Below are 121,267 nucleotides of genomic sequence, written 5' to 3'. Positions count from 1 at the left end.
TTACGCTCACTCTAGTGGAGGCCCTTCAGCCAGCAATGGTGTGAGCAAGCAATTGCAGAACTGCACTTTTACCCTGACCAAGAATTATCAGGAAAATAAATTCCATTCCAAAAAAACTCCACTCCACATGCAAGTGCCCGAGAACACCCTTAGGGAGGTTTCCGATGTGAGAAAAAAAAAGTTATTTTTCCCTCACACTATTCAAGAGAATGTCATTTCACATTTGTCAGAAAACCTAGCTCGGCAAGCTCAAACATGTTGTACGTTATTAAGGCCAACACCCCATATCTCCTTATGGCATTACATCCACCAAGTCCTTGTCACACTCAGACCAGACATGTATGTCCCCACGGGCCCTATGCAATATGTACAGAGTAGGTTGAGGCACACGGTGTCACCATCAATGTGCAGCGTGAAAAGCTGGAGCTCTCAATGACATGGAAACTTCTCGCCAAATTTGACAGGAAATTATCACACTGGTCTGTACGCACTTGACATTTCGTGAATTATAACATATTGCTTTACGCGTTCCCCACTTGTATTGACATGACCTGTAATACAATCATTGTATAAATGTATGCGTCACAAGAGGTTCGTTATGCTGGATGCTGTCGTGGCGTCATGGTCAGCGCACTGGACTTGCAATGCTGAGGTTACTGGTTCGATCTCCTGGCGCAACAACAGTGCAAGTTTCTTAAACGCCTCCGACTCTGTCCACCCAGAAGCGTAAATCGGTAGACCAGGTCGGCGGGTCGCGTGCGCTGGGGAAACGTCTGGGCCTACCCACTTCTTCAAAAGATGTCGGACTAATGTATGTTGAACTACTTTCGCACCGTATGCAGCCAACCGTGCAAATCGCAGGTGTGCTATGGAAGAGTAGGCCAAAGACCCATTGGAACTCTCTATCGGTCACTATTGTGGAGGCCTTTCCGTTAGCAGTGGCATCAATCTAGTCAGCATGAAGGAGTAGCCCAAAATATCTCCAGCGCTCCCTCTGGTGTAGATCCTTTTGTCATCAGTGGCATATGCACGGAATTGTAGGGTTAGACCTTTACTATTATATCCTTTGGGTCTTTCGGTAAAGCCACATAGATATAAAAATAATAAAATTAATACAAATAATAACAATATCACGACGTTTCGATCGCAACACAAGCAATCGTCATCAGATGAAAATGTTCTATTACTTTATCCGGGATAGCTCGTAAAGATTACTTAATTCCACTAAAAATACATTTTTAACACCGACATATATTCACTGTATTCAATGTATAGTGTAATGTGAAGATATTATTCAATGTCGTGCGTTCCATTGATAATCAACGGACGCTATAAAGCTTGGACCCAACTACCTGGAAAACCGCAGCTCCCTCTAATCCTCAGGCACATCCACCACACTCCGTTCCACGGGAACGGCAAGACTTTCCCACTCCAGGATTCTTCCCCCGATGCTGGAGGGGCGGAGTGGTCTCGAGCACAGCCCCAAACATCTGGAACACCCTGCCACCGCACGTCCAAAATGCGCCGAGTGTCTCTCAATTCTCTGGTCTGTGCAATACAACTATTCCACTTACTTTTCTCATGCTATTCGTGGCGTACGGTTGCCCTTTATTTTGCGCGCAGTTGAGATCGACTTTGCTCAGTCGGTGTTTGCCGCGATGGTCGTTAGGGGTTTGTTTATTTCACTCCATTTGCCCCTGTACCATTCCCTTTCTGCTGTAACGTCCACTGATGCCTACTTTTTGAAGGCGATATTGGCACGTAAAATAAAAATATATTTATTGATCGAATCACAAAATATGTTCACATTTAGTTCCATCATAAAAATACTTTGTTTTAAAAATTAAGAAATTAAATTTAATGAGTCTGGGTTGTACCATGAGAACATCTAGTTGGCTTTCTGTGCAGCCTACAGGCACATTTTAACATAACAAATATGTCTCATGCGGGGAGTGTGCAAGCATGGCATGATTACTTTGAATTGCTGCCAGATTTTAGTGAGAGCAAGTTGAGGATAATACTGGTCCAATCAACAATGATTTGTGCTAACGCAATATGTAACGCACTTACTGACCAGCCAAAACAACTTGTATCTTTCATGACTCACCTTGAATTATCAAATTATTCCTACATCATCTGATGAAATATGCTTGCAAAAGAATACATTGCTCAAGATGCTGTATGATATAATTAAATATGATTGTTAGCGAAGCGTGCCCAACTTGATGACAAGCCTTATTTGTGTTATGTAGAAAAAGACAAAAATATCCTGTTGATGTCAACTAAGAACATAGCTTAAAATTTAGTTTTTTTTACATTATACAAGTTCAATTATGTTACAAAGTATACGTATCCATTCATGTGTATTAAGAGTATCCAGTACATTGAGTTGTGTCAGCATTAACTTATTCATTGCCTCTATCTAACAATGTTGCAAAAATATCCACAGTTGATATTTTTATTCCTAGTATGGTTGACTGCATGGTAAACATACAATCTGCAAATGTGACCCTATAACCTCTGAACTACTTTTTAAAATAGCAACTTTGAACACTATACACTGAAATGTGAATTAGTCAATGATAGATTCTTAATAATCGGTGAAGTGAAGTATCCTTGGTCGATTAAGTAGGTAGCTATAACTTTGCCTCAATGTTCAGAGTGTCTCCATATAATTAATTCTTACCGATGCATTCCAACGTTTTGTTGAAAACGGTTTACCTATACGCTTCAATTTTTTTATTACACAAACATTAATAAAATATAAAAGCTGCCAGCCCTTATAGAATTGACCTCCATAGCCTAAACGCTTGGTTCTCAAGCTTGGACCCCTGACTGACAGCACAGCCATCAGATATAACCTCCATCTGTGCTGATGAGATACTGTAGGAATGTCTGTGGAAGTACATCCGGAGGAGATAAAAAGCTCAAAACCCCTTCATGTTTTGTTTGACTTATATATTTTACACACAGGAGCGTAGCATAAAGAGATATCAGTCCAAACAATAGTTTGTTTAGAAGATTTTGAATACAAACTTCTCCTATCTCTTATATATTAATCAAAACTGAAGCAAAGGGTAAAACCGAAATCCATCTCTGTGGCACAGGAGACGAAGGTAAACGTGTACTGATGCAGTACATTTTTGTTATATCAGACATTGCATCAGATTAACATTTTTTAGCTACTATAATCTGTTTAATCCATCCACATTTGTTAAATATAAATGTGTCAAATAAGAATGGCGGTAGATTTAGGTTGTCCGGAATTGTATTAGAAAGAGATTTCTGGAATTGTTGGTGCGTCATACGCATTTTGCATGTCTCACTGTTTCAAATTCAAATCCCTTGTGAAGTTTTACGAAAATGCTCAATATGCAATGTTTATTATATTTTGTCAATAAACAACGACGTCTTCAATTTTAATACGTACAACAGAATAACAACATTTTGAATAATTATCCATGTCAGAATTATTTTCAGTCAAGGGAAAGCTGTACAGAAAATGGACAAGTTCATATTTGTATCTTGTGAAAGGACTGACTTTCTTTCACAATTTTAATTATCTTCAGGAACTTAATCCGTAGAAGTGTGGTTTACCCCAGTATACATTAAACAACATATAATGCAGATGCGTACGAAACACCCCCATTGACTATTTCCATTTCATGCCTTTAAAATGAGATCGGCACACAATCGAACAATCTTTGCATTCACTTAAGACTTTCAAATAACATAATCACCCACATAGGATGGTAAACCTAGCAGTTTATAATCATATATGCCAGAAACAATAATATGATTTGTAAATTACATAAACAAGACGCCAATTTGTTTTCGTCAAGAGTTGCTTGCTCGTGCAAAATTTCCACTCTTATTATCGTAGAAAAACCCCATTGGATATTTAATAGAACATTCCAATCTAAGCCCTTAATTTTGAGCTTAGCTACACTTAAATTTGAGACATTTTTGTCGTGACGCCGTCACCTTGAATGCACAGCCATCATCTCAGTCTAGTCACTGGCTACAGAGAAGGGGAGGGCTGGTTGTTAAAAGAGCAAAGGTCAATAAGCCATTGGTCACTGGAATTCCCTTTAAATATAAATCATGACCAGTTGTAATTTAATTGGCTTGTGAATCCCATGAGCCCATGGCAAAAAATGTTTATGTAAAAAAATATTCATTACTTAAATGTTTTCATTTTGTAATGTGGTAGTTCATGGATATTTAAAACATTAACGAAGTTTTCTGTATTTACATAAAACACATTTACTCCACAGAGTACCCTTTGAAAATGTAAGAAAAACAACCAAGGCCAATTGCAAAAGGAAATTCTTTAACTCAAGTAAAAATACGAAGCAATTTTTTACAAATAATTTGTTAAATTATGCATGAGAAAAAAACATGTCTGTGAAAAAAAATCAATATTTCACCAATGTAAGGTCTGTAATACACAATGTCTCTAAAGAAATGTGGCTCTGGGAATTCTACTTCCTTCGCTATCCTCCCTGCATTCCTTCTTTATAAAAGGTCTGAAAAAACAGACTCGCTCAAGCTTGTCTGATCACGGTCCAGTTGGAGACCCAATGTTCCCCCGTCTGCTTGCTGAACGTTAGTGCTTTCATCTCTCGGTTCAAATTGCATAGAAATGCTGTCATGGCCACAATTTGGATTACTGGGAGAGAGAGGTTTTTTAGCCCTTTTAAGTTTCAGAGCCTTTTTCATGTAATAGCATTCCCTGTCGCTGCTCTCCAAATCGTTAGTCTCAACCCCATCTTCTGATTGCTCAGAAAGATGAGGTGTCATGTTTTCTGACTGCTCGCTCTTTGAAAGCGCCTCATGCAGGTTGCCCCCACTGGAATTCATCTCTGGAGCCTCTTCACCACAGTGCCTTGCCACACTTATGTTCCCTTGACCTTCATGGCAGAGCTTTGTGAACATTGCCTTTGGCAGTCTCGGTGAAGCGGTACCACAAGGCGTAGATTCACAAGACGAGTTTTCCTCCCAGCCTGGGCACTTGCTCAGCAACAGGCGCAAGTCCAACTCACTGAGACTTGTCAGTTCCTAAAGGAAGACCACAGACACAGGGTGTAATCGATCATTGCCGCTTAAGCAGGTTACTGTGAAAATAAACTCGGCTTTGTCTCCGTCTCCTTTGCATTCATGAATACCTTGAAATTATCTCCGTCACAATAGGCACACACATTAGAATTCGTTTTTAATTCACCAATCTAAAGATCGCTAACTAAAATCCAGACGCTGCCAAGTATGCCACAGTTGAAGACGTGTATTGAAGAACTAATAAACATTATGACTGTGTTACTCGTGAACAACCATAAATAAAACCACTCTGTATTTAAATAAAAATCCGCTTTGTTGAAAATCCAGCATTTGACTTGCGAAATGTTTTTATACAAATGAAAGGGAAGTGAAGATAATTATTTAAAAACAATTCAAAATGATTTGTAAATGCTTATCTGACATTGTTTAAAACATCTTCATCAGTAGCATCTGATTGCTATCCTTCAAGTAGTATTTTCTTAAACATTCTTAGCATGCATACAGGTATCCATTAAGTTGTATGTCCCTGGTTGAACTAAAGAAACCCCCACTTAACCAACACATACCTTCAGTGACCCCCTGCACGCAATGGCCTGATCCAGGCATGAAAGAAATGTTTGAATGTTCTACAAGCCCAACGCTCAGTTTAGACATTAATCTCAAGTTTGGTTCTTGCCAACCCTTTTGAATAGTTTTGTATGGAAATAGGATATATGTAACTGAGATAATTTGAGTTTTGGTAGTGTAATTTATGAATCAATTTATGTATAAGCATAGATCAATATTGTTTAGAAAGTTTATTAAAAATGTGTAATGTGAAAGCAATTGTTAAAAAAATCCTAAAGTACATGTGTATTACATTTCTAACCAGTATTCAGAAACATTTATTCAATGCAAGGTCATTTATTCTGTAAAATGTTTACTAATTTGGCAGTTTTCAAATCTTTTAACACTATCATAAGCATGTAGAGACAATGTTATAGGTAAAAATAAAAAGAGGCATGTTCACAGTTGCCTTCCACATGAAAGCAAAACATGTTTCAACAAACCCCCATAAAATAGGCTTCATTACATTCAAATAATTGGTTGCTGCAATCGTGTGAGCACACTGGACTTAAAATGTAAAAGATTTCCGTAAAATCCCCCCACCTCTGTCCACCCATCCACATACATGGGAACACCAGTTAGTCGATCGGCAGGTCACTTGTGGTGGGATTATGTGTAAGTACTCCCACCACTTCAAAATATGTCTGGCTAATGTATGTATGATGAACTTCTTTCGCACCGTACGTAGCCAACCATGCAAATCAAAGGTGCGCTAATGTGGAAGAATAGCCCAAATACCCTCTATAGGAGCTCTCTATAGGTCACTATTGTGGAGGCCCTTCCGCTAGCAGTGGCATCAGCAAGAAATTTCAGGGTTGCCCCTTTACTTTATATTCAATTGAGTAGAGCATTTAATATGTATATCTGAAGATTGTATAACTGTACCCACTGTCAAATGTAGATATGACTTTATTATGAAATACATTTTAAAAAGACATGGATCACTCTGAATATAACATCGTACTCCACCGTACTCCAACAAGGTATGGGATTTAGCAGAATATTATTTAGATTTTCTCCAGGAATTATTGTCCCTGAGCTATCAAAGGCATTAGTTCAGAACTGTATATATACAAAATAATATTGCTCATTTCACATGTGGCAACAACATAAGAATCCTTCGTAATTCAGAGATTAAAACCACGTGAATGCACACATCTAAACAATTGCACTTGCGATCTTGCCGTCATTTCTAAAAAGTCCATCTCAGATCATCGTGCAGAGCACTAATGGCTTTCGTATGGCACCTTGTAAAACAGAACGGTGCAGATCAAAGCCTTTGTTAAAAAAATGTAATATTTTGGTTTTCGTAGCAACGTTCCAACATGACTGAAAATGGTTTCAAATATTTATAGATTAAATCACCCCATGAGACAAGTTTGTTTGGAATAGAGCTGTTTGGAGGCAAACTATGTGTGCGTTGGTACTGTTTATGATTGAAAACAAAAAGACCACAATCCACCAAGCTGCCTCTTTTGTTTTGCTGAAAAGAGTGTTCTTTTGACATCTTGATTTTTCTGACCCACATACATATATTTGGAATGTTCATGGGATTCCAAACATAAATCTATAATCTTCTAATCACCAACTGGGTTCAACCGTGTGAAAACACAAGTTTTAAAGTAATCACAGTTTACCATACATTTTTTGCATGTGGAAATTAAATAAAAAATCGTAAGAATTCATTAAAACAAATTAATGCATTCTTTGACCACTGAATAAGGTCATTAAGTTATGTGCAGGTAACGAAAAATCTCCAACATCATAGCATCCACTTACATTGTCTTCTATAAACTGTATTACACGTTATATACCAACAAATGTAATGTATACTTTATAATTATAATTAGCAATCCAGAAATATATGTACCCTTCATCATTCTTGCGGTGGAAGCCAATGGTGCTTTGCAAACGTCGTGGGGTAAATATTATGCTAACTATACTAAATTATCAATTTGCTAGAGATGATAGTCATAATCATCATCAGCCATGGTCTACCCACTGCTGGATAAATAATTCCCCAAATTGTCGCCATCTCTCATGGTCTCGTGATGCAATAATCCATATAGCTTCTGCACGTGAGCTGATCTTATTACTCAACCTTCACAGTAGTTGTACTCTTGGGATGTTTGGTATGTTTCCCTCCTTCAGCTGCCACTAAATACTCCTTATAATCGAGACTGATTACAATCATCCCTTCAAGCGATGAGTCTTACTCAAGCCCACTTACTTTCTTAAGAGTCAATATGATGCCTCTAATTTGTGTTTGTTCTCTGATCCATGGTGTTTTTTTCTTTCTGTCTCTCAGTGCAATTCTAAACATGCACCTGTCAACACTTCTTTGTGTACCTGTCAGCTATTGTTCCATTTTCTTTGTCAGTGTCCAGGTTTCTGATCCATATGTCATAGCAGGGAAAATGCAGTGAATGAAAATAGTCTTCATTAGGCATAGTAGTGTATGGCTTGCCATCATCAAGTTCAAGGTGAAAGTGCTGAAAGAAGCTAAAGCACATTTATAAATGTATCCAATACAAATTATAATCTTCACATTGTAAAGTACATGTGTAGTGATATTAAATGGATCACTACGTCGCGCAGTGCCAAGTGCCATTGAAACAGGCGCAGAGGCTAACACACCATGCAGTACCATTCAGTGGGCCACTAAAAGCATGGTGCTGGGTGCGTAGTTAAAGGGCGGGGCCAGAAAGGGAACAAGTGCGGTGTAGCCTGGCAACGTCGGGAATATTCTGGATGTTGGGCGCGGCCGAGGGTGGAGCCAGGCCGGGCCGAGAGAGAAAAAAGGGAAGCCCCGATCACAGATCCGGGCTGTCTGCAGGTGAAGTGGAACCCAAGTGCTACGTTTATGTCTTCGTCCCCATCTTCGACATTGTGGGTCAGGCAGCACGTTGTCTGCTCTGACCCGATTATAGTTATCCCGTATGCAAGATAAATAGGTGTATTGTGGTCCTATGCGTAACAAGAGTAAAAATAGGTGTATTTAGTCCCGTGTGTAGGTGTTGCGTACAGTTTAGAATAAACGTTGTTGCCTCCTAAATAGTGTCTCTGAATGACATTTGGTGTCGGAAAATAACTAGTTAGGAAAAGAATAGTTAAATTAATGCCAAGGTCCAAGATGTGTGAAGCCGCGGAGCCGCAGCCCGCGCAGGCGGCTGCCATTTTGTCGACGGGGCTGGAAACCGCTCCCGCCAAATTTGACGTGCCGCCGGCTTCGCGCTCAGAGGTGCCCACCCTGGGGAAGCAGCTGCCCTTCGTAAGGGAGTTCGCTGCCTCTGGGGGCGATTGGACAGCCTTTTAAAGAAGATTATCTAGCTGGTTGGATTGACCCTGAGGCGCTGTGTGCGCTGCCTACAACATTAGATGACGATGCCTTGACGGCTTTTTATGTGATTCCCCCATTGGAGACAACGGCGTGCACGCAGATGGCATATATTTTTGACCCGCTGTCCAACGTGCAACAGAAGTTTGCCATGCGGAGACAGGGGGAAGCCGAAATGCCCCTCACCTTCCGCAGCACGCTAATGTTGTTGTGCCCAGCGGCGTACCCTAAAATGGATCAGGCAGGGTTGGACTCTCTGGTTCTAGAACGACTGTTGGCATTGGCATGGGACATGTACGTTTATTTGCCCGCCACAGAAAATTGCAACCTAACATCTCTTAGGGTAACGCGCTGTATCCAGGCGCACTGTAATTTGCGGTGGTGATTCAGAGTGGCTGCATGCGCTGGACTGCCGGGAGACATTGAAAAGCCGGAGAAAAAGAAGTCCCCTCCACTTTGTGCATCGCTGGAGGGGAGTCAGCGGGCGAGCACTGACGTGGGATGCGTGCGACAGCACTATTGGTCTTGCGCTCGACGAATGCAGGCGCATCCAGGTGGAAGACGCCTCCCTTTTGAAAATATGTCGCCGCGTCGGTAGATGTCCCCGGTGGTCATCAGGGATGGGCTGCTTATGGGGTGGGATGCAGAAGTGCAGCACCATTGCATCATCATACCAACTGTCCTGCGGGATAAAGTTGTGAGGGTGGCCCATGTGTGACTAATGCACCTTGGTGTGCAGAAGACATTGTCTTCTTTGAAGCACGACTTCTTTTGGCCAGGGATGTCCACAGACGTCCACAACATCCTACAAGGATGTGTGGGGTGCACGCGTCGTAAACCCCCGCTGGCCCGACCACCGCTGCAGTCTATTGGGGTGTCGCACATTAACGAGCTTGTCCCTCTCGACATCCTCGGACCATTACACACCACAACGAGGGGAAATCAATTTCTGCTCCTAGGAGTAGAATACCTGTCACAATCGGCCATCGCATGTCCCTTGCAGGATCAATCGGCTGCGTCCATTACCGACGCTTTGATTAATGAGTATGTCTTGGACAAGGGGGCCCCTGAACGTCTCCTTAAGAACCAAGGCTGTAACTTTTCTTCCAAGTTGTTGAAGGATGTGTGTGACCTATTGGGTACTAGGAAAATTTGTACTTCGCCCTACCACCCACAGACTGACAGGATGGTTGAACGGCTGCATAGGACTCTAATGGCCATGTTGTGCCAGTAGGTCAATGAGGCACAGTTCGACTGGGATTTACACGTTCCGGGTGTCCTCACGGCCTTATAGAATGGCCCCTCATGCCTCTACCGGGTTCTCCCCATTCTTTTTGATGTACGGGAGAGAGTGTGACCCCCCCATGGAGGCCCAGTTGAATATTGACTCACCCGCTAAAAAGATAGCTGTGCCAGAACTTATGCGCCTCATGCGTAGATGGCTGACTGAGGCACGGGATGCGTCCTGTCTGAATTCGGCTAAACGACAAGCATCCAACGAAAAACTGGTGGCGCTCCGGGAGTCAGGGAAGCCGTGGAATGTCAGGGAGAGGGCTTGGCTGCACTGCCCTCAGGTGCCTGTGGGCACTTCCCCCAAGTCCTATAGACCGTGGCAGGGCCCGGTCGAGGTGATAGAGGTCAAGAGGCCCAAACGCATTCGGATCCAGGTCGGTTGCAGACGTTGGTACGTGCACCCGTCACGACTGAAACCGTACTTTCCACCTTATCCTGATGTTTCATCCCCATTGCCCCGAGGCCGGGTGTCTGATGTGCCCAACGATCCCAGACGTGTGACCACCGAAGTTAATGCCTCAGCGGATTTCTGTTCCTCCGCCCACAGGAATCCAGCACTTGATTACCTCAGAGCTGCCCGTCACACCGTCAGAAAGCCATCCAGCGGGGAGGGAGCGGCTGACACCTGCTTTCCCTCCTCTCCCATCTTCTGTCTGGTAGGGGCCGCGCCTGTTAGGCCTTCTTCAAGTCGTTCCCAGGGCCCCCATTAAACCTGCCATTGTCCTGCCTGGGGGCCCGGTGACGAGAACCCGCTCCAAAACTGTGACTTTTAAATAACCCACTTGCTCATCCTATTTATTTTGATGCCGCCTACCAAGAGGCCACAGCCACGAGCCAGGCTAAGTTTGCCGGTTGAACTGGGTCCTTACTGGGCTTGTGGGAGGCGGCGGGTCGGCGGTCGTCAAGTATTGTACAGAGTCCGGGGTGGGTCATTATGGTGCGTTGGGGTGTTTTTATTGTTACTGTATTGCATTGTTTTTGTTTGTTCGGGTTGACTCGCGAGGGAGGTTCCTATTGTTGTTGATGTTCTTTGCTTTGTGTGTTGTGTTCCGGTAGTTCGTCCCGCTGTACAGGGTATGGGTGTCAGCTGGAACGGCTGAGTTTTTTCGGGGGGGGGGGGGGGGGGGGTGATGTAGTGATGTTAAATGGATCACTACGGCGTGTAGCGCCAAGTGCCGTTGAAACAGGCGCAGAGGCTAAGACACCATGCAGTACCATTCAGTGGGCCACTAGGTGCACGGTACTGGGTGCTAGCAGAAGGAAGCCTGATGAGTCCTACCAACAGAGTAGCGGATTGCAGCCTCCACCAGCGCCACAGAGAATCGCCACAGAATAGGCCACTGGAAGAGTGTGGTGGGGGGTGGCTGGTGGTAGGGGCCATGTGAGGACGAGTCACCCTGCACCGGGTTAAGCACGTGATGGGCCCGGGTGAGAAATGTGGGCCAAAGTTGAACGAAGGGGCATGGGGGGAGTAGCGGAGAACGTCTAGAGAGTTCCCGGAAGAGGCGTGGTTAAGGGCGGAGCCAGAGAGGGAACAGGTGCGGTGTAGGCTGGAACCATCGGGAATATTCTGGATGTAGGGCGTGGCCGAGGGTGGAGCCAGGCCACGCCGAGAGATAAAAGGGAAGCCCCGATCACAGATCCGGGCTGTCTGCAGGTGAAGTGGAACCCAAGTGCTACGTCTACGTCTTCGTCCCCGTCTTCGACATCGTGAGTCAGGCAGCACGTTAGCTGCTCTGACCCGATTATAGTTATCCCATATGCAAGAGAAATGTGTATTGTCGTCCTATGCATAACAAGAGTGAGAATAGGTGTATTTAGTCCCGTGTGTAACAGTGTTGCGTAAAATGTAGAAATAAACGTTGTTGACTCCTAAATAGTGTCTCTGAATGACTCACAACACATGTTTAAAATTAATGTATATTTCATGATAATCAGGTTGGTACTTTACATGTAGATATCAAATATTATGGAAATATCCTTTGAAAATATGTATGTATTGTAATATATTCGTTTAAAAGTAAACACAATCATATGTGTATGATAACTGTAAAAATGTAGTTTGGGATTTATTCAAATACACAGAAAATAACTTTTTCAGGAGGAATTATATAAATATAAATGCAAAGTATCTGTCATAAGTTTCACAACAATTCATGGTCTCTTTAATGTAGACTATGCTATGCTACTGAGGCTTTGTATCTGGCTACATTCCTCAAACCAAAAATCCTTTTCAGTGTGCTCTGGTGGGGGTAAAATCTGGCCTGCTAATCTCTCTCTGGGAGAAAAAAACTCATCCATTAGCAATTATAAATTAGCTGCAAACAAAGAGACATTCAATGAAAAAAAAATCTGTCAGGTCACAACAATCAGGAGACATGTTGCAGCTGAGGACATTTTGCCAGAACCAATTATCTTACAATGGATATGTTTTTCGACAAAAGTGTTGGCAGGGGTGGGGGGTAGGTTTGGTTTAGAGGAAATCTTAAGCTGTACAGAGAACTGCCTAAAATATCAAAGGCTTAACAGAGGTGATGGAGAGACTAACCATTAAGCAGCCCCGTCACTATGGAGACACATCATGTCTGAAAAGAAAAGGCAGAACATTCCTACGGAATCGTAGTCCATTAGGTTTTCACACTGCTTTTGGCCTTCACAATGGATTTTGGGGGCTGGAGCCAGTAATTTTGCACAGCAAGTGTACTATACAACATTACAATGAAACGGCAGGGAAGCTGGACCAACATCAAAATATTGCAATGAATATTCAGAAGCCTGTCTCCATAGACATTGATGGGGCCTTTCTATTCTGCAAGTGGGCTGTGCCTGCCTTTTTATTCTCTGTATATTTTTTTTGAGTTTTCACAATACCAGTGCCCGGTTGCTATGCCCAGGCATGGAAGCAATTGCACACTAGCAAGAACAGTCACAGTAAACAGGCTTACACAACAGAATGGAGGGTTTACTAACTTTACTCCCACCCCCATGAGGTCCAAACAGATTACAAGACACTGACACCAGCTTTTCAGATGCAAAACTTCAAGAACAAAAAGACCCCCCAGTGAATTGGTGTGAAATTCTGCAAGCATTCTAACAGCTACATTTCAGTTAATGAGGCTTAATGAAATGACGAGAAATATATATTTTTAAATGCCATAAGCATCTCTGCACCCACAAAAGTTTAATTATATTTTAACTGCTATTTGTGGAAATCAGAAGACATCTAAATGCAGTAGCAAATTGAGCAACAAAGCCATTCGGACTCATTCATTCGGCTATGTTACGACGAAATGAAATGGAATTATCACATTCCTGTTACACTCTTATAAAATAACAAATTGGCAGCCCTCATAAATTGTAAGATTTAAATTAGAGCCCTGGTCGAGAGTGTTTAATGCTAATAAAGCATTTTAAGAACGCGTTTGGAATAGGTGTTCACTTCATTGTATTAAAGCAAATTGGATAGGTTTCAAAACACTTTATTAAATACTTTGAAAGTTTCTTCATAATGCAATTACTTCTCAAATGTTATGCTACTTAGGGATCCAATTACTGGGAGCTTTACTCACTGCACAACGACAGCATTTGTTGAAAATCTGAGCTCTGCTTATAAAGTGTACTCACATGCTTTTCAAATCCTCAGTATAACAACAATTATATTTGTACATGTTCCTTTAAAGCAGTCAACAAGGACAACTCTATGGTGCATTTGGAACATAATTAAACATTTTAATAGGTATACTTTATTTTGCAACATAACCACTTTTTGACGAAATGATTCTGAATAAGCCTCATAAAATGTGCCATTTAGTGTCTCAATCCTAAAAGTTTTGTGCATCCACCATATATGCAATACATTATATTATATGAACATTTTAAAAACACTGTGGGTGTTGTTTCTTAGTTAGCATAGGCGAGTAACTGGTATGGAACGGATAAATAAATGGCACTTGTCAACAAACTAAATATAGAGAGAGTTGTGAAGGTCACATTTCTTTTCTTGTTTATATATCCATGACCACGGCAGTGTGAAAAGTGTACGGCTGGTGACAAAGTCTGGAGCTAAAAATAAAATAAAACCTTTCAAAAATATCTGAAGGCGCCTAAACAAATATTTCATCATACGTCTAAAGCGAAGTACATATTTTCTTCCCCTTGCCTTCGTTCGAGTCAAAATGAATTCTCTACTACGCCATAACCATATCGGATACTATGCATTAAAAACGCGTTCCATGTGCTCGTATTATTCATCAAGCTTGTTTGTTTCAACTAGTGCATCCTCGTGCAGTCGTTTCCATCACGCTATGTGTTAAATCTACGTGTGCCCAGTGGGGGACATCATTAAAGTGAGTCACTTCTTGAAACCGCACGCATTGCTTAGTCTTGCTGTATAATTACAAGATCCCTGAGATCTTTAACACATGATTGATATTTGTTTGCATTACACGGTTTATATAACACTAATTACCGTAGCCTTCCTCTGTTTAGATTATATATGTTTCCTCTACAAAATCTACTATAATTAGTGGCATGAAAATGCAAAAAACGAATGATTGTTTTTCAAAAGCTTCTTGCATTTTGATTATGAATAATAAAACATATGGAGTAAATATCCTTTATATGTTTATTTCTCTGCAATATTTCATAAAAACTGTAAAAAATATATGTTGGGAACAGAGCTTACAATGTTAAAACTTAATGTCAAATTTCTATGACTAAAACATTCCATTTATTCAAAATAACACCAAGAAGAAAGGTAGTTGAGAGTATTTTGAAAGTGATAGCAATGGTTTGAAGCTTCCGTGACTGCAGGAATCCATACTCTTTGGTTATTTCGGTAAAGTCCCGTGGGTAGAAAAAATAATAGATCACGACGTTTCGATCGCAACAACAAGCGACCGCAAACAGTGCGATTGAAACGTCGTGATCTATTATTTTTTCTACCTACGTGACTTTACCGAAAGAACCAAAGAGTATAGCAATGGTTTATTTGTAATTCTGTAGTAAGTAGGACCTATATTCTTGGTTCTTTCGGTAAAGTCACGTATAAGGGAAATAATAAAATAATAAAAACATAAAACAATACAATTCTCACGACGTTTCGACTGCAACACAAGCAATCGTCATCAGGTGTGAAATCCACAGCAGGAAAATAAAAAAAGAAACGTCGTGAGAAGTTTATTGTTTTATATTTTTATTATTTCCCTTCTACGTGACTTTACCCAAAGAACCAAGAATATGAATCCCTGCAGTCACGAAAGCTTCAAATCAAAATTTAAGGAGGACCTAGTTACGTTTTGTTAATCAGATGACCATATAGAATATTGATCCTGCCATAGTGACCCATTAAGTGCAAACAGTGTCACTGTCTGAACACGAAAGTTACAAAACCAAAAACATGTAAAAGCAACCCGACAAATACGGTACAAGGTGAACACTGTGACCACACACATCTTGCTTCCTAGTGCGAAGGAATTAATGTAGAGATTGTGCTTGGGGGTCATAGTACATGGTTATGAGAGGGTCATGCTTTACTGTTTATCGTCTAAATACTTCACGTCCTTTAGGATCAGCACCCATTTACAAAGTTTAACCTCTTCTGTTACAAATTCGGAATGTGGAAAGATACATGCTCAGGTGATATCGATGCTTTATTATATGACATTTTCCAAAACAGTGTACTGCTATTACGTTGCAAACATGCCAATGAGTTAGTTTTCAAAGTCTACAATGGGCAACACATTTTGCTCAGGTCATTTAGGAAAATGCCCTTTTCAAGGCTAAAATACCACTGTGGCAAAACGTTCCTTTAGATCTTCTACTTTCGTACAGCTGATGTAGACGCAGAGCAACAACTACAATTTCACATGCGGGTGGTCAAGCCAAATAGCTTTCGATAATGGATGCTTGTAAATCAGTAATTTATGGAATTCCATATCGGTATATCATCCATCAAAACGAATGACAGTATAGTTTGTAAATGCTAGATATAGTATTTGATTTCATACATCAAATATATTCTGGTGATAAGATATTTTTATAGTCTTGCACATCAGTTGCTGTTCATTTAGACTTAAGTCACCATTAACTAACACTGAGCACATGCAGATAATCCTCAATGTGACAGCTTGACTGAGTGTTTCTGATATTAGCTTGCCAGCACGACATCTGCCTTTCGGAAAAACAAGCTCTATACATCTAGAAAGGAATGTCGGGGTTACTAAAGTCTTGGTTAATACCATTTTTAAAAATCTGATTGTTCACAGAGGCCCAGAGAACAAGAAATTACTTCCAGGAAAATATGTTTCATGCTTATTGAATTCATTGAATGTCTTTTACCTACGTGACTTTACCGAAAACAACCAAAGAGTATGAATCCTTGCAGACACTAAAGTATCAAATCTAGAATTGTCTTCTTGGTTCTTTCGGTAAAGTCACGTAGAATGGAAATAATAAAATAATAAAAATAAAACATAATAAAATAATTCTCACGACGTTTCGGCCACAACGCAAGCAGCCGTCCTCAGGTGGAGAACAGGTCTGTCGAGAAGACAGAGTCAGACTCTGTCTTCAGACTCTGTCTTCTGTCAGACTGTCTTCTGTCTTCTCGACAGACCTGTTCTCCACCTGAAGACAGCTGCTTTTGTTGTGGCCGAAACGTCGTGATAATTAGAGAATTATTTTATTATGTTTTATTTTTATTATTTTATTATTTCCATTCTACGTGACTTTACCGAAAGAACCAAGAAGATGAATCCCTGCAGTCACGAAAGCTTTAAATCGAAATCTAGAATTGTCTTTAACAATTATAACATTTCCATTTCAACATGTCAAATGTATAATACATGTATCCATTAATGACTGCAATAACAATGTAATTGATAATAGTAATACATTGATGTTCAGATTTTCTTAAATTAACATTTTGGCGACAAACTTTATTTCGTTAAAAAGTTGAGATTGCCTTACATATTATAAAAGTATGACCAGATATTGCTGGGGTGCAACAATGTTATGACAATGCCAACAAAAATATCTAGTGATCAAATGCACACATATGACAGGCAACCTAAAACACTTTGAAAGGCATAAAGGATTTCATTAAAGGAAAGGTACCTCGGGTCAAAATGTTTCTGCATTTTTTGGGAGTGTGCATGCCCAGGTTAAGCCATGGATTAGGGATCACATTACTGCAGAAAGCTTCAACAGCAATAGGGGTCATAGATCAACGAGGAGGAAAAAAGTCTGCAGCGGGATGGCTACGATATGGGTCAGTGGCACTGTGAGGAAGATTGCACAGCTAGATCCCGGGGCTTCATGCTGCCTTTGATCGCCACGTTCCCATCTGACACCTGGCAGCTCACCCTTTTGAGTTTTTCAGATCAAGCAAATGCAAGACGGGTTAAAAAAATAAATGAAGGCCCACGGAGAAAAAGAACAGGTTTAAAACGAAATCTTCACCGATTTATAGATTCTAAACAATACGCATAGGGATATGTAGCATTTGGACACGGAAAATGGAGATGACAATTTCTGTATTTGGTTAAATAAAAGCTGCTTGAAATTGATGCGGTTCAATAATTGAATGATTGTACAAATATAGCAATTTTGGATGAGGGCCTCCCCATGCCGTGTGGATCGTGGGAGTTACTTCACATTAATTCAGACACTGATAAGTGCGGATTGGTGAAGGAAAAGCATAGACGCTGTAGCATAGTACACTTGGATTTAGCTGAAAACACAGCACCCCAGCAGACTACAGTAACTGTTTTCAACATTGTATTGACCTATTCCCAGCATCATCCAAGCTAAAGCCTGCTTAGCTTCTAAAATTCGACCAGACCAGATGCATTTTGTGTGCTTCAGTCAGATGAAATGTTTGATTTTAAACCATTAATGGAGCAGTAATGCACCAAAATGTTATGTAACTTCAACAATTCACATACATGTGCTGTATTCCTGTCTGATATGCAGCCTCAGCTGCACAAACATCCAAAAGAGTTTGTGGGTTTTTCACCTCGAGTCAACATTTAACATGTTATGCTCAACTTAAAAGTCTGCTTCCTGTGTTTGACTGAAGTATTCGTGTAAACAAGATGTTAATCTTGGAATTAAATACATGGACTTGATTATGACATACAATAAACGAACACTATTTATATGCTGGTAAAGTAACTCACGTATGTTAAGGCAGTGACATTTTTGAAAGAGTAGCCTACACAATTTTTTTTTTTAAGTTGGGAATAGAAAAAATATCTTAAAGCTGCCATCATCACACCTCTTCTTTTACCCCACGTTGAATATCTAAAATACAATTATTTTTTTATTAATCACATTACTTTATTCATTTAATGGCTTTGTTTTTTCAAGCGTAAAATAACCGCAGACATAATTTTTGTACAGCTTTAAATCTTTTCAAATTCGGGCAAATATCTTCAGCATTCACATCCAAAGTGCACGTATACAGTACCGGCTCTGCTGCTGCATTCTGTAGTCTTTCCAACTGTAGCTCAATTTCCTGCAGGCGCTGTTGGAGCTCACGTGTTTCCCTGAAGTCCTGGAGAGCCTTTTCTCCTGGGCCGTCCCCAACTGCGTCTCCATTCAACACAGGCTCCTTTTGACCAAAGAGAGGATTGAGAAAACTATCTTGGCTTAAAAAAGACCAAAGTTTAATTTACAAAGTGCAATATACTTTAACCAACCCCCACCCACCCCGCATTTTTTTGTGGGACTTATAGTGCAAAGTGCATTTAATACTGTATGAGGCATTTGTTAAATTGTAAATGTTGCAAATATTCTCTGTCCATGATTACAATCATATTAGTCATCGGGGTTATTTGACCATATTTCACCACGCTGGTTAGTGTGGGTTGATAAAAGCAGGGAGCAAAATATGTGGGAGCATAAAAGTACATGTCCACAACACACTTTTCTACACTGCTCTCTGCAGCTCAAAATTGTGTGTAGCCTATAATGCCTGTTATGCATTGAAGTTGCCCATCCAACCACTATCCAGGCTAAACTCTGCTTATCTTCCAACACGTGATGAGATACAGCGCATTCTGGGTGATTTTGTATTAGGCACTATTATAATGCACGCATCAAACGGTGCATAAAAAATAGAGTATCTAGGTCTATGGAAGTTCTATGCTAATTGGGCCAGAGACTAAAATAAATAAAGATAAAAATACAAGACTGACAATACAGATGAGACTACAAGTGAGTTATCAAATCACGACACAATTAATCGACTCGATGGTGGGAAAAATCTGTTGGGAGGAATCATTCGAAGCCTACATTTATGTACAATATATTATGCAAAAAGTATGATGTCAACTAAATGTCATAAACTTCATAAAAGTGTCACTGATATACTTTGCAAGTTCCAAAAATGTGGAGAAAAACGCGGAAAAATATTGATGCTTTGTATTTAACAAACATACAGTATGAGGGGCAATACAACGAAAAATACTTCAAGATAATTCATTGGCATTGGTACCATACACAAGTTGGGATATGTTATCTGGGCAATTGCCAAATATAATTGGAGTTTTTCGAAATGGCATAAGTGGACAGGTGTTTCCGCACTTATTCATAGCGCACTGGAGTTAATTGAGCACAAAACACACCCTTTGGTAGACTGTTCCAAGCATCAATGCCTGTAAAACCAAATATTAAGCTTGTTTTGTTTCGTCTAAATTGCTGCTGTTCAACACACATGTCCCAATATCCTTTTGTTTCTGAAGCAGTTGTTGTTGTGTACATTTAAATCTGTAGACGGAATATCTTGAGTGACTTAGTTGCACAGATGGAAGGACTCAGAGTGGTTGGCATGGGACCTCGTGCAAGGAATTAAATGGGATTCCCTGTCCAATTTCAGCCCTCTTCATAGCCTGGCATCTGAGCCCCTACAGCCTTGTGAGCAGCAGAGCAGTTGCACTTTCTGTCCATTCGATAACCATGCCCCAAGTCGAACTTTGACACAAAGAGGTTGTTTCGGTTTCCCTGTGGGTCAGCTATTTGTAGATTCTGATGTTTTCACTTTGACAGCTGGTTTGCAGCTGCTGCACACAATACCAAACATTGTCATGGTGACCAACAATGAGTACTGTAAGACAAGGGATAATAAATGGGTATATTTAAACATTGACAAATAAAAGACGGTGTTGGGTCAACAATCAGTTTAAACAGATATGTTCTGCCTCATTGTCACTCAGGCTAATCCACTACAGTTGCTTTGACCTTTGTTTTAAGTTCATTGGCTTCAAAGCTGATGGTCTGCAAAAAAAAACCCATTCCACAAATCGAAAATGAATGATCAGATTGCAATATTTCCCAGGAGCACTATCTCTTGTTTTTTTTTGGCTTAACCAATGCTGAGACAATTGATGTTTCAGAGAAGGTTAAATATGGAAAGATAAGTATCTTTATTGTAAGTGTAAATATTTAAACTATAACACTGAGCTCATACAAGTGTTGAGAACTACAACAAAGTTAATTTTATAATTGATACAACAAAATGAAAAGTGTTAGTTGAATGTGAAAATGTATAGAAAGTTTCAAATGTGAAATCATGAAAATAAAAGTGAATATTATTGTATATAACGAGTTCAAACTGTAATCCTGACATTATTGTTTGGGAAGTAATACAATATAATTGTGTATAGATCTACTGTAGATTGGATTGCACTTCACTCAATCTCACGAAATATCTACAGGTGCAACATTTTGATAAAAAATCAAGTATGCAGGATGACACGTTTGAAAATCTACCCATTCAATGCATGCAGGCATCAGCTGGTCATTCTCACATGGAAAATGTTGGAGTCCTCCAATGGTGCATTATAAATAAATTGTGGTATTCTATGCTACCAGTAAATGCAAATTACAGTTAGAGTATACAACTTTAGAAACTGGCAATGATATGTCAGATTCCACTTCTGATTTAGTACTTTTAAAAAGTGCTTTGTAGTGTCTTGACTTAAAGCTTTCGTGACTGCAGGAAAAAAAATAATGATTAATTTTATTTGGATTTTTATTTTTATTATTTAATTGTTCTATCTACGTGACTTTACCGAAAGACCCAAAGAACATGCTTTGCAGTGCATATCAAATGGCTACCCTCTTACGGAGACAAGTAATTTCAGTTGACTGCAATGAGCTATAGTCAAGTCAAAGTGATGTCCTGCTCAAACAAGCAAAGAGTATGTGCTCATATTCTGTTGGCAGCCTTGAGCCTGAGGTCGAAATTCCACATTTCTGTGACAGGAGTGAGTTTAGCCATTGGACACGCACTGTTAACTTCATTACGAATTGGTACTCATTTTTATCAACCCTGGAAGGATCATGGGCAGAGTCAACCCCTAATAAAGATTTGAACTTGAAACCTTCCGATTGTAGCTACCCGGTCTGCTGCTGAGCCACACACATTTCACATATTGGACATTTAAAACTTTACATCGAGTGTATGTTGACGATAGACCTGAAGCAGCTGTAGAAGACATTACACAATGTTTGTGGATACAAGACTGTATTTTAACCAAGCATTTACACCGGCTAAATGGAGCTCACAGTGCATAAAGAACGACTCTGTTCATGCATATTTCCTTATTTATTCATTTATAATTTAAATATGTACACTTGCATTGCTTATTTTAAAACTTTTGCTTTCACTGTTATGCCACAAGCCTGTAGAGGGTATTTTGTGTACTTTTTCTCAGCTGCCTGTTTCACACAATTTAGTCAACCATTCATAGTAGTGGCAGCTACATTGTTGTGGTAGTGTTTTGAAACTACTCATAACTGCAAGAGAATAGACTGCATTCAACCTAAAATTATGAAGAAGCACAAAATTACAATCTACATGTACAACTATTTCATCAAATAAAATAAAATTCTACAAGCTTAATTTGAGTGCAGTTGGAAATGCTGCACTCTTGCACAAAGAGCATAAAAGCTACGCAATTAATTTTCAAGCTGGCTAGCTATGGGCCAGCACGAAACAAGATTTCAAATATAAAAAGGCACAGCTTACACTCGGCAGCATTGGCTCAGGGGTCACACCACGTTTAGCTGATGTTGAGACTTCCGTAGCAACAGACTGTGCTTATCCTTAGATGTTTGAAACATGAAAACAACGGGACTACACATCCTATTCAGCCTTACACAACGGGACAAACAGAATGGTCTACGTTACAACAGGAAATTAGGCTACAAATTAACCTGTACTTAATTTCATAGCGTTACTATTTTCTGATGTGCACACAATGAATTTGAGTACATTTTAAAAGATGAGCTATTAACAGGCATGTACAATTCAAGGTAGTTATTCCAATTAATTATTTTCTCATAATACCCGCATCTTATTTTGCGTAAGAATACAGTATTGTGGTTTATGCTAATTATATTGCTCTATTTAGGCAAATGGAAAGATAGATATGAACTCAATGTGATAAAAAACAACTCTTTAATTGAATAATAACCCCAAATAATAATGATGACTTATGTATGGGACTTCCATGACAACAATTTTTAATATTAATACTATTATGAGTAAATCTCAATGTCATATATATTTAATATTTTCAGCCACCAGGCTAAAATGAATTTGAATACACTACCAAAAGACAATTTTTTGTAAGGTTACATTCGAGTGTGATATTGCTATAATTTTCCATAATCTCTCCTGCCGTCAATATCAAATTGCAACCCTAAATTGTGACAATTCATCACATTGTGAGGGGTGAGAATCATTGCATGCCTCGCAAATATACAAGCATTGTCATGTGGGAGAGTGGATGTCTGTGTTGCTATGACTTGAAACACATTGGATACAAAGATTCCAATGTATTTTCAAAGAACCAAAATGTAAAATCTATGTTTGTCCAGGCCTTGCCAAGTTTAACTTATTTGTTTGTATTTGGTCTTATCGCACAAGGGCAGCTTTCATGAGCCACACATTTTGCACGGAACAGAAGTTTTCCTTCAAAACCGAAATAAACTGTATTGCCATAGCAGGATCACACAATTACCGCATAACATCTGAGCACCATATGTGTGTCACGGTCGCAAAATATTTGTATAATTACATCCGATCTGCAAGTTTATTATTTTCGGTGTGTCATATAGTGCTGTTAATGAGATTGGACCTTTTTTGTCAACACACTAAGTTATCATGCAACATATGACTTGAAAGGAAATTATAGCTTCATCAGGAACTGGAGGTTCATTTATTGGGCAGAATTGTACGTCTTAAAGTGAATTCTACTTTAGTGAATCATACATTTGAAACCAATTCATTTAACAGTGAAATACATGGTAATGTATTTCACAATTATGCTCAAATTACATAGAACACCTTGCAGTATGCTCCATTTATATAAAATATGGTATGTTCATATTCATGTTTTTATATTTATAAAAAAAATCGTATATTAATATTTGAAGCTATGCTTGATATAACGTACACCAAACTACTCCATATTTTTTTTAATATATATAAAGGCTTTAAAAACTCAATACATTCCAAGACCTCATAATAAAAACAAGCTAAAGTATTTGTCACAACCAGTAATTCAATAGATTACTAAATATTCCATTCGTGACTGCAGGAATCCATACTCTTTGGTTCTTTCGGTAAAGTAACGTAGTTAGAAATAAAATAAAACAAATCACGACGTTTCGATCGCAACACAAGCGGCCTGATGACGACCGCTTGTGTTGCGATCGAAATGTCGTGATGTTTTATTTTATTTTATTCCATTCGTATTAAACATTTAACATTATATCTACTTTATCTCATTGGACAAATGCGTCATGCAGTCCCACCAGTGCTGCAGACCTTCATAGTATTTGGGATATCACAAAGGTCCCTAAAGCATTACCCACATTGCCACATGACCTCAGACCAGCATGCTGTTTTATGATATTGGTGTACAAAACGGATATTATCTCAATAAGTAATGTCCAGAGCAGTGCAGTCAGGTCTATGCCAAATGCAAGGAATACTAAATTGCTAAATATTAATTCTACGAAGAGAAACATGTTCCTAAAATCCACGTAATAAACATTTAACATCCATGTCTGTTAAATGAGAAATTCAGAGTTGCCAATGAAAAATATCGAGAGTAAGAGTCCTTGGCCATAGATTAACAGTTTATTCTTGGTGACGAATATTGTGATTACATTTTAGAAAACGAAATGAGAGTTACTTGGCTGAAATATACAGATACAGAGACTACCTGCTTACTATGCTAGGGATTTATATAAAAGTCTAACCATAGCCAACCAGACGAAAGCAGGCTAAAGAGACAACACAACCTGAAAAATTGACTGTATTTATATTTTTTATTTTCAAATTCCAACCAATCTACAAGACTGTTTATAACTCCCATTGTGGACATGTCCTTCTAGATCCTTTCACACTGAATTACAGTGGATGCAGGCAACATTCAGCGGCAGAGTTCTAAGCCCAACCTGCTTTTAAAAACCAAACATCAAAATTGTTATTTTGCTTTTGTGACCAGTTCATGACTGGTCCCCCATGGGTGGTTACTCCTCTTTGATACCTGCTGAAAGGAGTGGCAGTCGAGGTGAGGTGTGCTTCTGATGAGGGCGAACTGCTCGGCAGGAAGGATGGAATGCAATCGACTGTCTATCTCCTCCAGCTGCTGCTGCTCCTTCACCTCGGGCACGTAGCCCTCGCCAGCCATCACTACCGCACACTCCACTGCTTGCTGTGTTAGTTCATGTGTAAAACAAAAAAACACAATTAGTTTATAGAGCAATGATTGTAACCCTATGCTACGAACCCAGTCACAGGAGTTGTTTTCCCGCCCATGGCTAACATCTTTGATGAGCAATATCTGAATTGTCCCTGGGTACCTCCACTCACTAATCTGCACTGACCAGCATGGTGAAGTATGCACAAACAATCACCATGACCGACATGGTGTGAGAAGAGCTTCATTCAATAGTCGATATAAACAGTGCTGTGATTTGGATTCAACATGTTTTTCGGAAGTCATGTTTTAGTACTTTTTTCAACGTTTGAGAAGAATATCATACCAAATAAGACTTTAAATGATTTAAAACATTAAAAAAAACTCATTAAAATAAACCAACATTAAAGTAAACCATTAAAATAAAAAATAAAAAAAATAAGTTTGAGCCAAATATCAAATACACTGTGAGACTTAAATGTGGACACATTACGCCATTCCAGTTTCAAATGACATTACACAATGCCAAATAAATGATGTGAGTAATTTGGATAGTTAAAGCTTCTATAAATATATTATGCAGGACATTTTTATAGACAGAGGTAATGTCTGAACTGGATATGTTATCTGTAGTAAGATACTATTTAAACTGTTACCACTACCAATAACGGAGGTTGTCAATGGTTTAACGTATCATAAAAGATAAAGTATTGCTCGACTGTGCGTATAAAAAATTTACTGATATGCGAGTGAAATCAATGTTTTTACTGAATTGCACAAAATTGTAATATCCAAAGGCACAGTTTAACACGTAGGCTGTCGCGACCAGTATTATTCATAACTAGGCGTTTATATGTATAATATTTATTATGAATCCAAAGGCACGTCCAATGAGTTAAAAATACAATACCTCTGGTGCCACCTAGTGTGTACATGTGGCAGTAACATTTAACACATTCACCAAATACTACAGCTATGCATGAAGTGTCAAGATTGATTTCAGTGCAGCAATTAAAAAACGAATTTGGCATTCTAACATGCCATTGTAATACACCGTATCTAAATGGGTGAAATCTATTTTTATCACTATTTAGTCTTGACTTAAAGCTTTCGTGACTGCAAAGAACACTATTTAGTCGTTTGAAATTAATGTACTGTCAATTTAGCATAGACAATTGTTTCCATATTACATGGTAAAATATTTTATCATCATCATTATATTCCTGTCCACTGCTGGATGAAGGGCTCCCCACGTTAATGCTATCCTCCCGGTCCTGTATTGTCACAAACCCTCTCATGCCTGCACATAGAACTGATCTTGTCAGTCAATCTTTGTGGTGGTTGTGCACTTGGGCACATTCTAAACTTTGACTACCATTTCTTGACCAGTCTCATCCATTGCCCATCTTCGCTAGTGATGTATTCTACCAAAACCCAGGTCTCGTAAATTATGTCTTTGATTTTTTGTTTGTTCCCTGATCTATGTGTTGTTATTTCCATCTCATTGTAATTCGTATTGTGCATCTTTGCATCCTTCTTGACACACTTGTCAACATATTTCCATTTTCATTGTCGGTATCCATGTTTTTGATCTACATCAAAGTAATGTTCACATTAAAAGCTGCCTTCTTGCATGTTGGTGTGTTGCTTTCAATATCAAATTGAGTCTAGGTAATAATATTCAACTGAGTTTTCCAATTGTGTCTCTCCTGTAATTCTTTTATGTTGTTTAATTTATTTTATATTGTTTTTAAATTGGCATATGGTTTTTAAAAATGTAATTAGGTCAATGAAACATCTTACCTTGTCCTCAGAATCAGCATGTGAATCTTCTGACTCATCAATGTCCTGTAGGAGGTGCAAAAGCCTGCTCTTTTCATCTTCCGTTATTTGAATTGGGTTTCCCACTTCTCGCACCATCTGAAAAATTGGGGTAATTTTGCAAATTATACAATTAATAACGTTTAAAAGAACAACGTTCATGACCTCTTGAACAAGATCATGTATTTTACACTAAATAAATGTAACAACATTGGTCTCTGACAAGATTACCTCTATGTTCTTTCGAATGAAATTGCGTTCACTTTCTTGAAGATTTGTCTTTGATTTACATTCTTTGTAGATGCCACGCATTGATGCGCCATCTGCACTGTGGCGTTGGGTTCTGTTGGATGAGCTTTTTGTTAATCCTGTTGAAAGATATGGTAAACAGCTCAATGCAGCTGGAATCAATAATACAATTATTTAAATTTAAATATTTAAATTTAATTATCTCTCAATACCGTGCTGATGCATATATTAGTGCGGCTTACTTGACCCACACTGCCGTGTAGGTGTTTCATTATTTTCTTCAAAAGGTACTTGGGTGTGAAAAAGTGGCGTAACTGGAGCCCCATCAAAGCTGTCATCTGCAAACAAGGAAAATGTTGACTGACAGCTTTCGTGAGTGCAGGAATTCATATTCTTTGGGTCTTTCGGTTATAGTCATTTAGATAGGTTAAACAAAATGACAACAAAAAACTACTAAATATGGAAAATGTAAATACATAATACATTACTGCACTGCATGTAAATAATTATAATACCATATAAGATGTAAATAATTAAGGATATAACTTGCAAGGTAGCTCAGAGGTCAGAGCACTGAGCTGATACTACTTAAATATTGTATTTGAATACCAGGTTATCAAGTGAAGCGGGTTGAGAGAATGTGCCCGATCACCAATGATTGCACCAAAAACTATCATATTCATTTTTGGTTCTGAAATTTATTTGGCTGATAATTAAATACTTTACTCTCAGTCGTAGAGTTGGTGGGAATGTGATGGCCCCTCCGTTGTGAATCGGGCCACTTCAAGGGATTTCAGTGGTAGCTTAGTAATATCTACTTTCTATCATGAAGAGTCGCAATGCTTTGAGAGATATTCAAGTTGATTGTCTGATCACAAGACACCAATTGCACAATTCAGAAAAAATTGGGTACACATACTGTTTTAAAATAGCAAACACGCAAATTAGGGTTACAATGTGTAATCAATCCATTTCCACTATGTGATGTGTATATTTACTTCCAATAATAAAAATAAAGTCACCTCTAACAAATACAATTTCATGGTCAGAATGCATATTTGTTCTTCCTTTTAAACATATAGCACCGACTTGGTTTGTTGTCGTTCCCCCGCACCTCCAATTAGCACAGTTGGCTACGTATACTGCATACATTCAACATACATATTATTGGGTCTTTCGGTAAAGTCACGTAGATAGGTTCAAAGAAAATAACAAAGATAACCTATCTACCTGACTTTACCAAAAGACCCAAGAATATGAATTCCTGCAGTCACGAAAGCTTTAAGTCAAGATTCAACATACATACATTGGTAATTGAAATAGCATATAATACTACAAATATTGAAAATACATTGATAGAAGTAAACTACTTAAAGACATACCATCCCATGCACAGCTGGTAGGTGGGATCAAGGCTAAATACTTCCTTGTATTTTCTTCTTCTTCAACACTTACATTCTCCCCATTCTGTTCCGCATTCAAAGAAGTCACAACAAGTGAATCAAATAGCATCCACGTAATACAACTAGTTAACAATGAAATCACACTTGACAAAAAATAGAAAATAAATAAGGTTTAAACATAATGCAATTTACTTTGTTTACACCACCCCAGTAAGTGCAATTCCTTTAAATACAGCTCATTAACACACTATTTACCTGAAATTGTCTTTTACTGATCCTTTTTGAGAGAAACATGATCGGCTGTTCATGCCCAGAAATGGCTAATTAAGGATATCCGTAGAGATAATTTACATTAATGTCAAACATAATAGGGACGATTGAAGGATTGATAATTATCAATCGAAAGTTATATTATAATTGAACTTTGGCAAATGTACTCCAAAAATGATTTGTGCACGAGGCAAAATTACCTGCAGTTCTTTCCACAATGTTTGTAAAAGCTCTCTACCTTCTCTCTTCACTTCATTTTCTCTCTCCTGCTTCCGTAATAAAATCTTGTCCAATTTCTTCATCTTCTCCAGAGCTTTCTGAACCCTATTTTCAACTGTATGATCTGCAACTTAAAAAAATTAATTATATTTGTGTTTTACATCATTTGGGATAATCCTGCAGTAAGATTATAAGATGACACATGTGGTTGAATTATGTGCAATTAAACTATAAATTACAGTTGTATTACTATTGTAACAGTAATTATATATTTATACATACCTTCTTGAGTCTCTTGACTGGTATTTTTCCCAGCAAATGCAATAGTATTGAGCTCTTCTTGATCCTCATCCAACTCAGTAGGGCTACCAATCCTGGTTTCCAAAATGCATGGGCTAATTTTTAACATTTTATCAGCATTTGCAGTTGGATCAAAGTTGTATTTTTGAACAACTATGTCCTCATTTAAACATGTATCAGAGTCAGTAGATATATCACTAATATCTTCTATTGAAATAGTACGATCCTGAAAAATAACATGTGAAAACATATTAACAACTTTTACATCTAGGACATGATGTCCCTGATATGTAGTTAGGAAATATGAGATGTTGCTATATTTCCTTTTATAATCCAGCGAAAATAATGCAACATTTTTTACACACACAACTGATTTAAACTTAGCCAAAAGTGCAGGCTTTTGGTGCTATGAAAGCTGTATGACTCTTGGCTCTCGTTATAATTTTTGAAACAGTTGGAGCAAATCAGCAGCATATACAAGCACTGCAATGTGGTGAGTCTTCACCAACAAAAGCATGTGGAAAGTAGATCCCAATTTCACTAAAAGGCCAATGATGAAAAAAAGCTCGTGCTTCACTTTTACATTTGTTCATTAAATGATACACAATAAATGTTCAGATGAGCTCTGTGAATATCTTAGTGATAAGGCCATTAAAAGCTGCAATCCATAAGGAATAAGGTAGTGTATATCTTTAATATGAAAGCAAAGATGAGAGGTCCATCCCGAAAAGGGCGCACGTGAAATCTCCTCCAATCTACAAATCATGATTTATGTTCTCTGCTCGAAAATAATCCATTAATTAAGACTTAATTCCAAATTCGAGATATAAATATACACAACTACATCAAGACAACAACCTTTCAATAGCATCGTTTTCAGTTTACTCAAATTGTATGTCATAATTTGTAAACCCGTTTTGGTAGGTTTAATCCATATGGCTTGGGTCGGCTTACATATTTCCTCCCATGTCAATATGCCTATGCATGAAAGTGCAATATAAATCAATGCTCTCGTGTAATAAAGGTCATTCATCAGAATATATCATACACGCAATAACACTATGTACTTTACTCGAATGGCATATTAAATAGAGTCCTGCATTTTCCCAGTTCTGCTTTGCAAAACACAATTCCGTCTCTGTGGACTCCCAATGTTTTCATCAAATAATTATTATGCTACACACTGTCTGTAGTATAACAATGTGCGTATCATTATCATGCTAGGCACATTGGTGTGTACATATATACTAATAGCATGCCAAAGTCCCTGACCTTTAGGGCTGGAGGTTCAGGACTCAAGATCTCTAGGGCCCCTCCTGCAGGAGAGACATTGGACCGGGACCGCTCCCCAGCCACAGCACTGCCCACGCGGCTCCCTGGCCTGGTCCGTCCCGAAGAGGGCGCACGCGAAATCTCCTCCAGGCTGCCCCGTACGATGTCCATTTTAACACGTCGTGTTGCTCTGCAAACAACAAGCACCCAATGCAGTGACGTAATCAACAAGGCTTCATGCGATTCAGGAGAGTGTTGGCAATTTGTTCGGTGATTGTGCTATTGCATAAGTGGCGTACATATTATCGGAAGAGTTTATATGTTTATATTCTTGGTTCTTTCGGTAAAGTCACGTAGAAGGGAAATAATAAAATAATAAAACATAATAAAATAAAATTCTCACGTTTCGGACAACGCAAGCAGCCGTCCTCAGGTGAAGAAACAAGGCTGTTAGAAAGACATTTTTTTTTCCTTCTACGTGACCGAAAGAACCAAGAATATGAATCCCTGCAGTCACGAAAGCTTTAAATCGAAATTTATATGTTTATTTTATGTGTTTTATATCTGATCAGGTGGCTCAGCAGTAAGTTGTAAGTTCCAATCCTGGTTTGGTGTTAACTCAGCTCAGCATCCATCTGGAGTCAATAAAATGGGTACCACTTGGATTATCCTTTGAAGACTAAGCTAGCGATATGGATTTTCCACAACTGGCTCAGAACTGTAAAGAGGAGGTGAGCTCCACCTCTATCTGCATTTGATCAGAAAATGTTAACTATAAAATCTGAACTGTATTATTAATTTGCCAACAGTCACGTGTATGGAGCTAGCCCCCACCTTCTTCCAACAAATATAAATCATATATACAGGAAATAAAATTAAGGTTACTTAGCGTTTTTTTTTACTTTTATTGGCCATATAAGATGGATGGTGGCATCGCATAACCATAAAGGATAAAGATGGTGTGGGGAGACCGTAATTCAGACAGGTTATAGGAAAGATTGAGGATGTTTAAGTATATGGTCAAAATTAGATTGTCCTTCTTGGTTCTTTCGGTAAAGTCACGTAGAAGGGAAGTAATAAAATAATAAAAATAAAACATAATAAAATGAAATAATTCTCACGACGTTTCGGCTACAACGCAAGCAGCCGTCTTCAGGTGCTTGCGTTGTAGCAGAAACGTCGTGAGAATTATTTCATTTTATTATGTTTTATTTTTATTATTTTATTACTTCCCTTCTACGTGACTTTACCGAAAGAACCAAGAAGATGAATCCCTGCAGTCACGAAAGCTTTAAATCGAAATTTTATTATGTTTTATTTTTATTATTTTATTATTTCCCTTCTACGTGACTTTACCGAAAGAACCAAGAAGATGAAACCCTGCAGTCACGAAAGCTTTAAATCGAAATTTTATTATGTTTTATTTTTATTATTTTATTATTTCCCTTCTACGTGACTTTACCGAAAGAACCAGAAGATGAATCCCTGCAGTCACGAAAGCTTTAAATCGAAATTTTATTATGTTTTATTTTCATTATTTTATTATTTCCATTCTACGTGACTTTACCGAAAGAACCAAGAAGATGAATCCCTGCAGTCACGAAAGCTTTAAATCGAAATTGTATTATGTTTTATTTTCATTATTTTATTATTTCCCTTCTACGTGACTTTACCGAAAGAACCAAGAAGATGAATCCCTGCAGTCACGAAAGCTTTAAATCGAAATTTTATTATGTTTTCTTTTTATTATTTTATTATTTCCCTTCTACGTGACTTTACCGAAAGAACCAAGAAGATGAATCCCTGCAGTCACGAAAGAAGCTTTACGTCGAAAATTAGATTGTCGTTGGTCAAGATCATATTTAAGCTCATAATGCCATTACCAAAATAATCAGAGTACAAATGTTTCATATAAAGCAGCATGCTTGAACAGCAATATGGCTTTGCAAATTAGAGTCATATAGATATAATAAATTCTGCTGTCAAGTGTACATTGCATCTGCCCGGATTTCTTTGCACGTCCATGTCGAGTGATACAATATTTCCAGTGATAAATGCATGCAAAACGATCAGTAGCTATATCAACTGTATTTACCACTTCTGACATGGGGATTTTGGAAGTCTATGCTGCTTCCATCTCTGCACGTCATACTCAATTGAGGGTAAGTTATGTTATTAAAATGTTTAGGAAATACTGTATGCCAAAAAACAAATAAGGATGTATTGGCATAAAGTGTCTTTCATAGTTATCAAATTGTCTATCGTGCATTTGTTCTTATCATTATAACAATTTAAACAGGATGAGAACCTGTATAGTATTTTTTTTATACAAATACGACATGCTATACAGTTTACAAACAATTAAGTTCCCAGGTTTCTTGTGCAATAGTGGCATCGCATGAATGGGTTTATGGGACAACACAGTAATATATATCTTTTTTTTCCCAGAAGAAGTGACTGGATGGCTCCAGAGGTCAGAGCACAGAGATGGCACAGCTGAGAACCTGGGTACATATCCATAAATCCGTATGTTATTAAATCAGGTTCTCAAGTGTAGTGAGTTGTTAGTCTCAGCCCTGTCACTAATTATTTTATTGCACAAAAAAGCTACCTATTAAATTTGGTTCTGCATTTCATTTGCTTAAATTCCAGTGTTGAGAATTAATATATTGGTTTGACTGCCATGCGACAAAAGTTGCTCTCCGTGGCAGAGTAGGTGGAAAGTACTGTCCCTTAATGGTGCAATAGAGGTCACGGAGGAATCTCAGAGGGAACTCTGTAATATTCGCTTTTATGGGCCATTTCTTGAACATTAAAGAATGCACTAGTCTGCGAAATATCAAAATGAATGAAACTTCCGTCTCATAGCAGGACACTAATATCACGCAAAAATTGAGTAAAAATATATATTTTTTAATGTAAAAATTCCGAGGGAAATATCAGTTGAATTTTTGAAATTTAGCAGCTTCTTGTTGAAATGTCAGGCCCATTCCTTTCAAATAATGGTTTCATGTAATAAGAACGTGACCAAGAGAATAACACGCCTTAAGTTATATTTTCCCCTTACATTGTACTCGAGTACTTTAAATCCAAACCGGTCCCACTTCAGGTTTTGTATGCAACCGACCACTGAAGTTTTTGGATAAAAAGGATACATATAAGAGAACAACACTCCAACTACAAATACAGTACAATATGTAATTGATCAACTGCGCAGGGTAAGATGCGACTGCATATATTAAAATGAGAAGAGCGTCACTTTAAAGTGTGAAGAAGCATTTAGATTTAAAGCTTTCGTGACTGCAGGGATTCATATTCTTGGTTATTTCGGTAAAGTCACGTCGAAGGGAAACAATAAAATAATAAAAATATAAAACAATAAATTTCTCACGAAGTTTCGATTGCAACACAAGCAATCATCATCAGGTGTGAAAACCACACCTGATGTGAAAACCACAAAGCCCTTCAATAAATCCTGCACGAAAGGCGCATGCAGGAAACACTATCAGTTTAACACGTGACGTTACCGAAAAAACCTAAGAATATGAATCCTTGCAGTCACGAAAGCTTCAAATCTAGAATTAACACGTAGGCTTTCGCAACCCTCCACTATATACACAAATACAGAATAATGTATTATACTTATACCTGGCTCTAAGAGTCTGAATAGACAAGTGGTATTTAGATGTAAAATGAAAGTGAAAGTGTAGCCCTACACATGCCTCTGCTGGCGGAGGGCGTTCACTACAATTTATGGAGCTACAATTCCACACCGATGAGACATGCTTGATTGAGGTGGTGGGAGTACCCACACTTTACCACACTACATACGCTACTGATGACCGACTAACTGCATACCTGTCAACCCCTTATCAGTGCCTACCTTATTACAGACCAATGCAGACCTTATTGGTCACCCCGTGTCCTTATAAATCTCAACGTTCGTCCTACAAAGTCCCATCACAAACGAAGAAACACAAACAAATAGACAGAAAAAGCACCGTACACCAACACTGTGCAAAAAAAGTCAAACAACAACCACAAGGCAACTTAGATTAAGGCCATCAGTCTAACTCCGTACTACAACAAACACACATGGCCTAAACCAAAAACTTTTCGAAAATCACCAAAATAAAGCCATAAAAGCAATGAAACAGTGATCATAGATAACCGAATACCGTACTGCTGTATGCTGTGTCGTTGTGCACTCACGAACAAATTGCTGTTGACAAACTCACTCTTAAAAAAACTACTACGGAATTGTTCCCTGCGGTTGCGATGTACAACTTTAAATCTGACGTGCCACAGATATACAAACGCTGAGGTTTACAAGGGCGCAACAATCAATATATCCCGCAGTTCTCTGTAAAATGTCACTGACAATTAACGATTTGCATCGCGCTCAACTTGAAACATTTACCAAGAAATAACATCAATCGACTTAACAGTGATAACAATTGTTAAACATCAATAAACGCCGACGTTTGTTCATCATTACCGGAATAGGCCTTGGCTCGCCTGACTGGACCACGCCGTTGCTAGGCAACTGTTTAAAGCACTGGGACCACGTGACACCGTTTGGTTTCTTAGGGTTCCCACTTGCCAGCCCCATTCAATAGCTTTCATTCATTCTAGATTTGAAGCTTTCGTGACTGCAAGGACTCATACTCTTGTTGTTTTTTCGGTAAAGACAGGTATGTAAAAAATAATTAATTAATAAGTCATGGTAATACTAATATAAATAAACTACTATTTCCATTATTATTTTTAAAAATAAATCATAAAAAATAATACAAATAACAATAGAAATTAAATAATAATTATATTATTATTTTTATTATAAAAAAAATTTGTCTACGTGACTTTACCGAAATAACCTAAGAGTATAGCTTTCATTCAATCCCATTGAATGTGCTTTTTTTTAGACAATTGAGAGACAATTGAGATGCGTTGTCTCTCCTGCACGGGATATATCAACAATGGGTGTTTAGATGACACTAAACACTGCACATTCATAGAGGAGTGTTATTATTATGAGTTTAAATTAACCATCTGCTTTTCAGGACAGTTCATCGGGCTGATGAAAACACATTGAGACAACGTCTCTGTTCGTGAGACAAGCATGGAAAATGAAGGGATGTCATACCTCTCAACACCTAATCAGTGCCTACCTTCTTACAGACCAATTCAGACCTTACTGGTCACCCCGTGCCCTTATACATCTCAACGTTCATCCTAGTCCTATCACAAGGGAGAAACACAAAGAAATAGACAACAATGGACCTGAAAACTCAATTTCATTGTACAAGAATACGGGGTAAATCGTATGGGTTGACATGTATGGGATGTGTTTGAAAAAAAAAAACCCAATGCAACTTTAATTGGGTATAAAAACAATGGTTGCGATGAATACATAATTCTACATTTGCAGCGATTTAATATGACTCTTTAGATTAATGGAAATGTATATGAAATATAGCGATGGGTACATTTTTAATTTGAGCATTCGGACCGCCAGTAGGTTATAATGGCTGATCTGTGTTCATGATATTATTACAGAGGTCACGTTATCTAAAACTCAAGCTGCATATAGGAGATTTAAAGTGCTCACTGGCCTGGATGCTTTCTTTTATCATTCGGCGATTTATGGCAGGAACGCGTTCTTGAATTTGGTTTGCACTGTTTCGTTAAGACGTTTCCCTGTCAAATGATAAGGCAATGTTAATACTGGTAGGAACCTCCTGGTTACACCAGCCCACAGGGGATTATTGTGTCCGTCCGTCCGTCGTGCATCCAAAAATGTGAGGGGTGGGGCTGGGTGGAGAGGGGAGGGTGGGGAGAGGCTGGGTGGGGAGGGTGGGGAGGGGCTGGGTGGGGAGGGGAGGGTGGGGAGGGGAGGGGATGGGTGGGGAGGGTGGGGAGGGGCTGGGTGGGGGGTGGGAGGGGTGGTGGTGGGAGGGGTGGGACTGGGTGGAGAGGGGAGGGTGGGGAGGGGCTGGGTGGGGAGGGTGGGGAGGGACTGGGTGAGGAGGGGAGGGTGGGGAGGGGAGGGGCTGGGTGGGGAGGGTGGGGAGGGGCTGGGTGGGGGGTGGGAGGGGTGGGGCTGGGTGGAGAGGGGAGGGTGGGGAGGGGCTGGGTGGGGAGGGTGGGGAGGGGCTGGGTGGGGAGGGGAGGGTGGGGAGGGTGGGGAGGGGCTGGATGGGGAGGGGAGGGTGGGGAGGGGCTGGGTGGGGAGGGTGGGGCTGGGTGGGGGGTGGGGTTTGGTGGGGAGGGGCTGGTCACCCCGTGGTGCCCTTATTAAACTCAACGTTTAACCTACTCACGCCGGCTTGTGCCCGCCCTCACAGTCGGGCATATTTGCAGAATACACCACGCCGCCGTTGACCCTGGCCATTGACCGAGCAACCCAACGTTCCTACCATCTCCCTCCGCAGGAATGTGTTATTTAACATATGCCTTCTTAAGTGAACATTGATTCGGGAATTGGCAATGCTGTGCATTTTGATTATATTCAGGTTTTGAATTTGAAATTGAATATTGATGCCTTATAATATACGTTCCTTAAAAGTACTGCAGTATCTGAATTATTGTAAAAATATCACACCAATATTAAACTCAAAGTAAACATATACTATCTTCTGTATGTTTATAGGCTTCAATGTGTGTAACCTTGAAACGTGTGACTCTTCAAAACTATCAGTACCAACAAACCCCCGAAAGGTAGAAATTCAAATGTGTAAACAAAATAAACAAAAAAAAATAAAGCATCTCCATTTGTGTTACTTACACACCATACCCATGTGAGTCTCTGCTCCATATATGACTGCTGTATATGCACCAACATAACCTTCAACCTTTTTTTTTTACAAAAGATACCTATTTTGAGGATAAAAACCCACTCGGGGAACATGCAAAAGTGACGTGGTGATATTTATACCTCCCGCAAATAAAAAAATATAAACAAATATTCTCTCTGACGCACTGCGGTTGCATTACGCATCGTTCACATCCCTTGCTCAGTGCATTCTAGATGGGGTTGCCATGGCAATGGGTGTTCAGGGGAGTAGAACAGCCAAGCCCCTCTCCTGAATCAGCGTTTTCAGCCTCCTATGCAGACCTTAAGTCTCCTCACTCTTACTGCTAATAATAAAACACATGTTCTCATTATATGGTGCATAATAAAGGAGAACTATTATCCATTACTCTGTTGTCTAGGATTCCAATTATCCATGGGAGTCGTTGGGTCTCTGTAAAAACTGATTATCAGTGGCCCTATTCTTCCAAAAATCCGATTTTAATTGGATTTATAATTTTCTGAGATTTATTATCTGAGATTTTGAATTATTTGAGATTATCCAGTTTTTCCCCCCGCAGATAAAGGGTAAAATCGCAGATAACCTCACGGATATTATTATCCATGGCATTGGTCCACCACTTTGACACAGTTAATAGGAGTTCTCTATATTGCATGAATATGATCAAATTTGAGTATGTATTCTTGTTCATTGTTTTTACAGGCTAAATATTGCAAACCGCACAAATAGCTGAAATAACAAGTTCCGACAGCATTTTGTTTATACAAATTTAATCATTTGTCGACAACTCATTCGTATACAATTTACATTGTGGATGAAAGTTACACAGTACTAATTTGCCAGTGTTAAAATAGATCAAATATGACAATAGCTGGGATTGTTTAAAAAAAAATGTATGCACAAAAGTTCAGCATCTGAGATATCTCCCTTAAATGTGCGATGACAGTAGATGTACTCTGTTAATCATCATGTTCTATTCGCTGCTGAATGAAGACCCCCCATCCCTCACGGTCTTGCGATCCACAATGCATGTGCGGATGTCTTTGCTCCATCTCTGTGGTGGTCATCCTCTCAGACATGCTCCCTGCTTGGCTACCATTTAATCACCATTCTCATCCGTGTTCTATCATCCCTTTTTGTGATGTGTCCTACCCAAGCCCACTTTATGACTTCAAAATTATGTCTCTCATTTGTATTTGGTCCCTGATTCATGTGTTCCTATTCTGTCTCTCATTGCAATTCCCACCATGCATTTCTCTATACTTGTGTAATTTTCAACTTTTGTTCCATTTGCTTTGTCATTGACTATGTTTCCAATCCATATGTCATATCAGGTGATGCATTGAGTGAAAACTATCCTCAATAGGCAAATTGGTATTGCTTTATATTATCAAATGTAGTTTTGCAAAAGCACTACAACCTGCTTTTTCCTTCCCTATTTTATTAATAATTTTGAGCCTGGTCTGCCTTTGATAATTTCACTAGATATATACACTTCTGTTTGGTTCCAGTTGTGTCCCTACAACTCGTATTATTTTGTTCAATTAACCTGTGCGTAACTTTCGTTTTTTGTTATATATCTAATATTTATCTTTAGACCCCATTTTTTTCAGCCTTCTTTGAAAGTTCTTCAATCCTTTTTTGTGGTATTTACTGCTGGTTGTAAAAATGAGTATGTCACCAGTGGTGGTTAACACTTTCACTCTTTATCATTACAATTAAATTCACAGATAACAATACAACATTAAAGTAGAAACTTTATTGTGATAATGAATTTGCCCATTTGAAGAAAAAACTGTCGCTATTTCCCAGTAAGGATTACAATTTTAAATCATATTTTTATTTCACATATCCAAGCGCCAACTACCATTCACTATGTCGTAATGTGTTAATGTGACTAAAATGAACATTACTTACATATTCATCTATATGTGCGACTTTGCCATTCGTCCATGATGCACTTTGTAAAATTATACACCGTTTCGTGGATAATTATTTTAAATAACTCTTCGCTTTTATGGGTTGTGATTTCACAATATTTGATGCGTGGAGTTTTACTGCAACGATTGTGGATATGACAAAAATAACGAAGTCCAAAATGTATATAAATGCCTTGTATTCAATCTTGGATAGCAAATGATGATACAACTACATGTTGGCACCTTACTATATGAATGGAATCTCTACTAGATTATTTATTTATATTAAGTTTTAGATTTATTATAACATGTTGTGTTTCACAGACATTTCCAAATATTGATCCATTCAAATGTGTGCCACTTAATATTAACACATTTCACAGCTTATCCAGTTATGTATTTTTTGTAAAGAGCCACACAAAGAGGTCCACGTAAGATGTAAGTTGACAAATAAACGTTCACGATTGACTTAGCAAACAAGGTACATTTGTATTAACAAATTATGGACAGTTCTTCTTGTAAACAAATAGCTGGACGTGTACATAGCTGTCTGTTACAGGTCGAGATCCGTAAGATCACTGACTTTGTTGTTCCTGTTTATTTTCCTTTCACATTTCTGTCTGTAGTCCTTGTTCTCCGACTGAATGAGCTCCTCCGGCGTGTTGCCCAGAGGTGGCAGAAGCCGTTTTTTGCTGCCCCTATTCTCCGCAAGCCACTGCGGGGGCAATTCAAATGGCCCGAAACCAAACTGCGCCTTCAGAGAGGAAGTCTCTGCATTCGTTGTGCCGGGCAATGGGTCCTTCGACTCTTGGTCGTACAAAACTGGTGAAGCCTCCAAATCCGACATGAGCATCTTCTGGTTTGCGCCTTCCACCTTCGCACTTCCACCAGTGTGGTTTCCCACGAGAGGACCGGCCTCCCTGTCGTCTTCCTCGCTGCGCTTGAAAATTTCCTGCTGCCCGATCTGAAACATCTCCAGCAGCTGACTGCCCGAGCGCAGGGCACATGGCTCCTGGGCAGCCTCGCCCAACGGCACCGTGTCAGCTCCCACGGTGTTGCGACGGCTGTAGCGCCGCTGCAGTTGTGCCAGGGAGACGAGGATCCCCTTGCGGATGGGCTTGTTGGCGCCAAGGTAGAGCAGCGGGTTCACCAAGAGGGGCAATTTGGGGAACCAAATGGCCGTGAGCAACAAGGCCTCTGGGAGGTCCTGGCTGTCCACCACTGTCCGGTACACCTCCAGGATAAAGTATGGCAGCATGCACACCAAGAACACGGCGATCATGAGCAGCAGCATCGTCTGCAGCTCCGCCTCTCTCTGCGACAGGTAGGGGATTGAGATTGTGTTTTGTGGAGTCCGGAGGGCTGCGATGATGACCTTCTTTTTCTGGCTAGCACTGAGCGCACGGCGGATCATAATCATGCACGTGAATGTGACCACAATGGGCAGCAGCACCGTGGTGGCGTGGTAGATGATGGTGTAGATCAGCTGGGCTGGGGACGGCCTCTGTGAACTCTGCTGGCACGAGGTGGCACTGAACAGGTCGATGGTGTAGCTCATTCCAAACACGGGAAAGCTCGCGACCATCGCGTGTAGCCACACATAGACAACCAAGTCCCGGGCTTTGTTCTCCGATATCTTCCTTTCCAGAGGGTACAGCACAGAGTAGTACCTGCAAGATATATTAAATAATTGGTGTAAACACATGCTATCGATGAGCAGATTTCAATATAAGCACTTGGTAATTTGTGGAGTCAATTGTCATGCAATATATAAATCTCTAAATAATCAAATCACTAAAACCTAAGTGCCAACGCTGATAAATAATATTTCATTAAAGATACAGAAACTAAGTACTCACCTACAGCGTATGAACTATGCATACTCTCATCTGATATAACACATGCTCAATTTAAAAGAAAATACATTTGCAATTATTAATGTAAGAAAGAGCCTGATATGACGACACGTGCATTTAAATATGAACAACTCACTTGCATGAAGGCTCCATACTGTATTTATTTCAGCATGCCAATCATCATAACTAATAAACATTTATAATTTGCATGCCAAATCCAAAACAAAACACTAATAAACCTTAGACAAAAATAAGCAGCCAAACAAATATGCCAAAGGTTGCCCCTTTGACCTGTTCCATGAAATCAGACCCTATGAATTCCCAAGATTTACGAATGCTCTTTAATTAAGACGATGAACAGAATAAATTACGTTGAATTCACGTTACCATTATTAGCCCCATAGAGGAGTAAACATTTCTACAAAATCACTAAGCCCTGCACAGATCTGCAGCGACAGCCTAGCCCTCTGGGCTTACAGGCATCTGCCTGTGATTGGTAAGTTGTGGAGAGGCACCTGTCGATCGCGATCAGTCCGAAGGAGAGTACAAGGGCAGAGCAGAAGAGGCGGTGTGCAAACTTCAGTCCTCGGCAGAGGACGGGCAGATTGGCTAGCCAGGGGCAGCATTGCGGGTGGCAGCTGAGGAGTAGATCAGGGGGCATGCATGCCAGACCGGCACCAAGTCCGGCACCCGCCAGGTTCTGCAGGAATCGGCTCGTCACCGACTTAAACATGGCTGTCCGTCGTGTCGACCACAGCACCAGCAGGTTACCTGTGGAAATAAGAATCAGAGTAGCAAACGCTTGAATCATAAAAAAGCAACCGTTTCTGAGTCGAATCAACTAGCAGTTCGAATGCTGCCTGCGTGTGATACAATGTTGATGTTGCCCTCGTGTAATGGTTAGTAGACCGAGCTTGCTATTCAGCAGTGGCCAGTTACATCTCTCAGGGCGGCTGTTAAAATAATTAGGCATTTTTCATAAAACACCCACCTCTGTCGACCGAGCAGTATAAATGAGTACACCGCATAAAGTAAATCGGTAGGTCATGTGAAGTGGGGCTAGACTATGGTTACTCTTATCTCTTCCAAGAAGTCTGGCCAGCATGCAAAAGTAGACCAAATACCATTTAGCAGAGGTGGGACAAAGTCATTGTTATGCAAGTCCAAGTCGAGTCGCAAGTCATCAAATTCATGACTCGAGTCTGACTCGAGTCCAAGTCACATGACTCGAGTCCACATCTCATAGGTGGGACAAAGTCATTGTTATGCAAGTCCAAGTCGAGTCGCAAGTCATCAAATTCATGACTCGAGTCTGACTCGAGTCCAAGTCACATGACTCGAGTCCACACCTCTGCCATTTAGAGGGTATAGTAATAGGTTTTTACCCTGTACGCCTTTTGGCGTCATCTGGTCCAACACCAATGGAGGCTAGGCTCTAAGAAAAGCTGTCTCGGGTGTGGACCAATCAACTTCAAGGCAGAGAGGCAACAGGACAGTTGGCAGGGGGTGGGGAGTTGCAGACACAGATGCAGCAAAGGAGAAAGAGCGATCTCCCACTGAATGGAGGGTCCCTTTAGGGCTTTTATTCCATGTCTTATTCGTAAAAGAGACTTTAACATCAATACACTATCCCTGGCCCCAGATATTTACAAGTACTGTTTGTATAATGCCCGGGTAAAATATTTTGAGAAAATATACCAAAAATATTTTGAGAAAATGGTACTAGTTGTTAATGTAGCAACGTTTCGAATAGTTTTGAACTTAAACCATTACACCACTCGTGTCGCTGTACAGAAAGGAGGCTTTCGTGAAGAGTAGGCAGATGAAGAGGCAAAAAATAGTGAAGTTCTTCAGTGGAGATGACAGTCAACATTTTTTTATCAAACGTGGACTGCAAAGTGTTCCAATGCAGCTAGCATGGACATCCTTCAAATAAATGTTGGTTTTAAAGCTTTTACCAATCATCCCCTCCAAAACAAATAGTTAAAGCCTTCTCAAGACCTTTGTGGGTCAGTGTTACAACAACACTTATTTGCATTGCACGTTGTAAAAATCGGAACGAATATTCCATACCAAGATGTTTTTTTTTTCTTTATTAAAACACAGTGTGTTCACCACCTATTCCTCCACGCATGCATTTTTCAACAGTACATCTGCTGTTTTGGCAGGGTGTGAATCTGTCTTCTTGTGCTCTAAGCCTAATGTCGTGCTGTGTGCATACATCGATCAATTATGCATCACATTCATAAGCTGAATTGCTCATCATGTGCGCTGGTCCTTATGTCAGCGGCAGTGACGAGTGCTTCTAATTTATTGTTCATGATCTGCTGCTGGGTCTGCATGTCAATCAATGGTACCACGCATTTAATGTTTTTTTTTTCCCATCCGCTGTGGGATCTGGCAGAAGATAGCGTTGGCGAGATGTCATGGCATCAACAGCTTTGGCCATGATGACATTGTCATCTCTCTTGTTCATCACGTGCCTCAGCTCCACAGGTCACTTGATGGTGTCACGTGTTCAATGGTTATTCACAAAAGCAGAATCGGTGATTAAAAAAATCTAAATTTTAATAGTATGATATTTCAAAACGTATGTATTTAGCATGTTTTGACTGTGCCCCTTAATAATTGATAATAGATTTTGGTCTTGAATATTCATATTTTGCACGTGTGAAACCTCTTTTAATCCTAAGTGTAAATGTATGATGTTATGAGACCGTATAATTTAATTGTATTTTGCTTTACATTTTATTTCAAATGCACTTCAGCATGCATTTGAAATTAAATCCTTTCTCGGAGCAAAATGTAAATATTGCTCAAACAGTGTACACGTTTTTTTCCTCTCAAATCAGTCGACACCAAAATCTGTCTGCTGACGTCTGCTGCTGTCCAGTGCTAAATGACGTTACACAAATTCATCTTCTGCTGCCCAGTGCTGTCTGATGTTCATTGCTGCCCACTATTTCTAGTTGCTGCCTGAAGTTTACCAATGCCGTCTGTTTCCTGCTGCTGCTCACTGCGTCCTGCTGTTTTTGTCGGCGTCTGTGGCACTTATAATGCATAAACCCTGGCATGAGACGGTGCCACGGTGATGCACACTGGCCATGATGAGGCCTTGAGCAGTGCATGTAATGTATTCAAAATATTGCATACACCATCATGAAAATCCTAATCATGCAAGACATTGTAATTGACCTCAGGTATAAGCTTCAGTTGCATTGGTTAATTTGTTTTGAACACTTTCCAAGTATTATTAAAAGCATTGCTGCATAATCTCTGTTTGTCAATAATGGGGCAGGCATGATGACTCTTGTCAGAGTAATCCAATATAACCAAAGATGCAGCATATATGTTGCTTATAGGGACTCAGCCGATTGAAAATCGACCAAATTGTCAAGTTGGCTAAGTTCAAATTGCATAAGTACATCAATTCCCAAACTTGGGCAAGGCAATACAATAACAGCAAAGACAGTCCCAGACCACATCAAGACAACATAGTCCCTAAAATAAAAGTGCACATTAAAATTGAACATGGATGTATCGGTACAAAGTAACGTCTGTTTTTGAAGATCAAACTAATTAAGAGTATTGCATATATATATTGAACTTCTCTTGTACCGTACATAGCCAACCGTGTAAATCGGACGTGCATGGAATTGTCTCGTAAATCTATTTTCGGCAAATATTGCATTTAAAAAGGTATTGCTTGGGTTGACATGAAATTTTTAATTTGTCAAAATGCAGCTTGCCCTTAGCACCTTGAGATGACTCTATTGCTACGATTCAGTCACCTGTCAAAGGTGTGTAATGAAGCCACCTGTAACAGCATCCAATAAAGTCACAGCACAACGTGGTCAACAGAGCAGTTGACAGAAGTGTGTGGGGGTGGGGGGGTAATTTTCACCCTGCCAGCATAGCACGTTTCACAACAGCTTTCAGAGTTCACTTTCTGCTGAATAGGATGGACATTTCAATTTATAAAGAAGCCAACTGGAGAACGACACATTATAGGTGGTCTGATGAGAAGTATGCCGGTAACTTTGGGTTCACATCAGTGCGCTGGCACGGCTAACGTCCTTGGTTCAAATCCAGGCAGCCACCACAGATTATCCCGGGGAGCCACCAGAGTTCTGAAGTGTAAGTGAGTTGATGGTCTAAGCCTGGCCACCAAAGACTACAAATAAAAACACAAACCCACTACATTGAATATTGCTATTTATCTTAACTTGGGTGCATTACATATTTGACTGCCTTTCTCTGTAGTATGGCTTGTGGTAAGGTGCTTCCGATTAGCGTGTGTGATATGACGCAGGGTGACGCATTGCTCTGGGAGAGTTCTGAATATGATACTTCGTCCCACGAATTGATGCCAGTCGTGTGATTTGAATAAAATGCGGGGGAAACACAAAAATATTACGATAAGACTCGATTTGACTCCAGTGCTCCAGCCTGGTTGACAATAATATTCAATGTCGAATAGCAATATGGTGCTTATTACATTAGGCTGCATCCACACCTTGCAATTTATGTTGAAGCAACTCCCCTTAAAACGACCTTCGGTAATTTGGCTCACAATTGCTTTCTAAATTTACTGAAGGCATGTAATAGGCTGTTTAAGTCTGAAAGGAGTAACATTAATTCCTCTAGCTTGTGCTTGGAAATACAGTAAATGTATGTTGCAACCTTATGTGTTTCACAGTTGAAGCTCTTCCCCTTGAACTCCTCACTTAACAATCTTATCTATTCCAAGTAGAGATAATTAAACGGGAGTATCTGCAGCTAGCTATTCCCTAGGAATGTGTTTATTTAATTTCTATATTGATCCTGGCACTGTATTGATTTAAAAATTCACAAATCTAGTTATTTTACAATAACATAAGCCCATCTCAATGCAACTAAAACGAAGTAAGCAGAGATGTGATATTTTAAAGAAATGTCATTCCTGTAATGATTTTCATCGCTTGCAATGTCATGTGTCTCAATCCACAGCAAAATTCTAAAGAATAACTTCTGAAAATAAAGCGCAGTATATATTTCACCCCTCCTCTCTTCATATTTATCATTGATTACAGAACAATATTTGTTTTGGCACATATCGACTGACTTAAAATTGCAAAAAATATTTCCCAATATAGAACATTTTACAGCCGTAGTGTGTTGTCAATATTTTAGCCGCATATTTGTTATTCTATAGTCCATCAATGCTTTGATATTTGATACAATTGAGCATTTCCTCCGATGCTTACACAGATTGAATCATATTAATTGTTTTCAATATCCAGAGAAAAGTTGTGTTTTGGCAGAAAGTGTTAGTATGCGTTTGTGTTGCCACATGTTTTATCAGACAAAACCAAAAAATAACGGTTCATAGAGTGAAATCATGACAATTATTAGTAGACACAAGACAGGACCACAAACAGCCATTGTTTACAGATGCCTGTGAAACCAAGTACAGTGCAGACATATGATTGTATGTATATAATTTTGTGTCTTGGCTGAAACCACTGGGACCTTTTTACCTTCCTTCTAAAATAGAAAAAACCAATGCACCTTCAGGCAACATAATTCACTCCCAGTTGTAGCGTTGTTTGTATATGTAAAAAACAGTAACACCTTGAAATTAACAAAAACATATGTTGCTGTAAATGTTATTTAGCCTTTATATTTGTGAACGTTATATGTCAATTTGATATTTCATATTTAAATATGGTGCTACATCTGGCCACCGTGCAGAAATAATTATGATTTCACACCACATGCTCCCTTGTGAAATCGAAAAAAACACTCCCACACCCACCACTATCAAATTACCCATCTCACATTATTCCTTATTTCATTCACAAATTAATCCCGGCATTAAAATGTATTTATTTTGGATTTTATTTTTGAGCATAAAGGCATCACTAATAAAGAGCAGCATGTCACACACATTACACTTGGTGCCATCAAACGAATACTTAATAACAATACCAGTGCTTAAGCCATGCATATACAAGCATGGGGCTACAGTATTTCAATACTAAAGGGTAAAAATAAAACTGCATTTGAATGTTACTCAGTTACACAGTGAAATGTCTACGTCACAGTACATGTATATCAACTACCGTTTTATAGTTTTTATTGTAAATGTATTGTGAATTAATGTTTACTATTTGTTCTTTAATATTACATGTTTTATTTGGTTTATGATTTTAGATATTTTGATAATTTGTTTACATGTTTACTATATTGCTGTTTGTCCCAAGTTTCCCTTGAAAAATAGACTTTTAGTATCAAGGGAATTCACCTGGTTTCAACGAAGGACACACACATTCAATTTCAACTTAATACTATAACATTGCCTATGACCAAATCTCCCAGAATGTACCCAATCGCAAGCAGGGCTGAGATTAAATGGGTGATCACCATACAAAAACAGGTTGTCATAGGGCTTCTGGGCTAAGTTGTGGGCAGTAGAGGGTGAACCAGAAAGACTTCATCACAATTCTGGCAAATCACCTGATGAAGCTGGTTTTATCATCAGTGAAACGTCGTACTAAAATTGTAAATGTTGTGGGTTTACTGTCCAACACACAAGCGGTGTGCTGAAGTAGTCACTAATTGGCACGTTTTGTTTACGTTACAAACCTTACTAACTGGCTGTGCCGGGTGGTGGTGGGTTAAGGACACATTTATATTTACACGATCTAACCATGAAAAAAAAAACTTAATTATGGATACTATTGGTTGCGTAAGCCTACGGGTTAAAGCCATGTCTCTACCCCCATAGTTGTGCTCCCCACCTTCACCAACCAGCACTGACCAACATGGTGAACTTTGATCAAACCACGCCTACAACATGCACAGCACTGCAAGTCCCTCATCCAACAGCAGACTGACAAAAAGGCTGTACATGTAGTATAACAACAGTATTTTCAATCAATAAAACTTTTTAATCTAGCGCCCTTCACAATAAAATTCTTACAGAACACTTCACAGGTACGCATACCATTACATTAATACATTTTGGGTTACACAATATATTAGAAAAACGTATACACGTGAAGCAAACTGATGGGAAAAAAGAATGGGCACTGAATTGCCATCTTTGTCCAATCACTGTAAAGCGAGGTTGCAAACACGGTATTTGATTCTGGATTTACTGTGTGTGTATATAGCTTATTTTTTATAAAAATGCCTACAGTGACATGAAGCGGCTACTCAATCAGCTTAGTGGATTCTCAAATCATCTCGAGTAACATGCTTCTTGGTGTGCAGACACAGTGGAATCATTCACGGTTAATTGACTGGAAGTGCGCCAAGGAGAGAAGCACTAACATGCTAACATGCTTCAAACTGGGCCTGAGAGCCGCAATGCAAATGGAAACAAACGTAAAACCCATTTTATTTACCAGAAAAATATATTTTGTTTCATGGTTCAGCTTTTCGACGCAGCTTTCATTTGTAAATAGACGACTTTTACCAAAAGTACATTACCTATTTGAATCCCAGGCAACATGTTTTACCTTATATAAATGGCAATTTATGTGTATTTACAAAAATATTTTTTAAACGTGGGTTACATTGCATTCAATTAGTAACCATAGACACAATCAGTGGAGAGTGGCAAGGCACTGCAAAGTGGACATCTTTACATCTGTTGCCAAGCAACCAAATTGTAATAAGTGCATTCAGAACTGAGTTCGTGAGTTACATGCAAAGCTGTGGTCACATGCCTTGGGTGCTGTATGACAAAGTCAATACTTCTGAATGGGATGAACAATACAAATGCAATGCAAATAACATATGGCATATACTACTTTTCGTTTTGTTTTTTTTACATGGAAATGCATTTACTCATTGGGCCGGTGAACGTTAACTACAGCATCTGTTCAAATGAGACTGTGACCTCTCTTGGGACACCACGATTGGTGATCATGCAGTAACACTTGGCTGGGTCAATATGAGGGTTTTAATGGGTTCCAGACTCACTATAGGAGAATATTCCTTTTTGCAAGGCACGACAAAAGAGCTTACGGCTCTCATTAATGAATATAAATCATATATAATTCTCTCAAGTGTGCGTTGTTAATATATGAAAATTATCCATCTTCACTTTCCAGAAGTTTACAGTATTATATTCATAGCCACGTAACTTGTTTTTATTTGCCACTGAAATTGTTTGTTTCATGAATATTAAAGTGTGCAATGGGTGCTGCTAAAATACTCAGCACTGCAGGTGCACAAATTTATGAATATCCTGGACATGGTGTTTCATTTGTCATTTCAAAAAGAGGCTATGCTAAAAACTACGTTGTTATTGAACCTTGATTTAACACACAGTTGACAAAGCATTTGAAAATATGGCACTGCGTTTTAAAGTTAAATTATCGCCAAATATCAAAGCCATATAGATATGCACAACTAACAGTCTTATTCACCTAAATATGTAAAAAGGACAAAAGCTATATTCACTAAACTGAATAAAGCATAATTTACACAACTTAGCCATAGGGTAACTTAAGAAAGAAAAAATCTATCTCTGGGAAATTGAATTACATTTTCAGAAAAACACAGTATATAATTTATACAAGAGGATAGCAGCAAGCCACATATATTATTTTTGATAAGCAATGTACTGTTGACATGACATCTGTACAACAATATACATTTATTAAATACTATCTGTTGATAAAGGATGTATTATTACATGATGTATTTTTTTCTGAGCGCATGCCTCTTCCTCAATAACGACTTCTTTATGGGGTTGTGAGGCAATTAACATTGTCAAGCTATTGCATATTCTTGGGTCTTTCGGTAAAGTTACGTAGATAGGTTATTTTCTTTGAACCTATCTACGTGACTTTACCGAAAGACCCAAAGAATATGAATTCCTGCAGTCACGGAAGCTTTAAGTCAAGATTTAGGCTATTGCATATTCTTAAAATTAGACTCTGGCCTCATACACATTGCTGTGTTCATGGCCATTGGCAATTAATCGTATCAATGTCGTTTTTGAGCACATACTCACCAAATAACTACGGAGCAAAAAAACCTGATTGTGTTCCTTCGCTCCCATCCCAGCCTATGCATCAACATTACAGGATTTTGCATATATATGAAAAACAAAGCACGGTGCATTTTGTCGTGCCACTTAATACAGAACAGCCATCTAACATTCCATTTGGTTTCCATTGCCTTCTCCATGCTGTGTTCGAATAGAATAGGCTAAAGCATATAACTTAAGTGGTGGCTCTAAAATCTTCTTTTCAATTGGAAAGCATCATGCATGTCAGGGAGATGGGCAGCAAGGTAAGACGAGGTGTATGGATACAAGAGATGCTACCTAGGACGTGACTGCACCAAAACAAAACCAGCGAACATTGCGAATTCCAGCAGACATTCTCAGGGAACACACAAATTAGGCACTGCCTCAATTGCCTGACCCAATTATCCCCGCTATCAATATCGTTATTGTTATCGTGGACCTGTTACGTAAATAGCAATACATTATTCTAAAAATAAAATCCAATAATTGTACTCATCCCAAAGTCCGCCCTGCACTGCTTTTATTAAGAATGTGATCGATGAATTCTCTGACTCCTGCAAATTAACACCACAGAGGAATAATCAACTAGGCTGCAGAGATGTGCCTTGCATCAGATACGTTACACCTGCTAGTGGGTGTAATGTAATTTGTTATATATTCAATATCCCGAGTTCCCTTTACAACCTCCAGCAAATATCCCCACTCAAACAGTGAATAGCACAATCCCAACGACATTGAGACGCATATGGGAGGGTACTACTTTGCTATGGTGTTTTGCAGAGGATATTGGGAGAATATCTTAATTTTATTAAAAAAGCTTTACAAAAAAATGGGTTACCTTGAATTTCTCCACGTCAAAATATGTTTTAGTCAATGATCCCAATTGGCATTTTTGGTTTACTATATTTAGCAAGTAAATTCAGGCCCAGTTTGAACCCTGAGGGTCTCATAAGCAGAGTTGGGTTGGTTAAATACTGTTTGGGTTGTCAAATGTTATTGGAAAAGCACTCGATTTGCAAGATGGGTCCCTGTTGTTTACAAAAACGAGGGTAATTGAGGTAACTATAATAGGATGAATTACACGTCAAATAAATCTTTGCTCCAATTATAAATAACGTAAATAACCTTCCTTCCTACGTATAAAAATGATGTTTCCCTCAAATAAATGAATGTAATTAATATATTGTTTTTAAAATAATATGTTTGGCTATTATAACTAGAAGATACACTAAATACACCGGCATACGCGATGTTTATATGACAGTAATTAAAATAGCACGGCTACCTATCTCTCCCAGGCAAATGCGATGATTTCTTAGACAACGGTTTGTGGATCAATGAACGCTGGGCAGAGCTCACACGCCCAATGCCGCACAATGAGCCGCACTTGATGGGAGGTTTTCAGCACCACAAAAGTTGACAGCGCCGCTCTATTCAAAATCAGCTACGCTCCGCCTTACTTGGCGTTTTAACATTAAATCCGACTTCACATGTTTTATTTCAACACATTGTGCGATTTGTGAAGATCCAAAATGCCAACAAGCACTGACATATTAAAAAAATATATAAACACTCAACACCTTGGCCAATAGCACTGCCCTAAAAGGAAAACAATACTGTAATAGGCGACGTTTCAGGCAACGGCTCTTCATCGTGGCAGACAACAGATATAACAAGCACTGGCTTGCTGCGTAGAAAAAGTGCTTTACAAAAACTGTCACGTTGTGTGTGTGTATATACTATATTTATGCTGCACTGAGGCCAAGGACGCCCTCACGTCTCGCTGTGTGTGTGGAAATTCGACGAGATGGCTCCGTTAATAAGCGGGTGGGAGTGATTGAGAGGAGAGAATAGCCTCGTGTCACGTCCACACGTCCACTTTGGTTTCATGTGGAATCACCGCTGACCGGCTGATGTCGACGTTTTTTCTTCATCTTCTTCTATTGTACTGCGGCACTGGCTATATGCATGATTAAATTTGCTCTACACCGATTTGAACCCAGGATCAAAGGGTACCTGTATATGTATTCATACGATCATGTGTGCATCATAATAGTGTGCCATCAGCCATGTTCAATCCACTGATTGATGCAGACATCTGCGCGTTATTACTCGGGACCAATGCCAATTCCACACACCATATCAAATCTAAACCACACGCGCGATTCCATTACGCACGATCGCATTTTATACACACAGGCACGTGCATATATGCCGTACCGTGATTATCAAGTACTAAACGCATATAAGCCACCATTTAATTGATAGGCGTATTCACCTAGCATGTGAACATCCCGTCCTATAAAGTGCCGTTTAATCGTTACGGTTCCATTCATTAAAGTAATATTTGTGCCTTGATTGTACAGTAATGTATTGTATATTATGTCTATAATTTGCTGTCTAGTCTATACCATCCATCTGTACTGGCCATACTTCATAATGTGTACTGTCTCCTATATAGTATGAGAACTCTGTATACCGTCTACTGTATGTATTTGTACGATCTGTACTGTCTCGATTGTGCTCTCTGCAGTGTGTGCCATCTGTACTGACTACACTCTTGGTTTGTGTTCTTTGACACGTACTGCCTTGTTTGTACGATCCGTGCTCCCTGTACCCTCTAAATATTGTATGATATCGATGTTCTCTCTACTTTGCACAGTCTCGTCTGTATTGTGTCGTCAGAACTGTTTTTTTGTCCCTTTTGTCTTCCCCCCCCGTCCGTCCGTACATGAACACAAAAGGGTAATTAACGAAAAATTTACATAACTTCATACCAATCTATTTCTACACGCACTATCGGACTCAAGTATCGCGACCCGAACAATCTATTAGGATCGATTGTTACACGCCTAAAATATTAAGTCATGATACAAACACACACAGGACTACCCCATACATTCGCACACGAAAACAAACATTTATTTCCTATGCAACAGTATGATTTATGTCTGCGTACAATTTATTACACATGATAAATTAATATTAGCGAAGGAGTTGTGATCCCATTGCAGTTGCATTAGTAGTAAACATACACGCACACATATATAGAGTACACACCTAATGTTAGCCTAGGAGCAAATCATCCCATATGCGCCCTGATCTTATTACAACTCCGAAGCTAAGCAGGTTTTCAGCCTGGTTAGTGCTCGGGATGGACGACCACCAAGCATAAAACTGGCTTTGTAGGTAATGTCGACTACTGCAGGGCTACATTGTCAGCAGACGGCAGCGGAGCAACATCTATTGTTGTGCTGTACTGTTGTCCAACGTCTATGCTACTCATCTTCCTCTACCCTTACTGACCAGCGTGAAGTATGGTCGAATAACGCTGGGGCAGACCTCATCCAACAGTGGATTGTCAGAGTCCACACATGCAGTGTTGTGTTCAGCCTGTGTCAGTGTTAATCTCGTGGCTCTACATCTGCCCGCATGAAAATATGCCTTGCAACATTATTCAACAAATCAGTTTAAGCCATTCGCAAAAACGTAATTAGTTTTTGCGATGCATACTGTACAGTATTTAAAATTCAAGACATTTAAAATCAGGTATCCACTTAACACCCACGTGGTCTCAATGAGCTCTTGTTTCTTAGTCATGAAGGTCAAATAGAAAAATATGTGGTGAGAATACTTCGTATACAATATGCGTGTATAGTTGCAGCCCCTACGACGAAATCATCAGATCTCAAACTAAGCTGAGCATTGTAGGACTCGGGCTGCTGCAAGGTGGCCAGGAGATGCCAGTACAGCCATGGATTCTTGGATCCATCTGTGCCGAGTTGTTGGCATTACACTTACTTGTATGGCGCATCGTGGGTTCTCCCACATGCACAAATACTTATCAATGGAGCTGCTCACCATTCATGCTAATGCAGTTCCGTGTTGAATAATGTGTAGAACAATTCGTATCCAGTGCTGTTTCATTATTCCAAGATAAATAAATAAAGCCTCCCCCCACGCCATATCAATCACGTGCAATGGGGGTGTGGCAGGGAATTCGCCATACTTCACCACGCTGGTCAATGCGGATTGGGGGGCAGAACCGGTTCAGATTCTCACTCCGCCACTAATGTTCGCCGCGAATAGGAATCTCACACACTCGGGTCGCCGCGGGGGTTCATAGCGCAGTCCGCTAACCACTACGCCACCACTTCACCAGTTATTCCTGTATACGAAACACACCGTCCACATCATCACCACCACCACCACCAGCAGCGTTACCTATGATAGAGCCGGCCAGGATCACGACCTGCACCCCCGTAGCGAAGTCTCGGTAGTGCTGCATCTGCCAGTCCAGCATGGCCAAGGTGCCCCCTGGATCGGTCGTATTGTCCGGTGGCAACCCTCTTCCAGCGGCCAGCGAGGCTGGAGTTGGGCCACCACCACCACCACCTCCTCCTCCTCCTATTCCTCCTCCTGCACCGCCACGTCCACCGCCACCGCCGTTGTCCGGGTCACCCTGGGGCCCTGAGCTCCTGGCTTCCGACACGGAGAGGATGGGCAGCTGCCCGTCCGTAGCTAACGCGTACGGCACGTCCATTGCGACACCGTTGCTCAAGGGAGACGTGTCTGTGTGTGTGGAAATATAAGAAGATGTGTGTGTGGATGAATATATAGAGAGACAGCCCTATGTGTGCGTGCGTGAAAGTGGCAGAGATGGAGTAGATGGGGACCCCTGTATTTAGAGAGATGAAGAGACGGAGACCCGATGCTAATTCCCCATCAACACTCTCTCTCTCTCGCTCTCTCTCTCTCATATACCTCAGTGCTACCCTCTCCTCGCCCCAACCATCCTCCCTCGTCCCTCCTCCTCCGATTATTCAACGTGATGCCTGCACCACGGCATTCGAATGCGCATGTTGCCTAGAAACCCCCTGCTGGCGACTGCGTGCGAGAGAGAGAGAGAAGCCCCCCGTAAAATACGAAACGTTTCCACGTTACCGTTCACAATGTACGTACGAGATGCGCTATAAATACAACTAGGAGCTGACAATGATTCATAATCAACGTCTTTGGGTTAGATCGCGTTATTTATAAATGTGTTGTAACCCTCCACCACCCGACACGGCCAATCAGCAAAAAAGTGTCACGTTTACAAAAAGACAAATAGTTCACTACTATAGCCCACCGGTGTGTTGAAACGTGAAACCACAACATTTACAATGTTTGAGTAGTACGACGTTTCGCTGGTAATTGCATCCAGCAGCATCATCGGGCAATTCGCCAGAATGGTGAGGCTCTGCTCTTGCTCTCGGTCTTAAAATGATGGCCTCTGTCGGATTTCTATCGGTATTAGCGTCACACTCTTATGATATTTTCTCCATTGAGTTGTATAAAATATTCTCATATCTGGCTTTCACAACAATGAAAACCCCCATTTGCATCAATCCAAGACAAGAAACAGTAAAAAAATAACCCGTAAAAACAACGTTTTTCAATATAAATCCTTTATATGCGTGGCGGCTAGAGTCCTCTCGTCCTCTGGCTTGAGATGGCTGCCACCTATGGGTCAGATGATTGCCTGCCACCGTTAAGCAATTGGTAATTAAATATTAAAAAAATTCCTAAAAAGTGTAACATTTTGGAAAAAAATTTCACGAAAATTCATTGTCACGCACAACGAGTCTGTGTGGAAAATGTCAGCTCGATTGGATCACGGGAAGTGGGTTAAAAAACGACCGAAAGATTTGCACGGTCGCAAGCATGCAAGCAAGCAAGTGAACTTAATATAAAGGATTTAACAAGTAAACCCGTAAAAACAAAGTTTTTCACTATAAATCCTTTATATGCGTGGCAGCGAACTTAATATAAAGGATTAAAAATATATTCGCCTGTGGATCGATCCCGCGACCTTTGGCATGGAAAGCAAAGGCGCTACCAACTGCGCTACTCCGCCACGGCCTGTGGAGGGGTTACGCTCTGGGCTCTTATACTGTGACGTTCAGCCAAAGCGATGAATGAGTTATATTTGAATATATGTAAAAAAAAAAATTTTGCCTAAAAAGTATACAATTTTGGGAATTTTTTTCACGAACATGAATTGTCTGTCACAACGAGTCTGTGTGGAAAATGTCAGCTCGATTGGATCACTGGAAGTGGGTTAAAAAACGAGCGAAAGATTTGCACGGTCCTAAGCAAGCAAGCAAGCACGCAAGCAAGCAAGCACGCAAGCAAGCACGCAAGCAAGCAAGCACGCAAGCAAGCAAGCAAGCACGCAAGCAAGCAAGCACGCAAGCAAGCAAGCAAGCGAACTTAATATAAAGGATTTAAAAAGTAATTACCTCACAATATTCGTGACCCAAAGTTGACAATTTTCCTTAAACGTGTATCACCCATCATAAGCTCCAAATACTAGTTTTCATAGCTATAGCTTGAAAAATAGTATATGTTGGAGAGGGGGGGGGGCACTATTTGATTGCATAATCTGATGTCACATTTGGATTCATCTCATAGAAAACCTCCAGCCTCAAAGTACCCATTTCAATCGAGCTATATTCAAGAGCAAACATCTTCACAAGTATTGCCAATCCCCCTCACCCCTCAATTGAATTTTTGGGATCCAAAATAAATAAGTACAATATTTGTATTTATTTGTGCTAAATGTACGTGAGCTTCATGCCCCTTCGAGTACACAGTTTACGGGTCAGGCATTCGCAATACAGTATATACCATGTATTAGATATGTATTTTGTATGGCAGCTGATAGTGATGAGTGTGGTGAGATTTGTTTTTATTTGCGCTTATAGAAACATTTCCACGTTTTAATATGTTGAGGTTGTCTGTCACATCGTAGATATAAGCAGGGCTGCTCTCATACAGCTTATGAAAGCAAGCTTATCAGTCGTGTGTAATTGTATATCTAAGAGAGCAGAGAATGCCCTCTTAGATATAACAACAGCGTGCCCCACTTGGTAAGAATGCATTACATCTTGAATTGAATACGGTGATGATAAAATTACCGAACAGTACAATCACGGTTTAAAGCGACACGGTAGCAGATCAGTGCATGTAACAAAAACACATCGTTTGTTTCATTTTATAGATGATGTCTGCAGAATGTCGAGTGTGTGGAAGCTTAGCACGATGCAAGTGGGATGGAGGCACAATGTACGTACTATGTTGAACTTCTTTCGCACCGTACGCAGCCAACCATGCAAACCGGAGATGCGGGGGATGGACAGGAAACTAAACACAAAACGCAGTTCGAAAAAAATTCGTTTTCAATCGGGATTGGAAGATCTTGACAGAACATTTAAATTTTAATAATGTTCAATGTGTTGATGTGAACCCAGCATTTTGATAAAGTTTGGGATCTTTTCCCCGCATAAAGCACTGGTGTCAGACAATTTGATGGATGATACGCTGATAGTCACACTCACGATTTGGCCGTATACACTACAAATCCCTTAATCTTTCAGCTGACAGCACACAAACGGCTGTACATTCTACAGGATCATCCCTGCCACTAATGTACAGCGCTTTATCAATTTATTGCTGGATGAAGACCACTCCGCACATTTCAGCCATGGAGGGATGTTTGATTTTACTTAACCACACTTATATTCTTGGTTCTTTCGGTAAAGTCACGTAGAAGGGAAATAATATTTTTTATTATTTTATTATTTCCCTTCTACGTGACTTTACCGAAAGAACCAAGAATATGAATCCCTGCAGTCACGAAAGCTTTAAATCAAAATTTAACCACACTTGTCAATGTAGGTTGGTAAAGGGGGTGCCGATCATCTTTTCAGATATTGCCCACCACTGGTGTCAGCTGTGGCTGGGAATACAATTCATGTCGCCGGGTTCATAGTACAATTGCATTATGATAAAAAATATATACGATACAACTATTTTGAGATCTATTTTTGACAATCTTATTGTGGTTGTGGACATAACAGATGGCTCTTCACAATGGCAGACGCAATTTTCAGCCTCCATTCCTTTACCATTGTCAACAGTCTCCCTGAAATTATAATTGACGTGGACAATATTTTGGGTATATGAAGATACGTGCGAATTCATGTGTTTACCCCTGACAGATCATGCATATCAAGTGGCAATTGCGAACCGATCATAGCAACAAAACTCACGTTCAGTGATTCACAACTTAGAGCTCACTGACTTAATATGAGTGAATATCTATGGTGAATATTTGGAAAAGGAAAAGTCATTGATCTATGTTTAAAGGAACAGTTACCACCATAAAATGTCGGATTAATATAAGGATGTTGTGGAAACGATTATTTGTATCTTCTTAAAATGTCTCAATTGCGATAGACAGTGCCTCTGTTCGGAATTTAAATACAAACTCTAAATGGATTATGCTGTATGGCACATGAGCTGTTTAAAAAAAAAACGAATTCTTTCTTTATTGAAAATACTTCATAAACAGAATAATGATGGAAACATGGACAAAAGACGCCAATAGCAGAAAAACCTTAAAAGCTCCGTTATTCAAGTGACTACCACAGGAAAGCAAATTGTTTCATGTTTGCATGCATTGTGTTGTGATTTACAATGTCACAATCAAATATGCTTCCACTGGGGGCCAATGCATTTCAAACTGCGCCGTTTTCATGGCAACAGCCTGCAGCGTGGGGCAAAGATGCTCTTACTTGCAACGTCGGTGTGACCATGTGCCTCCGTGCATGCACGTTTATCCATGCCCCATATTCGTCTTCACAATGGGAAATCACCAAACCCATCACCTTCCGGCAGGACAGAGTGACCAAGCATCTAAGGATCCAAAAATGACTTCAATCGAAACAGTAATAATATTACAATGCCCTTTGCCCATGAAAGCCTCACTGAGTCTCAGCACGCTTTTCCTGCAGTGTCCTGTATTTGTAAGATAGGCTCAATCTATTCATGAGTGTCCAGCATGTGCTCCTTTGGGCTAAAGTCTTTATGGTCCAGAGGGTGTTCCAGTCAGTGCAAGAGAGTGATGTCACCTAAAACAGGAGCAAAGGCGGAAGTGAATAATCAAAAGAAAAAAAAGTCGTTGGGAGGAAATTGAATTAAATAGAAAAAACTCATTCGGCATACGAAGGGGGTAAGGCTCAAAGCTAGGCACAGATGGATTCAAGAAACAACTTCTGTGCTGTTATTGCTTGGCCATCTCTAAGGCCAAGCCTACTAAACTTGGATTACCGAGGCAAACTCCTATCCAAATAGTACCTGGATTCATCTTTGCTCATCTTCATACTGTAGATATGACAAATATGGGTATAATCATGGTGAATGATTGTAGGCATATAAAAAGAGATGCTTATACAAATACTAAACGATATCCTATTTTACAAATGTATTTAACGAAATATACTTTCCTCTTTAATCGCTTTGTTAAACCAACAAGAACCCACTCAAATGAATGAACTATTTTAAAACCAATTTAAGAATTCATGGGTGCACTAACTATGAATACGATTAAATTTCGATTTAAAGCTTTCGTGACTGCAGGGATTCATCTTCTTGGTTCTTTCGGTAAAGTCACGTAGAAGGGAAGTAATAAAATAATAAAAATAAAACATAATAAAACAATTCTCACGACGTTTCGGCCACAACGCAAGCAGCCATCCTCGCCTGAGGATGGCTGCTTGCGTTGTGGCCGAAACGTCGTGAGAATTGTTTTATTATGTTTTATTTTTTATGTTTTATTTTTTATGTTTTATTTTATTATTTTATTACTTCCCTTCTACGTGACTTTACCGAAAGAACCAAGAATATGAATACGATTGTGTTGGGGGTAATTAAAATTGTAAAATTTGGCACAAATGCTTAAAAATGTTACAAGCCACGGGGCAATTGTGGCCATTCAACGGAGGAGGAATAACAACACTACACAATCTCTCTCCTGTATCCCTCTCGTGGATAGAAGACCTCAACGTTGGCATTTACCTCCTGAACATATTGCCACCCGCAAGAATAGAACTGTCCATTTTATGGCAAATGGCAAGACATTGGGAATTCCCTAGACAAACCACCAGGTGGTCACAGGAATAAACTCTATACAAACTGCCCCCAGTGGCAAGTGTGCTGACCACGAGGCTCAGAAATCGCCTTCGAAATGTTCTAACCCAAAATGTTTTGTTGTGCCGAGGATAATTATATGCCTTTTATGACACTCACAATGGCCCAGTTTATATATATATACACACACACACACACGTGTGTGTGTACACCCGCACAGACCAATTTTAATAAGTGGTGTCTTTTAGAGCGTGCTCATAAAAACAACCCATGAACTTATATCCAGCTGTCAACACCCACAAAAGCACTCACACCTGCTAAAACGAGACGTTTTCCAACCGATGCCACTGCCCCTATAGTACAGGGTGATTCATTTATAAAGAAAAAATCCCACTAAAACATTGGAGAGAAACTAGAGAGAATCCAACATTTATTTCAAAGCCTCTCTACATTTCTCCCACCAATCTCATTACACCAACACTCTCCTCTGTAAGATACGGAGCCATGACTTTAACGACACTATATTCAATAGCCGGTTAAGAATAGAGCAAGAGGGTCATTAGAGAGCAGTGGTGGATCTATAAATGTATTCAGTTAAAATGAAATACTAATTTTAATTAAATGCAGTTTTTTTGTCCATTAAAATGTTGGCGATATTTTGAAATGGCGTTTTAAATCAGGAAACCTTGTTCCAAAACCCAATTATCACATCTTGTTGAACATGCTGAAAAAAACACATACAAATCTGGTGGAGAAAAACAGAAGCAAACAGGCAACAGCAATTTCCATGGAAATAGCACCGAGTCTCTGGAATGTAAGACAAATGCTTAGTCTAAATCTGAAGTGTCTCGCTCCGCAGGAGCCATTAAATGTCCCTCCAAACAAACAAACACCAAGGGACACTAAAAGGACTACCTGGTGCAGTGGTAGATCGGGATGTTAAAACATCACAGGGAGTTAGAAATAGCTGTTTTCCCCATTCTCTTGTCACTTTTTGATGCATTGGTGGGTTAGAAATTAATTATTATGTAGGCATTATCAAACAAAAATACATCTGAATATTTATATGGGTATAAAAAAAATGTATGCCCTGGAATTAGTTGCAAGACTAAAGCCATGATTTGATAGTCGTGTGCTCAATTAGCAACTAAACTACTATTTTTATTTTACCAGGTTTATATATTGCTCTTTTTTCAGAAGCAACCCAGCCACGAAGTCGTTTATCATGTGGAAATGTATCGCAGCCAAATACTCTAAACGCATGTTTCGAAATGTGGGGGGGGGGGGGTAAAACCAGAGGACCCGAAGAAAAATCCACGCGACCACGGGGAGAACATGCAAACTCCAAACATACAGACGTCAGGGTCAGGATTGAACCCACAACCATTCTGTATACCAGGCGAGGTAGCTAACATCTCGCCACCGTGGCGCCCGAGTCAGCATTTGCCGAACATTTACTGTGGCTATTTACCCATGTGAGAATCTTGAGAGGTTTTATGCCAAAATATCTTAAGACAATGTTTAGGTTTTGTTTGTAATGGTGACAATGATGATATACAACTTTGAACCAGGGTATAGCTTTTGAGATACACTCTCATTAAACATTTACAATTAAATGAACGATGGGTAATAGTTCATGACTCCAAAAAAAATAAATCCACCATGGTTACAAAATGCAATTAAAACGCCTCAGATGTGGAAATGTTACTTTTGATCGTATTTGAAAAACGATGCGATTCTTGTATTTTTGAAGATTCGACGGTGGTGACTTCCAACTTGCATTGCGTAACGAGATCCAATGGAAATTATAAATTTAATTCGGATTACCATTTCAAAATTAACACTATACCAGTAGTTTGATGAGTTGTAATCACACACACAATGACAAATTAATGCATAGACTAAGTAACCTTTTGGATTCTTAGAGTAGAATGTTTATACCCAAGGGTCAAAAAACAGCACCGTCAATGCCAGTCGTGGTGAACCACCTACTTTCATTACATTAACATCTCGCAAAATATAACTGGAAATTAAGTGCGAGCTTGACTTCCTATTTATATACCACACATTTCGTCCACGCACACTTAGCTCATAACATGCGTGTAACTTTGCAAGGTCAAATCACAAAACTGCCACAATGGAAACAATTACTGAAGCTCCTGTTGTACCGTGTCCTTGGGAGCAACACAAGTGGTGCAATTTAATGTGCCGCCGTGTGAACAAAATAGTTTTCATATTAAACCTCTAACGCAGTAATGCATTGCTTTTTGAAGTGATGTATCACACAACAAATATATCGTTCCCAATGTATTCTATCGTTATATATTTGTGGCAATGGTTGGACATTTTGTGCTGTTCTGTGCTCAAGGCACATACATAGAAGGAATATTCTCGAATATAACTAGATGTTGATATGACATTTAGTTGCATTGGGTAAATAACACTTATATCAAGATGAAAATGCAGCCTTATCATATTTGAAACATTCACATGTTGTGGGGCAAAAGTTGAGCTTTGCTTTTCATTTTCACACCATCTGCTTATCAATATCCTTGAGAAAATTGCAGGGATGTGAAGTGTTCTCCAATGGATGTTTAGTGTGTCGTTTGCACCTGTTACTAGTTACGAGTGAGTACGCACTTATTACGGTAAGTCCAGGGACGATCCAGATAAAACGTTTGCAAAGACTTTTACAGACCAAGAAGACCATTTATATAATAAATTAATATAAATCAAGGACCACAAAAAGTATGAATTTGGAGCAACCAAAAGAAACTTCATAAATCTTAAATGATAACCCAGGAAATATAACAAAATTATATTATGGTAGTAAGTAGATATGTGATTTCCGTATCTTTAACACTGTTGGACATTGCATAACGTATCCTCGTGTTATGAAAATGTTCTACATTATAATATATTCTTTAGAGTTTTCTCCATCATTTAGATAAACGTTTAGGTAACACACCAATAGACACATTTAGAAAAGACACAATGGTCAGTCTGCTGTGAATTTATTTTATTAATACATTTGCAAAATTGTAAGCAGTAAAATGTACACATCCATGCAGCAGTGCATTGACAGATATCTGTGCATATATATTGCTTGTGAAAATGTACACGTAAAACATTACTTCAGCAACATTAAACATGCTGTAAAGTGATAATTTGCATTTCTTTATAAAGTGCATACTTGCATAAAAATTGCATTATTAAAAATTAATCACACTTTTTAAAAATAACAATTACTAAGTAGCATATCAATCAATTGTGATGGTGCATCTTGGTTGTTTTTTTTCATCTCTGCAAGTTCAAACCCATGCTGCAACGCCGTGATTTTCTTTGATGAGCCACATACTGTCAATCACCTTGCCACTCTATAAACAAGAACAATAGCGAACAATTAAAAGCCTCTTTGCCATCATCATGGAAAATATCATTCTAATGGAATCACGTGGCCAGACCGTGCAGCACAGAAGCTAAATGAAAATCATTGCACTGCAATCAATAATATAATTGCCTCTCCACGAGTTATTTAAAAATGCTTCTGATACTATGTGCATCAAGTATGTGACTCAAAACACACATAAACAGTTGAACTTTTAAATATTACATAATGTCTCAATCATTTAGTGTCACTGCAGAGAATGTAACATAAATAAGCAGATATATTTCCTTCTTCATGGGACCTCCTTTGCCATTATCAAGACATAAGCATAGGTTTAACCCTTTCTGGCAATAACACAGGTGTTAAAATGTTAAAACACCAAACTGAAACCTTTTTCAAGGAATCATGTCTGCATCAACCACATACACTTGTGGTGAACATGTAAAAAAAACACCGTGCTCTGATATTATATGATGCATTCTCTTTGAAACGGATTGGTCAACACCAGAGACAGCTTTCTTTTGAGCCTCGTCTCAAACAGTGTTAGACCAGAAGACGCTAAAAGGCGAACACAGCACAAAGACAATGCCACGATCAGAACATTGAGAGCCCGGGGTGAGCAGCTACATCATGGGAACCCCCCTGCCATTATCAAAATATAAGAATAAGTTTTTTTGTTTTCATGTTCACCGCAAGTATATGTGGTTAATGCAGACAGGATTACTTGCAAAAGGTTTCAGTTTTGTGTTTTAACATCTTAACACAACTGTGTCATTGCCAGAAAGGGTAAAACCCATTCTTATATAATTCCCTCTCCCCACATGTGTCTCTCTGCATAAGAACGAACTTATGTTTCCACATCCAATTGGCTGCACTGCCTTTTGGGAGTGCATATCTCAACGGGAAGACCTTTTTTCTGAAAATAAGATTTAAAAAACTTAAGATTTGCTTCATGTCGACAGACAAATATGGGAAGAAGGCATTATGCCATCTTATTTATTTTGTTACTGACAATCTCCATAACAATGCTTAATTATTATTATTATTTCTAATATAGTTTTGACTTAACTCGGATCCATTCCTAACAGAAAGGATCATGGCCTTTAAACACCGGGCAGTTCATCAGCATTGGTTGTATGTTTTATGTTGAAGTTCTTTTGCACCGTACGTAGCCAACTGTGCTAATCGGAGGTGCAGTTTAAGCAAGCCTGGCTGCTGATGGAGACATTCAATGCTGAAAATAGTCCAGTTTGTTCGTATTAAATCAATGCTAATGAAATATGTAAACCATATTTTTCCTTTAATGTTGGAGCTAAATATGGGAGAGAGGCATGTTGTCTCCAATTGTTTATTTAAATTATACGATCGTTTGGAAATGTGTTAACTGTAGCTGTTAAGCCTTTGTCAATCGACTGCAGGATGAAGGCTTCCAAATACCATGTCGATCATGGAGGGTATTTCACCATACTTTACCACACTGGGAAATGAAGGTTAGTGAGGAGGGAGCCCAATGCTGGTACAGATATTAATCGCAAATGATCTTGGCCATGCATGAGAATCAAATTAAGTTTGGAGGGTTCATAGTACACAGAATTAGAACAATTCCCTCCACTTTGGATTTGTTAGTCATTGATACATTTACAAAGAGTGAAATATGCCATGAAGAAGTGCATATTTCATGTCATCTGCCCAGTTCTTTGTGAATACATAACATCACCATAGCTTCCTCATGAAAGGATTGATTAAAGACTGTTCCAATGCATGAAAATGGTCAATAATGTCAGATGGGCAATTTATACATTTCAGCGTTTGTTAAAAACACTTTTCGTTATGCAGCACCCTGCACACATTTTGTAAAGGTCAATTATTAGTACTGTTCATCCGATCTATAATTACAATGTGCAAAACAATCAAAGCTGGCAGATTGCAAAAGATGCACAAATGTTGTTGCACTGCTTATCTCGTACTTTGACAAAAGCTTTTAGGATAATTACAGTCCTTTGAACAAAAAAAAACTAATATTGCCCCCTCTATCAGGCCATGCTTTCACGCTCCAAACTATTAATCTTTTCAACTAAATAATGATTTCTGTTACTGCATTTCATGCTGAACGTGAGATTCCTACCTGGTCATCGGACACCTGCTCCAGGTATACATGGCTGCCATTCTGGATCTTCAAACGTGTGTATCCGTAATCAGAGCTCCTGAAAGCACTCCAGTCTCTAGCATGAGGAACGAACGGATCAACCCTCTCTCTGCATCCCTGTTGAGTGCACACAAATCAACAGAAGTCAAGGCATCCTTTTACCCGTTTATAGCGATGGTTACAATTAAAGCATCTCGTGGTATAATTACACACTATCCAATTTGTACAGATTGAAATTAACACCAACCCTTTGTTATGTACCCTTGAGAAACATTTTCCCTATCATTTCATCCCATGCTGCTGTTACCAGTACATTGCTGATGATTAGCAATTTGATGTAAAGGATAACAAGTGGTGATGAATGATATAATCTATACAATGCCTATGGTGCAATTACCTGGAATGCACCCAATCTCATCAGAGTTAGACAGCTAAGCAAGATTTATCCTGGATAGTACAGTCCTTGGATGGGTAACCGCCATGTAAGCCGTGTTGTTGTATGATCCTTATGGCGGTACCCCGATGTACCAAGTAATACAAAATGGCCGAGGCAATTAAATATTTATTTCTGGGACACTTTGTTTACAGGGGTGTACTTTACTCCGTGACTGGGTTACCAATCAATCCGAAATCAGTGCTACTCCGCGATGTCGAAACGCAGCGAGGATGATTGCGCTGAAACCCTGAACGCTCGTATGCACCAGAGTGCATCGTGTACAGCTCGTCGAGATGAGTCGATTGCCGCATCGCCGACCATCAACAGACTAAAAATTAATGCATCACAGGCATTACGCGAGAGCCGGGGTACTATGGTACCCCAGGGTACCGCTATAAGGTTCATGTCAGTGAGCTTTAACAATGTGGTAGTAAGCAGATGGCAGTGCAGCAAAATCCATTGTTGGATTGTACTTCTATTCCCCCACATTTATGCTTCTATTCCCCTTCACTAATCCAAATTTACCCGCCTATTAAAGTGAATGTCAAAATTACCCTCGTGACCTGGATTTATAAAAGCGCTGTAACACCTGCAGGTGCAATAATAAACAATGTAACTCTTTAAAGGCAGTATTAAAAAAAGAGAAAATCGCTGAAGAGCTACATACCGCAGAGCCTGTGATGATATGTACAGGCCCTTTGGGGTTCACATACGGAAAATCTCTGCTGCCGTTGAGAACCTTGGCAAACAATTAAGAAATGTGTAATTAAACATTGGCACATTTTTATTTCCAATTTTGCACTTTGTTAATAATTCCCCCGAGTTGCAAACAGCTCGGTAATCAAATTTTTCAACATACCTTATGCACATTACACGCATTTTTTTTTTTTGAAAAATAGCAAAGCTTAATTGAAGGGGGCGGGGGGTTTCCTCTCCAGGACACTGACCATTTGCATAATGACAAAAAAAACATCAGTTACAGGGTTCAATGAAGGTGTCCTAATTAAAGTCATTCATTAAACACAGTTGCACTCCAAGGGCTTTCATGTGCCGGGTTAATAGGCAACTTGAGATGCAATCACTGGATATCACCCACGTTACAATCATCAGGTGAGACAGACCCCATAAGTCTTCACAGGATGGTTTTCACCAGCTGCCTGGTAATGTTACTGTCAATCACGAAAAAGCAGTTTCTGCTCCAAGCTCTCGAAATGTATTAACAAAGTAAAATACATTCGTACATAGCTGTCCTAGTCAATATCAGTCAACAAAGTTTAAGCAGAGCTGCGTGGAATGACAATTTTGGTGAAAATTATTTTTATTGTAATATTCAAAGGATTTAGACGTTAACAGTAATAACGTGTGTGGAATCTCACCGCCGGGGGATTGATGCTGGTTTTATATTAACAATTTAAATAAACTCCAATATAGAAACAAAAGAGTTTTTTTCTCTTACCTTGTAGTCATAGATTGGCCACAGCCTCTCGTAAGAATGCTCATGAGCCCAAAACTCAATATCAACACCTTCATGTGCAGACAATATAAGCAACAAGTAAACAGCAGCATTAGTCAACAGCTACCCTTCCAAAACAGACCATCTAGAAATACTCTTTGGTTCTTTCGGTAAAGTCACGTAGGTATAAAATAAAATAAATCACAATACCTACGTGACTTTACCGAAAGGACCAAAGAATATGGATTCCTGCAGTCACGAAAGCTTCAAATCAACATCTAGAAATATATACCATTTGTGTCAAAAAAATACTCAAACAGTGAGGCTGCATCTCCAGCTAAAAAAAAATCATGAATATAACTATTTGAATTAACATTCATCAGGCAGTGAAATATTAACCAAAGTGACCAAGACATAACTAGATTTCTTGGGACTCATTTAAAAAAAAATCCAATTATTAATACGCTGTCTATGACCAAATCACCCAGAATGTACTCGATCTTGCCAGATCTCAGAAGCAAAGCAAGGTCGAGCATGGTTAGTCTCCACGGATGATCATTGCGCACAAGCAGGTTGACATCGGGCTGCAGGGCTACGTGGTGAGCAGCAGAGGGCAGTGCAGCATAACGAATTGTACTGTACAGGAATACCTCTTATGGCGCTGCCTCTTATAACGCCGTTTCCTTACAACGCTCTTTGTCCTGGAGGAAAATTCCTGTCTGGATTAGCCCTTATATGAAAGAAAGCAGGCATGGCATTGCCCGTAAGGGCGTGTCTTTGCCAATACAGTGATACCTCGGTTCACGAACGCTTCTGTTCACGAACAACTCGGTTCACGAACAGAAAAGTTCATAAAAATATGCTCCGGTTCACGAACTCCGCTTCGGTTCACGAACAAAAGCCGCGGCCATTTTAATGCTATTTCCAGGCTGTCACATGGTCGTGACTTCCTGTAGGAAGATCGTGGAGAGAAGAAGAGACGCAGAAAGAAGTACTGTGAGTACTGTGAAGACACTTTCAGTGACTTTTTGCTTTTTAGCACATACAGTACTGTACTACTGTACTGTACAATACTGTACTTACTGTATTGTACAGTTCACCCGTTTGAGTGCTTACTGAAGTCATCTCAAGCAAGGTTAGTGTTCTCTCTTTATACATTACTATATTGTACAGTACTAATGTGTATTGTAATTTGTTTCATATTTTTGTGCTTCAAAAACCAAAAAAAAAGGTCAGAACGGATTAACCGGATTTACATTGAACCCTATGGGAAAATGTGCCTCGGTTCACGACCAATTCGGTTCGCGACCAGAGTCAGTTCACGAATTCAGTTCGTGAACCGAGGTATCACTGTATATGGTCTTGTGGAACCTAAATCGAGATGTCTATTTTATCGATTCTGCTCAAAATCGAACCAACAACGAAGTTAGAGTATCGATTCGTCGAGGGTTAATCACTGCATCGATTCAATGGCAAGCGATCCATGGATCGAGTAATCTCATTGGTTAGTATCGCTTCCTGCAGAATGTGTGTTTACGGCAGACGATAATTAATCTTACGGCAAGCCCCGACCAAATGCCCTGTGGTGAGTACGAAACTTTGTATTTTTTGTCATCATTAATAGTAATGTTATTTATAAATGCTTTAATACATTTAGAATGTGTACAGTATCATTATTAAGGCTATTACCGATAGTCCAATCAAGCCCTCACATATCAATCATAGGTAAAAACATTTCACTGTCAGTAATGCTTCTCCATTGGAATAATGTTATAATGACTTCCTATAGTGCTGTTTCGTAGAGTGCTCCGTTTATCAAGAACGCATCCTGAGCGCTATAAGAGGTATGCTTCTCCATTGGAATAATGTTATGACTTCCTATTGCGCTGTTTCGTAGAGTGCTCCGTTTATCAAGAACGCATCCTGAGCGCTATAAGAGGTATGCCTGTATTTAAAACATGCACATTTATGCTCCCCACCTTCACCACCCCACACTGAACCACGTGGTGAAATAGGGTCCTACATCGCCCATGGTGTTGGGGAGGCCCTCATACAACAGTGGATGGAAACAAGGGCTGTACCATGTATCATAATGAATTACAAATTGTATTTCGAAGTTACATCCCTAAATGAAACAAACACTTATATTGCAAGTCAGTCATTCATTACGTGTTTTTGTCTTACCATATATGAAGAAAAGTTTCTCCAAGCCAGGCATCACTCCTGAGCTGGAGTTGAATCCCGTCCGGACCTATGAATTTAATACCAGACCATATTATTGTGTTTTATTGATGTCTATCTTTAAACAAGAAAATATATTAATATTTCACACGAAAGTTGGATAATATTATTTTTTAAAAAAATTTACAACAGATTTTTCAAAATATTCTATTCAATTCTCACCCGGCTGTTGAATGTCTTGCAGTCATCGGTATCATTGTTGGAGCAGTACATGGGCCGATGTCCAATTGTGATGATCCAAGGAGTCTGTTTTTTGTTCTCTGGCAAGCTGGCCTCCTGGTTATTAAAACACATTAAAGATTATTCAAGACACAAAGCTATATGTGTGTATAATTGCTACATTTCTATCTGGTGAGAGATTCACTGAAATATACAACCTATGCATCAATAAACTTTTGTTTTAATCAGAAGACTGTTATAGAGTGGCTGGAGGCCTCCCCATGGCAATGCCATTTAATATGTATTTAATTTTTTTTATTGGGTACAATTGTGAACAACAGACATAGCAGATATTAGTACATCGGTATGATAATTGGTTCACTGCAGCTCAAAGTCTCAGTCCTACAAGGCATGTGATGCAGTTAGGAGATGTCCATGTGCTCGGCATTTGAAGGCCCCAAGACCAAAATCGTTGAATTAGCCGACAATGTGTTTAGCGCGGCAGTTCCTTATCTGGACAGCAGTGAAGGATGCTTCTGTCCAGGGAACATGTTCTGGCAACTGGGAGGGGTACAGGTGTGGCTTGGATCTGACTGTGTACATAGAAAACATTTCCTACATCCACCTTACTCACATGGTTGGTTGGACTCTAAAATGCCAATTTTTGTTCCTTATGATCAGTTACAAATAAATGCGAGTGTAATGGTAGGTGAATGGCTCTGTAATTCTTCGTATCAGTATTAAATCCATTTTAGAAAGCACGATTGACGCATCATTCCATTTAATTTGTGAAAACATTGAGTACACAGGTTCCATCATTTTGCTTCGTTGCTGGTCCTGATTCTTTAATGACTATATAATTGTTTTAATCACATACCACAGGAGAAAAACCACTTCCCACGTGAAGATGATGATGTTCTAGATGTCACACCTGCAAAAGGAACCATGGCTCTACACAGTATGAAAATAGGGGAAAGCTCCCAGGTCATATGGAATAAGCCACTCTTTTTATTTAGTTCTATAAAATGTGCACAATGTCTCCATAACCTATATCGTTTTTTTCCCAACAACCTATGGTTTTCTGTCACAAATCAACACAGCTTGGAATCAAGAGATAAACAGGAAAAGAGCAGCCAGTTCCAGATTTTTTGTTTGAAATGTGAAGCGTTAACCAAAGAAATGCGGATGAAAGAGCAGGTTTTCATCAATGCAATTAACATTGAGCATTTTGGCCACAGCAGGCAAGTGCACCATGGAAACCACTTGCTGAGGCACTCAACAATGCGGAATATTAAAGGTCATTGAATAAATGGTACTTTAATTTAATGACTGCTCTCTCGTTCATCGATCAGAGCTAGATATTGATTTAAAAGGAACGTGGCACAGTCAAAACATAAAACTACAATTGCATAATTGAACCTTTGATCCCTCAGTTAATATCCCACATCCTAACAAAACAATTTTGCAATGCTAAAATGTATTAGGGAGTGTTAATTGGTGCGTATCTTCGACATTATCATAACCAATTACATTAGCTTAATTAACATCACCGTAATGCAAGCTTCCCCTGAGTCACATCAACAAATCCAATCAATTCTACGACTGCGTAAGAAAACGCCACCGAATATGCATGGCAATAACCCAAGTCAAGGTGATCCTATTATGTCAAAAATGAAGCGATAATAAGGCATAATCAAGTTAACAGCTATGCAATTACCTCTAGATCCTTCTTGAGCCACTCATATTGCTTAAGCAGAAGGTCCAGGCCATAGTCTGTATAATAATACACCTCTGTGCTGATGGAGATGATGTGTGCAGGACCAATGTTCCAGCTGTCCAAAAGAATGGAGTAATACATTATTGCTGGTTTAAGACATGGCTGAATACGTATTGCTCAAAGTGTAAAGTACTTTTTCACAACCTTGTTAAAACATAAATGTGTTATTGAATCATGTTGTCAACACCTTACTCGAAATTATACGTTTCGGTAACTATGTCTCAAACTATGTTTTTCAAGATTAAACCCTGATGAAATGTACGAAAGAAGTGGTAGTGAACATGGCATAATTGTAGTGACAAAGTCATTAGTAATATAAGATGGTGAATTCTTTCATCATGTATCTTCTCATGCGCATTTGAAAACCAATGTGATGTCATGAACTATAGAAAATCAAGGAAATTATTGAACTTAACAAAGATGAAAGAAGGGTTAAAGTTACATGTTATGTAAAAGTCACTGAACAAAAAGAAAAGTGGTGGAGGGCTTTAACAGAAAATACAGGGTATGTATATCTGGGTAACTACCAAAGGTGGAATTGGTTCAGAATGGTGACATGAAGAGGTGAGCAATAAAGAGGATTGAGTGCTTAGAAAAAACATTGATCATAAAAAGCAATCTTTAAATGTACCCAAAGAAGATATCTTTAAATAAGTGAACGTGACTTTCTATGAAATACGCATCAGAAACCCAGAATTGCTATGTTCATCATGCCGCACGCCGATTGCTGTGGCAATGCACCTCACCACCCTCTCGCCATTCAATTACAAGTGGTATCTACATTATCATTAATGTGGCTGAAACGTGCAGAATTGCTTTCACAATTTTACAGAATTGCTCTTTTATTTTCAACTGTTTCATTTTTATACGAACAATTGTTGCCTATTACTTAAATGGTACAAAAAAAAATCACAAAAACCATTCCAATATATTTTACGTAAATAGAACGTAGACGAATTAGTGTCTGGGCTTACTGTTTGGGAGCAAATGGGAGGGGGATTGTTTGTATCTAGACTAAGGTCGAATTAATATTATGGAGAAATCAACCTTTGTTAACTGCAATCAATCTCAAGTCACTGAAATAGGTGTCCTGTCCAACAGATCATATGCCCTTGTGATGACTAGCACTTTCAGATTATTTTGCGACAGAGGGAAATGTCCATGACTGCAATTTCTCACCTGTACCAGAGGCCTTCTGTGTTTCCAGGCATGGAAAACCGATTTCTGTAATTTGAAAAATTGCTGTAAGGCAATAGGAAACAGTTTAAAAGTCAGAAATTTAATTAAACAAAAAAGTTTTTAACAATACAGGATCTTTAACATGAAAACACAGCCAAGTCTCCAGGTAAAATAATTACAAATGTATCATGTGATACATACGTATTATACAAATGTACCATTGTTATAAACATTGTTCACAGTTCTAACAATGACTTGAGTATGCCTAGTCATGTGAGGACATGATAAACGATTGGATTTAGATGTGATAGTAACATCCCATAAAATGGATTTTTTTTTATATGAACACTATGGATTTTTTATATGAACATGCGAATTAAAAAATAGCACTAAGTTCAAGCATTATTTAAGTCTGAACGGATCAAAACGGCAAGCTGCTGGTGTGAATGCTTTTCCGCCAGGTAAAATAAGTTCTTGAATTTTCAAGCATGAATTTAAAGCATACAACCTTGCTATCACGTTCCCGTTTCTCAGTTATATCTGCACTTATCAATTCATGTAGGTCTCACATCCACATTGATATAATGTAACATTTTCCTGCAACAATCATCCCCATGTTTTTCACAAGTATTGTTAAGAATTCTGTAGTCAAACCATTTTTAATACTTTTCTACCTTTTTCTTATGTTGCGGAGTTTCAAAAACCATGATGCATGCTCTTCTGTGGCTCCGCATTAGTTAAGGTCATATTGACACATTGCTACTCTCAATGTATCTGTGCAGTGTGCCCACTGATCTTTGGCCAATACTCCATTTATCTCCATGCTGTGTCCCTGCTTCTCTCAATCAAAACATCTACAGTGTGAAGTCTCCACTTCTCTCGTTTCACACATCCCCACACTCCGCATGGCTTCACTTCTGTCCATATGGCCCAGCACTAAATAATGTGGCTGCTACGACGTGCTCGTTATAATGCATCATTAGTGACCATCGAGTCAAGTGGAGTGGGAGATGTGTGGAGAGCCATCATAGGCGCGGAGTTATTGAAGCAGAGACAGAGATTTATGGAGAAAACCAGAGAGAGAAAGTATAGAGCTGGATGGATGGAGCATTGAGAGACAATACACATAAATGTATGGAGTGACAGAAGCTGAAAGTGCATGGCAGAGGTATGGACTCCGTGAGGAACATTGTGCATTAATAATGTTACATGCTGCAAAAGACCAGATTGGTTGACCTTACTATGCATTCTCGTGATTTCCAGGACATGTCATGTAGGGTACATAGGCCGCGATGGATTCAATCTGTCTCATGAATTCATCTCCAATCCTGGCATTGTCCTGAAATAAGATAAAAATGAATCCAGTCAACGGGACAATTATAGCTGTGGATGTTGAGATTTACAAGACAAATAGACAAATACATGGGCAAAAAAGAAAGTTAAAGCATGGTCAATCATACATATCTCCCTACCTCATCCATATCGTAAGCAAAATCACCTAAAAAGTACAAAGAAAAAACAAAAAATAACAATTACATGTTTATAATTAAAAAAATACTTTCATAAAACAGGCAAAATAAAGAACGTCAATGTCGCAGTGTCTTGTAATTTGCACTACAGGTATCCCTTAGAAACGTTCGTTTTTATTAAATTTTGCATTTCAGCACTTGACAAATTAAGGACACTTTTCTATTAACGAAATCGAATTTCAGCGTGAACGAAATTTCACATGGCACCAGCCATGAGCTCAAACATTAAGGACCTGGGAGGCTTCGTCATCCACCCGCGACAGCATCACGGCATCCCTACAGTGCAACAATAATGGCTCCACATCACCTTTCCAATCATTCCAAAATGCAGATTCTTTTTGGTGAGTGCCCTGGAAAGGTTAATAATTTTAGTTTTAAATGTATTATTATTATTCAATCAATGTCATATTTGTTGTTTATTATTAGTAATTTTGCATTGTGAAAACTGACAAGAGTTAGCGTGACTTTCTGAAACACGTCCCTTATTTATAGTATTAAATTAGTGGAAAATACCATTCCGATTTACGACATTTAGTTTTACTCATCTTTTTTGGAGAATGCAATAATATGGACCTCTCTTCAGTATATGAATACAATACAGCAACATAAATTGTCACCTAACTTTATCATATATTTAGAAAGGTAACCAACATTACATTCAGATAAGCATTTTCCAGAATATACTGTGATTTGTTGAAGATTTTACTATTTGAAAAGTATTATATTTATGCACATTTTTATTGACAAAACATACTTTGTGTCTTACAGCAGAATATTCCAATTTAATTTGGATAAACTACAAGGATGATACTGTAAAGATATTCCACGTTGAAAATACTTTATTTACACAGAAATGACAGTATTATATTTAATTATTGTTAAGTAAGACAAAATGTTACAAAGACCATACATTGACTTCCCCCTTTATTTAAGCTGCCAATTTGAGCCCCAAAAAACCCATGCATATTAAAGTGTAAATAATTGAATAAGACACGTGAATAAATGAGTGGCTGCATGCATTAACAAAAATCATAACAAAGTAAATAAATAATTAACCACTATTTTTTTTTTTTTACAACTCAGTAACTCCTTACCGACGTGCAGTATGGCGTCATACATGCCCATCTGAGTCTCCTTCTGCAGGCGAGCTAGGGATTGTGGGTTCTCGTTACCCATGTCTCCAAAGACAGCAAGTTGGGGACTCCAGTCAGACCCCTCCCGCATGGCCGAAAAAAAGAACATATCACTCCAGCCATCTGTGCTCCCAGAGTGGTAGACTGTCACACACAAAACACAAACCATTGCTATCAGTATGTATGTTGAACTTCTTTCGCACCGTACGTAGCCAACCATGCTAATCGGAGGTGTGGGTGAAGGTAGATGCTGAGCAAAGGAATTCATATTGATCCGTGAGTCATACAGCATTAGAAAGGTAGGGGAAATGTACATTTTGAATATTTAACATGTTGGGTTCTGTGGTGAACAAACCATATTGTGCTCCAGGATCCAGCTCTTTGATGAGGACCCGGTGGATGTACATGAAACGCTTCTCAACTCCCCCATCTGTAAAGATAGTGCTGCTTCCAATGGCCTTCAGCCCAAAGAGCTTGGATCCAAAGCGCGAATACTCAACGATCGAGTCCGTTTTATTGGTCGTCACCCATGTCACCATGATGGAGCGTGGGTTCCCTGTGAAGAAAATAACAGCCTTATTTTTTATATATATACCTTAAGATGTGTAATATCATTTGACCTTAAATCGTGGCACGTGAAATATAGAATTAAATATTATTTACAACTATATGTAATATAAGACAGTTTACTCATTGTGTATATTCACTATGGTTTCATAATGGTGTTACACATAATTGTTGTCTACGTACGGTGCTAAAGAAGTTCAACATACATATTGTACTGTACTTATATTTTTGTTGCAAACTGACACCTGTAAATAATCTGGCCTTAAAAACCGTGTGACAATTGTGTCTGCTTTACCTCCAAGTGGTTCTATGGCTTGCAAGAACATTAACGGAGCCGTGTTTTCTGTCACGTACCGGTAGAAGACAAGTGCATTTGTTCTGGCTGGAATCCGATTGGATGGTCCCCTTTGCTGGTCACAGCCAGCATCATCAGCAGCGCACCGCACATCCACATTGTTCCATCCATTTTCTTTCTCTCACCAGTTCCTCGTTGTGCCAGAAACCGGCTTTAAATGTGGTAGATCTTAAGGAGGGATTGACATTTGGATAAAAACGAGGGGCACGTTAAGATGTAATAAACGTTAGTGTTGAGAGTGGCTTATACAAAAGGATGATTGATGAAATGCAGAGTCTTCAATTGTTTAACAGCATCATGTTTGCAACTGGTATAAATAACTATCCAAACAAGTGACTTAACACTTGCATACAATGCATATTAACTCAACAATTCACCTCATCATGTGACGTGCCTTTCCACTGCCAATATCATATTTCACTTTCCCTTCTCAATTGTAAAGGGTAAATGATATCCCAGAATTATAAATCAGATAAATTCCACTGTATAACCTAGATGGCAGGAAAGTGAGTTAAATAATTAGTCGGGAGGTAAAATCCTGATCAGGGTTACATGATCATCAAAATTCCCGCTTTTTATTTGATAAAAATGACTTATCACTTTGACAGGTCAAATAGTTGGTGTGTTAAAAGTACAAAGAGTCCTTCATTAAAACAAAACATTGTCTTTCCATTGGAAATATCAAATTAAGATGTTCCTATCCAATTGTAAGGGGTCAATTATTTCTTCACAATTAAATGTCCTATTCTGTAATATAATTGTAATGCACTAGCATTACAAGGTCGGTATAACCTAAATGTCGGGAAAGTGAGTAAATGATTGCAAATTCGAGATGTGAAATGCCGGTAAGGGTTAAGTGATCAACGAAAATGACAACAGCACCACTTGACAGGTCGCATGGCTGGTGCAGTAAAGATACACGGGGTCCTATCATGAAAACATTGGACGTCTCGTGATCCTGTAGTAATCATCTCCGTCACATCACCGGGGTGGAGGGAATTGCAAACAGCGTCACTTGGTGCAGTCACAGCTGTTGGCCCATCGCCACAGGAACATGAAATGGTTCCGGAGAAATAAAAAGATTAGCAACAGAGATTGTTGTGTGCTCCGACTCAGAATGTGAAATATAAACGTCACTCGAACAGCACAGAAAAGCGGTATTTTGTGTGTATGAACAATTGGTTTCGAGCCATAGAAACGTGGAACTTCAATCAGGTGCTCTGGAGAGAAAAACAAGATTTTTTTGATACTGGTTTCTTCATTAACTTTTCACCTTACACCACTTGCTGTGTTTAAGAGCACGACTGACTGACTCATCGTAATACAATAATGTGGTTATCTCTCCCGTCATATTCTGGACAAAATATATATAACACCATCCAGCTCGACAGACACACACTGGCAACTTACTACATACGTTAGAATTACAGATACTATAATTCGATACATTCAAGACAGAAACAACCTTATAAAATATAGTAGATCCGATCCTATACCGTGCCACTCGAGGTTCATTAGGGGAAGAAAACTGGTAGGTCAAGACCAAGGGCCCTGCCACAACGCTCTTGTGATGCCGATGCAACGAGACGTTCACTTCGGAGCTGATGGTGCAGTCAACAGAGCGCGATATTCACACGCGCTTTGGACGTCAACTCGCCACGTCTATTTTCCCTCCCCAATGAACCAAGCTTCAAAACTAGGGTGTCGGAAAAAGCCCGATACACACAATCTACACACGCAACTATAACGGGCTTGTGTGAGCTAGAGTCTAGCGGCTTTAAGATCAACAAAACTCAAATGTTTTCGAGTTGCCCTCCAACACACCGGTGTGCTGTTGTGCTAGTCATGAATTGGCATGTGATGCGTACGTGAGAAACCTTACTAATTGGCTGTGTCGGGTGGTGGTGGGTTTAACGACACATTTATATTTACGAGATCTAACCCCAAAAACCTCTACGGATGAAAAAAACAAGCGAACAAAGAGAACAGATCATTAGACCTCCTTTGCCAGTACCAAAATATAATAGGGTTTTGCCCCTTTTCATGTCTGCATTAACACATTTATGCAGACATGAATCCTTATTAAAGAGAACAGAAACAACAAGGCCGAGGCTTTGCTATGAGAGCCACCGAGCGGCGACAAGACATCGCTTTACTTTTCAAGGGAGCGCATATCTGTCAACCTCGTATCAGTGCCTAGCTTATCACAAAACAATTCAGACATTATTGGTCACCCCGTGCCCTTATACATCTCAACGTTCATCTTTCAAAGTCCCATCACAAGGGAGAAACCCAAACAAATAAGACAATCACCACTACTGCACTCACCGCTACACCCGTCAACCCCTTATCAGTGCCTACCTTATTACAGACCAATTCAGACATTATTTATCACCCCGTGCCCTAATAAATCTCAATGTTCAACCTACAAATTCCCATCACAAGGGAGAAACACAAATACGACCATGCGCCGTGTGGACTTCAAAACCCAACTTCCCCGTACAAGAATGCGGAGTAAACCCTATGGGTTGACAGGTATGAGAGCGAGTGAGAACTCTTGTTTTAGTTTCGTTTAAAAGTCCACTTCGTTACGCTTTAAGCGGCTAAATCCGTGTGGGTCCGAGCCGCGACGTTCCCTGAACGTTACCGCGGTGCCGACGAGGATGGAGCGACAACTCCCAACCCGGGAAGGCCACCGATCAAGAAGTCACGTGGACGTTTGTTTACGTACGGCAGCCCGTGCTGCCAAGACTGAACGCGTTTGTAAAATGCCGAGTACGGCAACATTGGTAAATTGACACATAAATAAGTAATATTTTTAAAATGCTTTTTTTAAAAACACGCTTTAATGAAATGTACCGGTACGAGTAATGGCAGAACTCCACGACTCCAGAAAATGGCCCCGAAGCTTGCTATAACGTAAGGGACTGTGCTGATTTACAGCCAACGTGAGTTGAGTGTGGACAATTAGACCCAAGCCAAAACATAAAATGTAAAAAAGATTGGTGAAAAATTATTTATTTATTTTAAATGATAGAATATGGTATTGTCATCAGTATGAGATACGTATACCAAGTTCGCAGTCGACACGCCATTCGGAAGTGGGTTAAAATTTAGTTACAATATTTGAGGATAGACAACAGACAGAGTTGAGGATACAACAGAGTGAGTTAAATAAAGGCGTGTAATAAAAAAAAGTGTGCATCGTCTGCGTTCTGGTGACACAATTGAGGTTGCTACATTTTAGTGATACAATTAGTAGTTTTTTTGTTATTTTCTTTGAACCTATCTCCATGACTTTACAGAAAGACCCAAAGAATACAAATACAATTATTATTTTATCTGCCATAAAACATTTCACCCGATATTTACTGCAGGGAATGTGAAATATTATACTCAATTACATACTTTTATTATTAAGCCAATACATATCAATGCACTTATCGTCCTTTAAGTTCAAATGGGCTCATATCTGGTTATTAACTAAATGAATTTCGATTTGATGCAAAGTCGGGTATTTAATATTTAGAATACTGTACCTATAAACCGTGTTTTAAAACAAATAAATGTGAAGCATGCAGTGAAAGTATGTAATAAACACACAATAAAGCATCACATTATGGCTGAAATGTCTTTATTGCCTCAATTTCCAATAGTCGAATATAACAATATATTCATTAGGCATTTTTAAAAGCTCATAGTAACCTTAATACCAAGTGTTTTCAACACAACGAAAACAATAAATGTTCATAAGTGGCTACTACTGGTGCAAGAGGCACAGAGCGGTGACTGAGGTGCACATCTGTTGTCTGCTTGAGCAGTTGCAGAGTTGTGAGCAATTCACGCCGACACCTTCACTTGTTGTGAGGAAAGGCAGTCCATACGAGGCTTCCGACAACCCCCATTGAACCTGAAAACACACGGGCATCAGAATGTACACCAGTTTATCAATAGCTATGTTGGTCAGCACTGAAACGTGATAATCAGACATCAAGTAGAGTGTATTCTTTGGGTCTAACGGTAAAGTCACGTAGATAGGTACAAAAAAATATATATATAAAATAAACATCGCTTGTGTTGTGATCGAAACGTCGTAGTTTTTATTTATTTAATATCTATTATTTTTATTAATTTGTACCTATCTACATGACTTTACCGAAAGACCCAAAGAATATGAATTCCTGCAGTCACGAAAGCTTTAAGTCAAGATATTAAGTAGAGTGGGTAAAACAATGTTCACTTCTTAGCAGAAGAGTGGAACTCCCCTTATATAGGGGATGGATGTGGCTATGGGGCCGATCCTATTATGCACGGTTTTTTCTGCGAAATCTACTCTGATCTGTGCGAAGACGTGCGGCTATGAAAGCAGATAACAAATATAACCAATTTCAGGTTATTCCTGTTATCAGCACTTGAGTGTGGACAACAGGATGAATAACGTAATTCTAAAACTATGCCTCCAGGTCAATTCCGGTCTGGCATGGTTAAAAGGACGAATGTGCCACAACTTCTGGTTGCTTTTCCTATCTGTGCAAAAGCATGGGAAAAAAAATGTTCAGATAACAATGTCTGCTGTCTGATTCAAGGACACCAGATAAGAGTGGGTTTTCACTGTTATACATTGGATGATGTAATTTGGTAAAATTTTGTCTCATGACTAAAATTTATGAGAAGTGAATATACATCTTTTTAGGTACTACATTGCAACATATTGATGGTGACTGATTGTAACTCCAGTATTGGCAAATTATTTCCTTACCGAAGACGGTTATGCCCATGGTCAACATGTAGAGCAGACGGTCTCCACTTCCTCCCTTCAGGTGCACTGGGCGGTCATTCGCCTGTTGCAAATCCCAAGCACACAACCTCAAATACACAATGGAATATTTACAGGCCTAAACAGAAAGAACGGTTGTGCATGAACATAATGGCATGCCCAGATTAGCATTTAATTGGGGGAAACTACGGCACAAGCCTTAATTTTAATGGTGTGTTACTTGCAATTGATCCTAATGTGTTAGGCTGCTTCAAGAATAGTTGGTGGGTGGTGAGGAGAATTGAACATGTCATTTCATGCAGTTGTATCACACATTGCACTGCTCGGATTTCAGTGTATATGGACCTGATATAACTTTTGCTTCTCAAGAACTCGGTTGACATTGCTTCGAGTACTGGTGGAAAACACTCGTCTTCCACACTGCTTTAGTATCTGCAAAGAGAGTGAGCAAGTACACACGTATCATACCAAACTGTTAATCATCTAAATCATCAGCAGCAACAGCCATGGTCAATCAGCTGCTGGATGACCACCTTACCAAGCGGGTTTAGGTCACAAAGAAAGGGGCGTTTAGGTCACGAACCGTCAGATAATTTTAAACGAGCGAATCCAGCTGAACACCTACCACTGGATAAACATGACTGTGGTGGCAGGACAATAGGAGGAGGAAAAAGATGGTCCTGAGATCAATCCATACCTCCACATGAGCTCATTTCGTCACTCCATCTCAGCAGTGGATAATCCACCCGGACCGCTGATTGCGAATATATTTCATTGAAAACAGACTCACAACATTGTGGCCATAGTGGTTCAGCGTGAATTGTTTTGGGATTCAACTTTAACACGGGTTGTCCCAGAACCTACGTGGGTTAGATTGTGGTTGAAATCCAAGTACTGTACCCCTAACCCCCTTGGAAGGTTGCAAGTACTGACCAAGAATGTTTTTGGCCACGTGCTAATGTTCTAAAATTGGCCTCCGACATTCAAACAAGGTCGGCAAGGGCCACTAACACAAACGAAGCGAGATATATTCATGGCTGAAAGTTCAAAGTATTGTTACAACATTTGTAATATGTCGTGTGCGGAGTCAATCCACTGCTGGATGAGTTCCCCGAGCCGCACACCCCACCGAATATCTGACCATACTTCACCACGCTGGTAATCATTGTATGACTCTTATCTGGAACATCACCCTTAACGTGTATCACTGCGTAAATACAAAAGCCGTGGCCGTTAGTATGCGACACCAACATATTGCCCATGTTTAGTTATTTGTGCAGCTGGTCGACATTGTTTCGTGTGCTAATAATATCGCTGCGACACTGCAATCTTTACGAAAGTTAAAACCTAACGGGAAACGATGTGAAACCACGTAATCATTACCGCCAGCAATGTGCATTGCGTGCAACACAACGAATGACTTCGTACCAACAAAGATTTCGTGTACGACTACAAAACCACACCACCCAAACTAGAACAACATTAACTACAACAATTTCACCCTAAGCCCGTCATAAAACATCTCGCGGTCAAACTTTTGTAAATCTGTGCCGAAGTGAATTTGCGAGGCACAAGCAAACATACATACCACGGCGCCCAACATGTTCCCAGGTGCTCCCGAAGCCACCAAACAAGTACAACCAATCTGTTTCAGCCGGTGGTATATTTTCTTTCACTTGGTCTCGCACAAGGTCAAGCAAATGCGCAACGTCGGGTGTAAGTGGGTGGAGCACACATGGCCAATCACCAAAGTTGTCCTCCACGTGAACATTAAGTTAGGTCACCACACGGGGGCATCAGTTGTTCACCTCCGATGTTTGCCAGTGGCGAGAATTCGTGTTCACAGATTTCAAAAGCACACCGGCCACACTGAGCTTGAGTTGATTTTGATTTGTTATGCGACGGATGGTCCCGTTCAGTCAGTCGCCCGGTTGTTTTTCAAGGGAGGAGGGCACAGCAAGAGCTCAAACTAAAGACGAAAAATATCCACATCACTGGGTCCTAAAGGAATATAATATTGCACAATAAACTAATACATTGCACTGGAACCCTTATGTCAATCACCACCCTTATAAAAACTGCATAATATGCACATGTGCAGCCCTTTTGCCAATCCACTGCTGGATGATGATGGATACAGATATTTCAAAAAAATATGTGGAGAAAAACGGTAGAGCTGTGTTTATGCTTGTATTTGTACTGCTCCACAACAACGCACGAGTTTGTATCAAATATTACTTTTTTGCATTGAGTAGAGTGGCATCGTTGAGATGGACTGCTCTGGCCAAGAACATTTGGTAACCTACAAAAATGTGTTTAACATGACGTTGCTCTGCTTTATCAAACACTGGAGGATAATAATAGTTTGGAAAACCAAGAGGACTAAAACACATTTGCATTTATATGTGGAGACATCAAATTAAGGTCTGCTTATTATATGCTATGAAGAAAGTATTGAGCAGGCAGGGAGAGGTGAAGCTTTTTTTTAAATGTCTGTAGCATTATTGGTTCGGTGCCAATGGGGGAATTGGTATATTGAATTGTGTTTTTCCTAACTATATTCAAATTTGGCTCGTGGCATCATGGACATTGTACTGTCGCATCCTAGCACGATACTAAACTCTTGCAGTTGGCAGAAGATGTTACAGAACTACTTCGAAAGTCTTTATCCTCACTTGGGGTACAGATCTTATATGCCCTGGCCATCAACGTGTCACGCTGGAGAACATGATTTAATCATGGAATCTCGTGGTCTGACATCTGAGCCACCTGGCAATCTCATGAAAATAAAAAGCAACTACGGTACGTATTTGTATTAGTGTAATTCCTGGTGCACCGAATGGGACCTTCAACTCGCTACACTCGAGAATCCGGTTTAATCACTCGTGGCTGGTTGGATTCAAGCCTTCAATTGCAGGCTCAGTGCTCTGACATGGCATGGTAATAACCACTGTGCCACCTCGCCACCTTGGTTATTGCTATGGTATCTACTTAAACAAGTACTGATTGGCACACGCATCAAATGCCCCAGGGGCTGCACATGATCATTCCTGCACCGCTAAATCAGTCGCGGACATGTCATTAGTTATTTAATCTACGCAGAGCCCAAATTGGTGTTTAGATAGTTATAGCAATCCCCCCACCCTCACTGCCTTGCCATCCTCGCTAAATTTGTTTTATTCTGCTGTCTCTCAGAGCAACTCATCATAAAGTTATGGGAAAGCCTCAGGAGTGGATGGAGAATGGCGAATTTAATGTGGTCAGACCAATGCCCAACTCCAGTACAATTAAAAGCAAACAACTGATTTTATTTTATTTAAGTGTTTTTCCTAATTAACTACCCAAAAAACATATTCATACCCAGTTTACATTTCCCAAAAAAGACAAGCAATGTCTTCATATATATGTATCTCTTTATGTGAAAAATATTTTTTAAACAACCCATCAGCTGAATTGATTCAGTAAACAGACACTGAGACTTAGCATATGCTTTTCCATTGCTATTTATATTCACTACAATGGTGCTAATCATGGTTATTTTGTGCTATGTACCTTTTACATTGAAGTCACCGAAGCAGCCAGTGACACATTTATATGATTGGTCACCCACTCTCTCTGTTGCTACACCAGACTCTGCTCTCTCAGCTTGGAGATTGGGCAGGACAAGTGTTATTATTAGATAGGTTTCAAATGTAATTATTACAGTAGTCAAATAATGGTGTTTGCAGTTAGGTAGATAACTAAACAAAACACAAGTACTGTATCCCTTTAATTATAAGAATGCTGGGCAATGCTTCGATTTCTGTTTCTCAGCCATGGTGGCAATTCCATATTCCTAGGGCGGGTGCCAGTACATCCATAGCAATGTATTGTATTAAGCCCAGGGAGGGCACAAGCTCGAGGTTACGCACACTGTGGAGATGTAGCGATTAAATATCCATAAGAGGTTTTTTTTGGTTAGATCGCGTAAATATATGAATGTGTCGTTAAAACCCACCACCACCCGACACAGCCAACTAGTAAGGGTTGTCACGTAAACAGAAAATGTCAATTTGTCATTAGTACAGCACGCCGGTGTGTTGGAGAGCCAAGCCACAACATTTACAATCTGAGTGCGACGTTTCGCCAGTAATTACAACCAGCTTCATCAGGCGACAGCCAGATTTGTGATGAGTGACGAATTGGCACGTTCTGTTTTCGTGACAACCCTTACTAGTTGGCTGTGTCGGGTGGTGGCGGGTTTAATGACACATTTATATATTTACGCGATCTAACCCAAAACACCTCTATTTTGGATATTTGTCGCGAAAGCCTACGTGTTAAGCGATTACATATATTCATATGCAAAATTGTTAGTTGCATCGATAGACCATGCGAGATAGCAACGCCATTTGGAATCAATCATTCAACATGGCTGTCCATGTTTTCAAATATCCACTTACAAATTGCAGGATTTAATGGGCAATCAAGTTCAAGAAAAAATATTAAAAGTAACTAATCATCATTAGCTCTGCTTTATAAATACAGAAGTCCAAAAATATCCTCCAATATTCTTATCCTAAAATGTGTGGATTATTGGAGTCATGTGGCTAAAACTCCTAAAATCTGCATTTTTTTCACACAACCTCCCCCATCACCACATATGTTTTACGTTCGACTTGGAAACGTATGGAGTGACCCAGCATTGAAAGAGTAGGCCAATGTCCTCTACAGTCTTATAGAGGATCACCTCTCGTACCTAGATAGGTTCTATAGAGCTTCAAGTGGAGGCCCTTCTGCCAGCAGAGAAACATGAGCAAGCAATTTCAGGGCTGCACCTTCGTATGTTACACAATACACAGTCATAGGCTGCTGTTTTAAGCAGTGGCCCTTCTTCAGTACACCACTGTACTATAATCACAAGGGGCCGTCCATAAATGACGTCACGCACCTGGGGGGGGGGGGTCAGACACATTTGTGACGATGTGTGACGAGGGGGGGGGGGTGAGAAATGTGACGTCACATCAAAATGCGCAACTTTAAATAAATATAGACAACACGTTCTACTTAATTAAATAGACTTCTTAATAAATGTTTTCTCCTACAACATCAGAGTGCAGCGCCAGATTAAATACGCACTACAATGACAATAGTTTAAAGCGATTTGAAGCATGTTTTTTTTTTGGGGGGGGCAGAGCTTTGTGACGTCATAGTTGAGGGGGGGGTGCTGACTTTTGTGACGCCGTGTGACGAAGGGGGGGGGGTCAAAAATCGTCCAAAATCGCGTGACGTCATTTATGGACGGCCCCCAAGTACCATCTCCAACCAGCAGTGGGTAGATCATGGGCTGGTAATCATCAGACGTTCATTTCCAGAGGTGGGACAAAGTCATTGTTATGCAAGTCCAAGTCGAGTCGCAAGTCATCAAATTCATGACTCGAGTCTGACTCGAGTCCAAGTCACATGACTCGAGTCCACATCTCATAGGTGGGACAAAGTCATTGTTATGCAAGTCCAAGTCGAGTCGCAAGTCATCAAATTCATGACTCGAGTCTGACTCGAGTCCAAGTCACATGACTCGAGTCCACACCTCTGTTCATTTCTCACGGAATATTTCCTGGGGCTTCCCTGCAAGGGGGGCTGTGGCACATTTTCCGGAGCTGAGCCTCGGGAAAGGCCGGGCTGCAAGTGACCAAATTAGATGCCCAGCGCAGCTCCACAACGCGTCGCAGTTTTGAATTTCGTGGCTTTGCCCGAGTTTAGACACTGAAACTAGAACTGGGTTTTCCCTCCATCATCTGGCAACACTTGTCCTGACCAATGGGCCTCTGTAGGCGTGTCCCTTCGCCTGGGAAGGAGATGCAATGCTGGTTTTGGTTGTTGCTGTGGTTTTTTTTTCTATTGGTGTCATGAACGCGTGCGTTGCTCATACCCAGAATGGCTTGGCTGGCTGGCTGGCTAGGAGAGAGACTAGCACCGTGCCGTGAATTGCGTGTGGTGCAGTGATTGATAAAGGGTCGTTTTTGGGGCCTTGGAGAGAGACACATTGCCAATGAGATAGAGATGCATGTCCAACGTGGATTGTGGCGAATTCGGCTGGATTGCTCAAAAGAGCGGGGCCTCGTTTTCGTGCGGGTGTGTAGCCGAATGCACTCAGGGTAGCTGCATTGATTTATTGTTATAAAGGAAAAAAAAACACATTTGTCTCCGGGTGATGATGGCCTGGCATCTGGACAAGACTACGGTAAGTTTTGTTGTTTTGTTATTTGATTTAATTGCCACTGTGCCCTCCCGCTTTCCTTACCCATGGGGTGGCACGGATGGAATTGATCTCATGCAGAGGGAGGTCTTTATTTTACCATGCCCATTGAGATTTGAGATGCTTCTTTTGAATCAACCACACGGTATACAGCAAAATAATGCGTGGAAACTTAAGGGATAAATTGACATGGTACAATGCTATACTTTACCTGTACAAGGTAATACCATATTTCTGCGTGGTGGACATCAAAGGGACAGTGCTGCAAACTCCCCCTTGTTCTACTGTGCAGTACTTCTATGCGTCCACGTATTTGAACCCCTCCTGCAACTGGGAATGACCAGCGTGGGGAAGTATGGTTAAACAGCACCCACGTCTGACAGGGGAGGCTCTCATACTGGAGTGGACTAAGCAATACTAGACCATACACGTGTACTTGTATAATAATTACGTGGCATTTAATTTTAAATAACGGGCAATTTGCAAAGTTTTTTTGGGGACTAGCCTGATGAAAACCGCTTGTCTTGCGATCGAAACGTCGTGGGTTTCTTTGCTTTTATTATTTAAAATTTATATTTAATTTTTTATCTACGTGACTTTACCGAAAACACATGGGACTAGCCCTGCGTTGTATATGTTACATGCTTGAAGTACAACACACGGACGTGCATTGACATTGTATTTAGTAGAGATGTGTTTAAACGTTTGGCATGTTCATTTTTTAAAAAGTGTTAATACTATTTACCTTTATTTACCGTACCACGTGTGGACTCAAAGAGGCCATGTGCGTTTACCCCCCCAACCAACCACAATGAGAAGAATACTGTACTGTGGGAGTCACTTCCATCACGGAAAGGCAGTAAATCCGCAACAGATACCCTTGGTAGTTCGAACAAATACGGTTTATTTGTGCTTGTGTAAACCTCGACACTAATGCACACAGCACACGGGTTGACAATAACAATGAACTGTACAGTGCTGTACACAAAACTAGTCAATGTTGCTGTGATATATTCTTGCACTGATACGTTCATCTGTAAGTGTGACGTGCACGTTACGGCCCTTTAGCAATCCACTGCTGGATGAGGGCTTTACCCCACGCCGTGTGGGTCATGGGGGTTATTTGACCATACTTCACCACGTCGGTGAAGGCGGGGTACAGTACAACAATGAGATTTGTTGAGCTGCCCTCTGCCGACTACCAATTAGCACGGCCCCAGAAACATCTATAACAACCTGGCATGCATGCTGGTCGCCCATCCAAGCACTATATTTAAGTTCAATCCTGCTCAGAATAATCGTGGTGTATCAAGTCGGCATAAACTTATTTATTACTCAGAATGCACATGGAAACCTACAGAGGCCGTAGTGCTGTTAAAAATAATGTTGTATTTATACGACGTGTCATGTGACCAAAGAACACCAAGCTAGAGTTACAACAATTTTGCTTGCTTGCCCTTCTGCTTTAATCCGAGTGGGTTAAAATCTTCTTTATTGGGGGGTGTAGTGTGGGTTCGCAAGCTATGTGTGGATGGGTTTGAAGGAATAACTCAAAATAGAAAAGACAAAAGGTCTTGCCAAGAAAGGAAAGCAGATAACCAAAGAATGTCCCTTTGCCACACGGGCACTCTTACTTTGGTGAGAGCTTTGCTTGTGTCGTGACTATCCCTGGCAGGCATTCACAAGCACAGTATTTATTGGGGCACAAATCAGTAGGGCCAAACCAAAGGAGATGTAATTAACAGAGTTTTATGTCCGCTTGCCAACGGGTTGTTACTTGGTATACATGCCCACAAGGGCCAGGGTGAGCAAACTTGCATGCGTGTCTGCCAATTCCATGGAAATGCAATGTTTTAAATGTCGAATGTGGCACTGAGGCAATGTATAGAGTTGTGGCTGTATTTGCACACCCTGATTGTTTGCAGTTGTCAAGCAAAAGGTCAATATGTAAGTTGTTAACCGTGCAGGTCTGGGCTTGTATTTTTGTTGATGGTTTCTCTTTGGCCACACTTGGCAGAACTTGGTTGCTATACTCGATCACACTTATGTGATGGTTCAACTTGGATGTTAGAACAAGTGTCCTGCAACCTTATATAGCCAACGTCACGTAGGGAAAATACTATGCTTGAGAGGTTTTAATTTACCATTAATATTTAACAAGGTACACGACAGTAGTTTTATATGTAGAGATAAAACGTACTTCTTACATAATCATGTAAGTGGTTGTGAGCAGAATGAATGGTTATATGGAGCCATTGCATTTTTTTGTGATGTCAATGACAGGTGTGTAATGGATTTAAAAATATATAGTTTGCTAAGTATCATCAGTTATACATTTTAAATATTTTAGTAAGTCTGGTTTTATTTGGCTGAATTACGCTAGCTGGTCTGAGTTTACGTTTTCAAACAATAGGTGCTGTAAGAACAATTGGAGAGTAAAGCGCCTTTATTTAATGTTCTTAAATAACAAAATGAACCATACATTGTTCAATTGCCTCTTTGGCCCCACCTATTGTACAAAATGTGGAAAAACAAACTGGATGATTTCTGCCAAGCCACCCGGAGCACGACTGTCGTCCTGCAGCTTTTGAATTTCAATTCGTGATCGCTAACGGAAAAAAAGTTTCTTTCTCCAACTCTGCGAATAATATTTTTTTTTGTTCTCCATAGGAAGGCGACCGCTTGGGCATGACAGCTGCGAAGGCGATCACCGTGGCTGGTGTGCCGTGCTGGGCTACGTTTGACGGTCACCGAGGCTGCTGCTGCTGCTGTTGAAATGGAGGAAGCCAGTGGTGGGGCTTGTGCAGAGGACCCAAAAGTGGCAGCAGTGGAGGGGGATGAGGAGGAGGAGCAGGATCAGGAAGATGGAGCCTCTGCTTCCCTTGTGCCGGAGGATGCCGTGGGCTTCCCTGCAGGCAGGCCTCCCCCCGTGCTGGCAGGAGCGGACTGGTCGGCCGCCCTCAGTTTGCCCGAGACTGAGAGCTGGCTGGCACACATGAGCGGACGTGTGGCGCAACTCGGCCGGGAGGTTCAGAGGGACGTGGAAGCTGTTCGGACTGAGCTTCACCTGAAGCAGTTCAAGGTGAGTGGCTGCATGCAGTGTTGTTCGTTTTCACAATCGGCAGAAATACATTCGGACAAAAAATTCCACTCTGTTGACAGGCGTGCACGTACATCTTAAAAATAAACTCGTCTCCTTCGTTGTAAACAATGTCTTATGAGAGAATCATATTTGGATAATCTTTATTTTCTATTGTTACGTATTCTTGTGTTTATATCAGTTGCAAATACTCGTTTCATTCTTTACTGCCTATAGTGTGATATATATAACTTAGTATTGGAAGTAAACAGCCGCAACAAATATTTAATAGCTTATATTGTATTGCCGTTACTAAACATTTCCATCGGTGAGTAATCAGACATTTATAAAGGTGGTATTATTCATAGGTGCGACTCTTCTGCATTGTCAGCACAATGCTTAAATGTGTGTTCTGCTGAAGTGCAAAATTAAATATTGATGATTTTTCTTCCGTTTAACAAAAAAGATAATTACAGTTTATCTCACACTGCTGATATAGCTAGAACATATGAGTTATTGATTTGAGCATAGTGTGGCAACCTTTTGATGGCACTGTTGTATGTCTTTGTTTACTGTACCGTTTTATAATGAGCTGCAAGCATTTGACAGCAAACTAATTTATTTTAACTGAACAGCAGTGGCTGGACATTAGTTAAGTGTTGTGTTGCTTTAACATGGAATACAAAATATTTTCCAAACTAAGGTTGCTTGTAAAATAATCGTCATATTGGTCAGTGAGTAGAGATGTAACGATTTATATCCCAGTGGTTCGAGTAAATTACATACAACATGTAATACCCAAGATCAGCACTTCTTACACATGTGATTCATGAGCCGAGGAATCAATATTAATAAGTGAATCGATTATTATTTTTGATCCACTCATTGCATTGAGCTTATATGGAATGATTGCATTTGTTTTCTGTGGCAAAAATAGCAAGTGGTCGGTACGTGAAATTGCCACCCACGCCAAATGTGTGCAAAGGAAAGTGCTGGAAAGAATTTACTACATGATTAAAACAGTGTGCAAATTTCCGACTCTTATTTTCTGCGTGCCTGTGTAATAGAGGTTGATTGATTGACTATTTCACATGTGACAACCTATTGTGGAAAAAGTTTGTTTTTCAAGTGTCACTTGGATCAACAGGGGACAATAACGCAACAAAGCTTGGATTTGAATAGTACCAATTCATCAAATTGCCAGGGTTTAAGGAGGTTGGATACGTGTTACATGTACATCAACTATCCCTTAACCACAATGATCATGTGGGTGCTAACGATGCTTTGAAATCAGTCCTTAGAGGTCTTTGTCGTTATTCTGGCTTTTATCAGTCCATGTTATCACATTTCTCACAATTGATCTTGTGTCATCCTCTCCTTCTGCTGGAAAGTCTCTTGATCGCGTGATCTGTATGCAGATATGGTGGCTATTGATGGCAGTTTTTTTTATAACATTACTAACCCCTGGGATTGCTTGTTTGAAAGACACACCCAATATAAGAGGATGTCCTTTAAAAACATGTGAAATGATGTTAGCCGTCTGCAATTAAAGCGATAGGATCTTTATCCAAACAAAGCCACATTGAACTATAACAATTTAGACATGTAAACGTCTTAGATGCTGTACAGTTATCAAGAGTACTGTATATTATTTTTAATGTTTTGAGTTCGATGAAAAATCATGTCCGTTATATTGTAGCAATGGTATCATCGGTCACGATCTGTCCACTGCTTAAATAATGCCTCTCAATCCTGTGATGTAATAAACAATCTGTCGAGCTCCGATCCGATCTTTACCTTCCATCTCTTCAGTCGTCGTACTCTCAGCCGTCTTTCCTATTTTGGCTGCCACTGTTATTACTATACAGTGATCCCTCGTTTATCGCGGTTAATGGGGACCGGAACCCCTCGCGAGAGGTGAAAATCCGCGAAGTAGGATTGGCCCCCTAGGAATTTCCGTATATGTGTGTGTGGGTACCAGGATGTTTAAAATATGTATATTTATACTTTATATATATATATATATTTTACTTAAATCTATTTAATTATAAAACCTTAATATTATACATTCACTCTCTCTCTCTCTCATACGATACGTATTATGGTGTTCTACACTCACCAATGACAGTAGTATCTTGAGACTTGACTCCAGTAATGACGACGATGACGATGACAATGACGACGATGACAGACCTGTGCAGTTCGATGAATGTGATGATGAATGATGATGATGATTGTGTTACTGCACAGGTATAATGAGGCCTTTAAATCAGTTCGATAAATCCGCGATGCACTGAGGCCGCGAAACTTGAACCGCGAAGTGCCGAGGGATTACTGTAGTCCCTTTTACCAGCCATTATTCCTTTACCGATGTGTCCTACCCCTACCCAAGCCCAATTACTTTTCTTAACAGTCATTATGTGTTTGGCTTGTGTATTTCCTCTAATCTCCGTGTTCATCGTCATGCATTTCAGTGCAACTCCAAGCGTGCACTTTTCTAGGCCTACACACACTCTTTTAACCTTTATTTTCCATTTTCTTTGGCAATGTCCATGTTTTTTTATCCTTATGTCAGCAGGTAATATTAACATTTAAAAAAAAAAATTATAGCTACGTTGTAATGTTGATTTTCATTGTTATGTTTCGTTTTACAAAGGAACTCCATCCTGTTTTTGTTGAAGGAGCTGGGAATCATGATATAAGTATATTTTCTTAAATGAAAAAAAATATATGACAGGACTGATTTTAGTTGTCAGATTAGATATCCCATACATTTGACCAAGTCAGCTTCTCCTGCCACTCATCATGGTCATTGGTCCCCATCATGAAACAATGGTCTCGTTTGTGCTTTAAATACTCGATTGGGTGTCTTGAATTTGGAAAGGCTCACTCAGCAACAGAAACACGGAGGGGGAGGGGTGGAAAGGGGGGGGATAATTGGAATGCTGTCCTCTGGTAATGGTTTACAGATTTATTAGTGTAACTGGTCTTCCTTGAAGGCAGTTGAATTGAGGGTTGCTGGCCAAAAAAGTACTACATTTCAGCATAACAGTGCAAGTGTTTGTTCCAATAAATAATATACAACTTTAAATACAGAATAAAACTTGCTTGATACATTGAAGACAACAGCATTATTGATCCAGGTATATTCTAAGAATAAAATATAATAATGTACAGGAAAGCCCTTTGTTAATCCACTGCTGGTGGAAGACCACATACCCGCATCAGTCATGGAGGTTGTTTGACCATACTTCACCACACCGACCAGTGCAGGTTGGTGGAGTAAGGGGGCTCAGGACCGATTCAGATATCACTCCCCACTGATGTTAGCCATTGCCAGGAATCCACTAAGGTCACTGGGGTTCACAGTGCAGTTTGACGGTCAATGTGCCAACACTCCACCTTCAATTACTGTCTTCGGCTACATATGCAGATCATATACTGCAAAAATGTATCATCTTACATAGATGCTATTAAACTAATTGTTTTCGCATCATATTTTGCATTACCAAAGTAACCAAGCTTGAATGCCAAAGGACACGATGGTGGTAACCAGTAACCACAACAGTGCAGTCTCTATGCAAAGGCTTGAAAGGGCTTTTCAAACTGTACATTCCATACAAGCAAGAGTAAAACGATCATTGGGGCTGGCAAGGTTAAACACAGACCGCAGAGAAATAGAGTTGTGCAGGTAAGACTATCAGTCTATCACCTTCAATACGCCACTGTTGACTGATTTTATGCTATTCTCCATGCAATCTGTAGCTATTTGTCTTTGATGAACAGTTCCAATGGAAATCAGTGTAAGCCGCAATTTCCGTTTAGCGCGATATCGTTCTCGTTTTCGACATACAATAGGGCACCTGAGCCTCCTATTTGATTCAGCTGGATAGCTGCTTTCGTTTTGCTTTCTGATGATTGCATTTACTGTGTGATAGGGTCAATAGTCACATGCAGTTTATGGTAATAAACATGCATTGGGGTAAGTCGTAGTTTACATCAAGAGATATTAGACAAGCTTTATTCCCAGGCACTCTTGCTTTGCCGAAGTTGTGTACATTAACCAGAGTGTGATTATACAACTGAGTGCCATTGTTCGGGTTTGCCTTCATAAATTATGCAGGAAATGACTCCATAATCGGATTGTTTTTGGTAAAAAAACATAAAACATGTGTTCTCCTGGGAAATCATGGGCCAGCCCTCATGAGTCATTGTGCAACTTGTAAGGAGGGTATATTTGATGTACTGTTATGAATTTTATCACATGTAACCCATTATGATGAGCACAATTATAATGAAAGCTATCCTGCTTTCAAAGTAATTGAAATACAATGGGAAATAAAATTTTGCATAATTGCCTTCCTTGCTGTACAATGCCTGTCATTAGTAATTTGTGCTCTCTTAGAGGATTTCTATTTTGGCCCTGATGTGTTAGCTGGGTGTACACTGGACTTTTGGCTGCAAGAGCACAACCAATCAGATGCACAGGCACAAGCATTTGGGCACCACCTTCAACCTCACGTAACAGTCTTTTTTTCATATTGATAATTTTATATATATACTCGGTAAAACCTCACTCGGTCTCAAGACTGTTTTCAAGAGGATGCTGGATTGGGATGTTTGGCAAACTATGCTGGTGAATGTTTCACCAGATAACTCAATGAAACTCCATCACATTTGTGGGGTGACCCTCAAAGCTCTGCACAGTTAGATTCAAGAATCCACTGTTATACTGTTATTTCCTGGCTACTTCAACCCAAGTTCATACCACCTGGTATTCTCAGGCAGTCACCCATCTATGTACGAACCAGGCTTACCTTCTGAGATCTGACGAGATTGGGTGTGATCAGGATAATTTGCCTACAGGGTGACCTAGTGATGGAAAAAGCACGCTTATCCTGTCGTCTCGGCTCCAAATCACATGTTGCCGAATGTTAATTTCCATCCTATTTGTTGAAAAAAAATGCGCAGATGTCTTAATCATTAATAATGAGGCAAATCATTTAAGGTGAGGGATTTATGACGTTGCTATAATTGGTTTGTCTTCTCATTTAATACCTGATCAAATCTTTGTTAGCTGTTCCAAGTATCTTAACTGTCAGACCTCTAAATGGTTTCATAAAATATCTGAACTAATTGAGAAGGGTATCCTTCTATTTGTTATATATGACCAGTCTTTGACGTAATGAAAACATGGCTAAAATATTCTGAGCACGCTTAGAAATCTCAACGATCTAACTGATTGAATGCTAAGGTAAAACATAATTTACAGCAGAAGCTAACGGCGCCATAATAAAATGAAAATCCTGATGTGCCTGTGATAGAATGCATTAGGAGGAATTCATATACTGTAGTTCATTTTGGATTGAATTGTTTGACTTTTTTGTGAGTAATAACCATTTTCCCTTATTATTTATTACTGAAGCATTTTAACACGTAGGTTTTTGCAACCAATATTCATATTAAAGGTTTTTGGGTTAGATCGCGTAAGTATAAATGTGTCGTAACTGGTTGTGTCGGGTGGTGGCAGGTTTTAACGACACATTTATATATTTACGCGTTCTAACCCAAAAAAAGCTCTGTTACGGAGATTAGTAATCAGGGAATTAGTATGTTTCCTCTATAAGGAATTGTAATTGTAAGATGTATTACTTAATACTACACTTCAGGCCGCACTAAACCTGTAGCATTACAAAAAAAAGTTGTCATGACACCCACTGTAAAATATCCCTTAGGTTTTTTTTGAAGCTTTCCTTGTCTTATTTGTATAAAAAAAAATCATAACATACTGTAATTCGCAGCCATGTCAATACACTGCTGGTTGCACCTTTTCTATATTCTGCAACTTAATTTGCCAGAAATGTAAAATGTAACAAAGCACCCACTTCAGGATTTCCAGTTCATAGTGCCGTCTGCTAACCACCGCTCCGCCAATGTTCATCTTGTAAGAACCCCATTGTACATTGCGCAAGCTAGCGGACCATGCCAATAGCCTACCACATTCTCACCGTAATCTCCACCTTTCTTTTGCTCTCGTCGCGGCAGGAGATTTGCGTGGAGGTGTCGGGCCGCTCGGAGTGTGTGCGCTCCCTGCTGGGGACCGAGTTCCCGCTGAGGCTCCTTTCCCCAGCGTGCGCGGTGCCGGGAGCCGTGCGGCGCGCGGGCCAGCGCTGGCACCAGCTGCGAGTGTCGCTCCAGGTGCTCCAGGAACGCCTGCTCCGGGAGAGCAACGGGCGCCACCCGCCCGCCGCGCGGAGCCTGCGAGCGTCGATGGTGACGGCATACTGGGACGATGTAAAACATTTGATCACTCTTTTTTTCCTTTCTGACGTTGTACATGTATGTATATTTTCCATACATTCTGACCTGCCAGTTGCAGCGCAACGTCTAGATGAGACGTATGGCTTGGAAGAGTAGGCGGAAATACCCTCCTGGAGGGGTTATAGAGCTCACTCGAATGGAGATCCTTCTGTCTGCAGCAGTTTGAAGAAGAAATTGCAGGGCTGCACCAGTTACCTTTAATTTACCCTTTTTTTAATGTAACTTCATTTGGGGAAGTGACCTGACCAAGAAGTTGTGCGTTCACCACTTTCACGGTTTCGTTCCAGCAGCCGCTCTGGTTATTATGTATTAACCAACAAATACTCTGCAGAGTCAGCTTCACAGGCGATGTCAAAGATCCCCAGACGTCATTCACAAGAGTGGCCCGGCGTCATGGCCCACATTTGAAGAATTCCACTGCAAATTACTCAGGATTTTGGATTGTAACCTTCGCCCTCCTACTCTGAAAACGTGACAGAACCCTCCTGAAAGAGAGTCATCAGACTCGGATAGGCTTTACATTGGCGAAAAGCAAAATAGATTTGTCAGAAATGAAAATTAAGAATGTAGTAATTCTCCCCTCTTGACGGTTCAATAAATTGTCACAATTGAGGGTCATGATTATGAATCGGTTGTGTTTTGAATATTATTTAACCAGAATAGACCCTAAAGATTTACATCTCAGTCCCCATTGAATGTATAATCAGCCGTGATGGTATGAATTGAGAATAGATGGTGTTTCAAACAAACAAATGAATAGGATAAAATGGCAGTGGTGCACACACACATATAAAAAATACTCAGAATAGTCACCTATAACATTGCCTAATAGCAGGAAAATATAGCTGACAGTATTACAAAAGGTTATCGTTTAAGATCACACTTACGTAAGAAATTATGACTACTTGGTATCATGGGTAAAACTGGACAAATGTTATAATGTATGTCCGTTTGCAGAGTTTATAAATGCTTTTCTGTTGGTTACCAGCATGGGATATAAGCAGCCTGGTTGCTTGGTAAAAAAATGGCCCTGATGCTTTTATATATGGCCACATTTTTGATTGTGTGTCAGTCATTCTTCATGTGTGCTCACGCGATATGATAAGACGAATGAAATGTCTTGACTCGTAAAATCATTGATACATTGTACATTAAATTGTAAATAAGCAATTTTCACATCATCATCAGCCTTAATCTATCCACTGCTGGATGAACGGCCAACCCAATAAAATCTCCAGCTTTGCTAAAATCCCAATTAAAAGCAATACATTTGAGTAGGCTGTGCAATTCTGTGAAATAGGATGTATATTTTTTTATCAAACGTTAATAAATGAAAAACACACTTTTTGCAAAGTGTGCATTATAAAGGTCTGCAATGGAGGCACGCACACACACACCAAAGGGGTCACGATGGTGGCTGGCCTCTTTTCAAAAAGCTTTGCCACCCTGGAGGTCTCCCCGACTGGAGAGATTTTAGATGCAGCGTTTACAATTAAAGAGCGAGATTGTGCTCCAGTAATACCGTGTGCCCCAGGGCTGCCCCCTTAGATGGGATTTTATGGGCATGGCTGTGTCCTGCTGTGAAAGATAAGGAAAGTCACCCTGTAATCGTATGTTCAATTTGTCCACACAAAACACTTTTTTTTTACCATGAGTAAATCTCCCCCCCTCCCTTTCCTCCTTTAATTGCCCGGTTTATTTGTCAATCGTATGTTCGCAATCTCGGGTAAACAGAATGTTTTGTCGATAACAAATTGTAGGATTTGTTATTATTACTAAAATTTAAATGCACATTTCAGATCTGTTATTAAACTCTAAAAGGCTTTAAATGTTTACACCCTACCTTGTGTGGTGTCTTGGCGTCTTCCAAGTACCCGTTGCTACAGGTGACCACGATTGCCAGATGGCAGGGTCGGTCCTAATAAATAAAAAATCTGCACTTTACGGGTCTGTAATGTTCATCAGCAATTTCTGAAAAGAAAAAATGTAGCATGAAACATTTCTTCATCTGATTAACAGTGTATTAATGTAAAATATACATTCATCTGAAAGTGCGTGACTTTCAGTAGTTTATCTTTTCGAATAAAAAAAAATCTGAAATTGTTAAAGTAATGGTGAATGAAGGGCTGATGCGTTAGAATGTCAAGGACTTTCTTGAAGTAAAAGCAATTTGGGTATAGGATGCATTAAGTTGCCAGCTAAAGTCATCAAGTCATCACTGTCTCAGATTTGGTGAAATTATTTTCTTGTAATGCCTCAACCCGTGAAACCTTCCTAGGGTGCCTCATTATACACTTAACTGCTTTTCTACAATGGGAATAGCAGAAGAGTGAGAATTAACGTGATGTATCCCACATAAATCTTCCCTTGAGACCGAGCCTATTGGACCGCCTAAATCGAGGCCATAGCATGAAACCAAACCATTACTTTCTCACACGTTAGCCCAGAGGGAATTTATTTGAAAATGTCTTAATTAACAAGTGTACATGTGGTTCTCGTTTACATATTCACACTGGGTAAATAGCCTATACGTAAATGGTTTCGGGCATACATGTATATTAGAATTTTATATTTCCGATTGTAATGAAAATTATTACATTTTCATAATGACTTCATTGAAATAAAACATGTATTCTACTTTATATAGTATGTTCGTTGAAATACAACTGCATAAATTAACAATCCCCATCAAGTTGTATATAATTATACAGGGTGTTTAAAATGATGGACCCGATTTGAAATCGCTTTGCTTTGAAATTTGGTCCATTTTAAAACACCCTGTATTCTAATGTAATGGTAATAAAATCTAAGAGGTGCATTCAATGTTTTTTTAATAAAATGTGTTATATAATGTAAAAAAATGTAGTTGATGAAATATTACGTAGATTTAAAATTAATTAATAAAACGGTGTGTGTTTTATCTGTTCCAGAATAAGAAACGTGTGTTCCAGGAAGTCATCGGTAATATTGACACCATACAAGCACGTGAAACATTGTTTATAAAAAGTGAGCTTCCCATTGGTTATAATAATGTTCCATCGGATGAATTGCTTAAATCTTTTGAGGCTCCGTTACAATCTTCCTGCTCTGGAGAGGGCAATCCAGATTTTGAAAAACAACTCCGTGCATCAACCAATTTGAGCACAAAACGTGAAATATACGAAACACACTTCTCTAAAGATTTGAGGATGGAATTTTCTGAGCTACCTTGGCCGTCTAAGCAGGACAAGAAGGAAGATCATGGTGAATGTTCACAGGTCGTTCAAGCATTACAAAGCGAGCAACTCGTTCAAAGAATACAGACTGATACCGAGACCTTGCAGGAAAGGTCTGCACATCAACTTGTGCCTGAACAAAAGACCACGAGTGCGTTGCTAAATGAGTCTCAACTCTATGGAGCGGCCACCAATGAGGACAGTATGTTTCAATCCAGCAATGTGGCTTCAATGTCTGTTGATGGCAACTCAAACAATTGTGGAACAGACTATAAGTCGCATGCTATTGTTCACTCTGACATTTCACTGAATGCAAAGTGTAGGAGAGGTCTGTCAGAAAACATGCTAGCAGGACAAGACGGCTCCAGCTCGGTTAACACAAATGAAAGTGCGTTTTTCGACGAAGCTGTGTTCCAGGGCTTCTCAAACTCTCGAAGGTCTCTGGGGGCATTACAACAGAACACAGTTTCTCACGTTAACCACCACAGACATGAGGTTGAAGTGGATGAAGGAGAAGAATATACTTATTCTCCTGTTCATCTCGGTTCAATTCATTCATCAATGCATCGAAGAGGTCATTCCCAAATGTTCAATGGAAGTTTGAAGGATCTGAGAAGCTTTTTACATTATAGGGCAGAGCTGGCCACTTCAAACTCACGCCTGCGTAGAAGCAAGTCTGTAAATATGAATAATTTATTACCGGCTGGTGAAAGTTCGTTTCGAAGGTTTCATGGAACCAAAGCAAGTTCAATGCAGTCTGTTTTATCTGCTCCAGAAACAATTGATTCTTTTAGTAATAGACTGCCACTATCGTCGAGTCGTTACTTTTTAGACATGGAGTATGAAGCGATGCTGGATTTTGCTTATCCACTCCACGAAGATGGACGAACTCGGGAGGATACCGAGGAGTTGAATGACCTTTTGCATCAAATAAAAATCTATGAGAATCATAACCCTACATGTAACAAATTAACCAAGCAACAATTGTCCACACCATTGTTGAGGGATGACCGATCACACGAGCGCACCTTTTGCACAGCTGCAGGTGCAGCCCACGACGTTACAAATCTCTTGTATGTTGGTGAAGGTTTCAAAAGACCACCTCAAGGGGAAAGCCTGTCACCGGACCACATCTCGGCATTTAAAGTTATGCCAGTGAGCTGCCGTGGGAAGAAGAGAAATCAAAAACGGACTGTTACAGAGACGGACGATTGGTATGGCTCTGATGAATACCTCGCATTGCCCACCCAGTTAAAAGAGGCTGAGGCTGTAGCACAGAATCTGGAGAACTTGGTGGATATGTTAGACACAAGTTCATTGTACAGATCATCTCTGAGCATTGGTGACCTTGGAACAGCAAGAAGCATTGCTGAAGACATCTCTTCTATTAGAAGTCAGGATGCAGGTGACCTGAGGCCAAGCCACAAAGAGAAAGAGATGGGTCAAAGCAAACTGTCAGTTTCTCTACCACATGAAAGACCACGGAGTGTGTGTGACTCTGTGGAATCTGGCCCTCTTTGTGATATCATGTCTGATGGGATGTCACCTGTACAATTCTCAACCAGCCGTTATCAAGGGGGTGGGTTCTGTGGATCTTTAAACGAACACCAAAACCTGGGCAGTGAAAGTGCCCGGAGCGTCCAGCAAACCGGCTGGAAGCCACGTGACGCGAGTAGTCCAGTCAGCGAGGGGAGGCCTCCCACCCTGCAGAACTGTGGCCGCCACCAATCGCAGCTGATCAAGGAGATACAAGATGACATTGAGCACCAGATCAACAACACAGCCATCTGGGAAAAAATCGAGGTATGGTAATAAAGTTAAGGTGCAAGCCAGAAATTGTTCGTTCTTGCCGCTGCTGGCAGAAGGTCTTCCACTAGAGGGAGCTTTAGAGATATTGATTGGAGTTAATCGAAAAATAGCTGATTCGGGTGGAGTTCTTATTCAGTGGTTGGCAACACTGCACCATGAACCCAGCGATCTCGGTTCAATTCCTGGTCGCAGCTAAAATTAGTGGCGAGGAAAACTGAACAAGTCCTGGACCCACTTGCCCCTTCACCAACCCACACTGATCAGCGTGCTGACATGAGATCACACAGCCGCCATGACCAACAGCATGGCGATTCATCCAGCAGAAAGTATGTTATTTGTTCAACATGAGATTTATTTGTCAAACAAGACACATGAACAATTGATAACAAAAAAGGCCGCCTGTTATTGTATTTGATGATTATAAATAGATAATTTTCTGACTGTTCAATCCACTGCTGGCACCCCCATGCTGTGACATCATTTGAGCTCACGCTAGACAGTGAGGTTTGTTGAAGTTTAGGCCAACAACTGGTTCATAGAACACTTGCCACTGATGTTAACCGTTGCTGGGAATTTAACCCAAGTCACATGGCACATTGTGCTAACCACTTTGCTCCACTTCATGTTGCATGAACTTTAATGGTTGCACGTACTGAATATGCTTTTCAGTTTTTAGCGAATTTTACACAGGAAATAAACCAATGTAATCTACACTATGAGACCTCCTTTACCAGTGGCAAAATATAGTAATAGGTTTTTACCCTTTCAACTGGTACAAAAACTGACACCTTTATACAAGGCATCATCAGAGTTTCTTTTTGTTTGCATTTTGACTGCTTGTGTTGTGGTTATTGCAAACATGATGCCTTGTATAAAGGTGTCAGTTTTTGTACCAGTTGAAAGGGTAAACACCTATCACAATGTAATCTATTCAATCTTTCTAAATAACGTTGCGAGAAATAACCCAACTCCAGGAGGTATTTTAGTTTTTGTTGATGTTTTGATCAAAGATATGTTAAAATAAATGAGTTTTCTGTCAAATATTTTGCTCGTATAATATTAATTATGTATTGAACCATGTTTCATTCTGCTTAAAAATCGAGACCCAAAACGAGTCGAACCATCAGCATTACATAATAAATCGCCGTACAAATAAAACAATTCCTACGATGCCAGTTTGTATTTTTGAGAGGGTGTGAGCTGACCTGAGATGGGGCAAACACGTGTTCTCTGTTTGGCATTCAGGCATTTCCAATGCACGAGACGTACCTTTGTCTCCACTAGCAGTGCCGTTGGGTAAGGGGCAAGGTTGTGGAGGGGGGGCAGTCAATCCACTTTTAACTTGAACCAAAAATAGTACAATTATACACCACTGTGTACACAGTCACCTTGCTGGGTAAAAGGTCACAGTGGTGGGAATGCACCAAAGGCACTGTCAAAGCTGGTCTGTAGTGTTGTCATCATAATCCACCACGATGTATCCACTGCCTGATGAAGCCATTGCTATCTCTCATGATCTCCAGGATAAATAAAGATTCTGATTCCGATCTTACGATACAAAAATCCATCTGTCTGTATGTATGTTGAACTTCTTTCACACCGTAAGTAGCTAACAATGTTAATCGGAGGTGCAGGGGAAGGACAACAAACCACAATACAGCTCCTGCACACTAATTGAAAAATGACAATTAAATTAATGTTGACTCGTGATGCTATTTTTTTCTTGTTTAGATGTTTGTAAAGAAGCTTGATGTGCTGATTGACTGGCTGTACGATGCCATGGAGACAACCGAAAACTGGACACCCCCAAAGGCAGAAATAGACAACCTGAAGGTCTACCTGGAAACCCACCTGGTCAGTCTTAGTACCTAATTAACAATAATTGTAATTATATGTATACATCATTTACAGCTTTGTTAATCCACTGTTCGAAGAATGCCTCTCCATCCCATTGTTTGACCGTACTTCACTATGCTGGCCGTGTGGATTGGTGAAGGGTTGGTAGGAACAACAGGACCTGTGGATGATGTTGGCCATGGCTGGGTGGGTATGGAATTCAGGCAGCCGGGTTCACAGTGCAGTGCGTAAACCACTGGCCACTGCTGCTCCCCACCTTGGTTCCGAACACTCTTTTTATTATTATTGATGGATATCCCTGCGGGTGTTATTGGCCGTAAAAATGCACCCCATCCGCTTTATAGTGACCATTAAAGTTCCCCATGATGTAATTCGCCAAAGTAACGACTGTTGTGTGCCGGCGTCATGCTCCAAATTTGTAAAATGACCCTCATTGGACACCTGGAAAAAGGGTCAGCAGACTCTGAGGTAGGGCTGAACCATTTGGGGAAAATATCTAATTGCGATTTTTCTGACATTGCGGTTTGATTTACGATTAAATTTTTGTTAAGTCAAGCCTCAGTTCAATATTCACTGTGTAATAGATTTAAAACATGTGATGGAGCATTACCACATGATACCATCAAAATATGAATTGCTCTATATATTCGAATGCAAGGATGAGAACATGTATTTATAAAAATGTTTCCATTGAAATAGAACAATCAAACATAGAATAATTGTTAAGTTAAATAAAGTTGTTCTTTGGGTCTTTAGGTAAAGTCACGTAGATAGGTTCAAAGAAAATAACAAAAATAACAATGATGACGAACGCTTGTGTTGCGATCGAAACGTAGTTTTTTGTTATTTTCTTTGAACCTATCTACGTGACTTTACCGAAAGACCCAAAGAATCTGAATTCCTGCAGTCACGAAAGCTTAACGTCAATGTTTAAATAAAGTTATAATAACAAATTAAACAATTCCAATAAGAAAATAATAGGACTTTTCAGATCGCAAAAAATCGCAGCCTTTTCGATTTGCTAATCGCATTGTTTAAAATTGCGATTTCGATTTGAAATCGATTAATCGTTCAGCCCTACTCGGAGGCATTTCTGGGTAAACAAGAATAATACATGATAATAAAATAACGTCTTGGTGCACTGCTGCCCTCTGCTGTTAGAGGTTACCTTCGGCAATTATAAATGTGGGTTGACGGTCCTCGGACTCGCTCTTGAATTAACTAATCTGCCATCAGGTTAACTTCTGGATGTTATAACATGTACGTTGATATAGATCCCCTCATTTTATTTTCAAACGTAGACAATTTAAATAAATTAAAGGTGGGTGGCAGAAAGGTTTTATGTTGTCGTGTGCATTGTTTTGTGTTGGTTATGTGCTATTGAAATGGGCAGTAGCCATGTGGTTGTACATGCAATCATTGACCAAAAGGTGGCAACATTGTACCGCTCGAACACTTTTGTCCCACTGCGTTGCTCTTGCGGTTGTGCCGAAGAGTTCTGCAGTGTGTTTTCTGGATGTACCGCGTGTTGTTTGGCACCATGTCCGACGTTTCGCGCCATGTGTTGGGAGCCATCTCAGTCCTTGAAGAAGCACGTGGATCGAATCGTCGGACATACCGAATTACTAAAAGAACCAAGAATATGTTTTTATTTAAAGCTTTCGTGACTGCAGGGATTCATATTCTTAGTCACGTAGAAGGGAAACAATAAAATAATAAAAATATAAAACAATAAAATTCTCACGACGTTTCGACTGCAACACAAGCAATCATCATCATCAGGTGTGAAATCCACAGCAAGAAAATTGTCTTGCTGATGATGATTGCTTGTGTTGCAGTCGAAACGTCGTGAGAATTTTATCATTTTATTGTTTCGCTTCTACGTGACTTTACCGAAAGAACCAAGCTTAAAAACCAGTCTATAGTCTACATTATAGACTGCCAGTACGCTCACCGAGGTTAAGAACCAGGCCACAGTCTACATTATAGACTGCCAGTACACTAACCCATCTTAATAACATGGCTACAGTCTACACTATAGACTGCCAGTACACTCACCAAACTTAATAACCAGGCTACAGTCTACATTATAGACTGCCAGTACACTCACACCGATTAAGAACCAGGCTACACTTTTCATTAATGTTTTTATTTTTATTTATTTTTGATCATTTTTATTTATATTCCCTTAATTTGTATTATTATCTTTATGTCTACCTGATTTTACCGAAATAACCAAATAATATGTCTAAAGCACTATTTAATCCACATTTTTCCAATTTACATTTTTTTTTACTTTAACTTTACAAGTTATGTTTCACGCATTATTTGATAAACCATTTGTAACTGACGACAGCCTAATCCAATGCTGGAGAACCTACAGCCCGTAGCCCAAATAAGGCCTGCAACTTATTTCCATATACTCCGCGTCGACATCAGGTTTACTACAACTTCTAAACAGCCTGCGAATTGTTGTTATCAGTCACTCAGCATCCGAGCCGCACTAATCGGGTAATAGAGGGGAATATGTTTGGCCTGGCAGCACTGTTTCTAATTTAGTGAGATAAAGGTGAGCCCTAATTATTTTTCATGTTTTTATTGAATAATACTAAGCTGTGTATTAATGTGTTGCCCACCAAATATATTTGGAGGCTTGTTCAGCCATGTGCTAATCTGTAATAACGCACACTCAAATCAGATGTTGTTCTCTTGCAGTGCTTCAAACTCAACGTGGACAGTCATTGTGCTTTGAAAGAGGAAGTGGTACAAGAAGGCAGGAGACTTTTGGAAATTCTTGTTTCTCAAAAATCTGGTGAGTGTCTTGTCCCATTGTAAATCATCATAGAACAGTCCGTTAACCGGTGCAACGCCGTTCATTTGCAGAATAAATGTTTGATCTTGGACTCACACCAAATTAATATTGGTAATCTTGACGCTGAGATTTTTCAGCATCGGTTTATAATTATGGCTGGTGTGTTCAAAACAATAGCAAATAGGGTACCTAAATACAGTAATAAATAAAAATTCCAATAGCACAATGCTTACATATTAAAAAAAATATACCTTTGTCTTCAGTGTTGAAAAAGCAGTGCTTGAGCAAACTGGATGCTTTGAGCGAAGAAACCGGTGCTGCATTGTTAATTTGTCTGCCTAATGACTTCCTTTCATGTTTCTGGCTTGCTCCTGATAAAGGCCCATCAGGCAACACGTTGGCAGACTTACAGGGCATTTTCTCATCATTGCTATAATTAGTTTTAACGCTGTGGCATATGCCATAAATATCTTATGATAAACAAAGACCTCACGTAATTATCAGCAAACAACAACAAAGTTATCTGTGCACACTTGAAGTGTGTGACGCTCATTTTTAATCCTGCGATTCGGAGGTGGGATTGGTGAATCACACATCGCTCACTATGCGCGTGACACTCAACCTACGGGACTGAAGTGGCAAATAGCAGCACAGCAAGTAGGTTGCTGAACCATTGCTCAAACGTTTTGAGTGCTGTCTCGTCACACTTGCAAATAATCTTCTCCAGGCCCACCAGTTTGTCTCATCCATACTGTGTTTAACCACAATACTGCAAGGTCAAGCCACTTCTTTTTTTAATTCTTCCTTTGTACTGCTCGACTGTGGAATTACCTCCGCTCTTCTTTTTTTCCCAGGTTCTTATGACCCTGCTCAATTTGGAAAATGCGTTAACTCGAATCTATGACACCTTTGATATCGCTGTTTGTTGCCGGCCGCTTGGCATTTTGGGCTTTTGGGCCTGTGCTCGGCAACCGTGATAACAAAAAAAAACTGTTTCCTGCCACGAGCAAAAGACACCCATTGAGGACTTGGTCAAACATCCCAAAATGCAGGAGAGACCGTCCTTTACGGTGAGCCATGAGTCTCACTTGTGAGGCATTCCCGGATGATGGGAGAGACCGTCGTGAATAAGCTCGCGGCGGGCGGATGCGTGTGCGGCACAGGTCTGAGGGACACGCTCGATCGCATCGAGAGCCAGTGGCAGCAGCTGCAGCAGCAAATCTGCCGGCAGCACGGCTGGGTGCAGCGCGCCCTCGCAATCATCAAGAGTGACGTCCTCACAGGCGCCGAGGCGCTGTCGGAACGCGGGGGCCTCGAGATCGTCGCTGCCGGTGCTTCGCAGGTAACCGCCACGGGAGTGACCATCCCCCAACATCCCTATCACCCTCCACCCCCTCCCCCCACCCTGCCCTGCTCTCCCAGCCTCCCAGTGGACCTACGGGATGTAGTAGCAGCAGCAGCAGCTGCACACGCGAGCTCATCTGCCCGAAAGGCGCGTCTTTCTCTTTTATTTTGACGGGCGCCATGCATCGCGAGCGCGAGCTGCGATTATTCCCTTCGTGTCGCATGCACGCACCTTGCCGCGTAGGACACTGCAAGAGCAATGAAAGGGATCAATCACGGCGTATCGGCGGACGTGGTGCCGTTGGAAAATTCTTTATTTATTTGCGCTCTCGTTTATTTTGTAATTGATGCAATTTTAAACGTTGTGACACTCCCCAAAGGCGAGTGGCTGCATTCACTTGGTGTGATTCTTTTTAAAAACTGTCCTAGCGTCCGCGTCGAGGCATGGAACTATACAGGTTACCCGACTCTTAATGTCAACGCCCTTTACTGTCACGCGCTTCTCAGATCCCAGCAGTGTGCCGTTTTGCTGTGGTCAAAAAAATGTTATGATAAGATAACAAAACGTGTACATTAGTCTACATCAAGTCTTTGGAATAAGTCCAGTATTCAGCACAAGGAATATGTTTGAAGATTAATATTGTGTGCAACTTCTGTTCTTGTAATCATTTTTTGCATTGTATGTTGTTAATAAAAATAAACAAATATGAAGGATTTAGTGTAATAAATTGTTGGAAATGTGGTATATTTCTTTAATATAACACATTTTGTTGGTGTCAAAAGCCATCACCTAACATTGTTAGAAAAGATTCACAAGCATTAATGGCTGAGTTAATGTTATTAATATAAGTTATTGAACACAATTAAGTTCACCAAAAGATATTTATCAATGACCTCTAGTAAGTCTGAACATTTGTTATCGTGTGCTCTTATGAGTTCAGTCCGTCACAAATGCACGGTGATCACTCAGAGGCTAGAGGATGGATCCTGAACATTACCTGGTGGCTGGAGACCCCAAAATCGGCGCTGGCCATATCGCACAAGGTTTGCCCACGGGTACAGCTTGGAGACATGTTATATTTACCAATCATTATCAGCCGTGGTCAATCCACTGCTGGATAAATGCCCTCGTCGTTGGCATTCACAATTGTCCTACAATGCCACATTCCATCGTGCCTATTGACGATAAGCTAGTGTCATTGTTCCATGCTCCGAGTGGTTAAACTATTGGGCATTTGCGCTCGTTTTTCTACTATTACCTCACATTTTCAATTGGCAAAGCAATGTGTCCTGCTCAAACCCGCTTACATTACTTAATAGTCAATATGATCTAATTGGTCACTATGTTCTAATATGTATTAACTAGCTTTATACTGCCCGGCTTCACCCGAGACTTGGATTCTTGTCTTGGATTAATACACGCGGCGGGTGGGGGGGGGGATGCGTGACGTCAGCGGGCACACTGCGTGACGTCAGCAGGCACACTGCGTGACGTCAGCAGGCACACTGCGTGACGCTGCCGCATGCGGGTGACATCACAGATGTGACATCACCGCTCACTTGCCGTGCAAAATATATCCATTATTGCGCCCTCCCCCCCCCCCAAAATACAAAGTCTATTTTTATACTTTTTTCTGGAAGATACCCACATGCCAAATTTCAAGTTTGTTGCAAGTTGGGAAGTATGCTAAACATTTCGAACAGACACACATTCACAAATTTATCTTTTTTATATATATAGATTTGTGTGATTCCCACTGCCGCTCTCCATAATTCTTTGAGCAGTTTTTCCCCATGTTCTTAGTTGGTCCATGTGTGTGATCCACATGTCAAATCAAGCAATATACACTGATTGAAAATAGTCATTTTTTTGCCATATTGATATGTTGATTTTCGTTATCATTATTTTTTCTAAAACACTCCATCCTGCGCTCGCTCTCCTCTTTCTTTCATGATTTTCATCCTGGTCCGCTTAAATTCATAATTGCCCTCGGTGTACATACTCTTGTTACGTTTTCCTGTGATGTCTGTCCGGTGATTATTTTTGTCCAAAATACTTGTTGTACATGGCTTTTGTATTTCCTCATCTTCAGTCGTATTTTTCAGCCTCCTTTGTTCCACGTGAAACGATGAGTCACTCACTCCAATTTAAATGTACAAAGTCTCGAAATTACTCAGCTGTGCTTCAATCTTAATAGCAGCAGTCATTGTAAACCTTTCCTAAAAATATAAAGAGCTCGTTTCACTGTATAGTCTATGTATTTAAATGTTGGAGCTTGTTATGTGTTTTGTGGCATTTGTTGGCCTGCACAAATACAATAAATAACACATATATGCTCTGGCTCAACAGGCAAACATAAACCGGTAGCTAGTGATGCAAGTTTCTACACTGCATCGCTGTTTGCACCATGTATCTTCATGTCCCATTAATCCTCACAACTGAAGGTGAATGTGCATATTGTGATCAGTCTTGTATGATATCCAGCTGCCTGTATCATACATTTCTGTAATTCAGTTTTATACCTTGAAATTTGATGGTATTGGGGCTACTGAAGTTAACTATCTGATTCATGCCCATATGCTTTTTTGTTACATATTTAAATTTAGCATATTGATACAGCTTAGTTGTATCTGCTGTGTTGAAATTTTCTCATAGGATAATAGACAGGGAAAAATGCAGATGTATAAATAATAATATTTCATCTATATTTAAAGTGGACAAATAGATTTGAACAGATTTCACATTTCATGAATTCCTCAAATCAGCAAAAAAAAACACTCAGTATTTTTGGCAGATTTATCCTGAGTATGTGAATGTTCAAAAGTCGAAGTGATTTCCTGCTCAAATGAGTATTGGAGCAGTGCTCTTTTCCTGTTCACGTCCCTGAGCCAGTTGTGAAAATTCAACAGTCATATGGTGGTGGCAAGTCTTATCCGTAGGACAAACCCTGTTGACTTCCTCACAAAGTGGTACTCGTTCAAAACCAAATGGCACGGCAATCCTTTTGCCTACACGTGGGTGCAGTGACACATGCCGAGCACCACATTGAAAGCTCTTTATGCCACTTGACCGGTGCAGCAGAATTTTGCGTCAATGTTTTCGCAAACTTCATGGCGAGAAATCTATTGCGATCGTGAATCCAGATGTGATTGCCACGGAAGTCCTTTGCTCTCTGAATTCGGAGCAGGACCATGAATTGTCGAAGATGCAGTGGTTCACTGAATCCCTCTGGTCTCTTAAGTGCCAAGCTCCACCAGATGAAAATGGATTATGTGACTGTTGTAATGCACAAAGTAGACGATTGTGGGAATTGTATAGAACTGAACAATTTGCTACTCCAACTCATTTACTTGGAGAACTTTTATTTATTCTTTTTTTAAATCTCTTTCTTGAAAGCTCTTGAACATTCAGAGCTTGCATTTGTGGGTCATCTTAATACAATTTAACTTTTTAGCTTTTTCTCCCAATTATATTCCAAGTGTGGCGTCGACATCCAGGACACGATGCTAGGACATTTCTGTGTGAAACTTTCATCGCGAGCAGTGCACCATGTGGCATAGGGGATGACCCTGGAAGGTGACATCACGTAATAACTTCAGAAGTCTCCTGAGCAATAATCTTCAACCGCACAGGAGGCGTACTTATTATATGGCTTGCAAATGGTGTTTGACTTGTGGCAAGCTGATTTTAATGTTCTCAGAGTTAGTCTGCCAAATTAAGTGAACCATTTTTTTCTCTAATTGTATTCCAGTTGTCATAAGTATCCATTCGGAATGCTTGCAGAGCAGTGCATTAACCTGAGTTATGGAATGGTCCACAGAAGGAGTATTGTAGAACTAACACCTGTTTTGTTGCCAGAAAAAAGGGGAAAACCTATTCTCATATTTTGGTACTGGCAAAGGAGGTCCCAATGATGTAGCTGCTCACCCCGAGCTTTTATTACTCTGAGAGTGCTTGTCTTTGTGCTGTGTACGCCTCTTGGCGTCCTCTGGTCTAACACCGTTTTGAGACTAGGCTCAAAAGAAAGCTGTCTCTGGTGTGGACCAATCAGTTTCAAAGACAATGCATATATTATCAGAGTATTTTTTTTGCGTTCTGACCACAAGTATTGTGGTTAATGCAGACATGATTCCTTGTTAAAGGTTAACACCTGTTTTGTTGCTAGAAAAAAGGGGAACACCTATTCTCATATTGTATAACTACTTCTGATATCTTATTTTCACACGAAAGGCAATGCACAGGGAAATGTCGCATGGCAATCAAACTGATATATGTTTTAATAGTTATAATGTTTCCAATATTCATGAAAAACTAATTGTTGTGCGGTTATTGGTGAATCCTGAAACTATCAAGTCACTACACTTGAGAACTCTGTTTAAGCACAAGCTGGGACCTGAATTTGAACGCAGGATCTCAAATGTTACAGGCGAATGAGTGACCTGGCCAACCTTTGATGAAAAACCATATTCGACATGTTTGTTTTACATGTGCATGCATTCATTGGGCACCAGGGTGAGACCATCAACTGGCTATATTTGAGAATGCGGTTCAACCGTGAGTGGCTTCCTGGATCTAAACATCGGATCTAACCAGTGCTGAATCATGGCTCTGCCAGGAGATTCGCTGCCTGAGCCACAGCCACTTCTATGTTTTTGAGGTAGACTTTTGGTTACGTAAAATGGGGAATGTGATATTAAAATAATCAAATACTGCATATATATAATACAATTTGTATGTATAAGGGCTCTAAATATGAGTGGATTGCAAGACTAGTCATACTAATTGCTTAACTTAGGATATGCCAACTGAAGCTTTTTTTCGTTCCGTGGCCAACTTTTCTTTACCCGGATAATATCGACAATATTACCTTTGGGGGAAAATCAGTGTGAAGTGTTCCATATTGGGTATCTGAAAACTAATCGCATATTCTGTCAAAACAGGTTAAATCAAGAAAAGTATAACTGCTGCTCACTGGCCCTTTGCCAAAGTGATGTTATCTGGCACGCAGTGCGATAGAAAAAAATGCACACACACACACACTTGCAACTTAAGATTTGGACAAAAACATATCTAATCTGTCATAATTTAATCTCATGCCCGCGTCTTGGACGTTGATGTTTGAAAGGGTTAAATCTACCCTTGTGTTCCCACCTAATGCTAGTGTACTGTAACCTTGAAACCGGAAAATCGTTACAGGCTGTTTATTTTCAGGCTGCAGTGCATGCGGTTTATTAGTAGCCATTACCCAAGAGTGCCGTTCTGACCGTCAGCAAAACTAATTACTGTGGCAGATGTTAGCTTTTCATTACAGCATTAATTATTTTTAATCTCCAACAAGCTCAAAGTAGTGCTTTCTGTCATGTAGAATCCACGTTTTGGTTATTTGTACATAAAACGGCACATGTCACATTGATTTCAGCGTACGACTGGAAGCTTCCGATATGCAAAGCAATGCAATTGCTCATATGGCGAGCGGGTGTGCATATTCTCAAGATGCCGATAAAAGCTCAGCGCGAAAACATTAAAGGCGGTGTCGTGGCATTCTATTATTTACAAGTAACAATACTTTCACCTGGCAAACAGTAACTTTAAGGCTTAAATTAAAACAAAAAAAGTTGCAAGCAGATGCCAGCCAGGAAGCTAATGGCATGATTTATGTAATTATTTTGTCATTTAATATTGTACTTTCAGGCATACAGCACAATATTACCACATTTAAACACAAACTCCACATGCACAATGCTAATGTTGCCCCCTTTTCACGTCTTAGGACTGAACAGAGAATTGGAATTCGGTTTGAAAACCTAATCAGGCTGTAATATACCTGAGAAACATAAATCACACGTTACATTAGGATCTGAAATTGGTATTTGAGAGTTGTTTTTGAAATGTACATTATAAATCGATATTAATTCATACAAGGGTGGCTTTAGGTGATTGATTGATTGGACAAAGAGCTCATTGGTGATTGGCTGATCAAGATAAATACTCAATGTAGACAAATAGCCACTACTAATCTGCGTTTCTTCAATTAACAGGAAATATTGCGAGACATGGAACTCTGAGCAGTGGTAACCGGACCCTGCGCCCAGTGATCAGTAGTGATAATAAAATAGAAAAGCAGACTTGCGATCCCAGTTGGTTAATAAACTTGGAAAAATGTGTTCACGATCTCGTCAGTGTTTGTCCTTCTGATATAAAATGACTCCCGAGAAAAAGATATCAGAGAGTTTGCACATGTACCTCGGAGGCACAACTTATGCCATGTTTCTCTTTCATGCGGTGTGGAGTTATGTTTTCACGTCGAGGCTGGTGAGTGGTGAACCAGCGGTTATCGCTTTAGGGGTAGTCTAGTGAATATCTGAATCGCTGCCTGCAAACGATCGAAGGGGCAGTGCCATATTATATGGTTTGGAATTGCTTACCGCAGTTGCACGGTGTGGGATATTCTTACATTTCCTTTGGTACAGGAGATCGTCGGATCTGCCGTGAAATGTTCTGATGTGATTCAATACTGGCAGAAAACGTGATAAAAACATAATCCCCATGTTATACCAGCATAACAATAACACAAAACATCTACGAAAGTGTTCATGTTGCATTCATTGACAAACATGATCATTAACAAAGTCGTGTCTCTCTCCCGCCTGCTGTCACCAGGTTGGATTTCTAAGCGAATGACGCCATTCTTTGACCAGAAGAAACTAATTATTGATCAAGACGCTGATATCAACGCATGCCCTGTTTACAACACATGGCAAGAAAAAAAAAGCAATTATTTCCCAGTAGAGATGAAACACGTAGAGAGATGATTTCATCAGATTATGAAAAAAGCCTGCTTTCATGGATATAAACATTAAAGAGCTGCTTCTGTACCTAGCGTAAGTTAAATCATTTGATACATTGCCGGATCGCCACTTTGATGTAAGACAGAGTTCATTTAAAGGTATTGCATATTAAACTGGAAAACTGCATGATCGTTTGAAGTGCTCTGTAATTAATGTTTGCCATTGATGTTAGAGTTCTGTTGATTTATCCACTGGAGCCTGGAAGATTGTCCCTACATGATACTGGCTGTAAACAATTTAATTTGCGCCACCTTAATTACAGTTTATATTAAAGTTAATTGCATAAATTAATTGAACCGCAAGTAAATGCTTGCTTTGAGCAGTGATCTTGACTTGATTACATTTTAATTATCCAGATTTTACAGCACTACACTTGCTGAAAACAATATCCTCTTGTCATCCTGCATGCGTTTTTTTAAAATACTAAATGCAAGTTTTTTTTTTTAAAGCTGGAACTTTTTTATATTCGCAGTGATACAAAGATGTAAAAATAAAGTTCCGGTTTAAAAAAAATCCATTGAAACTTTTTCTCACGCGCACACATATCGCTGTTGACATTGCGGAAAAAGCAAAACTTTTTTTTATGGCGGAGCAGACCTCTACCGGCGACGCCTAAATCGCCCTCAAAATCCATTACACTCACAGTAGTCCGTGCAAGACAAATGCGTCACAGTGCACTGGGTTTCATTCCGGCTCCACGTGAGTGGGAGAGTTCCCACTGTCAAGCAGTGAACAGACGGCCAACCGCGCAGTCAACACCCCGAAGTTGTGTGGCTACAACGCACAACAGAAAGTGAGCATTTGGGGGGTAATCTTGGCTTTTTGATTTGTATCTGTATATTATATTGTTGTTCGACGGTTGTGGTTAGTCCCCTATATTTCGCAAGAACATAAAAAAATACGTGCGGAGCATTTAAATGCAGCAATTGTGCAAATGAATTGGCAAACGTTATTATGTATGGATGAAGGAAGCTATTTGCACGAAAAAAGTGAATGCAATGTTTGTGCCTGTATGAAATTGTTGTTAAGTGTGGCTATACATTCCCCCCCGACAGATGAAGGTGATTTTTTAAGAAGCATCATCGAATGCTATGTTTCCATTGCGGCATTGAATGAGATGTGTGCATTAAATATCCTGAAAAAGTTCTTAGACGTAAAGTAATGGGTCACACAGGCACTTATTATGCACAAGAGACTTGTTTCTAATTGGTTTGCATTTGTTTGTCGGTCAACTTTAGAAAAAATATTTCAGAGATTCGCACAACAGCAAAATTGACGTGCATTACTCCTGTTTACATTGTGCCTGCTGCACGCTTTTATTTTAACTGGATGAATGATGCGTCAAACAATTGCAATGGAAATATCGCTCGATACCACGTTAGGTTGTGTTTTGTTGTTGTTGTAAAATTCAACTTGTGTACATAGAGATTAAACATTTTTACGTATATTTACAAATGTGCGGCACGCAAACAAATTACTATTTTCAGAAAGATAAAATCAAATAACGTGTTAAATACTTATGAAGTAAGTTATGTATACAACAAATAGTATTACATCTTCAGGAATATTTTAGCAAGCTTGCATACAGATTAAACATGTTTGCTTAATTATTTAATTCAGATAAAATATATTGGGTAAATTTTGATGAAGATAAGGGTTATAGACCAAGAAGAATTTCGGGGTTGGTTTGTATTTTAAATGATTAGATTTTTCTTTTTTAGTACAGACTTTATCCAGAGTAATTGCACACGCCAATATTATATATAATGAATGTTACTAATTTAACATTGATATGTTCTGCAAATTGTGTGCACGCTCTGCGTTATGTGCACAAATGTTCACATCAGACATTGTGTTTATAGCTTTCGATATATTTGAGTATTTTTAAGAATCTTTAAAGTTTGGCTGATATATCTTTCACTGATGGGAATTTTTTTTCTCTTCACATACCATCATATCTTTCAGTATACACCATGTTAAACTGCAAATATTGTGTAAAACCAATGTTTTTATTGCCATTATTAAAGTACCTTGCATAGGTCAATCTGAAGTGAAGGTCAAATGCTTACATGAAGGATGGAGCAAAATCAATGTGCTTCTTTAGCCTACCAACTTTGTTAGTATGCAGGTCACTTCTGCATTGCCTTCAAGCATGTTTGCACAAGAAGCTACACATAAAGGGCAAGCAACCAGCATTTGAATGCATTAACCGAACGTTTGCTCTAATTAAATGCATTCGGGTAGCAAACAGATATCAATAATTCAATGCGCGTGACCTAATCATTGCAAAATTATTTATTTGTTTCCCAAGCCAAGCTTCGTAATATAAAAAAGGTTTTGGGGGGGGGGGAACAGTACAATGATTAATTCGTCATTGAGTGCAGTCCACGGCTATGAATAGCATATTAATATTCCGTGATGTTAGTCTAGACTTGATTCCCACCGTGTTCATTGCTTGTATTAGCTACAGCTGCGTAGTATAAAGCAGACGAGAAGCCGATCACTTTGCTGCACAATTGGACATTGAAAAGGTATGCTCAAAGTAGTATTTCACTTTTATGGCGTGTCCTCTGAACACGCATGCAGTTTTCATTATAAATATGATATGCCACGGTGTATTTCAATCGATTAACTTTAGTGCTTTTCTGATAGTGAACAAGGTATTTACTCTGGAAAGAGATGGACAACAGATGTAGGCAGCTGTTGCTGGTGTTTATTCAAGCACTACTAATTTGCCAGCAGCAGAGGGCACAGCAAGAACAGGTTGGGATATGCAAAGAAAGAAGGGCCCACATTAAAATTCTGGGGAAAAAGAATTATTGATTGGCTGAAACCAATTAACAGCTGTGTAAGGGCTTACTTTTCAAGGTTAATTCAGATGTTTAGACCATCAATTAATGCAAAGCAAGTGGAATCGATATGTTTAGGGCACAATATTGTTTCAGCCGGAGTCGTGGATGAATTGATCGACTTTTCTTTCTTTGAAAGGCACTGATACAATATAGCGTATTGCATCAATAGAGAAGATCACCGGGTGATTGCCAGAAAGCGAGCGAGCAGTTCTGACAGCCTAATTAGAAGCGCACACAAATGGTCTTAATTCACTTTTTGGTTTACCGCTTCAATTGTGTGCCGCCACCGAGGAGACATTCCCGCTTTATAATCCAGCGGCCTGTGCCTTAAGAGAAACGGACAAAAGACATTGGTCTTTTCACCTAAAAAAAAGCTTGGAGCTGGTAAATCAAAACGTTAAAATAATGAGCGGGGGCGGGTGCTTGTGGCTGTGTGTGGTGTACCAAGGTGTCTTTACTCACCACGTGGTTCTTAAGAATGCAGTGGAATGCAGAAACCTCAGATGAATTGTATCACATTTTTTGCCTTCAAATAAAATGCCATCTAATAAAAGCTTTTCCCATCATTCCCTTTCAAGAATAGAAATGGTAGTCACATCGGTGTAATGGAGTGTCATTTGAGACCAAGCACATGTTTGTACTTTTGTGTGAAACTATCTTATTTTATATTAATTAAAGGGCCTGTTGGTGTATTGTATATTATCGTTGAAGAAATTGTATTAACTTGCTTTTGCTGTAATTTGTGTTCAAAATGTTTTTGCCGAAAAACTACCTACTGGAATTGTAAAAACGGAAACAGGTCAAAATAACAACTTCTGTGTGTAATTGTTTTTAATACCATTAAATATTGAAACCTATTAACATTTCGTCGTGTTTTATTTTATAGCTACGGTACAACAATGGACACTTAAAGCTTGATAGCCTGATCACTTAATATATATTTCTCGGGATTTGGAAGAAGGGGGAGGGGGGGGATTAATTTCATGTGTTATCCATACATTGTCACAGATTTAAACAGTAAACACCCTGGGCGACATGCAAGGAGTAACCTTCACGCGAATTCTGGTCATCCTCGCAGTGGCTTTTGGCTAGCCACTGAACAAAGGCGGTCACTGCATTTCGCCCTTTCGGATGCGCTTCTGCAGCCGTCTGGAACGTTCTTCTGATATTAGGAATCCACTGGAGCTATGCACTTTCAAATAATGGAGATTGAACACTAATTTTTTTAGACTGTTTTGTGTGTTTTAGATTTCCTTCCCCGACACCTCAAATGAACACGGTTGACTAAGTACGGTGCGAAAAGTTCTACAAACATACACTGCACAGAATGCATGTTTTTAATCCTATTGTCATATTTGCAGCCACTTTGCACATGGCCAGTGATGTTCCTACGAAATGTATTGCCCCTCTCTGTTCAGAGCTCGCGTGGCAAGGGAGGAACTCGCCTCAGAAATGAGTCGGTCCGTGTGTGTGCAAGCAGCCGGGATGATGCCACCACAGATGGACTTACAATCCCCGGCAAGAACAGGTACACTCATGTTTGTATGTATGTTGAACTTCTTTCACGCTGTACGTAGCCAACCGTGACAATTGTGGCAGCTTGCAAACATCGGTTTTGCTGCGCGAGAGTTAGGTTCGGCATTGTTAATAATACTGTATAAAATTGTTTCGGCATGATATTTAATATCACTGGCTAACAAATAATATCTGGCTCTTTTTTTTGCATACGGCATGAAAGGTTAACTTTTATTAAATTAGCTGTTCACGTTCCTTGCGTGCATTTCTGTTGTGACGGGACGGCGAACTGCGAGTACGGCACTGAGTGGGGAGAGTGAAGTTGTCCACGTAAAACCCTGCAAGGGAAATAAAAAAAAATATCCACGTTTCTACTTAATGAAGAGTAATTTGATGTGTCAGGTGTCCTTGGGGAAATCTTTATTATGCGGTTAGACAGGCGTAGATTAAAGAATCGGGCCAGAAACGGTGACTGGTCTGTCAGACCACTCGTCCACAAAGATTGTCTCTGCATGAGTTCTTGCAACTTTTCTACAAAATAGTAAACACCCCAAGACAATCTGAAATCTGCATCATAAACAAATTCTAAGTCATCCTCTGTATATGTGCATCATAAACAAATTAGATGCCATCCTCTGTGGTTGTCAGCTGAGTTTTTTTTTCATTCTGCTGAGAGCAATATCGTGTTTACAAAGTCTTGAGGTTTGGGTCGCCATTACAGCAATTACACAATTTCGGTGGAGTCAAATTGAACGAATTAAAAAAAAGTTTATAGCCCCGTGTTCATCCACTGCTGGATGAAGATCTCCCTCTGTGCTGGTCATCAGAGAAGCAGTGACACAGTGGTTTAGCGTACAGCACAACGAACCTGGCACCCTAAGTTTGATTCCGAGCCATGGCTAACATATGTGAGTGATATCAGAATCACCTGATGACGGGCGCTTGTGTTGCGTTCGAAACGTGATTTATTTTATTTTATTTCTACCTACGTGACTTTACCGAAAGAACCAAGCGTATGGATTCCTGCAGTCACGAAAGCTTCAAATCAAGATTGTACTGACCAGCATGATAAAAAATGGTCAAATAACCCCATGACTGACACAGGATGGGGAGGCCTTCATCCAGCAGTGGATCGTGAAATGGCTGTAAATCAATCTTACACAATATATCACAAGCATTGTATATACGTAAATAATCTAACATGTTGCACATCAAAGTGTTTATGCCTCCACAGATTCCCATATACGTTTTATGTTTCTGCTATATTTGAGGGCAGCTTCTTTCTAAGGATGAAATGTATTGACTTCTCTGCAGAAATAGAAGTTACGTTATAATTGATGTGTACTTGGTATGGATTCAAAGGCGGCTTAGATCTGCTCTTTGACAAAAAAAAAATCTGCATTCTAAATTTACTTGTCATCTCAGCAAGAACATGTAACCTCCATGAATAATTTAATTATGAATCAATTTAAAAAAAAATCATTGCAGTCTCTTGGCTTGCTTTTGCACACTTTGCGTGCTTGCCTCTCGCTGTTTGTTGACGCAGTGAGAGACTGCGTTTGTTTGACGCGCGCGCGCGCGTGCCACGTGCCCGCGTGTTGCGCTCTCGCCTCGTCCCTTGCGTCCAGACCGACACGTCCCAGCCGAGATTACGGGGGGAGCGCCGATTGGTGGGGCTGGAAGACCGACGCTTGCCGCTATGTAGCCCGCCCCTTCTTGAACACCTTTGTCATGTGAGCGCTTCGGGAAACGGCGCACGCTTTTTTTTTGGGAGGTGGGTGGGAGTGTTGGTGGTAGTAGTGGTGGACGTAGTTTTACTTTAATATATGTTTTGCCTTTGGTGGTGCTGAGTCACGCCCTTTCAATATGCATTAGGCCACTGTGCAGAGGGCACAATCGCCTACTGCTGAAGTCTTCCGCCGTACATTTGTTACATTGTACAATTGGCAGATGTGAAGTGTGATAGCATTGCCCCAAACAAAAGTGTAAAGGCATTTTACATGATAAATGGTTAAATAAATAAATCCGTATCAGGCGTACATTTCAAAAAAAAATTTTAAACACGCCTTCAGAATCGTCGATGTGTACAAACAGT

At 39.9% G+C, this 121,267-nt stretch overlaps 5 protein-coding genes across 7 annotated transcripts; 1 reads left to right on the top strand and 4 right to left on the bottom strand.

The window, feature by feature from the left end:
• Nucleotides 1–2,943: 2,943 nt before the first annotated feature.
• On the bottom strand, nucleotides 2,944–35,097 carry FSIP1 (fibrous sheath interacting protein 1). The gene is made up of 11 exons (XM_078602294.1): nucleotides 35,047–35,097; nucleotides 30,549–30,738; nucleotides 29,259–29,502; nucleotides 28,958–29,100; nucleotides 28,467–28,551; nucleotides 27,327–27,422; nucleotides 27,067–27,203; nucleotides 26,818–26,934; nucleotides 24,862–25,029; nucleotides 18,765–18,908; nucleotides 2,944–5,061 (listed from the first exon to the last, which is right to left on the bottom strand). The coding sequence occupies exons 2-11, from the start codon at nucleotides 30,717–30,719 to the stop codon at nucleotides 4,519–4,521; spliced, it is 1,848 nt and encodes a 615-aa protein (XP_078458420.1). The 5' UTR covers nucleotides 30,720–30,738; nucleotides 35,047–35,097; the 3' UTR covers nucleotides 2,944–4,518.
• Nucleotides 35,098–38,116: 3,019 nt separating this feature from the next.
• Nucleotides 38,117–54,952, bottom strand: GPR176 (G protein-coupled receptor 176). The gene is made up of 3 exons (XM_078602292.1): nucleotides 54,391–54,952; nucleotides 41,654–41,909; nucleotides 38,117–40,952 (listed from the first exon to the last, which is right to left on the bottom strand). Exons 1-3 carry the CDS (start codon nucleotides 54,707–54,709, stop codon nucleotides 39,836–39,838), a joined length of 1,692 nt encoding a protein of 563 aa, XP_078458418.1. The 5' UTR covers nucleotides 54,710–54,952; the 3' UTR covers nucleotides 38,117–39,835.
• Nucleotides 54,953–63,145: 8,193 nt separating this feature from the next.
• On the bottom strand, nucleotides 63,146–79,274 carry ACP7 (acid phosphatase 7, tartrate resistant (putative)). Of its 2 annotated transcripts, XM_078602289.1 has the most exons (14): nucleotides 79,152–79,274; nucleotides 76,504–76,672; nucleotides 75,938–76,138; nucleotides 75,544–75,726; nucleotides 74,393–74,418; nucleotides 74,162–74,259; nucleotides 72,921–72,983; nucleotides 71,682–71,796; nucleotides 69,968–70,081; nucleotides 69,749–69,815; nucleotides 67,568–67,635; nucleotides 66,779–66,850; nucleotides 65,655–65,792; nucleotides 63,146–63,518 (listed from the first exon to the last, which is right to left on the bottom strand). In XM_078602289.1, the coding sequence occupies exons 2-14, from the start codon at nucleotides 76,613–76,615 to the stop codon at nucleotides 63,453–63,455; spliced, it is 1,323 nt and encodes a 440-aa protein (XP_078458415.1). In that variant the 5' UTR covers nucleotides 76,616–76,672; nucleotides 79,152–79,274; the 3' UTR covers nucleotides 63,146–63,452. The 2 variants fall into 2 exon arrangements, with proteins under 2 accessions (XP_078458415.1, XP_078458416.1); XM_078602290.1 differs by lacking the exon at nucleotides 79,152–79,274 and having other exon boundaries at nucleotides 76,504–76,753.
• An 847-nt stretch (nucleotides 79,275–80,121) lies between these two features.
• On the bottom strand, nucleotides 80,122–83,151 carry LOC144723494 (cytochrome c oxidase subunit 7A1, mitochondrial-like). Its single transcript, XM_078602291.1, has 4 exons — nucleotides 82,870–83,151; nucleotides 81,627–81,713; nucleotides 81,264–81,345; nucleotides 80,122–80,414 (listed from the first exon to the last, which is right to left on the bottom strand). Exons 1-4 carry the CDS (start codon nucleotides 82,882–82,884, stop codon nucleotides 80,359–80,361), a joined length of 240 nt encoding a protein of 79 aa, XP_078458417.1. The 5' UTR covers nucleotides 82,885–83,151; the 3' UTR covers nucleotides 80,122–80,358.
• A 3,953-nt stretch (nucleotides 83,152–87,104) lies between these two features.
• On the top strand, nucleotides 87,105–118,514 carry LOC144723492 (A-kinase anchor protein 6-like). 2 transcript variants are annotated; one of them, XM_078602287.1, is made up of 8 exons: nucleotides 87,105–87,504; nucleotides 90,190–90,601; nucleotides 96,644–96,892; nucleotides 99,850–101,937; nucleotides 103,675–103,797; nucleotides 106,516–106,612; nucleotides 107,776–107,954; nucleotides 114,618–118,514. In XM_078602287.1, exons 2-8 carry the CDS (start codon nucleotides 90,296–90,298, stop codon nucleotides 114,636–114,638), a joined length of 3,063 nt encoding a protein of 1,020 aa, XP_078458413.1. In that variant the 5' UTR covers nucleotides 87,105–87,504; nucleotides 90,190–90,295; the 3' UTR covers nucleotides 114,639–118,514. The 2 variants fall into 2 exon arrangements, with proteins under 2 accessions (XP_078458413.1, XP_078458414.1); XM_078602288.1 differs by lacking the exon at nucleotides 87,105–87,504 and adding an exon at nucleotides 88,407–89,734.
• The last annotated feature ends 2,753 nt before the right edge of the window (nucleotides 118,515–121,267 follow it).

Source organism: Lampetra planeri, chromosome 18, assembly GCF_965212315.1.
Source record: "Lampetra planeri chromosome 18, kcLamPlan1.2.h2, whole genome shotgun sequence".
NCBI lineage: Eukaryota > Metazoa > Chordata > Hyperoartia > Petromyzontiformes > Petromyzontidae > Lampetra > Lampetra planeri.
Note: the sequence above shows the minus strand (reverse complement) of the source record. Positions and strands in the feature narration are given on the sequence as shown.

Coding starts and splice junctions, on each gene's coding strand:
- LOC144723494 (XM_078602291.1), bottom strand. Junction 81,346..81,626: donor AGAAGCAAAAGTTATATCAG/GTCCATATACAC, acceptor GATTTGCAACAG/GCGAATGACCGCCCAGTGCA. Junction 80,415..81,263: donor CATGGGCATAACCGTCTTCG/GTAAGGAAATAA, acceptor GTGTGTTTTCAG/GTTCAATGGGGGTTGTCGGA.
- LOC144723492 (XM_078602287.1), top strand. CDS start 90,296: ATGGAGGAAGCCAGTGGTGGGGCTTGTGCAGAGGACCCAAAAGTGGCA. Junction 101,938..103,674: donor CCATCTGGGAAAAAATCGAG/GTATGGTAATAA, acceptor TTTCTTGTTTAG/ATGTTTGTAAAGAAGCTTGA. Junction 107,955..114,617: donor TCGCTGCCGGTGCTTCGCAG/GTAACCGCCACG, acceptor TGCTGTCACCAG/GTTGGATTTCTAAGCGAATG.
- ACP7 (XM_078602289.1), bottom strand. CDS start 76,615: ATGGATGGAACAATGTGGATGTGCGGTGCGCTGCTGATGATGCTGGCT. Junction 72,984..74,161: donor GGAAATCACGAGAATGCATA/GTAAGGTCAACC, acceptor ATTGCCTTACAG/CAATTTTTCAAATTACAGAA. Junction 71,797..72,920: donor ACAGAAGGCCTCTGGTACAG/GTGAGAAATTGC, acceptor TCTTTTGGACAG/CTGGAACATTGGTCCTGCAC.
- FSIP1 (XM_078602294.1), bottom strand. CDS start 30,719: ATGGACATCGTACGGGGCAGCCTGGAGGAGATTTCGCGTGCGCCCTCT. Junction 27,423..28,466: donor TACCAGCTGTGCATGGGATG/GTATGTCTTTAA, acceptor CCTTGTTTGCAG/ATGACAGCTTTGATGGGGCT. Junction 18,909..24,861: donor ACTGCCACTCCTTTCAGCAG/GTATCAAAGAGG, acceptor TTTGGTCAAAAG/GAGCCTGTGTTGAATGGAGA.
- GPR176 (XM_078602292.1), bottom strand. CDS start 54,709: ATGGACGTGCCGTACGCGTTAGCTACGGACGGGCAGCTGCCCATCCTC. Junction 41,910..54,390: donor CCTGGCCGGCTCTATCATAG/GTAACGCTGCTG, acceptor TTATTTCCACAG/GTAACCTGCTGGTGCTGTGG. Junction 40,953..41,653: donor GGACTGATCGCGATCGACAG/GTGCCTCTCCAC, acceptor TATATCTTGCAG/GTACTACTCTGTGCTGTACC.